At 50.0% G+C, this 141,277-nt stretch overlaps 3 protein-coding genes and 2 long non-coding RNA genes across 11 annotated transcripts; 4 read left to right on the top strand and 1 right to left on the bottom strand.

The window, feature by feature from the left end:
• Window positions 1-2,200: 2,200 nt before the first annotated feature.
• On the top strand, window positions 2,201-36,706 carry LOC130870912 (uncharacterized protein KIAA1671-like). The gene is made up of 5 exons (XM_057763860.1): window positions 2,201-2,261; window positions 27,112-27,261; window positions 28,728-30,278; window positions 32,303-32,369; window positions 34,676-36,706. Exons 3-5 carry the CDS (start codon window positions 28,780-28,782, stop codon window positions 36,557-36,559), a joined length of 3,450 nt encoding a protein of 1,149 aa, XP_057619843.1. The 5' UTR covers window positions 2,201-2,261; window positions 27,112-27,261; window positions 28,728-28,779; the 3' UTR covers window positions 36,560-36,706.
• Window positions 36,707-62,203: 25,497 nt separating this feature from the next.
• LOC130870913 (syntaxin-2-like) lies at window positions 62,204-91,223 on the top strand. Of its 5 annotated transcripts, none has more exons than XM_057763863.1 (9): window positions 62,204-62,246; window positions 72,782-72,916; window positions 77,106-77,179; window positions 77,974-78,082; window positions 78,610-78,683; window positions 78,792-78,929; window positions 80,955-81,065; window positions 82,778-82,957; window positions 89,197-91,223. In XM_057763863.1, exons 4-8 carry the CDS (start codon window positions 78,007-78,009, stop codon window positions 82,787-82,789), a joined length of 411 nt encoding a protein of 136 aa, XP_057619846.1. In that variant the 5' UTR covers window positions 62,204-62,246; window positions 72,782-72,916; window positions 77,106-77,179; window positions 77,974-78,006; the 3' UTR covers window positions 82,790-82,957; window positions 89,197-91,223. The 5 variants fall into 5 exon arrangements, with proteins under 5 accessions (XP_057619846.1, XP_057619848.1, XP_057619844.1 ...); XM_057763865.1 differs by lacking the exon at window positions 62,204-62,246 and adding an exon at window positions 72,095-72,319 and having other exon boundaries at window positions 80,955-81,061; XM_057763861.1 differs by lacking the exon at window positions 62,204-62,246 and adding an exon at window positions 72,095-72,319.
• Window positions 91,224-91,482: 259 nt separating this feature from the next.
• On the top strand, window positions 91,483-97,304 carry LOC130871428 (uncharacterized). The gene is made up of 3 exons (XM_057764762.1): window positions 91,483-91,567; window positions 96,253-97,103; window positions 97,285-97,304. The coding sequence occupies exons 2-3, from the start codon at window positions 96,296-96,298 to the stop codon at window positions 97,302-97,304; spliced, it is 828 nt and encodes a 275-aa protein (XP_057620745.1). The 5' UTR covers window positions 91,483-91,567; window positions 96,253-96,295.
• A 357-nt stretch (window positions 97,305-97,661) lies between these two features.
• LOC130870700 (uncharacterized) lies at window positions 97,662-102,981 on the top strand. The gene is made up of 3 exons (XR_009056791.1): window positions 97,662-98,124; window positions 98,511-98,718; window positions 102,448-102,981. It is a non-coding gene; the product is annotated as an uncharacterized LOC130870700 (long non-coding RNA).
• A 5,372-nt stretch (window positions 102,982-108,353) lies between these two features.
• LOC130870979 (uncharacterized) lies at window positions 108,354-137,684 on the bottom strand. 3 transcript variants are annotated; one of them, XR_009056804.1, is made up of 10 exons: window positions 137,318-137,684; window positions 137,029-137,084; window positions 136,789-136,898; window positions 133,627-133,754; window positions 131,030-131,985; window positions 130,718-130,809; window positions 130,159-130,408; window positions 122,602-122,650; window positions 115,926-116,033; window positions 108,354-112,414 (listed from the first exon to the last, which is right to left on the bottom strand). It is a non-coding gene; the product is annotated as an uncharacterized LOC130870979 (long non-coding RNA). The 3 variants fall into 3 exon arrangements; XR_009056805.1 differs by lacking the exons at window positions 108,354-112,414; window positions 115,926-116,033; window positions 122,602-122,650 and having other exon boundaries at window positions 122,671-130,408; window positions 130,718-130,832; window positions 137,318-137,683; XR_009056803.1 differs by lacking the exons at window positions 108,354-112,414; window positions 115,926-116,033; window positions 122,602-122,650 and having other exon boundaries at window positions 122,672-130,408; window positions 137,318-137,682.
• Between the last annotated feature and the right edge of the window lie 3,593 nt (window positions 137,685-141,277).

Here is a 141,277-nt window from a genome sequence, read left to right as displayed (position 1 = left end):
TTTAGGGCACCGGGTGAACTGGAACGGGACAGGGTAGGGAACTCCCAGGGACCTTTGGCTTGGGACACCGCCCAAGTTCATCTCCTCTCACTTCAGGCCAGGCACAGCTGATTGTTAGTGTGTCAGGGACTGTGCGTGGCACCTGGGAGGGCCTAGGCTGGTGCCAGTGAGGATTAAAGAATATTAGAAAGTTCACGGCACGGACATCCCCGCACTTGCCCTGGCGAGCCCTTCCCCTGTCTGGTGTAAGCAAATCAAGTGAGTCTCTCCCGCTACAGCTCCAGGAAGAATCTAAGCCAGCCCTTTAAAAGGCGGGGCCTGGAGGAGCCACAGTTTGCCCAGGATATGCTCTGTGCCAAGTGCCTTGTTTGGGAGGTGTCTGCATCTTCTTGTCACCCTCAGAGTGACTCAGACGGTTGACATTGTTAACCTTTTCATTGGCTTCAGGAGAGATGTCTGCCTTCTGCAGCTTCGGCATCCAAACTCATCTTTCCAGGGAGGTCCCATGCCCCAGCCGAGTGCTCTGCCCTCTCCAGGGAGAGTGGTCCTCTTAGTATTTGTTATTTATTAAGCACCTGCTGTGTACTCAGGCCCCGGGTTAGGCTGCTGCCACCGAGGAGGAGAGAGACATGGAGGCAGAGAGTCACTTCTCAGGGCTGTGATGGGGCAACCGGAGTCCAGCCTGGGCCCAAACTGCTTCCTTTGTGCAGTTAGGATTTGGCTAGAATGTGCAGACGACAGGCGACACCTTCCCTCCTGGAGGGGCGAGACGGCTTGGATATTCTCAGATCTTACTTCAGAGGGAGTGATGATGGCTGTGAGTCCTGCTGTCCTCCACAGCCCATCTGTCTTACCTTCCTTTAGTTCACTCAGAAGTGGGCAGGCAGTGGAAGGGAGGGAGGCGGCTAAAAGCAGGAAGAATTTCCGGAATGCCCAGAATGCTGGCTGACCCAGCCAGCAGGTGTGAGCCATCTTCCCCAGCTTTGGTAGGGTTCAGCTGGGCATCCGCAAGACAGCTGAGTGTACTGCCCAGTTCGCAGCCCGAGGCCTGAGTCACCCCTGGGAGGTGGCTCTTCTATAGGGATAACCCCACCTGGTTCGGAGCCACACAGCCTGGGGTCATGGGTGTGCACATTGTGGAGAATGGATATCGCTATGTCGTTCTGCTATTCTGGGTGGTGATAGGTAAAGCTCCTACTGTGTGTGGGGGGTTCCTTTATCATTTGATTATGTGACCCCCTGAGGGCCTTTCCACCTTGTTTTCTTACCGTCTCTATCCCCCCATTTGAGGGTGCTACACGGGTGCCGTCCAGTACGCCAACATGGTCGTCTCTAGCCCCTTCTGCCATAGAGTGCAATGGTCCCTTATCTGGGCGAGCAGTATCCAGAAACAGGTTGAGAGAAAGGTGTGAAGGCCATAACCACATGTGCCAAAGATGCCTTGCGATAACCTGTGTGTTCACTGAGACAAGTCCGTGCCATAGAACGGGCAAGTCACATGGCCCCTTTGAGCCTCAGCTTCTCTTCTGTAAGATAAGGTCCCAAGAACTCAGTTTGTTAGTACCCTCTCTTATTTTTTTAATGAGTTATTATTTTTATTTTGTGTGCATTGGTGTTTTGCCTCTATGTATGTCTCTGTGAGGGTATCAGATCCCCTGGAACTGAAATTGCAGAAGTTGTGAGCAGCCATGTGGGTGTTAGGAATCGAACCTAAGTCCTCTGGAAGAGCATCCAACACCCTCCATCCATACGGGTTGTCATTTTATATGGCTGCATACTCCTCCTTGTTTTGAGTGGGCCAGCTCCTTCTAGAATTCTGTAAACTCTAACTGGTAGATGGAGTTAGGGTAGGGTGGGGACCACAGCATCTCTCTCAGGCACACTCGTTTGGCGCTGTTTTAACTCATGGTGTGGGGGCTGTGTTGACTGGGACTGGTCCAAGTGGCTTCATCCCATCCTGGCCAGCACACTAGGCTCCTTCATAAGCCTGGCCTGATTGCCATCACTGGGAATGCTTCCTGTCCCTGCTGAGGCCTGGCCAACATCCAAATCCTAGCCAGTGGCCCTTTGGGAGGTGGCTGGTGTAAGATGAGCTCCCCAGAACCCTCTATCTCCTCCCCTGGCTGCAGAGCAGCTTCCGGAAGACTGGCTCGGCTGTTGGGAAGAGGGCTGTTCATGCCATGGAGCCCTGGAAGGGCAGAGAGAGGAGAGGGTGTGGGGAGCCACAGGGCAGGGCGGGTGATGGAGCCAGGTTCCCAGAGGTGAGTTGGGGGCCGGGTACCTGCAGGGGAATGGTACTGCTCTTTTGTGACCTTGGATGGGGACACTGCATAGCCCAGTCCATCCATAGTCTGCTGTGTGACATGGGGCCGAGGTAGGGTCTCAACCTCTAGGGTCACATAGAATGCAGGCTCTTACCCCACCAGACACGTGGGTCTACCCCTTTCTTCCCTTCCTCTCCCCCAGCCTGTCCATCTGTACCAGCTCTGATGCTGACTTAGCTAGTCCTGCTCAGTGCTTACTCCTCTCACTGACTCCCTCCAATAAATCTGGGTCACCATTGTCAGCACCAGTGGCTAGCTCTGACTGCAGGTGGCTTAGCATTATTTATTAGTTCCTTTGTTTACATATATATATGTATGTATGTATGTGTAATATATATATATATATATATATAGTGTATGTGTGTGTGTGTGCGCGTGTTGGGGTGGTATATGTATGTGTGTGCACAAGATTGTGCTGTCCTGAGTGTGGGCATGTGGGGGCCAGAGGTCGACACTGAGTGTCCTCTATTGCTATTTCCTACTGAACCTGGAGCTCATCATTTTTGACGAGTCTGGCCAGCCACCGAGCCCCAGGGATCTTGCCGTCCAAGCTCCCAGCGCTGCTCAAGTAAAAGCTGTATACCACCATGCTGGCTTTTGTGTGGGTGCTAGGATCCTAACTCAGATCCTCATGGCTGTTCCACTGTGAGTACCTCCCCAGCTCTGCCACTTGGTCTTTGTATGGTAAGCATATGGAAGATGCCCGATGGCAGCCATAGTGGTCACCACTGCCTTTGCTAGTAAGGTCTAGGGTTCATGCTGTGGCCCCTGGACCTCAGAGGCCTGCTGCCTGGCTGGCCCTCATCAAGCCCCTGGCTGATTTTTGGGACTTAAGGCTGGGTTGTGGCCTCTTTACAAGGAAGCAGGGTTTTTATGGTTTTGAGATCTGAAGTTCAGGCCTGTGTTGACCTGTGGTGGCCCAAGGGCTCCCCAAAAGCATAGCAGGGATCTTCCAGGTAGCAGAATCTCGGTGTGGTTCTGTGGAGGTGCCAGGCACAAAGCCGCTGTCTTTCTTCCTTCTCTGGTGATTGCCACCAAATCCCCTGACTAACACAACTTGAGGGAGAATGGCTGTATCTGGCTTGCAGTTCAGAGGTGATCAGTCCATCACGGTGGTGACAGCGAGGCAGTGGGAGCTTGTACATCGCATCTGTAGTCAGAAACACAAGAGGTGGGCATGGAATATGCTAGGGCTCAGCCCTCCCTTCTCCATTTCATTCAGCCCAGGATTCCTGCCCGGGGAATGGCCCTGCCCACAGTTAAGATGGATAGTCATCAGTTACCATAGTCAAGGGACTCCCTCACAGGCATAGAGGACCAGCTCCCAGGTGACAATAAACACTGTCTCTCACACCTGAGATCCCATGGGGACCCCCAAGGTAGGACCTGTTCTTGCTCTCATTTTTCAGATGAAGGGTCTGAGCAAGCTCATTGGGCTAAAAGCTTGGGATTGTTTTATTTATTTTAAATTCTTATTTTTTTTTCTGGGACAGGGTCACCTGTAGCCCAGGCTGATCTTGAACTTGCTATGTAACTGAGGATGACCTTGAACTCTCAAGTGCTAGCAGGAGAGGCCTGGGCTACCATGCTGAATATTGAACTCAGGATTTCTCACAACTGAGTTCTGTCTCCAGCTCTTTTTAGGACAGATTCTCACACTGTAAACCAGGCTGGCAGGAACTTGAAGTCCTCCTGCTCCAGCGCTGGGACATGAACCCATGCAAAGCCCGAATTTAGTGTCTCCCAGGCTCTTCTGTTTGTTCTGCTGGTACAGCTTCATCTTGGACTGTGGCTTCTGAAGCCATGGCTTGGCTGGGATGCCATCCCACCCAGCTGGCTCATGTCTTGTGAGGCAGTGGCTACTGTTATCTTCATGGACAGATACAACGTCATCGGGATCAGCTTTTGGACAGTTTTGTCATCGCGATGAAAGCGTTACCCTTGTAGCAGTCGCCCCCCCCCGCGCCCCCCAGCTTCCTCACCGCTGGCCTGCTTTGGTCTCCATGGACTTCTGTTTGGGCAATTCCTCTCAGTCTGGTCATACACTGTGTGGTCTTTTGTGAACTTCCTTCGGTGTCCTGTTTCAAGGCTTGTGTGTTTTGGTCCCTGCTGTTGTTCCTTTGGATAGATGCACCATTTTGTTTCATTCTTTGAGGCAGGGTCGCATAGACTAAGCTGGCCTTGAACTTGTCACAGAATTGAGGATGACCTTGAACTGCTGATGTTCTTGCCCCACTTCCCAGGAGCAGGGGTCACAGATGGTATTCCACCGCTCCTGACTTCATTTCTTTCTTTATCTAATTGTTATGTCTTGCCTTGCTGGGGATCAAACCCACAGTCTCAAGAATTCTAGTCAAGCACTGTGCCACTGAGCTACATCCACAGTTCCATGATTCACTTTTCAAAATTTAAATAAAAACATTCTCAGAGATGTTCAGGGCTGGCGGGTGGCTCAGTGGGTAAGAGCACTTGCTATGTAAACGTGAAGGTCTGAGTTCAGATCGGCACATAAGAAGCTGGGCACGGCTGTGTGCACACCTGTAATCCCAGTGCTGTTGGGGTGGCGACAGGAGGACTGGTGGAGCTTGCTGGCCACCAACCTAGTTTCTGCTCAGTGGGAGACCCTGTCTTGAGGGAATAGGCAGAAAGCAGGGTTCCTGATGTCCTCCTCTGCCATGCATACACACATGTTCAGTGAGCTAGTTCAGTTCTCTCTGGCACTGACACATGAAAACAGTCACTTACTGCAAGTGAGTGACACCCTCCCCATGTCCTGTTACTCAGTCTTGTCTTGCAAACTGTAGTGGGCTGCCCACAGATGCCCATAACCAATGGCATGAGCCAGAATTCAAGGTTCACTCTAACCCACAGCCACACTGTCCAGGCATCCTGTCTCTCAGACTCCCGACTCTAAAGGACTGTCCTAGTTCATTCTGGCTAGTTAGCTGCTGAGCAGTTAAGACGTTGGGACTCTGGAATTTATTTATTTATTTATTTATTTATTTATTTTTTATTTTTCAAGACAGGGTTTCTCCGTAGCTTTTTGGTTCCTGTCCTGGAACTAGCTCTTGTAGACCAGGCTGGCCTCGAACTCACAGAGATCCGCCTGCCTCTGCCTCCCGAGTGCTGGGATTAAAGGCGTGCGCCACCACTGCCCGGCTTGGAATTGTGCTATAATTGTGAGTGAGCATGGCTCAGGCCCGTATCTCTCTAGGCTTCTATCCCCCCCCCCCGTGGTTCCCTGGTGTCTTAGACAAAACACCGTGACCAAACACCGTGACCAAAGCAACTGAGGAGGAAAGGGTTATTTCAGCTCACACTTCCACATCACTGTTGATCTCTGAAGGAACTCAGGACAGGAACTCAAGCAGGGCAGGAACCTGGAGGCAGGAGCTGATGCAGAGGCCTTGGAGGGGAGCTGCTGACTGTCTTGTTTCCCATGGCTTGCTTAGCCTGCTTTCTTATAGAACCCAGGACCAATGGCTCAGGGATGGCACCACCCACAATGGACTGGGTGCTCTAGTATCAATCATTAATCAAAAAAATGCCCCACAGGCTTGACCACGTCCTGATCTTATGGAAGCATTTGTTTCAGTTGAGGTTTTCTTCTCTCAGATGACTCTAACTTGTGTCGTGTTGACATAAAACTAGCCAGCACACTGATCACTGAAAATCCAGGTGGTGTCTCTGAGCAGCTCTCTTAGAGGATACAGGCTTAGCTGATGCCATTTCCTGGTGTCAGTAATGTTACAGGGCGCTCCTGACCCTCCTGTCCCCTCCTGGCATGGTCATATCAGCATCTTGGGGCTAAGTGTGAAGGACTCTTCCTTCTACAGCAACAGCAGACACCACACAGAGTGGTGCTTGGAGCTGCCCTTCTTGTTGGGAACTTGGGGCCTTACCTTGGGGGAGTGGAGTTATTTCCTTAGAGGATGCATGTCTGCTGCAAGATGGTGTCTTCACTTGTGAAGCCGCTGTTGTGGTCAGTGGGCTCTGGACTTTTACTAATGGCAACGTCTTGGATTGAAGGAACATACTGGTGTGTTCCCTCGGTCTCTATCCATCGTTACCCACCTTCCTCTGCTGGCCCCCACACTGGCCAGGCTTGTTCATACCTGTGTCCCTGATTCCCGTCACATGGTGGAGAGCTACATATAAATAGTGCCAAGCTTCTTCCTGTCTATGATTCATAAGCCCTTTGACAGATGAGGAAACTGAGGCTGGGGAAGACTTTCATGGTGAGCTGCCAGCGCACCTCCCCTCCCCCCTCAATCTGTCCAGAAGGAAGCCTACGGTCCTGGAGCAGGTTTCAGGTAGGTGGGTAACTCCATTCTCTCCTGCTCTGAAAGGCACCATAGAGCCCCCAAAGGGAGAGGGAGGGAGACTTTCTGGCAGAGTCTCAAATGGTACTTTCAGCCTGTGGGATCTGCCCTTTCCCCCTACGAGCGAGCATTCCCTTACCCCTCCTTCCACCAGCCCCAGCTGCCTCTTCTCCTTCAGGGACCCTACTCTTAGTTGAATCTGACTCTAGACATCATGATTTTCCCTTGTCTGCTGTCTCCAACCTCCCAAGCCACACGGCTGTGATGTCACTCCTCCATGGAGCCTTCCTTGATCACGTTATCTGCAAGGGACCCTGCTCTCTTCCCCTTATCACAGGAGGACACTTTCATCTTGGTGTGCCCTAAGTCCATCACTTATCTGTGCCACACCCCACTTCCTGAGCTCCACCTGAACCTTGACTTTTGGGTTCATTACTAAAGGTGGAGTCAATAAATGTTGGTGAACTTGGTTAAAACGCAGCCCAGTACTGGATTGTGTGGCCCCCATCATTTGGCCAGTCGGCTGCTCTGTTCAGCAGGGAGTGCTTCTTGCTATCCTGTTGTGACAACTTGGGGACACCAGTATTTTAAACTAATTTCCTGGTGAGTCAGTGGTTCTAGGAAATGGGGTGTCATAAGTGGGGTTGCCCCAGAGTCCTGGCTGGATTCCAGCCAGGTTGAGTTGGTTTATCTGGGTGGTGTGGTGTCCCTAAGGTATACCATCAAGAAGCTTGCCTCTAGGGTTCCCTGCAGTTTATCTGTGTGGGGACATCGTGGGGACCTTTGGACATGGCGTTGCATTGTGCCCCAGCACCAGGGGATCTAGTGTCTGATGTTCAGTAGCCAAGAGGACACTGTCCTCAGTATCCGAACACGTGGGTGGAGCTGGCAGCTCTCTGCCAGACCTGAAATGCGCTTGCCTTGTTGGCTGACATTGGCTGGTGGAGTCTGGTGAGCTGGCTTGCCTCTCCTGGTGTCACTGAGGCTCAGGTGCGGCTTTTCCTGGGCTGTGGTCACTTGGATGGGAGCAGGTCTTCTGGCAGCTTTCTGAGCCAGTCCTTCCTTGGGTTTGCAATCTGAGGATACGTTTTGCAACTAGTACCTGCTGTACACACTCCAGGACACCTCTCTTCCTTGGAGACCCTCCTGAGTTTTCCTGCATGTGGTGAGGTGGGAGGGCCCACCTTCCCCAGCCTCTCTAAATGGTGATGCCGATGACCATGGCAGTTCCCTCCATACGGCCTCAACTCTGTCCTTCATTTATGAGCTCAGTAAGCATCAGGACCTTCCCCATGGTCTCCATGCTGGCCTGCTTGTTCACAGCTGTGTCCCTGCTCGTGGGCCACCAGTGAAAATAGGGTCTGCATGTGGCCTCAAGCTCAGATCCGCCTGCCTCTGCCTCCCTAGTGCTGGGATTAAATGGCCTGCTTGTACCTGAATGTTTACAGAGTTGATTTTGGACTCGGAGATAGTTCCATAGACAGGATCTTGCTGTGCAAATATGAGGCTCAGAGTTCGGATCCTAGCACCTGTCTAAGAGCTATGGATTTGGTATGGCAGCCCCAATCTGTAATCCTGGTACTTTGGGAGCTGGAGACAGGGGCCCTGGTCAAGCTGGCTATATAGCTGCATCAGTGGGCCCTGCCTTAATTTATGAGTAGAGAGAGACTGAAGGAGATACTTGACTAACCTGGGGCCTCCATACACGGGCACACATGTACACCCACACACATGAACATGCTAATCACACATATACATGTGCAAAAGAAAAAAGAAAAGAATCGATTGTCATGTGTATGGGTGGCACAGTCACAAGGTTCAAGATGGAACATGTCCACAGTACAGGCGAGATCAGGCTCCTCCCACCCCACCTGCCATATTCCTCACCCCAGCAGAAAAACTGGAAACTTATTTTAATTATATTTTATCACCTTTCTCTGAGGTGCTTTGTGGCTCCCTCTAGCTAAAGTGCAAAGGACTCTATTACACTCATTATGACTCATTATCTGTCAATTAGTGAGTCCCAGGTGAATCCCCTGGAGGTGGGTGAGGCAGCTGCTGCTAGTGTGTTTGTGGGGGTAATTCCAGCCCCTCCAGAAGCCAGTTGGTAAGAATGATGGGCTTGGGAACCGAGGGGACAGTATTGATCATATGTCGTCCCTGTGGTGGTTGCTTCAGGCCTTGGAGCCTTGCTTGAGCCCCAGCTGTAGAATTTTCTTTTGCCCTAGAGTCATGTCCTGGCTAGTTTTATGTCATCTTGACTGCAGGTTGGTGTCATCTGAGAGGAGGGAGCATCAATTAAGAAAATGCCTCCAAAAGATCATCCTGTAGGCAAACCTGTAGGGCATTTTCTTAACTAGTGATTGATGGGAGAGGGCCCAGCACATTGTGGGTGGTGCCATCCCTGAGCTATTGGGCTTCTATAAGAAAGCAGGTTAAGCAAGCCATGGGGAGCAAGTCTGTAAATAGCACCCCCCCATGGCCCCTGCATCAGCTCCTGCCTCCAGGTTCCTGCCCTGTCTGAGTTCCTGCTTCCTTCAGTGATGGACAGTGATGTGGAAGTGTAAGCTAATAAACCCTTTCCTCCCCAACTTGCTTTGGTCACGGTGTTCATCACAGCAATAGTAACTGTTACTAAGACAGATTGGTCCAGCATAGTTGGATGCTTCTGTGATGGACCTGGTGGTGTTTTGGGGAGGACTGTGGAAGCACTTTAGGATTTGAGGCAGAAAAGCCATTGAGTGCTGAGAGCTCAGTGAGCTGTTCGGTTGCAGCTTGGATGATGAAAATCTTGAGAACAGTGAGGATGATTGAGGCCTGACTTGTGAGGTTTCAGAGGGGAGTTTAAAGAGTCTATGAAGGCCCTGCTATTGTGAACTGAGAATCTGTGGTTCTGGTCAGCTGGGTCTGAAGAGTCAGCTGTGATTAAGAAGAGACCAGCATCACTAGGTGAAGTCTTCTGGGAAGTGTGTCCCCAGGGCCAGCACACAGAAGCTGGGGTCCAGAGGCAGCCAAGGTTGCCTCGTGATGGCAGCTGAACTTGATAGTGCAAGAGTCACCAGGTGGTGCTGGCTTTGAAGGCCTGCAGGGGTCATGGAGAGCAGCTGAGGCTTGGCACTGTGTGGCAGGCCTGGAGTCCCTGAAGAGAGCCCAGGAGAGGCTGTTGGTAAAACTGCAGCTCAGTTGCAGCAGAGACCCCAGCATTTTGGAGACGCCAGTACCATGGGATGGGCACCAAGAACAGCAGCAGTGGAGTGGAGCCAGCCTGAGCCTGGAAGACAAGCTGTGTGCTGCGGAGGGCGGAGACAGAGAAGCGACCCAACTCCTCCCCAACTCCTTTGGAGGAGTCCAGAAGATGGGGAGTGGATCCCAGACACTGGCTGTTGACTTATTTATTCAGTGTGGAGTTGGTTTTTGCTTTGTTCAGACTGTGGCTACCTTTCCCTCTTGAAGTGAAAAGGTGTTTATTTTTGATGTTACAGGAAACCACAGTTGAGGGACTTTTAAAAGACTTTGGATTTTAAAAGACACTGGCTCTTTTAAAGAGTTTGAATTTTCAAAGACTGTGGGACTGTTAAAATGTATATTAATGCATGGTTTGGGGGAAGACAAGAAAGGAAAGGCTGTGGCTTAACAGGGATGTGTTGTGTGTCAGGTTGAAAAGGGCAGTGCAGGGCAGAGTCACCGAGAACTTCGGCTCATCCTTGGGTTTCCCCTCTGCCAGCCAGAACCTAGGTTGTGTGCTTGGGGAAGACTGGGTTGTTGCCCCAGTCCCAGGCTGGCAGTGCCTGGCCAAGGTGGAGACCTTGTGTCACTGTAGGTGACTGTGTGAGGGCTGTGCTGGAGACCGGCCAGCTGGTCACATGATGGGCTGGGGCAGGAGCTGGGTCTCGGCACTGAGTTGTATCGCTGGGTTGGCAGTTTGCCGCTCACAATTTTGGTTTATCTGCTCCTTTTAGTCGAGGCCTATGCAGAGGGTGAGGTGGTGTTAGGATGAAGAGAAAGCCCATGTTTCCATTAGACATGTTAAATTTCCTCATCCCCCCCCCACCAAATCCCACCACTCAGAGACAGTCTGCAAAGGGCCCGCTCTTCTGTTGCATGCGCACTGACAGGACTTCCTGGGTACCTGCCGCCAGGTCTGCTCACAGGTGCTCACAGGCCATTTCATTGAATCATGGAGTCTTTTATAACTGTACTGAGTGGTTCTTCAAGGCCACCACAGCCCCCACATCCGCTCAGCAGAGACTTTGTCCAGGTAACTAGCTTGTGCCAAACTCCGAGTCTATTGGTAATGTTTACCTGTGTGTAACAAGCCCTTATGGACAGAGGCTTAAACAGATATATTTTTTTTCATACAAAAGTCAAAGGATTCATGTTACTGTGTATAAAGCATAGCCTTTGTGGCCTCTTGATTCCCAGGGGTTGCCATGAGTCTAGGTGTCCTGTCCTTGTTCTGGTAGAACAACACTGGGTGCATTTTCTGTTTATACACAAAGTGGAAGTCTCCCTCCAAGTCATTCCACATTGCGGAATATTACTTTAACTATGTAAAGGGGTGCTACATTTGTTTATGCTGCATTTGTTTAATGATGTAAAGATGAGCTGCTTTGCCTGCCTAAAGCACCTAATTGGTCTAATAAATGGCCAGTAGCCAGACAGAAGAGGCTGGAGGGTAGAGAGAATAAGGAGGAAAGAAATGTAGGCTAGAAAGAGAAAGAGAGGGGGATGCCCGGGGCTAGCCAGGCAGTCACCAGTCAGACATGGATGTGGTGGCGCAAATGAATGCAGACAGATTATATAGATATATACAGCTTTAATAAGGAAATAGACTTACAGGACCACAGGTTCCCGCGGAGCACTGGAAAAGCGGAGCAAAAGAAAAATGCTGCTGGGCTCACGCCCGGCAGATTTATCCGTAAACATTAGCCCGAGGCGAACACGCCCCCAATGGGTGGGGCTATGTCCCTACATCTCCCCCTTTTGTCTAAATAAGATAGAACCAAACCAAATACAACTATATACAATAATAACAAATAATAAATATAACAAACAATATTGAGAACAAAACTTTTGCTAAACATTCTATCTCAAGGAGTCTAAATAACATAGAGAGTAACTACAATTATATAATCTTCAACTCCGTCAAAGATCTGAGAAGGGAATAAATATTACTTAACAATCGAGAGATATCCAAAATGTGCAACAATTGATAGAGACAACTGACTACCTGGGCAATCACCCAAAGTCTCGTTTGCAATGTTGAGTCAACCAACTTTGGCTAAGGCCTAACATAACTGGCATACCATTATTAAAGGCAAGGAACTTTCTTAGGACTATCCTACCCTGTCTTGGCAAGATAAGACAATCCTGTTTCATCCACTTAGGGATATTCTGTATCTTTGTCAGAAGTTGAGGTATGGGCTTTTCTTAACCCAAAGGCCAGTTCTGCCAAGAAGACAAGCTCCCAGTGGAGTGTCTTTGGTGCTCAACGTTCTCTCGGGAGTAGAGTGGTGTTGCCAGGAGTAATTGTGTCTCTTTGGCATAGAAATTTTAGGTTAGATTAAAGGCCATTTTCTACAGCTCTTCGAAGAGGCTGAAGATCATACTATCTATACTAAATATAATCTCTATGTAACTAAAAGACCTGATAAACTTAAAAATAAATATGACAAACATATAATTCTCAATACCTATCTAACTTTGAAGACTAAAAGAATAAACAACTGTGCAATATATGAAGACAATGATCTTCAACTGTAAACAATGTCATAGTATCAGAGGTAGAAATGTACAATGTAATATGGTAGATGTATCAATACAATATGGACAAAGTTATAAGCATACTCATACAAAAATAGAGGTAGGAACACTCATATTCAATATTCAACATATCAATATACAAGAAACAGTACCAGTACAATTTTCTATAGACAGTAATTCACAAATACCAATCATCCCAAAAAACCAGTTACCCCCTTCTTCTTCCTCTTCTTCTTCTTCTTCTTTTTTTTTTTTCCAAAAAAAAAATATCACCCCATCCCCTCAACCCTAAACCAACCATTAAAAGATGTCCCCAACCCTGAGGGCAAACTCTGTTGGGAGAGGGGATGCCGTCCTCTAAGATTGCTTCTAGCTGACATGGGGGCGACGTTCTTCTTAGGGGGTCCTGTGAAAGCAAATGATGGTAAAATTTCCAAATTAACCTTTGACCTAAGAAAATTGTAACTAGTCTCAGAGCGTTTTGAGAAGGTCCGACCAGAGTGTTGTCAAAAATGTGCACCATTCGAAATTGTCTCTTGTAGTTGGTACCAAAAAACAGGTCTAATATTAGCGCTTTAAAAAAAAAAATGACGTCATAAAAACCAGATGGAGTTGATGTTGTGGGGCCCCATCTTCATCCTGGAAACTTCAAAGATTACTGTAGGAAAATTTGTTGCTTGTTATGGGAAATTTAAACATTAACAACAAGGACATATACTGACATATAAAGAAAGACACAGATATGAGGAAAAGCAAAGAAAGTTTAAGACATATATATATATATATATATTATATATATATATAAATTAATACTTACAGAACAAGTCCCTCCATCAGTAATTAAATATTAGGGGTACCTTAAATTCTTTGAAGATGGGTATTTTCCTGTGGAGATAAGAAGAGAACCCTGCCCCCAACCTATTTGTATTACTTACCATCAGTATGATTGCCATCCATGTGATTGAATTGTTATTTATCTTTCCCAACTGGCTTCTCTTCATCAAAACGAACCTTTATCAATTTTGATGGAATCCACAATTTTTCCTCACCTGTGGAGACAAGAGCAAATCCTCTTCCCCAACGCAGCACATCTCCTGGCTTCCATTGTGAGGTCAGCACATCCTTGAAATAAACTGGTTGATTTAGTTCAGTAGACTTTTCCATTATCCAATGTCTTTCTGCAGCCGATGTTCCCTTCTCATTAGCGTTGAGGAAATTCAAGGTTAACAAAGCATTATGTAACCTATTTCTGGGGGTGTTTTCCACCCCTTTCTGTTTGTTCAACATATCCTTTATAGTTCGATTTGATCTTTCTATGACTGCTTGACCTGTAGGATTGTATGGTATACCTGTAACATGCTTGATATTGTAATAATCAAAAAACCGTTTCATTTTCCTAGAGACATAAGCAGGACCATTATCTGTCTTTATTTGTGTAGGTATACCCATAATAGCCATGACTTCTAATAAATGAGTGATAACTGAATCAGCCTTTTCTGAACTTAAAGCCGTTGCCCACTGAAAGCCTGAATACGTGTCAATGGTGTGATGAACATATTTTAATTTGCCAAATTCTGCAAAGTGGAACACATCCATCTGCCAGATTTCATTCCTTTGGGTGCCCTTTGGATTAGCCCCTGCAGGCAGTGGCGTTTGGTTATAGAAAGAGCAAGTAGGGCATTTCTTTACAATCTCCCTAGCTTGTTGCCATGTAATAGAAAACTCTTTCTTCAAACCTTTGCTATTAACATGATGTTTTTTATGAAATTCAGAGGCTTGTAGCACACTACCAATCAATAATTGATCAATTTCTGCATTACCTTGTGCTAGAGGACCTGGCAGACCCGTATGGGATCGGATGTGTGTTATGTACATAGGGCAAAGCCTGTTCCTAATCAAATCTTGCACCTGGATAAACAAAGAGGTTAGTTCTGTATCATCAGGTATAAATTCAGCAGTTTCAATATGTAAAATAACTCTTTCTGCATATTGTGAATCAGTAACTATATTAATAGGTTCTTTAAAATCCCTTAGCACCATAAGAATGGCATATAATTCTGCCTTCTGGACAGAATCATAAGGACTTTGTTCCACCTTACCCAAGTCTTCTGATTTGTAACCTGCCTTCCCTGATTTATTGGCATCAGTATAGAACGTACGGGCTCCAGTTATTGGAGTATCACGGACGATTCGAGGAAGGATCCAAGAAGTTCTCTTTATGAAGTTAAGCCTCTTGCTTTTTGGATAGTTGTTATTAATGTCTCCCAAGAAATTAGCACAAGCTCTTTGCCATGGTTCATTATCTTCCCATAATTTCTTTAGTTCATCAGCAGTGAAAGGCACTATAATTTCTGCTGGGTCTATGCCTGCTAGTTGACGAAGTCTCAACTTGCCTTTTATAATTAACTCAGAGACTTTTTCTACATAAGTTTTCAGTTTCTTACTTGGTTTATGTGGTAAAAAGATCCATTCCAAGATAATATCATCTCTCTGCATTAAAATTCCTGTAGGGGAAATTTTTGATGGTAGTATGACGAGAATACAGTCGAGCTCTGGATTTACCCTATCCACATGTGCCTGTTGTAATTTTTCCTCAATCATCGTCAGTTCCTTTTCTGCTTCAGCTGTTAATTCTCTGGGACTGTTTAAATCTTTGTCACCATCCAAGGTTTTGTTCAAATGAATTATTAGATCAGGTGTTATCCCAATAGCTGGCCGTAGACTGGAAATGTCCCCTAATAGTCTTTGAAAGTCATTAAGAGTCCATAGGCGATCTCTCCGAATTTGTGCCTTTTGTGTCTTAATTTTTTGTAAACCTATTTTATAACCTAAATAATTAACAGAATCTCCCTTCTGAATCTTTTCAGGAGCAATTTGCAATCCCCATTTTGGTAAAAGTATTTTTATTTCTTCAAACAGTCTGTTCAAGGTATCCATGTTTGAATCGGATAACAAAATGTCGTCCATGTAATGATATACTATCGATTTGGGAAATTTCTTGCGTATTATTTGCAATGGTTGATTCACAAAATATTGGCACAGGGAGGGGCTATTTAACATACCCTGGGGGAGGACGGCCCAGTGGTACCTCCTCGAAGGTTGAGAATTATTATAAGTAGGCACTGTGAAGGCAAATTTTTCTCTATCTTCTTTTTGTAAAGGTATAGTGAAAAAACAATCCTTTAAATCAATAACTATGAGAGGCCATCCTTTTGGCAATAAAGAGGGCAAAGGAATTCCAGATTGCAGAGGGCCCATAGGTTGAATAACCTTGTTGATAGCCCTGAGATCTGTCACCATTCTCCATTTACCTGATTTTTTCTTAACCACAAATACAGGAGAATTCCAAGGGCTGGTAGATTCTTCTATATGTCCAGCATCTAATTGCTCTTGTACCAACTGTTCTAAAGCCTGTAACTTTTCCTCAGCTAAAGGCCATTGCTTTGTCCATATTGGTTTCTCAGTCAACCATTTTAAAGGCAAGGCTGTTGGTATCTCTGAAGGGACATCAATTGCTTGTTCTTGTACAGCCCGAATGGCCGGTTTTCTCTGTTTGTAATATCTTTTAATATTATCCCCAGAAATATAGGCTCTAGAAGTAGCAGGAATGTTAATTTGGGTATTCCATTGTTGTAATAGGTCACGACCCCATAAATTCATTGCAATATTGGCTACATATGGCCTTAATTTTCCTATTTGTCCCTCTGGTCCTATACATTCAACCCATCTCGTGCTCTGCCTTACTCGAGATAGGGTTCCAATTCCCAGCAGCTGAACATTTACATTCTGAAGAGGCCAATATGGATGCCACGATTCTGGGGTAATGATACTTACATCCGCACCTGTGTCCAGCAGGCCAGTAATAAAAATGCCATTTACACACACTCTCAGCTTTGGTCTTTGGTCATTTATAGAAGTTTGCCAAAACACACGGAACTCATCTTTCTGATTGTTATTGCTTGTAACAGTAGGCATGGGGCTTTCTAATTGTCCTGACGAGTCATGTTCTCTGTAGTAACTGGAAATGACTGAACCATGTTTGCCATGGGGGCCTGTGAGGCCCCCCCTCTCACGTTTCCCGTCTGTATCAGGTTGCCTTGTCTATCTCTTGTAGACCTGCACTCATTCGTCCAGTGTCTGCCCTTTCCACATCTTCTACATAAACCTGAAGGCTGAGTCCTCCTATTTCTGTTATTTCTAGAAGATGCATTATTATTATTTCTGAAAATCCGTTGTCTACAATTCCTTTTCATATGACCCATTTTGCCACAATTAAAACATTTGGTATTCTGATGTCTCCTTTTACCGTTGGAAATTGCTTCTTCTACCCATGCTTCAGTGCCATAGTCAAATGTATCAACATCTAGTGTATGCAAGACCCATTCTTCTAATGGCGCTGATCTGAGCTTTAAAGGTCCCAAAATCCTTTTGCATTCCACATTTGCATTTTCATAAGCCAAAGTCTCGATCATTATACGTCTTGCTTCTGGGTCAGATATCCCTATTTGTACAGCTTTAGTTATTCTTTGTAAAAAGTCACTAAAGGGTTCTCTTTGACCCTGTTTAACTCTGACAAATGATTCCATCCTCTGTCCTGGGTCTTGCACCCTGTCCCAAGCCCTTAAGGCTGCTGTAGTACACACAGAGAGTATGTTTTCATCCAAATTAGCTTGTTCCTGAGGCTCAGAAAATAGCCCCTCTCCCAAAATTTGATCTATGGAAATCTCAATTCCCTTTGCTCTTTCCTGCTGTTCTAAAAGTCTAGCCTCTTGCCTGAATAAGCATTTCCATTTCAATTGCGTTCCACTCTCAAGGACAGCAGAGCTCAGTTGAAACCAGTCATTGGGCGTGACCTTATTCGTCGTGGCCCAAGATCTTAGCATCTCTTTAACAAAAGAGGCATTCATTCCAAAAGTCATTACAGCCTGTTTAATTTCTTTGAGATCATTCATACGGACAGGTTCCCATGTATCTTCCTTGATGACCCTAGGGTTTCTGGAACCAACTACTTTCTCAGTTGTTACAACTGGAAAGGCAGGTAGAACTGTAGGTAGAGCTTTGTGGGAATTGTCCCGGAGGGATTTACCCACAGATTTAGTTAAAATATGCCTTTCTACCTCTTGCTCTTCTTCCTCAGAATTTAGAAATTCCTCAATCTTTTCAATTCTATTCACCATTGCCTTCTTTAATGTCTGAATCTCCTGTCCAGAATTATGTTCTAAAGCCTTCATTGAGGATTCTAAAGTATGAAGTTTGTCCATTAGAGATAACGTCTCATCTTTGGACATAATTTTTATAGCATATACCGTGCCTTCTTGTATAGATAATCTTTCTGTCAATCTGTCATAAGCTTTAGACAAAATCCGATTGTCACATTCAGCAGTTTTGATTCTCTCAGTTAATGTTTCAGTTCCTACTGAAAGGGACTGTAGCTTACGATCCAAATCAGCTGTTCCTTCTTCCATAGTAATGAATTTCTCCTTAATATCAGCCGTTAATGCTTCAGTTCCTACTGAAAGGGACTGAAGCTTACGACTCAAATCAGCTGTTCCTTCTTCCATAGTAATGAATTTCTCCTTAACATCAGCCTGTACCTCTTCTAAATTTTTTTCAGTTTGTAGAGTTGTGTTAAACAAAGATCTGTTTTCTGCCTGGAGAACTTCAAACTGATTTTTGAGAAGATTGTTGTCATTCTCAATTGTTTTTAAGCGTTCAACCTCGTCTCGTAAAGACTTTATCATATTTCTATTATCAAACCATACAGTACCAAGGAAAACTACGAATCCCAGAAAGATCCATATCTGTGGGCTGACAGACACTTCTTGTAAAATCTCCCACATGGTACAACTGAAAAGGCTGTTAAAGTCTTGAATGGTAATGTTTTCAGACATTTTTCTTATTTATAAAAGAAAATTATGTACCTGTAATGAAGTTTTCCTGCCAGTGGTGGCTAAAGAAATGCACCTGAGTCCACGTGGTCTAAGTCAGAGCCGGTCTGAAACAATTAACTCAAAACAAAAATTATTATACTGCCTGTTAAGGGAAGGGGTTGGCGGCTTTTATTTTCAAAACCGCAGCTGCTTCCCTTAAATCAGGCAGTGAGGGTTTGGAAGAAGCAGGGAGCTATTAACTGCTCTGTGGGGGGGTCGCTGCTCTGCGACTGTAGTGGCCTGGAGTGGGGGAAGGGAAAGCGAGCAGGGAGCACGCTGTAAATTGCCTTCCTGAGCTCAGGCAACTAGCCGGGAAAGGTGGAGCTTGCGCCCCCCCCTGTGCCGGGTCGGGGGCAGACGTTGGGACGCCAAATGTGGTGGCGCAAATGAATGCAGACAGATTATATAGATATATACAGCTTTAATAAGGAAATAGACTTACAGGACCACAGGTTCCCGCGGAGCACTGGAAAAGCGGAGCAAAAGAAAAATGCTGCTGGGCTCACGCCCATTTATCCTTAAACATTAGCCCGAGGCGAACACGCCCCCAATGGGTGGGGCTATGTCCCTACACATGGAGTAGGACATACAGAATGAAAGAAAGGTAAAAAGCCCCAGACAAAATGTAGATGAAGAGAAACAGGTTAAATAAAGTTATAAGAGCTGGTGGGATAAGCATAAGCTAAGGCCGAGCTTTCATAGTTGATAATAAGTCTTGATTTGGGAGCTGGTTTGCATTTCAAGAAAGTGTGCTACACACTTTCCTCTGTCCTCGGTCTTGAGTCAACACAGGGTCACATGCAGCTCCTGATTGAGAGAGCCCAGCCGCTGGCTTCGGGAGGGGAGCTTCCTGATAGCCTGCGTTCGCCCTGTTGTGTCCACTTTACCCTTTCTTGGTAGTTTCCCTTTTCACATTAAACAAATAAAGGCTTTGGCCATTCCCACTTACCTTGTGGTAACTTTTCATGTTTTCAAAAGTTCAGTACAATTATTTTACAAGAAATTTTGGAAAAAAAAAACTTTATTGTAAACACAAAAGCTGTTCAGCTTTTCTTGGTTCAAGAGGAAACTGCAATAGTAACTGGGTGCAGTGAAAACCTAGGGGTAGTTTGCAGTCTGCGACCGTGCCAGCAAGTGATGGAGGCATGAGTGGCAGTGGGGGCGGCAAGTGGTCAGAGTGAGGGTTGTTTCTGTGTGCTCGTTTGCTGATGAGCCAGTGATGGAGAGGGGGATGTCAGGGCCATCTGTGCACCAGGCAGCTGGTCTTGGACACTTCCAAAGGTCATTGGGCTTCCGGTGACCCTGGAAGGGTCTGTAACCAGGGTGGGCTGTCATGGGAATGCCAGCCTTGTAAGTGAGCAGCTTGTGCCTTGTTCCTGAGCCAGTGTTTTGTTTGTTTCCTTTTTCAAGGCAGGGTTTCTCTGTAGCTTTGGAACCTGTCCTGGAACTAGCTCTTGTAGACCAGGCTGGCCTCGAACTCACAGAGATCCACCTGCATCTGCCTCCCGAGTGCTGGGATTAAAGGGTACGCCACCTCTGCCTGGCTCCTGAGCCAGATTTGATTGGATACACTGAGAACTTGGATCACATGGGCTCCCTGGAAGAGGTGCTCTAGTTAAGTCTTTGTAAAAGGCATTCTGGGGCTCGGGCAGGCTTGTGGAAATAGTCCAGGGTAAAGAAAGGGCTGTCGCTGGAAAGAGACATTGCATTTAGGGGTGCTCCCATTTGTGAGTTTGCGTGTTTGGGAACCTTCCAAGGGATGGAGCCAGGGGTGTTCTGTGAGATGAGTACTTGGTTAAATCTAGTGAGCACTTGCTTGTACATTGGCAGTTCTTGGGCCAATATCAGCCAGTTCTTTCAGGGAAAGAGTTACCGTTTTCTCTGCCATGTAAAATGCTCCCTGGCTCCTGCCGAGAACACAGAATGCTGACATTCTTCTCTGAAGTCACTTGGGTTGTGTATTGTCGAGCTGGGCCCAGGGTGGAGTCCTGCTCCAATGTTGTCCTTCAAGCCATCCTCTCCCAGGCCACTCCAGCCTCGCACAGCCTCTGGGCTGGTCCTAGCCAACGCCCTTCTCTTCAAGAACCTTCTGGTCATGTTTCTGATAATAGTCTTTAAGTAGAGCCGGGAAGATTCCTGGAGATGAGGCCGGCCAGGCTCCAGTGTGTTTGTTGGGTCCACTTCAGGGGAGTGACGGCAAACCCTGACCTCCAGCTGGGAACAGAGTCAGCGTGGAAGTGCTTCCCTGGGAATCACTGTGCAGACATGCAGAGCTGGGAGAAAGGTGCATGCCTCTGACCCAGCCAGCCCACAGTCCCCTGGGCACAACTCCCCGTGGGTATCCACTGCACTGTTGGTCAGTGTTTTCACCCAGGCTTGTGTACTGGCCAGGAACTCCCTAGGTGGGCAGCGCGGACGGGTCATAGGCTACCAATTATGCACCAGTAGTCCAACTTTTCTTTGTTTTGTTTTGGTTCTAGGGTTCAAGCTCAGGTCCTCATGTGTGCAAGAACTTCATTGACTGGGGCATTCCCACCCGAGTGTCAGCTTTAATGTATTGTTTCTTGAAGGACCTCGCGCGGGTGGGGGCTTGGATTATCAAATGAGGAGCTATTCTTGGACAGGCATTTGGAGCGCTAGGAAATGCTGTGTAGGTGTTAAAGCTGAACACACTGGTGACATACTGTGACATTAAACAACAAAAGAACTAATTCTGCCATGTGTAGCATAAACCTGTCATCTCAGCACTCGAGAGGCTGAGGCGGGAGGATTACCTTGAGTTTAAGGCTGACTTGGGTTATAATAAAATCCTGTCTCAAATAAACAAAACCAGCCCAACAACTGACAAACTGGTCCCTAGGCAGCAGTGTGAACTGGCACCATCTTGTATGTGCCAGGCTCTTGTTCACACCAGGAATGTCCACTGGTTCTGGCTGTTTGGCAGAATGCCATGTGGCCTTCGGGTCTCCATGGTAGGGTTTAAGATGGTTAATTTTTCCCTGTGGGCCTGTGAGATGGCTCAGTAGGTAAAAGCATTTGCTGCATAGGTCTGATAATCCAAGTCTGATCCACAGATCCCATGAGCCCCAAAAGCTGTCATCTGACCTTCCTGTGAGTCCTGTGGCACACGAGTGTGCACACTCTCATCCACAAATAATTTGAAAAGCAAACCAAACTTGCTGGGCTGGGGTATAGCTCAGCCAGTGGAGTGCTTGCCTAACGCGCTCAAGGTCCTGGGTTGCGTCTGTAACTTGGAGTAAACTCGGTGTGATTGCACTGACGTCAGGGACATCAGGAGCCCACTGCCATCCTTGATTGCATAGTGAATCTGAGGTCAGCCATGTGAGACCCTGTCTCACAGAACAAACAAATATCCCAAACTTTCTGATGGTATGAATAGCATTTTCCATAGTTCTTAGGCAGAACTGGAAGAGACTCCAGGAAGAAGCCGGCTGTAGCTGGAAATATTACCAGACCATGAGAGCAGTCTTGGCTTTGGGGACCCTGTGTTTGAGGGACCCCAGTACACACACTAGAGTCATTTGTTCTGTAACACACACTAGAGTCATTTGTTCTGTAAAGGATGACAGTAAATGTCTTGTTTTTTTTTTTCTGTGGTGAGCAAAGACAGTGGCTCCTGAAAGAGGCTTCAGTGTCTGGGTTCAATAAAACTTTATCTGCAGAGCTAGGCAGAGGGCCGGCTTAGCGTCCATGCTGTAGTTTGCCAACCCCAGTCTGGAGAAAAGCAAGAGGGATTGAAGGCTGCTTGATGACTGGGTTCTCCAGTGACTGCAGTGTCCCAAAATAGCACAAATTGTAGGAAGGAACTGGCCACGAAGCTTGAAAAGGCGGATGTTTACTTACAGGGAGCGGGATGGATTGTAATTCCCTGCAGACACGCAGCTGGCCTGGGGGTCTGATAGTTTGTATCCATCTTTGAGGGGCTGTCAGGAATACTTCTGTACTGCACATCACTGGGGCTCACTTGTCAGCCTCTTCAAACCCTTTATATAATTGTCCCTGTCACTCCTTTGTGGATATGACTGTAGATTGAGGGCCCCAGGGAGCTGGAGCCCGAGGGGGAGCCAGGGATGGGGCAGTTGGGGCAGTGAAACCCTGTGGATTAGGATGATATCTACAGAGGGACACAGGACATGCTACCTGGAAACGCTGCTTCCCCCGAATGTAGACAGCTGCCCAGTAATTGCTGTCTGTCTCCCTTAAGTGGGCAGCTTTTCTGTTGGGGAATTTCAGAACGCTGTCTGGGATCCAGGAAGCTGGCCTGTGCTGGGGACATGCCTGTCGGAGTGATAAGAAGTTGAAGCAAAGCTGGTGAGCCTCTACCTGAGTCTGAGTCCATCAAGGGTCCTGGACCCTACCCCTCAGGTCAGAGGTTAGAGGTAGGAGAGGCTGCCTGGGCCACAGAGAAGAGCCCAGGGACTAGGTCCTGTCTGGAGAGGAGCTGAGAGAAAGACGGGGCAGAGGGACACAGACCTCACTGATGTCAAATATCCAGTAAGGGCCAACACACAAGGGAAAGGAAGTCTGATGTTGCTAGAGGCCAGGACAGGGGCACTGGGGAGCCATTTCTTGCAGGAGTGTGGCTCTGCAGACAGTCCCTACTTAGAACAGATGAACTCGTGATTCCTCAGGTGACCCACGGTGCAGGAACAGGGTGCTTTCAGAAGCCATGCATTATAGTTTGAATCCTGCTCTTTTCTGGGCTGGTGGCATGTGGACCATACTCTCTCCCAGCAGCTTCTCCCAACCACAGGACCCAGCCAGCTTGAGTCTCGAGAGGGGCCACGTACAGTCCATAAAATAAACCTGTGAGTGGTATTCCCAAGCTGGTCAGTACTTGACATGAAGCACACTCACAAGGGAGGACCAGGGAAGCTCAACTGGGATGATTGGTGGTATTTGAGTGCCCTTCCCCAAGTTAGTTTTGTCTCAAATTCACAATTTTACCGTCTCATTCTACCAAGAGCTAGAATGACAGGTGTGTGCCATCACTCCTGGTGTTTGTATGTGTGTAAATGTGCACGCACACGTGTGTGTGTGCATGCATGCGTGCATATGGTTGTGTGTGTGAATCTCAAACACAGGGTCTCTCACTTGCTAGGCAGGTACTCCACCACTGTCGGTATCCATAGCCCTACCTTCCCTCTTAAATGTTCACTGTCCCCTGCCTGTTCTCTTGAATGTCCACTGTCCCCTGCACATCCTCTTGAATGTCCACTGTTGTGTCCTCAGCCCCTGCCCTAGAGAAGGTACTTCTACCTGGACAGGGATGGGTGACATGAGGCTGCCATTCTGGGGACCAAGGAAAGAATGGGCACACTCCAGTGGCATTCGATCCAATGGCTGTGCCTGGGCCACCTGGGATCTGTAGTGGACAGATCTGTGTGCCCCGCAGCCCCACTCCATGGGGAGGACATTAGCCAGTCTCTTCTTGCCTCTTCCCACAGTAATGGGTTTGCCCAGGGTGGCTTTGCAGATTTGGAGGTCGAGGTCATGTTGTGGAAGATAACGAAAAGGCGTCAGTCCTAGCCCACATCCATTGCCAGATGGTGGCATTCCCAGGACTCGGGCACTGAGATGAGACAGCACCGCACATGGCTGGTGAGCGTCCAGATCCATTTAAAGGCGGCGTGCTGCGGAACAACCGCAGCTGCTGCGATGAATCAAGGCCTGAGTCTGTGCTAAGTTCTAGTTTTGAACCAAAAGCTTCCACAGTGCCAACCCGGCCACAGAGTGCTGGGCTCTGCAGGGAGGGTTCCACTGACTTTTGTCTCATTTCCTCCCACCAGTGGTTTCCTCCACACATAGCAGCATGGAGTGGAAATGTGAAGTTACCTAATAGATTCAGAGAGACCAAAGGCAGGGACCCCAGGTTCAGCGGTAGCTGAAGACCCGCTAGGTAGCAACTGTTACAGCTCCACTTGGGGCTGGCTTGATCCTTGCTCTCCTAGTACAGCCATTTCCTGACTCCAGAGGATCCCTGTCATCTGCCTGTGTCGCATGATATCAGTGATCTTGTATAAACTGTGAACTGGGAGAACCCTTGCTTAGCATGCATAAGACCCTGAGTTTAGTCCTCTGTCCTATGAAATCAATCAACCAGTCAGTTAATGTATGCATGCATGTGTGTGCGCGTGCGCGCACACACACACACCCCTGCTTAGACTCAGTTTGCTTCCTTTTTCTAAGGACCTCCTAGCTACCTGGCTTTACTCATGGTGTGTCAGCTCTGCACATATACACAGCGAGCGAGGCCACTCCAGGAATAAATAGCAGCTGGTTCAGCGTGAGTGGGCTTCTGCTGTGTTCTGGAAGAGACCGCCGTCTCAAATTGGGTGTAGCATATATGATTCATTTGAAGCTGGGTTTAAAAGCATCTAAATGGGCTCCTTGCCATTTACAACAGGTTCAGTGAAAACCAGAGAATCCTGGGCTTCTAAGCTTGGGTGTAATTATTTAGGTATCCTTCCCATGGTTTTAAAACTTCTTTGGCTCGTGGATCTCCTCACCACATCATTGACTCCTTGGTGCGTGCGTGCGTGCGTGCATGCATGCGTGTGTGTGTGCGTGCGTGCGTGCGTGCGTGCGAGAGAGAGAGAGAGAGAGAGAGAGAGAGAGAGAGAACTGGAGACTGAACCGACATGCTTGCTTTTGGCTTTCATGCACCCTCCCTTGCCTCTGCATCATGGCCTCTGGGGCTGGCTTAGGGCCATGTGTGCCTTTGGCTGCCCTGGTGACACTCTTCTCATTATAACCATGAAGAGACACATTCTGTCCTCATGTGCATTGTCATGCTGGTACAATGGTAGCATGGTTGTGGCCACAGTAGGTGTATGTGGTGTCTACCCTGGGGAGGGCACCCATGGGCCACCCCTCCTGACAACAGAGCTCTTGATTAGTTGGTGAGTGTTCAGATGAGCACCGTGACTCTGAGGTCCCAACTGCTGCAGGAACCCAGATTGGGAATGAGCTATCCTTAGAACAGTGAGGAGCAGGGTCAGAAGAATTTCGTTTTTCCTTTATTCACTTGGCAACTCTTTATATGGCTGTCTGCTTCATAGTTCTACACCCAGTGACTCTCCCCTGTGTAGTTATACACCAGTGACTCTCTCCTGTGTAGTTATACACCAGTGACTATCCACTGTGTAGTTATACACCAGTGACTCTCCCCTGTGTAGTTATACACCAGTGACTATCCCCTGTGTAGTTATACACCAGTGACTATCCGCTGTGTAGTTATACACCAGTGACTATCCGCTGTGTAGTTTTACACCCAGTGACTCTCCCCTGTGTAGTTATACACCAGTGACTATCCCCTGTGTAGTTATACACCAGTGACTATCCCCTGTGTAGTTATACACCAGTGACTATCCGCTGTGTAGTTTTACACCCAGTGACTCTCCCCTGTGTAGTTATACACCAGTGACTATCCCCTGTGTAGTTATACACCAGTGACTCTCCCCTGTGTAGTTATACACCAGTGACTATCCCCTGTGTAGTTATACACCAGTGACTCTCCCCTGTGTAGTTATACACCAGTGACTATCCGCTGTGTAGTTATACACCAGTGACTCTCCCCTGTGTAGTTATACACCCAATGACTATCCAAGGTGTAGTTATACACCAGTGACTCTCCACTGTGTAGTTATACACCAGTGACTATCCCATATGTATCTATACACCCAATGGCTATCTACTACATACTGTTTTGTGGCCTGCCATTGTGCAGGGGATAGGGTACCCTGTGAGCTTGCTACTTAGTGTAGAGTGAGGATCGTATCCTAGTCAATGTGACTGTCTAGCAGCAAGTTCCATGGACTGTCCTGTATCTGTGTTGCTCTGCAAGCATGCGTGCGGGGCTGGGCACGTCTGAACTGTGGCCCAAGGGGTGGACCCAAGGTTTGCACATTTGTGTGATCAAGAGGCATATCCCAAAGATAGATCCCAGCAAGTGCAAAGGCCCCGAGGAGGCTATGAGAGCCTCCAAGGGCTTCAGTATATAGATGCCATGACTAGGGGAGAGAGTGGCCAAGTCAGCTGAAACCTTTTTGTTTGGTTTGGTTTTAAGGAAGGGTCTCATGTAGCCTGGCTGGTCTTATATTCCTGATCCTAAATACTGGGATGGCAGGCATATGTCGCCTTTTATGACTGTAGACACCTTGAGTGCTCAGCAGCTACCTCCTGCAGGTTGAGGACATTGGCCAAAAGGCACCAATCTTGGAGCAGTGGAATCCCACCCCACCCCTCTCCATAGGCTCCCCATCCCATTATAGACCTGTGCTCTTCCGTGTGGTGTCACAGCTGCTTGTGTGTGCATGAATGTGTCACTGTGTGTGTTGGGGTGTATGAGTACATGTATGAGTATATGTGTTCTTTAATAAGCATGTGCATGAGTGTCTCAGTGTGTGTGTGTGTGTGTGCATGCGTTCATGCATGAGTATGTGTTCATGAATGTGTGTGCCTAAGTGCATCCCACACGAAACCATGAGTTCCACGGTGGTAGGGGGTCTCTGGTTTATATCAGTGCATAAGCAGGTGCTCTGTAATGTATCTGGGGAGCAGGGGAGGTATTTACTGAGCACCTGTGTGGATCCAGCACTCTGCATGCCATGCATGAATATATAAGGCTGACAGACGTGCGAGGCTAAGAGCTGGAGTTGACGCCAGCGGATGCAGTTGGAACCCGAAAGCTTTTGCACCGTCTGCGCGGAAGGAACTCCGGAACCAAGCTGTCTTTCTGTGTCTCCCCAGCCCTGCAGAGACAGCCTGTGGGCACAGCCTTCTTCTCCCTGCTGCTTCTGCCATGGGCACGAGTGGATGGCCCATTCACCATGAACTGTGACCCCTGCCCCGGCATTCCTAGGTGGTCCTGTGTCCCTCGCTGAGGATCTGACAGCCTGGGTAAGTTGGTATTGAGCTGGGGGCTGGGTGTTTGGAAGGTGAGGTTTCCGGGGAATTTTCTGTCTGTCCTTTGTGCGCTGTCCTGGCTGGGTGCTAGTTGTAGAATGGGACTTAGGCCACCTGAAGTGAGCATCCCTGGGCACTGTTCAGATGGAAGATGCTAGGCTCTTCTCCCAGATCTGCATTCTGCTCCCACCTGAGTGGAGACAATGTTCTCCTTGGCTTGGGGAGCTGGAATCTGTTAGCCCATGGGGTGTGTGATGGAGAGAAAAATGTCCAAATCTGTCTGTCTTCATTTCTTATAGTGCAGGAACCACACAAGGCCTGGGAGGTTCCTGGTTAATCAGGACACTGTCTCCCTTCTGAGCACATGGAGGCACAGGGCCATCTCTGGAGCTGTTAGGAAGGGATGGCTTTCATAGCAGAATCAGGGTGGGTCATGAGCAGGGAGGTTTGTATGATGCTTTTTAGGGTGAGAAAGACATAAAACGCTGTATTTTAAAGGGGCAGGGCTGAAACTCAGTGGAGAGGCCTGCCCTGTGGTCAGAGCACCTGGTGGGTGGAGGCAAGAGGTCAGCCTTGGCTGCCTGAGACCCTGGCTCAAAAAGCAACAGCAACAACAAAAGGCAAGGCATGATGGGCCATTATGGGGGAGGTGTGGTTCTAGCTGAGTGAAACCAGTTGGGGACTTCTCTGGGCCCATTTTCTTCCACTCTACGAAGCACATAGTCAGTCCATCATCCCCACCTCTCTCAGTTGCTGGAGGATTTGGGGGTTCCCGCCTGAGAGCAGATCTCAAAGCTGACCAGCCTGCAGGGTGGACGGGCACACGGGTGGAGTACCAGGTGCACCTGGCGCAGCTAGGCCTCTCACAATAAGCCCTCTTCCCAACCACTGCGGAACTCCTCTTGTTAAGACTGTAAGGGGCTGGACCTGGCTCGCATGGAGCATGTGCAGCTTGGGAAGCCCTGGGTTCCATTCTCACCCCTGCAAAACCAAAACAAGCAAGGAAGCCGAAATAAAAAGTTGTTCAATAGCAAGACCAACAGCAAATAGACAACATAGGGCGGGTGAAAATAGCAAAATAAAACAAAACCCAAGGACGTGAGAGTGGGGGAGGGGCAGCCGACTGGGCTCCATGAGCGCTCGCCAGCAGTGTTCTCAGGGCCTCCTGCTTTGGGTGGCTGTGTGAGCGGAGGGTGGTCACTTACCTTCTCTGTGCCGAGTCCACTGAAGCCGAACTCCAGACTGAGCCAGGCAAGGCCTCAGATCGTGGGGCTTTGCCTGACCCCTCTGAATAGGAGGTCGCTGTCTGTGCCTTTCCAGGCCCCAGGAAAATGGCAGTGCATCTGAAATTTGCCCAGTGAGATCAGGATTTGGGGCTCTGGGTCTAAGGTCTCTCTGTCTCTCACTCAGTCTCACAAATACTCTTTGCTAAATTTACTGGGTTTTTTTTTTTTTTTCAGTTGCTTCCTCATATCTGATGTGCTTAATCCTCATGGAGCTACATCTGTAACCATGGTGACGCGGGTCGAAGTTGGCTCTATTGCATCCCTGAGGGCGGGGCCTGGCCTCGGTGACATCAGCAGGGAGAAAGCCCTGAAGAGAACATACTTTGGCCAGACTGGGGATGCCCCTGGGGCCCCCTCCACTAGAGTCCTGAGTACAGAAAGCCCCCTGCGGACCCACCTGTTCCCTCTGCCCCTTGCTCCCAAGCCTTTCCTTAAGGAGCAGGTCCTCGAGAAAAAGACTCCTGTCACATCTTCGTGGGCTGGTGCCACCCAGTCCTGTCCTTCAGCTGAGATCGACATGAGAGAGGCTAAAGAAGACGTGGCTAAAAGGATGCCGGGCTTAGCCGGACAGGAGGCAGGCAGAGGAGTGGCCCTGCCAAATGGCCCATCTGTATCTAACAAGGCCACCTTCCTGAAGTCTGGCCCCAGCACCGTGGGCCTCTTTGAAACGAACAAACCCGGACCCAACCTGGGCAGAGGAACTAGTGAGGGGAGCCGGGAGGCCAGCTCCCGCACAGCCCAGGCATCTCCCTTAAGTGCCAGGCCTGAGGTGGCCGCCAAGCCTGCCCTCCCAGCTCGAAAGCCCCCAGTGACTCTGCCCCGACCCACTTCCCTGTCAAAGGACGCTGGGTCTGACGTGTCCCAGAAGTTGGCAGGCCAAGCCCAACCTTTGCCAAAGGCCCACAGTGCGGAGGACCCTACTGGCCGGGCTCCAGAGGCCAAGTCCCATCCGAAGAGACGTCCCATGTCAGCAGTGTTCAGCGAGTACCAGCCGCCCCCAAAGCCAGGCCCAGGTGGAGTGGCAGTCACGGGCAAGGTCCCCCCTGTCCCTCCGGAGAAGACGTGGGTGAGGAAACCCAGGCCTCTGTCTGTGGACCTGACTGCTGTGTTTGAGAGCAGAGAGACACTGCTGAGGAAGGTGCCCGGTGTGCAGAATCCAGTAGAGAGCCAGGGCCCAGAGAAGACCTGCGTGCAGCCCAAGGGCAACGCCGAGGGCCCTGTCTGCATGGAGGTCACCCCTCAGGACCCCGACTCCGACTTCCAGGAGGTGGCCGAGAGGCTCCATGTGCGGAGGGAGAGGACCATTCTCAAACAGATCGATACGGACAGCCCTAGGGTTCCCCAGGATGAGGAAAGGCCAGACCAGCAGTCAGAGAAGGAGCCAGGGTCCCCTTTGCCCAGGCCAGGAAGAGGCCTGGGACTGGCTGAGGTCAAGGGTGGAGGGTCTGAGCAGGAGGCTCCTGCAGGGACAGAGAAGAAGTCTGCAGGGACCATCAGGAAGCGTCTCAGCCTGTTTGAGGAAGAGACTGCTGTGGCCTTGGTGGTGGTGTCCGAGCCCTCTCCTGGTTCCCCTGCGTCCCCATCCACAGTGCCAGAGTCGGAGAGAACTGGTGTGAATGTTCAGGCTCGGATCAAAGGCTGGACTGTGGAGAGCACAGGGGCGAAGCCGGAGGTCAGGAGAAGGACATCCCAGGCGCGGCCATTGTCTGTGGATTTGACCAAACCGTAAGTAGATGCCTCAGGCTGCCTCAACACCCACTGGAGAGCCCAGGGCTAGCCCAACACCTGCACACACATCTCATCCATTATCCCGGGGGAGGTGATGGTAGTGATGCCTCTCAGGGTACACAAAGATGAGAAGAAGGTCAGGAAATCCCTGGTGCTGGGCTCAGTTGGTACTCACTGTGAGAGCATAGTGATGGAAATGAGGTTCTTGCTTCACAGGTATGGGTGAGAAGGTAAGGTGCTGTGGGGAAGCCAGAGTTGGGGAGTCTGGATCAGTTCCAGCTCAGCCTGGTTCTGTGGCTAAGCTATCCCCAGGGTCAGACTGCCCTTTAACTAGAGCAGGCATGGCGTGTGCCTCAGTGGCAGAGTACTCAAACGGCGCTATGCAAGGCCCTGGGTTCTGTCCCTAGCCCCCACTTCTGTCCCCAGCATGCCTTCCCACCCATACACCCGCACGCGCATGCGCGCGCGCGCACACACACAGAGAGAGAGAGAGAGAGAGAGAGAGAGAGAGAGAGAGAGAGATTAGGCCTCAGCCTCCATGAATATATTGAAAAACAAATAAACCAATAGAGCCTAGATGACCAGGGCCACCGTCTAACGTAGCCCAGGCTGCCTCAAATTCTCTAGGTAGCTTAGGATGACCTCGAATCCATATCCTGTTGATTCTACCTCCATAGAGCTGGAATTAGAACCAAAATCCTCTCCAGGATCTTTCATCAAAGATTGGGAGAAGACTCTAGAAAGAGTGTGGGCAGTGTTCTCCATGGAGGGACCCTCAGCACAGGAGTCCTGGGGGCACTGAGTGAGCCACTGAGGCTAATGCCGACACTCCATGTGTGCCACACCCCCCACACTCCAGCCTTGTTGTTTCCACTGTGACCACGCTTCCACCAGAGAAGACTCAAGGCCTTGGGAGCTTGGTGCAGCCAGGGGCCAAAGTTAATTTAAGGGTCCAGGATGTGAAACCCGGGTCGTCAGACTTGGCAGCAAATGGCTTTACCCCTGAGCCATTCTTCATCCTGCCCCAGGGATGCTGGTTCACTGGTTTATATGTTGGGAGATTTCGAAAGAGAGATTCCCAGGCTAAGACAGCAGGGATGCCCAGGGTCTCACTGTGCTGTCCGGGTGCCTGTGAGGAGTCACATGATTATGTGACAGATGGGGAAACTGAGTCTCAGATTAGGAACACTCATGCCCTCTCAGCAGTATGGATTGCCTGGTAGGGATCAAGTTCAAATGTTTTGGAACCCCCTCCCCTGTTTCCTTTCTTCTTTCTCTTTATTCCCAAGCCTCCAACCCTGAACCATAAACACTGTATAGACACTTTGTGATTCATGTTCAGGCTCGTACTGCAGAGAACACGATCAGAATGGAAAGATTCGGATCCCCTCCTCCTTCCCCTGTGTAAGTAGGGAAACTGAGGCCCAGAGGGGCGACTGACTAGACACACTGAGAAGCAGAAGCAAGTCTGTGTCCCCACTTTATATGATGACCCACCCCCGGGGTCTTGGGTCTCAGGTCTCGTGGCTGCTCCTTGGCAGTGGGTGAGTGTTGTGCCCACAGTTGCTAAGAAGAACCATTAATTATCCCGCCTGGGGCTTCTTCAGTCTTCCCTAAACGCCTTCACAGAGCTATTAGGGTCATGGCTTGCCTCTTATGTCTGCCCTATAAAAGAGGGCGGTAGGCGTTAATTATCCGTGCTTTACAGCTGAGGAAATAGAGGCTCAGGTGAGGCCACAGGCCACCCGGGCTCCCAGGAGGAGGGAGTGGAGCTGGGAGCAGCACCCGGCACCTGCTTCTTCTTCCCGGTGGCGGACTTTTTCCATGCAGATATGCTCCGCCTAAGGTACACCCTTTCCACCAATTCCTTGTGCCTCTGTGATTACAAATGACACCACCTTTCTCAAAGGAAGTTGGGCAGGTGGCCAGGTTTATGCCTTTCTGGGCCCCAAGCTGAAGACAGTATGGGCTTCAGGGAGTCAAGGCTTGTCACTCTGTGAGTAACTCTGTCTTTGTCCCAGGTTCTCACGATCACCTTCCTGCAGTGCTCTGCTGGGTGGCGAGCTCCCTGGGGAGAGGAGAGAAAAGGTAAGTGTGCCCTGCGCTTCCGTCTCTGCTAGGAGAAGCTTGGGATCCACCAGGTGCTGGCAAAGGCATCAGAATCTTGTCACCACTGCTGCTGGCATGTTAAAGTCCCTGGCGCGCTGGGGCCGAAGGCTATGCACAGAGGCGCCTGGCAGGCATTGGTTTTATTTTTTTTTTCTGTGCAGAAAATTCGAGGGAGCACCATCTTCAGTGGCTTAATTCAAGCGTCAGGGAGGCGGAGGCAGGTGGATGTCTGTGCGCTGGAGGCCACAAGAACTTGGGAGAAACCTTGCCCAGTTCACTCCTTGAGATTCTTTCCCTTCCCCTTGACTCGGTACCCAGTAAGAGAAACGGTTCAGGTGTCAAAAGCCATGTTTCTTTGCTCTGGCTCGTAGGACAAAGCTCCCAGTCACGTGGTCACGTAACTGTTTATGGTTGATGCTCTCTCTGGCCTTATTTTTTTCCTTTTGACACATCTTTACTGAGGTGCAAGGGACAGACATGAGAATGTGACCTTAAAGAGCCTGAGCAGCAAACTTCCACCATGTCCTCTCCTCAGCCGCTGCCACTCAAGGTGGCAGACATTTGCACCACACCCAGACACCACCCCTGCCTCTCTGATGTCTCCAGCCTGCCCTTCTCCAGGCAGACCCCCATTAGCTTTCTCTCCATAGAGACTGGTTTCCATTTCTAAGACCTTCAGACCAATTGAGCTGGTGACAGTCACATGTTTGTTTATCTGGCCTTGTCTCTTCCTTCAGACTCACCATGCTCAGGTTGGTCATCTTGTAGCCCTTTTTTATCTCTGTGCTGTATCCATCCAAGAGGTGGACCACAGTGGAATTTGCGATCATTCTTTGGCTGGCACTGGTGTGGTTTCCAGTCTGAGCTATTAGAAAGTCTCTAAGTCTCTCCCTCTCCTTTCCCGCCCCTCCCCTCTGAGATGTGGTCTCGTGTAGCTCAGGCTGGTCTCAAACTGGCTGTAACTGAGCCCTTGAATTAGCTCTCAAGGGCTAGGATTACAGGTGTGTATCGCCACACCCAGTTTTGTGCCATGCTGGATGTGGAGTCCAGAGCTTTGTGGATCTTGGCAAGGACTCTACTAACTGATCCACATCCCTAGCCCAGTTTGTTTTGTTTTGTTTTGTTTTGCTTTGCTTTGCTTGGGTAAATACCTAGGAGTGGCGTGGCTGGGCCATGCGGCTGCTGGGCTGCTGTGTCAAAAGGGACTTCTGCCATCTCAGAATAATAGACCGAGAGCTTCTTCAAGGCCGTGTCCCTCTCAGTGAGTCCCCAAGGGAACGAGCTGCCTTGGAAGGGCAGTGATGGCCACTCCATTGGTACCACAGAGGCTGGGGCAGTGCAGCATGGGTCTCGGAAGGCTGGGGCTTAGTAGGGACTGTCCTTAAATCTCAGGGCTTGGCTTGAGGGACATTCGATTTTTCTGTAAATTTTGATTATTCAAAAATTCTCAAGAAAGAAGAGGTTAATAAGCCCTTACTTTACATTTAACCAGGGATCATCTCTATAAGAAATACTATTTGCTGGTTTTTAAAAACTGTGGTAAAAGAACAAAATGGGAAGCGTGATGGTAGAGTCTGGGGTTCTCAGCAAAACCTTATCTCCCACATCAGTCAACCACAGTAAGCCGTCAGCATTGTCCCTGCAAAGTCTGAGAAGCCTGTTTGTCTATATTGTCTACGCTCTTCAGCATTGAGTATTTTAGGGTAGGGTTTGGCTTGGTGGATATAGTGTTTGCTGTGCGAGCCTGGGGACCTGAGTTCGAATCCCACCCCCATGAAAAAGCCAAGTACAGCAGCATACCCACAATTCCAGAGATGAGGCTGTGGAGACAGAGATTCCCCTGGGTCTGCTTAGTCAGACAGCCTAGCTGAATCGGTGAGCTCCAGGTTCAGTGAGAGACCTTGTTAAGTAAGGTGGACAGCAGAGGGAGATACTTGTTGACCTTTGGTCTCCGTGTATATGCACACACATGGATATGTCCTCACAACACACATTTTATAGTGTCTTGCTGTTTTTTCTTCATTAATTAAGCAGTTTAACTTGTTTTTATTACTGTGTGGAGGGGGATCCGTGCGTCACAGCATGTGGTCAGATGCCGCTTTGCAGCGCCCACCCTCCAGCTTCGGTTCTAGCGGTAGAACTCAGGTCACCAGGCCTGGTGGCAGGTGCTTTCCAGGTCGAGCCATCTGACAGACAGTTTGCTGCTTTAACAGGGCAGCCCCTTCATTTGCCTCCCCAGTTCCTGTCCATTTCAAATTCTACTGTTGTCTTCTGTCATTTTTCAGCATACGGAAGGACATGGTTTGGATGGAACCCCCACCACAAAAAGTTCCTGGAAGTCTGGGGTTCCCCAGAAGACTAGGCAGACGGAACCCAAAGATGCCTCTGGCCAGGACCCTGACAAGTGTCAGCGTAAATACTCACCAGGAGACCCAGGCCCTTCTGAAGTCAGTCCAGAAGATGATGGAAGCTTCCAGAAGGTGTGGGCCACGATGTTTGAGCATCATGTGGAGAGACACACAGTGGTTGACCAGGCAGGCCATTGTCTCTCACCTACATCCCCTCATGATGTGACTGACATCCCAGATCCCAAACCCAGGCCTGAGAAAGGCTATTGGCTAGGGAGGGACCCTCCCGGAGTAATAAGCAAGAGAGACAGCTCTAGGTGGTCCAGCCATGCTGACCCAGGGATGCTGGGACAAGCTGTCCTTGTGGATATAGAGCCAATACAGTATCCCACATCTGTCCCTGAGACACAGGCCATGGGAGAAGGGCACAGCAGTCACACTGTCCTGACACATCAAGAAAGTTCCCCTGTGTCCCAGAGGATCCAGCCCAAGTATGACATTGTGCATGCCACAGGGGAGCGAGCACACAGTGAAGCAGTCTCCAGGGTGCCCGAGGAGAAGGCGGTGACGCTACGCAGTGGCAGACCCCGGCTCTCACTGCAGGGTCGGCAGCTGTCCCAGGAGGTCAGCCCTGCTCACCTGGAATGTGCTCTGCAGGCTCATGGAGGTGCTGTCCAGAGGGCGAGTTCATTATGGGCAGCTCGGGGTCAGGAGGTTAGTGGATCAAAGCTTGACTGTCAACAGTCACAGGATGGATTTGGGGGCAGTTTCCCGCCCTCCAAATGGACAGGAGGGGTCGTGACAAGCTGGCGCAGCGCCTCTGTGGTCGGCAGAGATCTCGATGGACCCAAAATAGGTCCATCCTGGGATCGCTCTTCAAATCCTCCATCCAGGGCCACTGCTGAACCCTGTGACTCCCTAGTACAGGAAAGGCTGAACTCATTGTCTCTGCAGAAAGGTCCCCTTGAAGTAGCCAGTGACGATAACCCAAGGCTGGCCCAGGCAGTCCAGCCTGAAGTCAGAATGCGGAGATCCAACCCTTCAGAGCCAAGGATGGACAGGTGGAGGCGGCGGACTCTGCCACACGATGTGAAGTTTGATGCGTTCAGCCTCCTCACACCAGAGAACACTTCCAAAGGGCAACAGACACCTGCAGATGATGTGACCTCCTCAACCTGTGCCTTAAAGAGACCTCCATTGTCCCACCACCAGGCACAAACTCGGGAACTGACGCCAGGAGCCTCACAAAGTCGGACTTGCCCCATGGAGAAGCCGGGGCCATCTGCTGAACCCAGTGCAACTTTCTTTGCCGTGACTTACCAGATTCCCGATATTCAAAAGGCCAAGAGTGTTGTTAAACCAGGGCCTGAAAATGTGTCAGAACCTCCTAGAAGAATGACTCCCCCTCTGTCACCTTGCTCTTTTACGTCTACTTTGGCTTCTCCTAGCCACGAAGAGCCACGGGCTCCTGCCAGCAGTAAGGGCTGGGCCAAGGGCAGAGAACATGAAGAAGGAAAGGGCCTTCCAAAACACCTGAAGGCCACAGAGCAGCCACCATCTGCTGGGGACAGGATTCTGGATCCTTCTAGGGACAGAATTATTGATGTGGATGCTCTGGGGATTCATCGAGGGTCAGAGGATGAAACTGCGAAGGACAACAGGACCAGGGCATCTTCAGGCGTGGGTGCCCCACAGACCTCCCCGGTCCTAAGGCGCCCCAAAAGTCTCCTGGTCAGAAGGAGGACAGAGGTGATCAGCGAGACATTCCCAGGGAAGGTGAGAGATGGCTACAGTCTGGCGTCCTCGACATTGATGCTCTGATGGCCGAGTATAAAGAGCAATCAAGCAGAAACCTCAGCAAGGCTCAGGAGCAGAGGGGAAGTCCTCCAGCCGAGCCCAGTGGCTCCCCTCAGGAGAGATCAGGTTGGCCCAAGGAGGGGGAATGGAGACGGAGGAGCCTGAATGAAGCTCCCTGGTCAGACAGTGTTGGAAAAAAAGCAGGGACCTCTGTGAAAGCTCCCCAGTCTCCTGGCCCGATCAAGCAACCAGCAGAGCCCCTAGGGGCAGCCATGACCACCAAGTCTGGCCTGCCACTGTGGGCACCACCACACTCAGCTTCTGGGGAAAACTGTCCCTCACTCTCCCCTGTTCCCGCTGGTTCCAGGAAAAAATCCCCAGGCATTGCTGAGTTGGAAAGCAAGCCCTCCCCCAGCGAGCACCTGGAGGCAAAGAACAGGCAAGGCCCAGCCAAGTCCCAGGAACCAGACAGTGAGGACAGAATCTCCCCCAGGACACCTCCCTCTGACCAGAAGAAAGGGACACCAAAGAAGTCCACTAGTCAGGGAGTGGAGGGTGATGGAGTGCAGTGGGGAACCCCCCCACGTGACTATATGTCACCAGTGTCACCACTGGACATCAAGAGGGCCTGCTCAGAGAAGGGCCCACCAGCCAGGGTCCGGGAGGGCCTGTCGGTCATGCAGGACGCCAGGCAGCGGAGAGGGAAGCTGAGTCTCCCTGCTGAGACACCCAAGGCCACAACGGGACCCTGCCAGAAGGAGGCAAGGAAGCCAGATGGTCCTAAGGTTAGTACACGGTGCTTTTTTCTTGTCATTTTAATTCTGGCTGATGTTTAAGCATCTGTAGCGAGGGTGTAAGGCTCAGCCTTTGTGTGGCTGAGTGGAGGAGGCCTAGGCACTCTGGGGAGTGGCGGAGGATGTAGGAGCAGAGTATTCAGGCAAACCTCCCCGACAGGTAGGTGTGCAGACCTTTCCAGACTCCATGAAGTTTCTGCTTCCTCCTCTCCTTGTCCTCTCCCCACTTCCCTTTTGCTGGGCAGGGCATGTGAAGATAGTACTTAGCCCCAGCCCTGACCAATTTGTCCTGGGACAGCCTTGAGAAAGTGACATCATTGGCTCAGAGAAATCCACATTTCCAGGTGGATTTTCCTGTCACAAGATGATTTGTTAGAAAACCTTCCCAGCCAAGTTAGTCCCTTGCTCTGTCTGCTTGACCGTGGATTGTGAGTTCAGCACTTGGCCTGGGATGGGGATGAGAGCGAACGCTTTGTGTGAGCAGCGTGGAGTGCCTGTGCTATACCAGCTTCCTTATCTTCCCCAGAGCCAGCGGCAAGTACATGAGCTTCCAGAAAGATCTTTGGTGTGTGAATGATTGTAAGAGGCCTACTGGGTTTTACAAGCTGGCTTACCCCAACTCTGGGTTCCCCCAGAGGCAGAAGCCTGTCTTAGGTACCTTAGGTGGTGACCAGAGGGACTGGCTAGGGACTGGGAAGGTGGCAAGGAATTTGATACCAGTGTATGTGCAAATAAAACTTGGTGCCCTGAGAACCTCTGGGAAGCTCATAACATGAGTGAGTTGATGGGGTCAAGGGTCAGAGGGCCCGAAGTATGGATTTTCTACTTCCTCCCATTGTCTTCTAAGCCTGTGTCTGGGGATGTGAGACTCTGCCATTCTGATTGGACAGCAAGGTTGTCTGCACACAGGAGGACGGCTTTACACCAGTTCATGTATCTGTCCTGAGTACTGGGGAGTGGACAAGGTCTGCTACAGGTGTAAAGTAAAACACAAAAAACAGGGCTCAGAGAGACTAAGAAACCTATTACAGGTCACACAGCAAAAGGCAAAGATGCTTGAGCCCAGATCTGGTCAGATGCCTATGAGATGCTGACCACTGTGGTCAAAGCGGGGAGGAAGTCTGAAGCCCTGCGCAGCCCTTGGAGAGAATTTTTTTTGCTTTGGCTGGGTGATGGGGACTTGGAAGTTACATGATGCTCAATGAAGTGCTGGGGGAGTGGTCCAGGAAGGCATCCTGGAGGAGGCATTGAACTCAGTCAGTCCCTGAGGAGACACTGGGATGGCCACAGCAGGGACAGAGACCTGGAAGCTGGAGTAGTCCTTCATAGTCCTTCATAGCCATTGTCTTGTGATTCAGTGGGAGGCAACAGCCTAGCCTGAGCAGTGTTTTCTGCTGTGACAAAATGTCACAGGCTGGACATTCCTGGAGAAGAGAGACTCATTTCCCACAGTTCCAGTACCCAGGGCTGGCTTCTTCCCTTCCGCATTATCCTGTAGTTTCAGGTCACAGTATCTTTAAAGTAGAGCACAACCCAGGATTGCGGCAAACAGTTTCTCATCCCCAAGCCTGTGGGAGAGGAACCAGGGGGCTAGCCTGGGCAAAGGGGACTGTGAGGAGTGTCGAGGGGGATGTGGCTTCAAACCTGCAGCTCTTCTGGGAGCTCAGGCTTCTAAGTGCCACCTGCAGAACCTTCCATGCTTGCCATGGAACTTCTCCATGTCTCTGGTGCCTCCTGTGCCCACACCGCTCAGGAATGATGGCAGTTCCCAGCCTTGAAGCCCTGCTGTGGGGAGCTGCAGGCTGCTGCAGGCTGCGTGCTCCTGTGAGGGGCTCACCTGAGCTGTGCTAGCAGCATGAGGGGGAAGAGCTGTGGAAGGTGACACTTGCTCAGCCCGCCAGCACCTCAGGTCCTGCTGGCAGCTGGCAATGGAGAGCCAGGGCTGCAGAGGGGCCCTGAGTGCCCAGGCCCCAGGAGGGCTGGTTGTCAGGGATCAGCTTTCTCAAGGCTGAGGGATGGAGAGACCAGCTTCCTGTTTCTCCCTTCCTGCTTCTCTCCTGCAGGAAGGCCTTTGTTTGGTTGACTTTGGGGTCAGGGTTTCCTGTAGCACAGGCTGTCCTTCAAGGCCTGACCCTCCTGACCCCTACCTGTGCTTCCTTGAGTCTCTCTGGTTCTTGATCTTAAAGAGCAAAAACAAGCAAAAGAATGAAAATGAAAAGCCAGAGGCCTCAGCTCAGGGCTCTAAACTCTGCAGACCTCCCAGGGCAGAGGGAGCAGGGAGCCTTCCTCTCTGCAGCTGGTGAGGATTTCTGCAGCCTGGGATGGCACTGTATGCCTTAGGAGCTAGAAATATTCCATGGTTGTGTACATACACATCACACACACACATACACATACACAAAAGTGGTGTATTTCTGTTGGGTGCTTAGGCGAATTTCAGCCATCTAGGGAATGTGGGGGTGCAGGAAGCGAGGCTCCTCGCAGAATGCTTGCCTTTCAGGTCTTATGGTGCAGACCCCAAACCCCAGCTACTCAGGAGGCAGGAGAATCAGAAGTGCAGGTCCAGCTGGATGGAACAGGGTGGCTTCTCCCAGCTTGTGAGCCATGCCCCTTAGACACCTTTGGCCATGGCTGCTAGGCAGGTGAGCCTCCATCCCCAGTCCTCTGGGGACATTTTGTTGTCACTCTGGGATGGGTTATCGCTCCATTTAGGCAGAACTCATAGCTTCCATTTGAATCCTCCAGGGAGTGGGGCAGTCCCATGCAGAGTGAACCAGGGGACATGGGGGATATAGTTAGTGTGAAACATGCCAGTGTTCTGGGGTACTCCTACACTTTGGGGGTGGTTAGTTAAGATGTTTTACTATAGGCACAAGGGTTGAGAACCCGTGCTCAGAGCAAAGGGTGACGTCACATACACGGCCACTCTTCGCAGTGACTGAAGTGGTTCCTCATGGACTGTATCTGGGCTTCCTCCCTGGCGTCTGCACTCTGTGGCTGCTCTGCACTGCTGTCAGACTGCACAGGCGCAGGCGGCGTGTCTGTGCGCTTACTGTGGAGGGTCTTCACATGCAGTCCAGCTACTGATAGACACCAAAGGGTGTTTATAAGGACAGTGTCCCCTCTCTCCCTCTCCTTGCCTCCCTCTCTGCCTTTCCCTTCTCTCTCTTCCTCCGTCCCTCCCTCCCCCATTTCTTCCTCTCCCTCCCTGCTGGTGCTAGGGATTGAAACCCAGGGTCTCTGGGGCGTCCTGTGTGCTTGGTGAGCAGCTACCAGGGTGAGCAGCTACCAGGGTGAGTTATTTTCTTTTGACACAGGATGATTCTGTTCTTAGACTGGCCTTTACTCATTCTTTCGCTGGCAAGTCTTGAATTTGCAATGCTCCTGCCTCAGGACCCTCCTCTTTCCTCCCCTCCCCTCCCTTCCTTCTCCTTCCCTCCTCTTCCTTCTCTTCCTTCCCCTCCCCTCCCCTCCCGTACCCCCCCGCCCCTCCCCTCCCCTTCCCTCCCCTCCCCTTCTTTCCAGTAAGCTGAGGCTACTGGTCTTCTCTCTCCTCTCTTCCCCTCCCCTTTCCTTTCCTTCCCTCCCCTCCCTTCCCTTCTTTCTCCTTCCCTCCCCTCCCTTTTCCTCCAGTAAGCTGAGGTTACTGGCCTTCTCTCTCCTTTCCTCCCCTTTCCTTCCCTCTTCTCCCTTCCCTTTCCCTCCCCTCTCTTCCCCTCCCCTCCACTCCAGTAGCTAAGGTTACTGGCCTTCCCTCTCTTCCCTTCCCCTCCCCTCCTTTACTCTCCCTCCCCCTCCCTTCTAGTAGCTGAGGTTACTGGCCTCTGTTCCCCTCCCCTCCTGTCCCCTCCCCCCAATCCCCTCCCCTCTCTTTCCCTCTGGTAGCTGAGATTACCTCCAGGCCCAGCTCTCTTTTTTACTTAGCAAACATTTATGAAAATTCTGTCCCAGGCCAGGTGATAGTATTTCATTTACTTTAATGGTTTAATTTGGCTCACAAGTGTGCTTTCCAGAGGTGAAGGCTGACCCCTCCCCAGCCACATCTTTTCCCTCCACTCCCAGGAATGGCTTGGGTTCTTTTATGACCCCCATTGTTTTGTGACTGCTTTCAGAGACCACAGGGATGAGGAAGTTTAGTCTGGTGTTTTCATCCCTTCCTGTGGGAGAGAGTGGCATTTGGTGAGAATCCAGTGTGGCATCCAGGCCTGGCCCCATCCCAGAACAGTTAGGCTGAAGTCTCTGGGGTGGAGTTGACTTGGTTTGAAGCTCCCTGAGGTGTGGGGTTGAGAGCTCTGCTGACCTCACAGCTTTTAAAATCCAATCCGGCGTGGGCAAGCTTGAGGGCCCAAGTTCAATTCCCTTTAATGGAAGGCGAGAACTGACTGTACAGAGCTCTGCTCTGGACATGGAAACAGGAAGGGGCTGGTGGGGTGACTCATAAGGTGAGCCTGGGGACCTGGAGTTGATCCTTGCAACCCTTGGAAAGGTGGAGGGAGAGGATGGACTCCTGACCCCACACACGCCCATGGCACACATGCCCCCACCCTCTCATATCATATCCACGCAGTAATAATAAATGCACGTTAAAAAATCATATAATGCCTTTTAGAGCTTGGGCTTCTGCTCAGTGTTCATGGAGCAAATGTGCTGGTCAGGCAGGGTGACATGTGTCTGGGTCATCTTCCAGAGTTCCGCCTGGGCTGCGTATGACCCCTTCTCAGAAAAGGTCCTTGGGAAGATAAAATGTGGTATAGCCCTATAGTGGAATAGTATTCATTTATAAAAAAGGAATGTTTCAGCCAGGCATGGTGAGGCATGCCTGTTGTACCATCATTCTGGTAGCTGAGGCAGGAGGATGGCAGGAGAGGAATAGAAGAAGCCATATTTGAAGCTGCTCGCTGCTCAGGTGGCGTGGCAGGTACTGTTTGTGTGTTATTTAGTTTAAATTAGATTCAGATCTGATGTCTCTGTTGCCCTGGCCGTGTCCAAGCTTGCGTGATTGCTTTGGTCCTGTAGAACATTCTAGTGACTGCCCAGGTACCAGCAACCTGAAGCCAGTGAGCAAGTGAAGCCAGGTCCTGGCAGGCAGAAGGTAGTGCTGGGATGGTGGGGAACTGTCTGGAAAGGAGCCATCTGAATGACCAGACAGACCTAGGCCATCCAGGATCTGGGCAGGAGGTGGGAGCTATGGTGCAGACGCCCAGCTCAGGTGGGCTTGTCCTGGGGACCCAGGGCAGCCTTGCGGGAGGGTGTGTTTCATCCGTGTTCTTTCAGACACAGTCCTTGTCACCCCAGGAAGTCCTGCATTTTATAAGCCCCCCTCATCTGCCTGTCGTCTGGGCAAGCCGAGGACTTGGTAGCCATGGCTCTCCTCTGCTCCTGATGACTCTCCTTAGCCTGGTGTCATTCTGTTGCTCACTTGGCTGTTGGTATAATTCTTTGGAGTAATTACTGTTTGGATCCTGCTTTATTTTCCATTGACTTGTTTCCTTGTTGTTGAGTTGCCGTTGCTCTTTATATGTTGTGGGAATAAGATGGCTGACACCTCTCTTCCTGTCTATGGGTGGATTCTTCACTGTCGTCATGGTGTTCTTTAAGCACACGTGTTTTTGGGTTGACCAAGTCCTTTTCTCCTTGTTACTTGTGTTTTTGTGCAGTGTCTTGAAAGCCACTGGCTAATACGAGGCTTGTTCCCTTTTACGTTTTCTGCTTTCAGCTTCTCCATTAAGATCTTGTTCTCTTTTGCCCTAGTTTTGGTCCAGAGTTTGGTTTGTTTGTTTTTGTTTTCTTTTTGTTTGTTTGTTGTATAGGAATTTACTTAATTTTTACCATGGCAAGAGTTTGGTGTGTAATCCACCCATAGAGCATCCTTCAGTAGCTGCACTCATGTCCAGGGCTGCCACAGGAGCCTTTAACTTCAGGACACAGGGTCTGTTTGAAGATAAAAAAGTATCAGCCTGGAACTCTTTGCCATTCCTCATCTCAGTTCGGTACATTTTATACTTTTCATCAGGTATTGAGGTTCTTACACCGTAGTCTAGATTGGCCTTCAAGACCGGCACCAACAGGCTGGACTGTCATGTAGGTGGGATTTATTTAATGCCACTGGGGCATGGAAATGAGCCCAGCAGAAAGAACACAGAAGCAGAAGAGAAGGCCCAGTGCAGGATTAGGGTGCTCAAGGGATGTGAGCAAGTAGCCAGGAAGAGACAGCAGGCCAAGGGAGGTCTAGGGAGTCAAGAATAGGGATGAGGGGCAGGGGCTAGCCTCGCCCTTCCTGATGCTGTGTGTCATTAACCTGCCCCTCTGGGCCTGCTGGCTTATCTGTGTAGAGAGTGGCAGGTAGCACTTTCTGGACTCCTGGGTGTGCTAGGCTGTGATAGGTTCCCCAGTGTGTAGCTGAGAGGAATTCAGACTACATGTCCTCGGTGAAGATGTTCAAAATAGGACCACACGATCAACATGGGCAGTGACTGGCTTGCAAACTGGAGGCCCAGTGGGCCAGGCCCATGAACCAGGCATGCCGCCCCCTGGTGGCTGGACCATGTCGTGCAGGTTCTGAGCAAACGTCTAATTTCTGTTTCCCCTTGAAGCTGTTAATATTGTTTGTTCCCACATGGTTGAGGTCATGCAGCTGTGAAATGGGCCACTTGGGCCCAAGACCTGCTACCCTCATGTTACCCATGACCACGACAGTGGGGGTTTCTGATGCTGTGCTACACCTGTCCTGTGAACAGGGGTTCCCACTAAAATTCTTTCCTTGTGTTCTCTATCTCAGGTGCCTCCGCAGAACCTGGAGCAGGACGGCCAGCAGCCTGTCCGGCAGGTGTGCCCCATTGCCTCTGTCCCCAGGCGAAGTCACAGCTTTTGCAAGGACAAGAAGAGTGGACCCTTTGTGGTGAGTGACAGTCGTACCGCTGGAAAGGGGCTCACAGGCTTGGTCTGTGTTGGAAGGTTCTGTGAATGTGTGTGGAGGGTTCAGGTTGACAGCTGCCTGGCAAAGGGTGACCAGCTGGGGACTGGGTTACCAGACCCTCTGTGCTTGGGAAACCCTCGCTGCTTTCGGGGTTTTGGCACTAGGGGCTCTGCAGCTGGCCACAGAGGCTGGTGAAAGTCTTGGGTTTGAGTTGCAGAGCTGAGTCTTTTCAACAGCCTTGAGGTTTTGAGAGTTTAGTGTCTGCACCCTTTGATTTTCTCAGCAGGGAAAGCTGGGTTAGCGATTCCTGTGTCAGTGCTGATTTAAGAATGGAGTTGAATCCGGAGGGAGCCAGGCCAGAGAAAATGCACCCATGGGGGACATTAGGAGGCTGTAGAAAGCCAGCTCCAGACTTGCGGGGCCCACGATCACCATACACATGTATCCTCTGTCCCCGTCCATGCAGCAGGCTGAGAAGAACCCCTACTTCACGTGGCTGGTGTGGGCTCTAAGGAGGTGACAGAGGAGGGACTTGGCACGGTTCCAAGCACCCAGCAGACACGCCGCCACACTGCCTGGCTGTAGGTTGTTGGCTATGTCTCTTTGGCCGACTTTTCTTCTCTCGACTTCCATGTTGTCTTAAGAAGGACCTGGGAAAAGGACCAGTTTCTTGGGAAACTTCTGACCTTCGGAGCCGGGACCCAGGCTCCCCTGGTGATTTATTTGATTTCTGTGTGTGGTCTGTAAATGGACGAGTTCTCTCCTTGCTGGGAAGGTGCCCTGAAGGCGCAGCCCAGGGTAGCTGTGGCCCAGGTGGGCTCGAGTCCCGCCTCCCATACCTTCCCACGTCCGTGGTCTAGAGAGACTTCAGCTGTAAAATGGGCATATTTGCTGTTATTGTAGGGGTGGAGTAACAGGGTGTGTGGCCGGTGGGACGGTCATCTACTGAGTGGCCCTGGGAGTAGCCCTTGTGCCTAGATGCCGGTGGCAGCCTTACAGGCATATGACACTTGACCATCTCTTAAAGTTCCCTTCCTCAGATACCCTTGTCTCTAGTCCCTCTCTGGTGGCACCGCCTCCCTTATCTGATCCAGTGTAAACTTGTGTGTGTACCTGTGAAGGCGAAGGTTATGGGGAGAAAAGGTCTGGAATCTGTCTGCAGTCTCTGGCCTGCAGGAGGCCTCCTTGCTGCAGGCTCCTCTTTCCGCTGTGCCATCAAGAAGACTTTGTCCCTAGAGTCCTGGATGGCTTTCCTTGACTCCTCTGTTCTGGCTCTGAGGCCCCTGTGCCCTGCCTGAGGCATGTGGGACTTCCCCCCTGCAGACTGCAGACTGAAGGAAGGACCAGGACTCAACCCTGCAGAACTGGTCTCTGATCTCATGCCTGCAGTGTTAGGAAGCAGCCACAAGGAGGCAGTGGGTGTCCAACCCCCTCCTGACTCCTCCCATAGCCTGTGATGGACTGGTCGACCTGGAGCATCTGAAAGGAAAGACCAGCTTCAGCTGCTGTGGCCTCTGGGGACTCAGTTTCTCCTATGGGATGGAGCTGTGGCCTCTGGGGACTCAGTTTCTCCTGTGGGATGGAACTGTGACCTCTGGGACACAGTTTCTGCTGTGGGACGAACTGTGGCCTCTGGGGACTCAGTTTCTCCTGTGGGATGGAGCTGGTTTGGTCTCAGAGCAAATGAGGACTCCTCATTAATGCTTTGGTTGAGGAGGCCCCTTTCCTCCTTTTACCTTCCCCATCCTCTCCCTCTCCTTCTCCCCTTCTTTGTGTCTGTTCAACTCTGTAGAAATGGGGAAACTGAGGCCCACAGTGAGGACCCAATTTGATTAGGATGTCCTTTCAGATGAGGCTTGGGGATTGGTGACATCTGTGAGTTCTCCTGAGATGGTTAGGGAAGCCTGGTGGACACTGGCTGTTAGTCTGTCTGGAGAACGTTGGCTGCTAGTCTGATGAATGCTGACTGTCAGTCTATCTGTTGAATGTTGGCTGTCAGTCTGTCCTTGTTTGTCCGTAACTTCCTGCTGTTGCTTGCTCATCTAGGGTCACGTATCTTCATTCTTTTAGGAGTTTTGTTTTTATTTCATGTAGCCCAGACTGGCCTCAAACTCTTTATGTAGCCAAAGATGACCTTGAACATTCTTCACCTGTTCCTGCCTTCTGAATTCTGGGTTACAGGTGTGTGCCTCCCTGCACTGTCTATGGGTGGTAGAGCCTGGTAGATGCCAAGGTGACACTCTGCCAACTGAACTACACCCTAGCCTTTGTTATCTCAGGCTTTGTCCATCCTTACTTGAGTGCTGCCCACCTCCCCTGCCATTTCAGGTAAACGAACCCCTTCCTGCTCTAAAGAAAAGCAAGATTCAGAGGGGCTCAACCACCTGTCTTAGGCCACACAGCATAAGAAGAGCTATAACGAGGGCCCACATGTGTTGCCTGGGACTGGGCACTTCCTCCCCCAGGCTGGGCTGGGCAGGCTATTAGTCCTCACCCTGCTCCCCCTTCCCACAGCTCCTGCCAGCTCCCCACTGTAGCCCCTCCAGGAAAGGGAACACGTGAGTCCTGGGACTCAGCCAACGTTGACTGTGGGTTGTTCTGTCTGTCATATCTGAGCCAGCCGGGGACCCCCCAGGGTTGATTGAGTCAGCGAATCTGCGTGAGCACACCCACTGCTGCCAGTCATGGAACTGCCCACCGGCTGCCCTGTAGGGCGGAGGGAGGCAGGACACTCTGCTCCGCCCACACTGGGTGCTGGCACAGCCAGCTGCAGAACAGCTGCTTGCTGCTGTCATTGCTGTTGTCTGCTCCTGGGAGCTGTCTTACTGTGAAAGGAAAGTGTCCCCGACCTTAGGAGTTCAACTGAGTCCTGGAAGGGGAAATGTCCTCCCACAGGTATGGCCACCCTTCTGCCCGTGGCTTATGGTCTCCTAGAGATTATAGAACATGGTGACTCAGTGTGGACCCTGACCTCCGAAAGAGGTTACCCAGCAGCCCCTCCTGTGACCATGAGGTCATAAGTCAGCAGTTATGGGCTTCTCACATTGTCATGAACCTATGGGAAGTCCAAGAATGGCCTCCCCATGACTAAACACAAACCGGCTCTTCCTGGTTTATTTAGCTATATGTTCATTCTTTATGTGTCCACTGTGTGCCAAGCCTGTGTGACTTCAAAGTCCAGAAACCCTACCTAGGATCTGTGGTACAGGGGTGCTGGGTGATGTCAGAGATTTAGTCAGCCTTTAAGGTCCAGCCTGCTAGGGAAACAGGGTTCAAAGAGGGGAGGCCAGGCTGGAGTGTAGGTCCAGGCAGTCAGGAGCCTACAATAATCTGCTGTTCCTGGGGAAGCCGGGGCAGTGCACTGGGCATAGGGGTGTGAGAGCGGACTCCAATGGTAGCAGGGTTGAGCATGCCCTGGCTTGTGAGGTCAGTACCCATGAGCACCAGCTGCCTCCTTTTTCACTCTGGGTGCGGAGGACTAGGGCCAGTCACAAACAGCCTCTTCGCCTGCAGCTGGTCATAGTTCTTTTCTGGATTGAACTAGCCACACCAAGGTTTGTCTGCTAGAGTGAACGCGTGCTGCCAGCCGTGTCAGAGGTTGTGTGCTGGGGTGTTCTGTGTTCGTTCGTGCCCCTAATGATCACCCATGCAGCTATGCCTGTATCCACCCACCTGTCAGTTTATCTAACTATCCATCTGTTGACTCGCCCATCCACCTACCCGTCCATTGCTGCCCTTCCTCATACCTTGCTTGATTTATTAACTTATGTGGACCTCCAAGGATATGAAAGGGGATGAGTTAGTTTCTGTCTTTCAGTTGTTTTCATTTCTAGGCCAGGAACAAGTAGTCGCACACTTGGTATGATGGCCATGCCATTTATCCTCCCTCCCCCCCCATCCACTGGGAACATGTTTGGAAGCCTTCCAGACTGTTCAGGGAAACAGTCGGCCAGCATATGTGGTGCTTCTATGGTGTGTGCACAGTGTGGGAACCAAATATGTAACCACTGGCCAGGCTCAGAAAGGAGACATCTGGATGTTACCAAACACCGTGAAGAAAATAACCCAGTGTAAGGAGCCAGGGTAGGGGTTGGGGAGAGGGGTGCAGGGGCTCTTTCTTGTCAGGTGGTCAGCAAGGGCCTCTTTGAGGAAGTGACTATGGGTGGGGCCTGTAGAAGGATCAGAGGAGGGTGTCAGGCAGAAGCAAAGGTCTTGGGTATAGACAGAAGTTTCTGTCCTGCTGGGTCCTCCAGTCGTTCAGTCACAAATAAACACAACGAGGCTTATATTAATTTTAAACTGTTTGGCTTATTGCTCAGGCTTATTACTAACTAGCTCTTACGACTTAAGTTCACCCATAATTCTTGTCTATGTTTAACTATGTGGCTTGGTACCTTTTTTCAGTAGGGCATTCTCATCTTGCTTCCTCTGCATCTGTCTTGCGACTGTGTCTCTACCTTTCCTCTTCCCAGAATTCTCCTAGTCTGGTTGCCTCACCTATACTTCCTGCTTGGATACTGGCCAATCAGTGTTTTATTAAACCAATACAAGTGACAAATCTTTACATGGTACAAGACCATTGTCCCACAGCACTTGGGACTTCTTTAGTTTGATGATTATGATGGTGATAACAATGGTGAATGAGCCAGTGGAGAGGGTGACCCTTGATGGCAGGATAAGAGCTGTATTAATCAGGGTTCTCTAGAGGAGCAGAACGTAAAGAATCACTCTCTCAGACATACATATGTAATGGGATTTATTAGAATGGCTCATGGGCTGTGGTTCACCTTGTCCAACAATGGCTGTCTGCCAATGGAAAGCCCAAGAACCCAGTAGTTGTTCAGTCCATGAGGCTGGATGTCTCTGCTGGTCTTTTACACACTGGAATCACAAAGACTCTAATGCCAGTGAAGGAATGGACTTGCCAGCAAAAAGGAGGGCACTCAGGCAGAGAGCAAGCTTCCTTCTTCTTTGTCCTTTATAAAGACAGGCTTTAGCAGGTGTGGCCCAGATTAAAGGTGGATTTTTTAAAAAAAGATTTATTTATTATTATGTATACAACATTCCTTCCGTGTGTGCCTGCAGGCCAGAAGAGGGCACCAGATCTCAGTACAGATGGCTGTGAGCCACCATGTGGTTGCTGGGAATTGAACTCAGGACCTCTGGAAGAGCAGCCAGTGCTCTTAACCACTGAGCCATCTCTCCAGCCCTAAAGGTGAATCTTCCCATCCCAAAAGATCAGATTTAAAGTTGGGTCTTCCCACTTTGAATGATTTAATTAAGAAAAATCCTTTACAGGTGTGCCCAGTTGCTTGGATTTTAGTAAATTCCAGATGTAGTCAAGTTGGGTAAACAAAGTAGTTGTGTGTGTGTGTGTGTGTGTGTGCATGTGTGTGCACATGTGGAAACTAGAGGTTAGCCCCAAGCATTGCCCCATGATGCCTGCTCAGCATGTGACCTGGCTCTTTTCTAAGGGACTTCCTTTATCCTAAGGTGGCAGAGAGACCCCTGCTTAGAGATTCTAAACCTGAGGCTCGAGGCAGGGAGGTGACTGCACCAGGACACACGGTGTAGGAGCCTGGCTTGTAGATCCTTCCTTTGTATCCTCAGCTTTCAGCAGCACCAGCAATGCCCACAGGGCTTTGTGGGCTCCCAGGGGCCCAGAACCCATCCAGTGATCACCTGCCCTCAGGAATCCAGGTGCACATGCTCTGTTTGACAAGCTGCCCTGGTGGGGACCTTGTCACTTGGCTTGGGCACACCTCCCTGGTGGGTAGGCACAATGGCCTCTGCTGGGAGGAGGTCCAGACTTGTGGGTGCTGTTCCCAGGTGATGTCACATGACCAGCCTGGGCTCTCCACTAATCAGACAGTGTGGGGCTGGTGATGAGTGGGAGGAAGGGTTGTTGTAGAGAGACATGCCCATGGAAAGCCTCCTCAGTTAACCTGCCTGGAAACTTCCATGACAGATTGCATGTGAGAGCCAGCGGGAGGATGGCAGAGTGTGTGCTCTGAACCAGATGGTCCAGGATGCAAGTGCGTCTATGTCCCATTCTTTAAAAAAAAGATTTATATTTTTTAAATTATGTGTGGGGAGGGATGTATTTGCACATGAGTACAGTGCCTTAAGGGGCCAAAAGAGGGCGCCAAAGCCCCTTGAACTGGAGTTACATGCAGTTCTGAACTGCCTCACTTGGGTGCTGGGACCCAAACTCTAGTCCTTCATAAGAACAATAAACAACCTTAACCACTGAGCCATTTCTCCAGCGCCTATATCTCCTTCTTGACCCATAGGGTCCAAGATTCCTCACTGATGGTGGGTTAGCCCAGAATGTCCAACTTGGCCCTGGCTTGCTTTCTTCCCATTGACAGGTGACTTCTAGATAGTGTCTAGTCCTGGCCTTGGTGCTCTGCAGGTGTATGGTATGGCTGTGGGTCCACTCATTGCTAACAGACACAAGTGCATTTCTGTGCCGTGAACCCCATCTCTGTCCTGCCCCAGGTAGTGCCAGGTCTGCATGCATCCTGTGGCCGCCACAGTCAGGACTTGTCCTGCCCTCTGTTCTGTCAGGTGCTCTGCTCTGTTGGGAGCATGCATTTGCATCTGTTACAGTCTGGGGCAGTTCCTAATCTTCAGGCACTCCATTGTAGCCTCCTGATGGCTGGTGCTCACTGTACACCCGAGCTATAGCATTGCTGGGAGTCGGGCTGCATGTGCGCAGGACGTGGCTGCAGTGGCTGTGTAGTGGGGGCTGTGGGCCTCTTCCCACAGCCCGGCTCATGGCTGCCTGGCTAGCTTATGCCCCAAAATAATGACACACAAACTGTATTCTTTTAAACACTGCTTGGCCCATTTCTGTTCATGTATGTAGCACCCCAAGGTGCGCTTACCGGGAAGATTCTAGCCTACGTCCATCCTGGGTCTGTCAGGGAGAGGGGAGCATGGCGTCTGCTCCAGAGAGCAGAGCTGTCGAGTCTGAGCTCACTTCCTCTTCCTCCCAGCATTCTATTCTGTTCACTCCACCCACCTAAGGGGTAGCCTATCAAATGGGCCAAGGCAGTTTGTTTATTGACAAATGACCTTCCTCCATCATTTCCCTTTTTTCTGTTTAAACAAAAAAAAAAAAAGGAAGGCTTTAACTTTAACATAGCAAAATTACATATAACAAAACAGTTATCAAGTAAAAATTACAATATTTACATCTATTTTATCTTTATCATAACTAAGGAAAACTATAACTATAACTATCTATCTATTATTCAACTCCATCAAAGACTCGAGAAGAATACAATATTACCTAAGCAAACAAAAAGTAAGCAACGTCTAAACTCTAGAAATGACAGAGACATCTCACTGCCTGGACAGTCACCCAAAGTTCCTCTGTACCGTTGGGGCATCCATCTTTGGCCTAAAGGTCCATAGTATCCAGAGACGTTTCCATGAAGCAGGAAATTTAAAGGCAGTTCAGTCACTGTCTGCTGTGTCCTGCAGAATGTCTCACAGACTCTTTCATGAATCAGGAACCCCGAAAGATCATCTCACCTTTAGGCAAGTTCAGCAGTCCCCTCTCTGCGGGTTCTTTGTGTCCAGTTTATAAAATAGTCCAGGCAAGACCAGTTTCTTGCCCAAATGGCTATCAAACTCCATAAGGATCCTCTTCGATGCCCATCTTCTTCTTGAAGTAGATTGGTGCTGCCAGGAGCAGAGTGTCTCATTGTCATGAAAAACCCTAAGTTATTAAAACATTTAAAATACCATATTCTCTAGCCTTTGAAAGATATGATGAATGCCTATCTGAAATATATGCATGCACATCTAGAAAATCTAACTAACATGACTACAAACTTGACTATTATTGATAATTATCCATTAACAACCTATAGACATTACATTTTTAAGTGAACTACACAATCACAATACCTTAATCAATATCAGAAATACATATACATATAATAAAATTGACCTTAAATTAATATCAGTAAAGCAAGATTCATATCAATGCAAATTATTCACATCTATATCATCTCCCCCTTTAAATGTAAAAGAACATTTATAAACAATATATGGGAACATGGGCGCAGTTTTTTCTCTCCAAACTGCTTCCTGCTGAATGGGGGCGCTGTTATTCGGGTCTTTTATGGGATAACCTGTCTGCTAGGTTCATCTCAGTTGGCAGTTGAGCGAAGCAATTTTTTAAGGGTGTTCACAGCAACCCTTCAGGAGGGCGTGGTCTATCATACCATATCGTGATCAAAGAAGCAATCCACAGTGTCTCATCTTCTGTGAAAACAAAAGAAGAAACTCTTTTCCAAAGTATCATATCCTTAGATCCAAATTCTGAAGTCAAGGTATTTTGAAAATATCTATCTTGGATTAGTTCAGCAGCATTTATAAACAAATATCTTTTAGCAGATGTTGCTCTTTCCTCAGCATTCAAACAATTCAAAGAGAGCATAATAGCATACAGTATCAAGATTCTCATTGTATTTTCCATCTTTGTGCAGCTTTATTTTAACCTCTATTTCTTTTACTTTTACTTTTATTTTATATTTTCTGTATATCTTCGTCCTGGAATAACTCTTTAGACCAGGCTGTCCTTGAACTCTCAGAGATCTGTCTGTCTCTGCCTCCCAGGCATTGGGATTAAAGGCGTGTGCTACCACACCTTGAAGTCACAGAGGTCAATCTCCCTCTGTCTCCTAAGTGTTGGGATTAAAGGTGTGTACTACCACACCCAACTGCTTTCTTCCTTATTTTTTTTAAGAACTTTTAGCCTGCATATACTTTTAACACACAATTTAGAAATTTTCTTTGTCTTTGAATCTCTCTTTACTGTATATCTCTTTTTTTCTGACCACATGAGTCTTTAATTTACCAAGCAATATCAGTAGGACGAAAGCCGTGGCTTTGACGGCTGGATCCAGCACATTCCTTAGCTTTCCAGCCTCATGGCTGAGGTACCGGCTGTAGCCATGTTTATCACCACAACTCTGTGGCGTTTCAAGGTCCTTGCCAGCAAACAAGCTGCAATACTATATCCACAGACAACATTCAAGTCCTCTCTCTGTAGTCAGCCCTCCTGCCCCAAACAGTCAGAGTTTGCCCTGGCAGGATGGCCCAGAAAGCCGGCATTTTAAAACAGCACAACTTTTTTCCTGCTACGGCTGAAAACCGAAAAGCATGCCTTCAGCTTTTCACCAACACCGTTTTAAGTATTTCGTGGCAGGACCTCTTAAATGAGCTGCAAGGTTTCACAGCTGAAGCTGAGTCAGGAAGCCTCTCTTAGATGAGAGCACTTGCTTGCCTCTAGCAAGCAGAGCAGACCCAAGAAATTGCTGCTACCAAGAAAACACGCTTTACTCTATTCTTTCCCAAGCTTTCTCAGGCTTTCTGTGGATGCAGTTATCCACGTGGGCGCCATCTGTAGTAGGGGGCTGTGGGCCTCTTCCCACAGCCCGGCTCATGGCTGCCTGGCTAGCTTATGCCCCAAAATAATGACACACAAACTGTATTCTTTTAAACACTGCTTGGCCCATTTCTGTTCATGTATGTAGCACCCCAAGGTGCGCTTACCGGGAAGATTCTAGCCTACGTCCATCCTGGGTCTTTCAGGGAGAGGGGAGCATGGCGTCTGCTCCAGAGAGCAGAGCTGTCGAGTCTGAGCTCACTTCCTCTTCCTCCCAGCATTCTATTCTGTTCACTCCACCCACCTAAGGGGTAGCCTATCAAATGGGCCAAGGCAGTTTGTTTATTGACAAATGACCTTCCTCCATCATGGCTGTACCTGGTGCCTCCCCGCCTACAGTGTATGGATTTCCAGCTGTCCCCATCCCTTGACAGGCTTGCAGTGGTCTCTCCCAGCTCTCTTAACGTTCAGACACCGCAGAACACTGCCTGACAGTGTTTCGTGGAACGCTTGAGTTGAAGAACTGAAAATGCTGTGGAAGATTCCAGTTTTGGCTTCTGCTTCCTGCTTAGACAAGGTGGAAAACAGCTTTATGCCAAGAGTCAATTCCAGTTGTTGGACCATGCCTAAGGACTTTGAGGCCATACATACTGGACCAGGGGAGATGATGCTATAATCCATTAGTGATGTCTTCATGGATCCGGGAAGGCAGAGATCAGAGTGTCAAATGTTTGCTAACCCTGTTTCAGTAGCATATGTGATGAGATACATACAGATACACACACACACACACACACACACATACAACTCAATGCACCTATGAGCGAACGTGCCCCAAATGGCGTCTTGGAGACTCTCCTGATGATTCTCCAAATCTCAGAAGCACTTCAAGAGTCCTTGCCTGGGTTTATCATATGTATGTCTCAGTCCACTGTATTCTTTTGTCTCTTCTGCCCCCCTGGACATGGGGCTGGGCTCTTGTCCAGGGCAGGGACATCTGAGCCTTGTATGCATTGAGATCTCATGAGCTTTTCAGCCTTCTGATGCCCATGCCCATAGTCACAGATGGGACATCAGAATGTCTGTGGCAGGATGAGCCCTCCTGTGTCTGACCCCCGACTTTGCTCGGGTTTCAGGACCCCACATATGGCTTTTCACAAGGTCCTGGGGATACATACCTGGATTTTCACACCTACACAGCAAGCTCTCTACCTGCTGAGCATCTACAAGCCCCAGCTTTTCAGTTTGAGACACAAGGTTTTACTTGTCTTGAACTCACCTGGTAACCCAGACATGTCTTCATCTGTTCATCCTCCTGTCTCAGTCTCTTGAGCAGATGGGATTACAGACCTGAGTCAGACCTGCCTGTCACTTTAAAAAATAACTGTATAGTTTGTCTGTTTAAACGTCAACAGTTTTTTGTTTGTTTGTTTTGAGACAGGGTTTCTCTGTGTGGCCTGGTTGTCCAGGAACTCATTCTGTAGATCGGGCTAGCCTTGAATTCAGAGATCCCCTTACCTCTACCTCCTGAGTGCTGGGATTAAAGGCGCCTTCTAAACTTTAGTAGCTTTGACTGCTCAGAGTTCTAAAGCATCACAACAATGCAGTGTAGAAACTGTCACCTTCCCCGCAGGAAACCCACACACACCAGCAGCCGCTCCCTTCTCCCTCCCCTCATGAGTCTGCTCTCTGGGCATACCTGCCTGCACTCCAAGGCCCACACAGATGGGATGGCCTAGCAGGGACTCTTGGGACTGGCTACCCCACATGGAATGGCTTCGAGTTTCATGCATGCAATATCATGAACAAGTACCTTGTTCATTTCTATGGCCGAATAGTATTCTGTTCCATAAATGTCCCATTTATTCAGCCATTTGTAGACTGATGGACACATGGGTGGTTTCCACACTAGGGTTCTTCTCATCAGCATCCCTACCATTTTTATCAGCCCATTTGTATTATTAATGACTTGTTGTTGTTGAGTAAAATGCCTAGCAGCAGCAACTGTAGGCTGGAAGGTCTATTCTGGCTTGAGCCTTATGGGAGGAAAGGTTTAGTGGTGAGACTTGCTCCACCCATGACAGTGGAGCCACTGGCCAGGGCTCTTTACTTCATAGCCTTAGACAGGAAGTAGAACTATATTGGAGCTAGAGGCAGGTGTGACCGTCAAGGCCTGCTGGCCAGCTCAGCCCACATCCCAAAGGTTCACAACCTTGTAAAACAGTGCCATCATCTGAGGACCAAGTATCCAAGTTCACGAGCACCTGGGGGGACTGGGTGTTTCAGCTCATGAGTACCTGGGAGGACCATGTGTTCCAGCTCATGAGCACCTGGGGGGACCAGGTGTTCCAGCTCACGAGCACCTGGGGAGACCAGGTGTTCCAGCTCATGAACACATGGGGGGACCAGGTGTTCCAGCTCATGAGCACATGGGGTGGACCAGGTGTTGAAGCTCACTAGCACCAGGGTGGACTAGGTGTTCAAGCTTACTAGCACCTGGGAGACCAGGTGTTGAACCTCACTAGCACCTGGGAGACCAGGTGTTCAAGCTCACTAGCACCGGGTGGAACAGGTGTTCAAGCTCACAAGTTCTTGGGAGATATTTTTAAAAGCAAATGCCAGTTTGTGGTTTTAGTAGCTCCACAACCCCCATCCACACTAATCTTTACGTGGCTGCAGGTTTCCCATCTGTTTGTTACCTCTTCCTCCCCTCAAATTGGAATGGCCTGCCTCTGGGACCCGGGCCCCATATGTATTTGTTTGAGGGAGAGCCTGGATCAAGAGGAAACACACACAGGTTGCCCACCCCATGGAAGGAGACCACTTGAGTCCTTCCATGACTTGGATGTCAGGACACTCTGACTTCTGCCCAGTCTTAACAGACAAGTTGAAGGAACCAGGAGCGGTGGGAAAGGAGGCCATTCCATAGGGCCAGGGGAATGGCCAGCATGGATTGTCACAGCTAGGCCCTTGGTGGGACAAAGTGTGTGGGGTGTTGGATGTGGTGGGTGGGTGGATTTCTGAAAACAGATTTCAGCTCATTTTCGCTCGACCCCTGAGTCACCCTGGCTACCCAGGGTTCCCAAATCTAGCTTTGCAGCCCCGTCCCTCAAGACTGTGCATCGAGAGCTGGTGGGAGGGGCCAGGCCCAGCCAGGGCAGGAAGGCTTAAACTCATACACTGTGGTGCTGAGACTCATAAGTTTCTAGTAGGATTGATGCTTGGGGAAACTGAGGCAAGGTGAAGTGAGGTGATTTAGATGGCGTGTATGTGCCCCAGCTGGAGCTCAGACCTGTTGGAAGGGCTCTGTGCCCTGCAGGATCAGGTTTTACTTGGTGTTGGCCGCCCTTTCTGACTAAGTTTTCTGTTTCCCCTCAGCCTTCTAATGAGATTAACCTTAACCAGGAATGTCCACCAGAGGGCAGAGTGGAGATGCTCTAACCAATACACTGTGGGGTTTTTTTTGTTGTTGTTGTTGTTTTTAACATTCATTTATTGTGTTGTGTGTGTTGTGATGCTCACTTGTGGTCAGTTCTCTTTTTCCCTGGGATGGAGCCCAGGTCCCCATGCTCTGCCTCAAGTGTCTTTACCTACTGAGCCATCTCCCCGGCCCAAGTTACTTTTTTTCCCTGTCTGCTTTGTTCTCTGCCTCTCAGACCAGGCTTTTCCTTGACCCTGTTGACTCTGCCCACGGAGCTCACTAGCTGGCACGTGTGCCATTCTGCCACTTCCCCTCGACCTTGGGGCAGTTTCTGGTGCTTGAGCCTGGCATCAGGGCTGCTCTGCGGCCCTCCATGCTGGTGGTACTGGCCACATTTATTTTCACAATGACGCCTTTCTATTGAAAGGGGGGATATGTTTTTATTTCTGAAAGGAATGTGTATTGGGAGCGAGGGCGCTCTGGCCAGCCCACAGTGAGAGCCTTGTGGGTTTGGAAATAGTATTGCTGATTTGAGACACATTTTGCAGACGCCACACCCTTGACGTGAGGTGGGTCACATCTCAGGCCTGTTTCTAGTGCAGGATCGTGCACACAGTAGGGGGCAGCGTCTAGTAGGATGGGGAGTGAGGAGTGGGTGATGCCTGGGTCCACATCCAGGTGTCTGGGCTGCAGGGAGTGGAGGGCATTGCCGCCTGAGTCAGTTCCTAGGCAGCTCCTCCCCCTGTCCCTGCATGGGAGTGTGACCTGTGGGTCCGGCCAGCCTCATTTTAAGGAAGCTGTAAGCCTAACATGTGGTTTCCATGTCTGCTGATACTTAAACGTAGGTCACAGATGCACAAGCCTTGGCCTGACCTAAAGCAGCACCCAAAGAAAAGGGGGTACAGAAGTGACCCATGCTCATCTTTGGGAACCCAGGTGTTGATTCCTTAGAGCAGTAGTTCTCAACCTGTGGGTCTCGATCCCTTTGGGAGTTGTCTTAGTTAGGGTTCTGTTGGTGTAGCAGAACACCATGACCAGTAAGCATGTTGGGGAGGAAAGGGTTAATTCAGCTTATACTTCCACATTACTGTTTATTACCAAAGGAAGTCAGGACAGGAACCCAAACAGGGCAGGAAGGAGGCTGCTTACTGACTTGCTCTCCATGGCTTGCTCAGCCTGCTTCCTTATAGCACCCAGGACCCCCAGCCTAAGGGATGAGACCACCCACCATGGGCTGGGCCCTCCCCAGTTGATCACTAGATGAGAAAATGCCTGTTTACAGCTGGATCTCACTGAGGCTTTTCCTCAGCTGAGGCTCCCTCCTCTCATGACTCTAGCTTGTGTCAAGATGACACACAAACCAGTCAGTGCGGGGGTCGAATGACCCTTCCACGGAGGTCATATATATCAGATGTCCTGCATACCAGATGCTTACATTACCATTCATAGCAGTAGCAAAATTATGAAGTAGCAATGAAATAATCTAATGGCTGGGGTCAACCAGTGTGCGGAACTGTGTTAAGGGTCACAGAGTCAGGAAGGTTGAGAACCGCTGCTGCGGAGGCATCCGGTGAGTTTTGGAGTTAGGAATCATGCCCTGTGGACTGCTTCAGACCTACAGTGGCCAGGAAGGGGCCTAAGGAGGAGCCAGAGGGAGCTAGTCTGTTGGGAGGGATGCCTGATTGTCTCCATGAGGAGCCCAGGGCTCTGTGACTGGGTCTGCCATGAGTCTGGGCTGCAGGCTGCAGGGCAGAGTGGCTAGACCATAGCTAGACCTCAGCATGAGTGGAACCAGCCAGGCAAGAAGCACCGGGTGAAGGGAAGAGGTTAGCTGGGGCCTCGAGGGTCACCACACATGTGTGGCTCAGTAAGTCTCCTCCTGTAGCTTGAGAGGCCAGAGTCACCAGGATACCCTCCCCCAGACAGTGTCGGGGAGCGTCCATGCTGCTCCTGTCATCTAGAGGCTGCGGGCTTGACTTGACTGTAGCCACGCTCCCACCATAGTCTGACTTTTCCTAGCTTTTCCCTTTAGGTTCACACCTTGGCAGTGAATTTACAGCCTCTCTGATGACTGTACCTTGGGGCTGTCACAGCAAGGCACTAGACTAAGGAACTGATAGATGATATCATTTATTCCCTGCGGCTAGAAACACAAGGTCAACGAGTTAGAGGCTCCCAGGTCTGGAGAGGACCTGTTGTCCCTCATGATGATGCCTCTGGGCGTCCTCATATGGCAGAAGGGACTGGAGGGACAGACTGGTTGAGTGTTCCCAGCAACCCTTTCAGAGTCTGGGGAGTGGGTCCCTCATGGCTGTTACCTTCTGAGGGTGCCGTTAGGGATAAGTTCTAGTGTTCCCCCCCTCACTCCTGATCCAGAATGATCTTGTATTTGTTCCTTATACTGTCTGCATGGCTAACCGGCTTCACACATCACAGTTTCAGATTCCAGGGGAAAGTCTAGTTTGGAGGCCACCATTCAACTCATGCAGTAGTGGTCCAGTAGTGAGAAGCGGATAGGGATCTGGGTTGGGGAAGATAGGAAACCATGGGGAGTATGTGAGGGCATACATGGAGTGGCCTAGCCCGTCTACGCAGACAGGTTCCCTGGCTGGCGGAGGAATCCCATGGGTCTCATCACTTCAGACTCCCACCTCCATGTAGCCTGGCCAGCTGGGATGGTAGGGTAAGGCAGGGGTGGGCAGTTGCTTCTGAGAACTCTGGGATGGGCCCCTGGTGTCTGCCATCGTCAGTGGGTTCTGCCTGTACCGTAGACTTGCCAGGTCTGACCTTGGTTGTCTCTTTTCCATCTCCCCTTTTTCCTGTCCCCCTCACTGTCATCAAGGTTCCACCCCCAGGCCGCCTGCTCTCTCTCTCTCGAGCTCTCCAGCTGGGCCCTGTTCACATTGTCCCTGGCTGTCTGGGGGAGCCATCTGTCTTTGGGGTTCATCTCTTTCCTGTCCATGTGGCTCTCCATCATGGCTCCCTGCCATTTCATATCCAGTGTCTCTTGCTGCCTTCCCCACCCGGTCCCATCACATCCTCGCCCCTTCACCTCCTGCCTTTCTCAACCTTCCTTTCCTCCCAACAGCCTCCAGTCCACTCTGCCCCTCAGCCAGGAGCCCAGGGGCAGCAAGATCTGTGTGCTGACCCAGCCTTTAGGCAGTCCTTCAGTCTGCAGGCAGCCCCGAGCCCCTCCATGAGCAGAGTGCCTTGCTTTCTGTCAGTCAGTCAGTTGTCAGGGCACGGCCAGCCTTGGATTCCTGTTAGTCAGTGAATGAGCAGGGCCCCGCCTCCCACTGTTCGCTTGCTCATTCATTCATTCATTCATTCAGCCTGAGAGAAGGGCATGTGCTTGAACGTCCACCAGTTGGTCAGTTGGTTGGCTCGTTGGTGAGCAAGGCCCAGCTTTCCAACTGTCGTCAGTCAGTGACCGAGCAAGGATGCCACTTCTGCTGTCTTGTTCTTCATTCATTCCCTCAGGCCTAGCCTTCCGTTATTTTGTTAATCAGTTGATGAACCAGAGAACCTGGGCCTGGCTTTCCTTCTGTCAGTCAGGACCCAAGTCCAGTGTTCACAGTTCTCTGTCATCAGGGAGAGGGTCTGGCCTTCTGCTATCCTGCCTATCCCTGAGGCTGCCCAGCTGGGCCTGGGCCTGCTGGGTGATGGGCCCTGGGAGCAGATGAACCTCAGGCCGCCTTCGCTCTGTGGGTCCTAGCAGCTAAACCTACCCATCACGTTCAGGGTTTCCCTTTAGCTGCTGTGCCCTCTCGGTGGGCAGTGTGTGGGGCACCAGTCAGCCAGCGGCCCGGCTTCTGCCCTGTCTCTCCCCTCACATTTCCCTCTCAGATCCAGGACCCGGGCCTGCCTAAAAGCTGGACTGTCCTTTGTTGAGCTTGTGCTGAGTGCCAGTCTCTGGAAGGTGGCACCGAATACGGTGCTTGCTTTGAATCCAAGCTCCCACTGAGTGAGCAGTCACCTTGGACCACTGTCTCTCTGAGCTCCCACTTCTCGCTTGGGCAGTGGTCGCAGCCTTGTGTTACCTCAGTGAGAACAGACTCACTCAAACCCTGAAATGTGGTCACGACTCTTCCCATTTCTCAGAAGGTAAAACTGAGACTCAGAGACGTGGCAGACCAGTTCTTTTGTAGCCAGCGTCTACGAGAGGTCATCTGGGGTTCTTAGCATTCTTAGTCTGCAGACTGGAAATGGTGTCCCTCACCGCCCCGCCCCCACAGCCACCAATGGCTGCTCTGGAGGCCGAAAGACCTTCCCCAGCATCTTCTCTACTCTGCCAGGCTACCCACGGGACAGGCAAAGCCCAGGACGTGTGCCTGGGAGGCCTGGGTGCCTCCCTCAATTACAAACTATGATGCTGGCCAAGTCCTAGCTTGCTCTGGGCCTAGACTTCCCTTTCTATTACATGGGGTAACCGAGGATGCGCAGGTGTGAGCCTGTGCCCAATTCATTCCTTCCCTCCCTGGGGAAGAGGAACTACACAGGCTTGTGTGCCACAAGTGCATGCAGGAACACACACACACGCACATGCCCGCACATGCACACACAAGACCTTATCCCTCTTCTGCATACGTACACACACTTGTAGGTACAGGCACATTCTTTTCCATACTCACATGGGCGCACACAGGCACACACGGGCACACTCCACAGTTGTCTGCACCGTGCATTCGTATGTGCATACACTGTCACTCCCACACTCACCTAGCATGCTCACTCACTCTCACACGGAGAGCCCTCACTCAGCTACACACACTGTCCCCTGCACACCCCTAGCCCCTGCTCTCAGGTCTCCCTGGACCACGTGAGCAGCTGTGGGGGAGGAGCAGTCTGGCCCCGCCTCCTGCTCCCTCCCCCCCCCCCCCCCCCCCCGGCCCCGGGGGATGAGGGAGAGGATGCTGGCATCCAGCGCTGGGGACCAGGCTGCAGCTTTACCCCAGAGGTGGTGGTGGCCGTCCGGCCATCTGGCTGTGAGCCCTGGCTTTTGAAAGATTTATGCCACCCTGAACTTGACTCTGGGGGTGGTGAGAGTAGTGGGGAGGGAGGAGCCACCCCCTGGGAGGGGAAGCTGGAAGTGCCCAGCCAGAGGCCCCACAGCCTGCTGGGAGATGGACTATTACTACTGCCCCAGTCTGCTGAAGCTGCTGCGGTACCTGTGGGTGAGTGTGGGCGCAGGAGTCTGCCGCTCTGCCGCTCAGTCGCTCAGTCGTCTGCCTTTCTCCTGGCTAACAGCAACTGTGGGAGGAGGAGCATTGGTGGTGGACAGCTTGGGTGGGAGAGCAGGCTAGGAGGGACAGCCCTAGTCCTGAGCTGGGACTGTAGCCTACACGGTTGTTCTCCTGGGCAAGCAGCAAAAGCAGGACAGACCTCGTGGGTCCTTCAGAAAGCATGCTTCGCTGGCGTTCCTCGGCTCTGCTGCCTTCTGTAGCTTTATTTTCCTTTCCCCAAAACTTGACAAAACTGAAGCCCAAACCCACTCCCTCTCTGTGTATACTGGAGGAAAAGTTCCCTGAGAGGGATGTGGGAGCTCGGCTAGGGTGCCCTCCTGCGAGGGCTCTGTGGAGTATTTCCAAACCTTGTTTTGACTGAGACAGATCTGTGTGTCCTGGACAGCTTGCTTGTCTTCTCTCTCTAGTGTGCTCTCTCTTCCTTGGTGGGATTGAGGAGACACAGTGACGGTGGCTCTGTGAACAGAAAAACTTACCAGGGAATTGTCACAGCGTTGGGGCTTTCTAGAACTTTTGCTACTGAGTTCAGAATACCCATAAAGGAAAGTTTAGGAAATGTTATTTCCCCCTCTGAATGTTTGCAAATACTTGAGACACTTGCCACACAGAATTTTCCCGAGCTTCTAAAACACAGCTCCAGGAAGCCTTGTCCGCCTGGACCTCAGAGCCAGCATCGTCGTCTTCTAAAGCCCAAGGAGCATCCAGAGAACAGGAGACCTTCCCAGTCCCGGGTGCCCGGGATCACTGGGAAACAAGCTCTCTCTTAATAAACAAAAGCACCACTTATTGGTTTATTTTCATTATTTTTTTTATTGCAAAAGTAGGATGTAGATGTATTAGAAAGTTCAGAATAACCCCAAAGAGCCTAAAGAGAGAGGGGGACCGTTGGCATCTGTGTTTTTTGTTTGGTTGTTTTTTAGACAGAGTTTCATTCTGTAGCCCAGGTTGGCCTGGAACTCTCAGCTGTCTTCCTGCCTCAGCCCCCAAATACTGGGGTTACAGGCATGCACCACGATGTCCTACTTAGTATATTTTGAAGTCTGCAGTTCATGGGGTCCTGACAGCTTCCTGGTTTTTGGCTGTGTCTTGGTGCCAGGACATTAATGTGACTAAGAGACAGTACCCACTTCCCAGGAATGTGGGAACAGGTGCCAGGCTCATCGGCAGATAGCGTGGTCATTTGTTCATTCAAGACACCTGGCAGCACACATGCACAGGGCCCTGACTTTGGGGACGTCTGGACTGTGTTGGCGAGGGGTGGAGCGTGGTACTGTGACAGACAACGGTCTTTTGAGATGTGGGGTCCAACAGAGTCCGCAAGAAAGCTGCGCCCCGGAGGATCTGAGAATGAGTCGGGAGGGTGTGTTCTGGGCGGAAGGAACAGTGCGTATTAACACCAGGGTCAGTAGACATGGATGTTCGAGAGTGCATGGCAAGTTCCCCAGCAGGGGCAGGCATTCACTCAGTCTGGCCTGTGCGAGACAGACAGACAGACAGAGTCTCAGCCCCTCACTAGGCTGTGCACATTGTGACCTCTGCTTCTCTCCTGAACCAGAAGGGGGTGGGACAAGGCAGTTTAGGTCTTTTCTAGGTGTGGCATGGTGAGGCTGTACTCACTTGCTTCCTGTGGGTGACAGGGCCTTACTGCTAGCTCCTGGCCATGGAAATCACCCTACGGTGTCTTTGTTCTGCCAAGTTACTAGACTCGGGCATGGCCCAGGTGTCTGAGACCATGGCTTAGGATCAGCCCTCTGCCTGCAGAGGGCTGGACACTCTTACTGTGGCCTCTGTGGGAAGTATGGGAATGTTGAGACCCACAGGCTGCTACAGTTGTGGCTGTGGCTTCCTCATCTGCAGAGCGGGGACACACACCACCTTCAACTTCCTCATCACGATTCCCCCAGGTCACTCAGTGACTACTGGGGCTTCTGTTTTTTAGGAAGCTACTGTTGGGTTCAAAGTGGCTGTCAATCTAGACTGCATGGGGGAGCTAAGTGGTGTGGGGTGCTCCTCCTGCCTTCCATCAGGGCTCCACATGGCTGTTGTCAGCCTGGGCCCTTTGACATCTCCCCATTTCTATATCCTAATTCAGTCTCCTGGTCACCACCCTCCCCTCTCCTGCCTCTGTATTTGACTGTTTTTTTTCTTTTTTAGATTGCACCTGTTAGTGAGGTCATGCAATATGTAGTCTAGTCCAGTGTCAGCCGCATTCAACCACAGTGTCCTAAGTGCCGAAGGGTGTGTAGTATTCTGTTGTGCAAGTGTGCATGTGTGTACAGTGCAGCCTGCTATCCTTGCTGTGTCTGCTTGGATTGCATCCCTGTCTCATCTGGCCTGTCATGGATCCGTCTGGAGCGTGGATGTCATGTGCATGCCCAGAGCGGGGATTGCTGCTCTGCTCTGATCTCCGTGTTGTTCTGGAGCACGTCTGTGTGTTCTGGAGCATGTCTGTGTTCACAGAGGAGACATCAGAGGAAGCTCCAGGGTGCCCTTCTTCTGAGTCCCTGGAAGCCCACAGAGAACCGGAAGTTAGGGACTGCAGGGCTGGCTCAGTGTTTCAGAACACTGGCTGCTCTCACAGAAGGTCCGCATGGCCACTCACTACTATATGTAAGTCCAGTTCTAGAGGATCCAGCACCCTCTTCTGGCCTCCTTGGGCACAGTTTAGGTCTTTTCTAGGTGTGGCATGGTGAGGCTGTACTCCCTTGCTTCCTGTGGGTGACGGTGCACAGACACACATGCAGGCAAACCACTAATACACATAAAATAAATCAAGTAGGAATGAGGTCTTGGAAGACAGCTCAGCTGGCTTGTCTAGCATGAAGGTAGCCCTGGGTTCCATCCCCAGCACTACTCAAACCAAGCGTGGTGACATACCCCAGTGATCTCAGCACTCAGAAGGTAAGACAGGAGGATTAGGACTTCAAGGTTATTCTTGGGTACATAACAACTTAGAGACCTGCCTGAGCTACGTGGCACAACTCTCTCTAGCAACGAGAGACAGAAAGCAGGGAATCTGCGTGAAGTCATTGCCGGTAAACCCCAGACTGAATTCTGAACTCTGAGAGGCCAATCTTGCCCTCTTGGGGATGCTTGATAGTCTGTTTGGAGATATTTTTGGTTGTCTTAACTGGGGGTGGGAACTGGTGCTGCTGGTATGTCGTGGATAGAGGCAAAGGGTGCTTTCTGATGCCAAAGGAGGTGGGGTGGCCTCCACAGCTCCCTTAGCACCGCCAAGAGCAGTTGTGGCCAACAAATCCAGGGAGATGGGGAGGACCATGGGGAAGACATATGGGCAGCTGAAGGGAGGATCATGGGGAGGACAGATAGGCAGCTGAGGGGAGGACCACGGAGAAGACTGATGGACAGCTGAGGGGAGGACCACAGGGGAGGATGAATGGGCACTATGGGAGAGGACAGATGGGCAGCTGAAGGGAGGACCATGGGGAGGACTGATGGGCAGCTGAGGGGGAGGACTGATAGGCAGCTGAGGGGAGGACCATTGGGGAGGGCAGCTGGGCAGCTGGGGGGGAGCACCACAGGGGAGGATGAATGGGTAGCTGAGGGGGAGGACTGATGGGCAGCTGAGGGGAGGATCGTGAGGAGGATAAATGGGCAGCTGAGGGGAGGACAGTGGGGAGGGCTGCTCCATTCAAAGGGTCTGTTTCCCCATGACCTCTGTCTTTCTCTAGTAGGATCCATCTCAGAACCCAGTCTGTACTATCTTATGTGGGATCCCACAGGGCCTCACGATTGCCCACCAACCAGGTCAGTCTTGGTTCCTCACACTTGTGTGTGCTCACTGACATGGGGTAGGGGTCAGGGCAGCTGCTCATGTCTTTAAAATGCTTCTCAGGTTGATCTGGAGCATGGGCCTGTCATCCCTGCCTCTCAGGAGGCTGAGGCAGGAGAATCAAAAGTTCAAGGCCCGCTGGGGCCACACAGTGAGTTCAAGGCCAGAATTGGAATCTTGGTTTCTATCTCAGAAATAAGAAAGGATAGGAAGAGAGTTGGGGTTTAGCTCAGGGAAGCACTCCTGCCCAGCATCCATGAGGCCCATGTCCGTCCTTGGTTCTGCAGACGTCCCAGCCCGTAAGCATAGTATCCAGTGGCTGTGCTCCTTCCTGCCACTGGCCTTGATTAATTGGCCATCCCCTCCTGCTTGGGCAGTACTTTGTTCTCAGATGTGCCCGGTGCCCGCTAGCCTCAGCCTGGGTCTCACTCCTGAGTTATTCTCAGTGTTACTCAGTCCTTCTTAGGCCTGGGTCACGCAAGGGTGGCTGCAGCAGGCCTCTGCAAAGGGGCCACTTGTGGGCTGTCGGGCTGTCAGTAGCTTCCTGTCTACAGCCTGGTCTTGCACACAGCTCTGGGGGTGGGTGAGCCCCCACCCCCACTTCTGGGCCTGCCTTGCATCATCTGGGAAGTGGGAGGAGATTGAGTTTCTGTTATGTGTCATTAGTAACCCGAGCTGGTGGCTTCCTCTGCTGGGGCTGTTTGGAGTCACTTAATCTTGTTGATGAGATAAGCAAAGCAGACAGACCCTCCTAGGGCCCATGGGCCTGCCACTGGGCATCCAGCTGGAAGCTGCACCATTGCCATTTTATTGAGCCCTTACAAAGCTGCCTGGCATAAACCATGTGGGTCTTGTGGGCAGCTCATCCCTTAGTCACGCTAACCCTCTGAGTAGATCTCAGCACTCCCTTCATTTCTCAGTGGGGAAACAGAGGCCAGTGAGGTTTGGTGTCTTATTCAAGCTCCTCCTGCCCCCCACCAGCTGGGGCATGTCAGAGATAGTGAAGCCAGGTACCCCTTGTCCAGTTTTTTTTTTTTTTTTTTGGTTTTTCGAGACAGGGTTTCTCTGTGGTTTTGGAGCCTGTCCTGGAACTAGCTCTTGTAGACCAGGCTGGTCTCGAACTCACAGAGATCCGCCTGCCTCTGCCTCCCGAGTGCTGGGATTAAAGGCGTGCGCCACCACCGCCCGGCTCCCTTGTCCAGTTTTAACTGCTGGATCTGAATGGGAACACGGAGGCCACCAGGGTTGAGGTGACTTGCCTGCCATCCACACAGGGCTTTGGGAAGAAGAAGTCTTGCCTGCAGTGTACTCTAGTGCTTGCTGCGCACAGGGTGACTTAGACGGGTCACACAACTTGAGTCAGCAAATGTAGGGCTGGTCGGGATAAGGGGTTGGCTTTATTTAGGGATCAGGTGTGTCCAGGTGTGCTTTGGAAGAACGAGATCATCCTCATCTCCTACCCCTGTGCTGAGGCCGGGGGATGGCCCTTAGTGACTCTCAGCTTTCTTAAAGTCAGGAAGCTGCAGGTTGCTGCAGGGTGGGAGCCCCGACAGTAGGAACACAGCATAAGGCAGGGAGACCGCAACAGCCAGTGGCACGGGGCTGTGTGTAGCCCCAGGGGCTCTCTGTCTGTGGGGGATTGGAACCCAGCTGCGTGGGGGCTCGCTGTCTGTGGGGGACTGGAGCCCAGCTCCCTGGGGGCTCACTGTCTGTGAGGGACTGGAACCCAGCTGTCTAGGGGCTCTCTGTCTGTGAAGGACTGGAGCTGAGCTGCTGGGGGCTCGCTGTCTGTGAGGGACTGGAACCCAGCTGCCTAGGGGCTCTCTGTCTGTGAGGGACTGGAGCTGAGCTGCCTGGGGGCTCGCTGTCTGTGGGGGACTGGAGTCAAGCTGCCCAGGGGCTCGCTGTCTGTGGGGGACTGGAGCCCAGCTGCCTAGTTCCCACTGTGGTGGCTATGCTTCCTCCATCACATTCCACTCCACCAGCAGAGCTTGTTTTTGATGGAAAAAATGTCTAAATACGGCTGGCTTGGCTGTCCGCCTCCCATGCACTCTTGCAGAGTGTTTGCTTAGCTATTCCCTCTGCGGCCTATGGGTTCTCCCTGGTGACATCGGTAATAACAGCCATGAAAGGGTGTGCAAAACCGTCCTGCCCCAGGGCCTCCACATGTGCCTCAGTGCTCACAGCAACCCTAAAGGTGTCCATATTGTTAGTATTATTGCAAGTGGGGAAACTGAGGCCGTGGGAGGTCCAGTAGCTGGGATTTGAGTCGGGGAGGTGTAAAGATGACTGTTTGGTGGCTATGCGCTTCCACCAAGCGGGAAGGTCTGCGGCAGGTCACCTCCAGCGTGACTCACGGCACACAGTGGGCGCTGTCTGAGGCTGCTGGCTGCTGGCCATGAGCTTGAGCTGTAGGTGGACAAGGGCTGCTTGGCTCTTGCTGCCCACTGCGGAAGCTGTTGCTGCTTCTGCCGTGGCTCTGGTTGTGGTCTGGGCCCTAGTTTGGTTTTGCTCACTGATGTCTGTGGCTGAAATGGAAGAGTTGTCTGTTTCCAGCCGTAGACTTGAGGTGACGTTTAGGCCACGGGACATGAGTCCCTGGAGTTACAGGCGGACTAGAGCTGTGGGAGCCTGCTAGGGGTTTGCGGCTGGGTCTTGGGTTTCTGCTCCTGGCGGGTTCTCTTCCTTCTGGAGCACAGGGCCTTCGCGACCTCTGTAGTTTGGAAACCCAGTTTCGCCATCTGTAGATGGGAATAACGTAGCAACTTCCTCTCCGAGCACCCTAAGGAGCTGGCGAGGTGGCACAAACAAGGCCTTCTACCTAGTCAGTGCTGGGGAAACGTTAGCAGTCCATGCTGGCACAAGGCAGTGATGGTGCTGTTGTCATTCCTGGAGGCCACCCTGTACTGTGTGTGTGGGCTCCGTCAGTGAGTGAGACGGCCCACCTCAGCCAGTGGGTAGTTGAGCCAGCACACAGTGACTGAGACACAGAACTCGAGGTAGTGTGTCAGGAGCTGGGGTGTGCTGTGGAAAGGAAGGCAGAAGGCGGGAAACACAGCAAGGACTGACGGGGCTCCGCTGGGGAGACCTCCTGAGAGGGTATGAGGGGAAGAAGAAGACAGGGCCAGGCTGGGAGGAAAGGAAGCCGCACAAAGGGCCTGAGATCAGACCTGTTTAAAAAGAAAGACTAAGGCAGAGTGAGTGAGGGGAGAGAGTCAGCAGAAGAGATCCGGGGGAATGAGGTCGAGGTCACCGGAGCCTCAGGGGAGAACACTTTGAACTGGACGGTCAGTCCAGTTTGGGCTTCCAGGAATCTCTGGATGCCATGCAAGGGGGAGGCACGAGGAGCGGCTTGTGTTTGACCAGGCTTTAAGTAAAAGCCATGGGCCCTGTTCTGAGGCTCTCCACCCCTCACGTCCTTCCCACTGTGTGCAGTTCTAGGAAGAGGTCCCCAGAATTCTTTAATGAGGTCAGATCTGCCAGCTGCTGTAGTCTGTGTTGAATCCCTCCTGGATCTCCATGGCAGTCCCTCATCCATTTTGCTCGAATGATTGACATGCTGGGATTCAGCTCTCCCAGGGCTCCGGCCCCCAGTGTATCCCCAGCTGTACCCCTAGCCCACGTCCCAGACTTTGCCTCAACCATGATGTGACCCCTCTCCTGCCTGTTGTCCTCAGCATGTCACAGAGTCCTTGCTTTATAGAAAGATGGAAACGGACCCTGGGATGCTGGTGGCCCCCAAGCCTGAAGAGCCACCTCCTGGCCCTCAGAGGGACACTGTGGTTCACCACGACGTTGGAGGCTTTGTGCTAATGTGCCACGGGAGCTCTGCTCTCACGTGAAGTCTCCCAGTCACGGCCCCAACATGTCAGTCTTATGGTCCTCCAAGTTGCTTATGTGGACAGAATACTTCTGGGAAGCTGGAGAGGGATACAGTTGCTGTGTGACCCTTAGCAATTGCTTGCCCTCTCTGAGTCTGAAGGACTGGACTGAATTCTCCTCAAAGCCTCTTCCTGTGCACACAGGAAATTCCAGGGCTCCAGTAAACAGGGAGGGGAGTTGTGGGCACAGTGTCCCGGGTTCAAGTTCATGTCTCCCTCCTGCTCGCAGTCCTGCCAAGTGGCTCTGTGTCTTTCAGCCTGCAGATGAGAAATTTCCTCTCACCATAGAGATCATCAGAGGGAAGAGCTGGCACACAGTAGGTGCTCAAGAAACCAGAGCCGCTGCTGTCTCTCCATCCCCTAGGCTTCATGTTTAAATCCACTTGGCTGGAGTCTCTACCCGCTGCTCCTTTGGCTGAGCGATTCCCAGGTTGGTCAGTAGAGGGAGCCCTGGGCCTGACAAGCTGCTGCCTGTAAGCAAGCCTTGGCTGAGCTTTTCACAGGCTATGGTCGGCTCTCAGTGGATCACACTTGAGCGCCCCGCCCCATAGGCCTGCTCTACAGATGAGGAGCAATGCAGGAGTGTCCTCAGGCAACATCAGCGGTTGGCGTTCAAACTGAGTCTTCTAGTGTCAGGACAGGTGAGAAGTTGCCTTTGAGGCTGGGAATGCGGCTCAGGTGGAGTGTTTGCTTAGCATGTAGGAGGCCTAGGGTTCCAATCCCACTGCATAAACCAGGTGTGATGGGGGTGATGGAGGCGGAAGGATCAGAAGTTCCAGGTCATCTGTGGCTATGTGGTAAGCTCCAGGCCAGCACGGACCATCTTAGACTGGCCTCAAACAAAAAGCTGCACCTATTCTGAGCATGCATGGACCCCTCTGCTTGCTGTTAGATTCCAGCAATACTGAGTGACAGTTGATCATAGTCGCTAGAGGCTGGCCATCGAAGGGCCGCAATGGATGTGTTGTACAAGCAGAACTTTTGTATCAGGGACATGGGGACTCTTGGGGAGCACTGGTGTCTGTGACATGTCCCTGTGAGTCCCAGGAGCTGACTTTGAGGTGTGGGGTATAAGAGCTGGAGGGACTTTGCAAATGCTGGGGTGTTAAGGGGCCACACCGGTGCTGGGACAGCAAAGCTGGCTTCCGACAGCAGCAGGGGAGGCTTGTTGCAGCCGGTGGTGGCCATTCTGCCCCGTGTTTGCCCCTGAGGAGCAAAGGGGACACCTGGAGCTAGCTGCCATAGGGGTCCCGAGCTGAGAGGACCAATGATTGTCATATCCAGAAGCAGGAAGGATCTTAGCCAGGAGGAGCATGCCCCTGCCCCAGCAAGGATGCTAGGGTCCTGCCCTGTCTCTGTACCAGTCCAGTCTCTGCCTTCCCTGGCCCAGCATCTCCTTTTCTGAGAGGCCATCTGTCCACCGTTCACTGGCCCAGCAGCTGGCTAACTGTGCAAGTACCGAGTGTCTTCTCTAGGCTGGGCCTATGCTGAGTTTCCAGGCCTGGAAAGGAAGGGAGAGTAATGGGGGGGCGGGACCATAGGGCATGGGGACAAAACAGTTCCTAAGGGGATATGGAGGGAGTCTCTGTGTCCGTCCTTGTGATTGGTGCCTGGAGACTACAATTTAAATACGTCAGAGTAAACATTTGTCTTTCTTGGGGCAGATGTGAAGGTGTCAGAAGTTTGATTTGAGTTGTTTCTGCTCAGTGAGTTCTCTTGCAGAGGCAGATGGAGGCTTCTAGAGCTGGGGGAGATGGAGAACGCGCAGGGTCCAGGGGTGCAACTGGGGGCGGAATTGCTTCCAACAGGCAGTATAGCAGGATCATGGTGACAGCGGCGGTCTGTGCATTTCCAGATAGCTGGGGACACCCATTGCCTGAGTGGACACTAGTGTGTTGTGTTGTGTACTCATGCGACACGTCACACCGGACTCCATAACTACACACAATATGCGGCAGTCCAGACAGAATAAGGACATGCTCGATGACTCCGTCGGGTAAAGGTGCTTGCTGCCAGACCCGAGTTCTGTCCCTGGAATGCACGTGGTGGGAGAAGAGACTGAGTTTGACCTCTGACCTCCACATGTGCGCAGATAGATAAATGCAGAAAAGAACTTTAAGCAGAAACAGAAGAAATGCCCTGCAGGAAGACCTGATGCTTTCTGCCAATGTTGTCTCCTTGTGGGAGGCAGCTGCTGTGTATTGAAGTGGCTTTGTTAACACAAGGCGCTGCCGTCCTTGTGTGCTCTGGTGAGACGTCACCTCCGGGAAGCAATCCTCCTTCTCTAATGACTGGAAGAGTTGCTGGACTGTAGCCTGTCAGAGTCCCAGGTGAGCAAGCATGGAGAAGCCTGGCTTAGGCTAGGCCCTGCCTGCCCCGCGAGGTTCTGAGTACCGGAAGACTCCGCCCCATGGCGGTTCTGGGACCAAATTGAAGATCAAGGTGCTGGGAAGCTTTTGTCCCTGGCTCACAGAGGCCTCGTCTCACTGTGGCCTCGCAGAACCTTCCCTGTGAGCTTCTGTGACACCTGAGTCCCCGCTTTGTGCAGCTCAGGCAGACCCTCTCACCAGGTGCAGTGGCCTGAGCACGTGACCCAGTGCTTGGGAAGTGGAGGCGGGAAGATCGGTGCGACTGAAGGCCCTGAACTACATGAGCACCCACCCCCAGTCTCTGAGATACCACTTGGATCAACTGGTCACATCTGTCCTCTTAAGTAGGGTGTCCTTGTGGGAGAAATAGGTTCTGGAAAATGAAGTGGCTTCCTTGACCCTTTCTCCACCCTTTGTTTACAGGGAGAGCTGAATGGGCAGAAAGGCCTTGTGCCCTCCAACTTCTTGGAAGAAGTGCCTGACGATGTGGAGGTCCACCTTTCTGATGCTCCATCCCACTACTCCCAGGACCCACCCATGCGCTCCAAGGACAAAAGGGTAAGCCAGCCCCCTTAGCCTGCCTGCCTGCCTCTTCCCCTCTCTGCGGTCTGGCGCAATCTTTGCATTGCTGCTTTCATGACTTGGTTCCCACCAGCATCTGCCCTGATTTTGTTCCCCTCTCTCCTTCTTTGGCCATTGTGCCCACAAATGCTTAGCTCCAACTTGTATGTTGGTGTCCCACAGAAGGACCCTGTGGTTTCAGTCAGTCAGAGGCCTTCCTTGGCCTCTACAATAGGTGCACAGTTCAGCTGACAGAGAGTGAGGTTTGGGGACCCAAATGCCACTGGCCACCCCCTTAGGGCTTAGATGGCAGGGCTTCTGCAGCGTAGCACGCCTGCCTGAGACTGCATTCTCTTGAGTGTCTCATCTTCACATTTCGCCATCACTGCGAGTTCTTATCTGTTGTATTTTATGTATATGTTTTTATCTCTTCGCTCATCTGCTTGGACATAGAAGAAGAGTGTTCATTTCACACCCTAATCAGGCATGTAGCCTTCACGTAATTGAGCAACCGAAGACACCTTAGAGAGATACCGACTTAAGCTACCCTAAGCGGACAGCGTGGTAGTCTTAAGACTTCAATGTGGGCTTAAAGAAAGAGAAAGAGAGAGAAAAGAAATATGTCTCAAAAAAACCCATTGGACCTAAAGTATTATAGGCTATCTCACCTGGTCTCAGTTGCCCAGCAACTGAATTCATAGTGAAACGAATCATCTTGAACAATCATTTTTAAATATGTCCATTGAGAATACGGGAAAGGCCAACCTTGGGAACATGTTTCTTAAAGCCGTTTGTTTACACAGAGTGCGCCAGCGTGTACTCAAAAGGAAAGCTGCCCGTTGCATTGTTAGCCACCCTCGGGAAAAGCACAATCCGATCCACGTGTTTACTGTGAGCAAGCTTGACTCACACTAACAGCCAAAACTTTAATCCCAGGTCAAGCCCTGAAGGGCAGCCTTGGCTCTGGGCGTGCCAAAGCTGGCCGGAACACCCAGCTGCAGCACCTTGGCCTTAGGAGCAGGTGTTCCCTCTCCTCAAAGCACAATTGTTCAGAGCTCATGGAGGTGAGAGAGAGGTGCTGGCCTACCAATGCAATACTGTCTCCCGACGTGGCAGTTCCTGAGACTTCACTAGCTGGTCCCGTGGTATCTTCAGGTGTGCTTTGGGGTGCGCCCTAGGTGTTATCCATTAGAGTTAGACCTTGATTTTCAATCCAAGCAAGCTTGGGGCCCTCTTGCCTTGCTTGGTGTATGCGCCCACTGAGTGGCCAGCTCTCACTTGCCTAGTTCTGCCCTGGGGAGTTTAGAGAACCAGAGGCCTGGCAATTACTGGCCATGCTCAGGTGTGTGCCTAGCTGCAGAATGAGGTTAAATTGGCACTCTATGTCCCTTAATCAAATTCCATCCCTTCAAAACACTGTTGGTTAGCTTTTTTCCCCACCTAATAGTCTTTCAAAGCCCACCACGTGCTGGGGAAAACATACCTCTCTTTGGAAACCGTGAGAAGAAGGGCCTCTGAGCTTCCTTAGATTGCAATTAAGGTTCATTTCAGTTTTTTTTCTTTCAAACAGTGTGCCATTCCCAAACTTTCTGTAGGATTCTAACTGACCCAAGGGCTCACTCCACCATGGCAGGGTCTTATCTACCCACCTAGTTCACGATCCATCCAAATTCCCATTGAGAGCTTTTGCTTTACAATGATTGATGGGTACTCGGCCACCTTGCCTATCCATCTGATTGACAATAACTTCCCCTGCTTTTAGTCTGAATTTTCAGAGTAAATTATGACCTGGCTTTCTTTGCCAAAGCGATGGCCACCCTGTCTCCCAAGACACAGACAGCGAAAGCCCATCGAGGCCAGCCTCTCTCTCAGAGGGGGCTTGGGAGCGGGCGTGTACTTCTCATGGCATACTTTTTTTTTTAATTGCTTGCTTAATTTATTTTTTTCAGATCTTTTTATTGTTTATTTATTTATTAAAGATTTCTGCCTTCTCCCCGCCACCACCTCCCATTTCCCTCCCCCTTCCCCATCAAGTCCTCCTCCCTCATCATCCCTAAGAGTAATCCGGGTTCCCTGCCCTGTGGGAAGTCCAAGGACCACCCACCTCCATCCAGGTCTAGTAAGGTGAGCATCCAAACTGCCTAAGCTCCCACAAAGCCAGTACGTGCAGTAGGATCAAAAACCCATTGCCATTGTTCTTGAGTTCTCAGTAGTCCTCATTGTCCATTATGTTCAGCAAGTCCGGTTTTATCCCATGTTTCTTCTTTCAATTTTTAAAGTATGCCAAATCATGAGCAGGAGACAGAGCACGAGCAAGGAACTTAGGACCGCGAGGGGTGCACCCACACACTGAGACAATGGGGATGTTCTATCAGGAACTCACCAAGGCCAGCTGGCCTGGGTCTGAAAAAGCATGGGATAAAACCGGACTTGCTGAACATGGCATACTTTAAAAATTGAAAGAAGAAACGAGCCACCCACCCTTTCCCCTGGCTGGCGGGAGATGGGGCAGTACGCGTTACCGAGTGAATTGTTGTTGGCACTGACACACCCAATAAAACTGTCGCAATGTACCTACTAGGTTCCTCCCGAGGGTTCAGGGACAGCAAGGAGAGCTCCATCCCCCACAGCCCATCTCCATTCGGGGTCACCTACGTCATCTATGGGTTCTGGTAGTCCTAGGAGAGGCAGGGAAATGTCCTCGAAAAAGAAAAAAGGGCTGCTCTCCAGAGGCAAGAAACTGCTGAAAAGGCTGGGTGCGGTGAAGTGACCCGTGAGCCTCCGGACAATTCCAAATCCATGTCACTTGCTTTAATTCCAAACTAGGGCTTTCATGACTCCGAAAACCCAACCTTGACCCCCCCACCCCCACAGCAGTAGAGAGATGCACACTTACACTACCATCCACGTAATACCATTGGAGAGATCAGGGAGGGGCTGCATTGTGGTCCCCTCCTTCTCCACTCCCAAGGTTCTATCCCAGGTCTGGGGTGGGAGGTGGGAGGGACACTGGCTGAGCAGCAGGGGAGGGAGGGCTCTCTGCAGCACCCCCTACCTGCAGTTCCAGCCGGCACACACTTGACATCGGCCCAGCTGAGATCATGGGGCTCTGCGTTCAGCATGACACCTGGCCTGGGTGAGGGCTGTGGCTTTCTGCACAGTACTTAAATAGAAGTTGCCTTCCTTGATCTGTGAGGAAGACGTGTTTAACTCACAGAGACACATCAAAAGGAGCAAATCTCATCTCTGCATGTCACACCCTCTTCTCAGGGACAGCAACTTCATGGTGGCAGACGTGTTGCCCAGGTCCTAGTGTGCTCCCCACTGATCTCAAGGCCGACCCTGAGAGTGTGCACCTTAAAAACAATGTTGTTCCCAAGAATACAACCACTCAATATCTAATTCAGACTCATTACAGTGACTGGGTGTTTAAAGACACCTGGCACACCCCAAATACACACCAACTACTTACAAACACCGATGCACACACATGCAAACAGCCAGAGCAACAGAGACAAATGTGGATATACAAACGCATACATACGAACACAAACATACAAATGCATAAACACAAACACACAAGGCCCCTGCACAATCACACACCTGTATGCATATTTGTGTATGTGTTTGGTTTTTTACGCATTTTTCTATATACATGTCTTTATGATTTGGGTGTGTATGCATACATTATATGTATGCAAGTATGTGCATACTGGTATGTTGGTATTTGTATATATGTGTTTACATGGGTGTTAATGTGTGTACACACAAGTTTGTGCATGTCTGTCTACATGTCTGTCATTGAATACCTATGTGTACAGTGTTATAAACATTTCTTTTGGTAACTAGAACAGTGATTCTCAACCTGTGGGTCTTGACCTCTTTGGGGGTCAAATAACCCTTTCATAGGGTCACATATTAGATAGCCTGCATATCAGGTATTTACATTACAATTCACAACAGTAGCAAAATTGCAGTTATAAAGTAATAACAAAAATGATGTTATGGTTAGGAGTCAGTACAACATGAGGAACTGTATTAAAGGGTCTCAGCATTAGGAAGGTTGAGAGCCACTGCTTTAGAGCATTATTTTAAGATATCACCTGTTCTTTAGTTTTATGGGGAAAATTGAGGCCATCCTGAGACTGCTGTCATACTTGGGTGACTCTGCCCTGCTTCCTTCTAGCTATCGAGCAGAGTTGTGATCAGGACGAGAGTGGGAACCGAACGTCAGTGGACCTGCGGATACGAAGGACCCAGGTCAGCCTTCCAGCCTCAGTTAGATTGAGGCGATGTGGAAGAACAGCATCTCCCTTTGTCCAAATCCAAAGCAATTCCATTTGTTTATTGTGCTGGGAATTGAATCTGGTGCCCTGCATGTGCTCAGCAAGAGCTCTGTCATTGAGCCACATCTGAGCCTAGCTGTTGCATCTTTTTGTCATGTCTGCCCTCCCTCACTGTCTGTCTGCACATGGGTTGCGTCTCTTCACTGTGAAGTGACACCTCAGAAACCCACACAGTCTGTGCTGCAGAGCAGGGGACCAGCTGAATCATCTGGATGTTAGTGGTTTGGTCTTAATTGTTTGGGGGTTTATGGTTGAGACCTGGGAAGTTCAGTGCTGTGTGAACAAGCCTGCCAGCTCAAGGCAGTCCATGTGACTGCCAGCTGGATTCAGCTTCCCATAATGCTCACCTCCAGAAGTCAGCTGATTGCTGTAGGCCCCAGATTATTTGTTGGTGTTGTTGGTGGCATTTTGTTTTGTTTTTTTGAGACATAGTCTCACTATGTAGTCCTAGTTGGCCTGGAGCTCACTGTGTAGACCAGGCTGACCTTAAACGCAGAGATCTGCCTGCCTCTCCCTCCTGAGTGCTGGGATTATAGGTGTGTGTTACTACGGCCTGGTGACCTCAGGTCATACAGCTTCCATTGCTGCTTTTGCTCTTATTTTCTACTGAAAAAGAGTAACGGTCTGAGCTTTCCAGTCATAGGTTTTACCTCTTACAAAGGAAGGAATGACTCTCATACACTAAACACCGTGTTTTCCATGTTCTAGCACTCGGTGCTGTCACGGAAATTTGTGGACGTCATGACAGAATACAACGAAGCGCAGATCCTGTTTCGGGAGCAAAGCAAAGGCCGCATCCAGCGCCAGCTAGAGATCAGTGAGTAGGGAGAGTGTGGCAGACACTCTTCAAGGATCCTTCACACCTTCAGCTGCACCATAAACCGGAAACCCTTTTCTAATGCCTGGGCCTAGTGTCAGCCAGATGTGTTCAGAGTTGGGGGTGGGGAGCCGGTGCTGAGTTGCTCATAGCTGCTGGCGCTTGTACATCAGTCACATATGCAAAGCTTGAGGCCCTTCTGTATACTGCAGCCCCTCCTGCCTGGCTGGGAGATGACCTCCCATGTGTTTGTCACATGCCACCTTCAGGCTAGCTGCTTCTGTCCTGAAGCCTGTGATGAACCTGTAGGAGAGGCACGGCTGCTCCTCTGTAATACCAGGGTGGGTTTGTGACACATTGCGGTCACATTTCCGCCACATTAGCCTGCCCAGGAAGGGATCTTAGAAAGGGCAGGGAAACTCTGTGGATGAGGCTAATGGCTCAGTCAGAGCTTAGTGATCCCTTAGTTGACGATCCCTGGCTGCGTCCCACGCTGCATCCTCAGTGCAGTTCCCATTGCCCCTCAGCTGGGAGGACCACCACAGACGATGAGCTGGAGGAGATGCTGGAGAGCGGGAAGCCGTCCATCTTCATCTCGGATGTGAGTGCCACAGCCGTACATCAACACACTTAATGTAGACGGGCACTTTTGCCTTTAACTTACCAGCCAGCCTGGAGTTAGTAATACTTTTTCTTCTGCCTTCCGAAGATTATATCGGATTCACAAATTACTAGGCAAGCTCTCAACGAGATCGAGTCACGTCACAAAGACATCATGAAGCTGGAGAGCAGCATCCGAGAGCTACACGAGATGTTCATGGATATGGCCATGTTTGTGGAGACCCAGGTAATGAGGCATCTTCCCCATGCTCTGGCCAGGGAAGCCAGGGCTAGGTATCCAGTCCCGAGTGAGGTGCTGTTTGTGTGAATGCTTAACTGAAACCTAAGTGGACACTTTCTCCGTAGGCCACTAGTCAGTTACAGGAGCCATGCTCGCTGGCCAGCTGCTTAGGTAGAGAGCCACAGGCAGCACCAGGTGCTGGAGAATAATGAAACCTTCAAATGTCTGTGGTGGGTTTAAGGATATACAGAAACCTTACTACAGCCACGGATATGAATACATGTAAATAAATGTGAACACACATCATGTGACCTCAGTTACATATAACAGTGCTCACAGAGAAAGGAGGTGGCCAAGCCAACCACCCTGAAATTGGCAGGACTGTGGGGACATTGGTCTTCCCCTCTTGGGGCTGTTGACTCCAAGAATGACTGAGCACCAGGCTGTGATGACACACACCTTTAATCCCAGCACTTGGGAGGCAGAGGCAGGCACATGTCTGTGAGTTCGAGGCCAGCCTAGTCTACATAGCAAGTTCCAGGACAGGCTCCAAAGCTACAGAGAAATTCTGTCTCGAAAAACCGAAACAAGGATCAGGATAGTGCTTAAAGACTAACCTTGAGGGTAAAATCACTGAGACTGACCAGAGCCCACCTTACTCTATGGTGTTCTTGCCTGCTGTGCAGCTCAGGCAGGGATGACCAGAGTGTGTGCAAGTATAACATCAAGTTGTGTGTGCATGGGCGATGTGTCCATACTGACTCAGTTGCAGTGGGAACCTACAGAGACGGAACCAGTCTCCCAGGGTTTTCAGATCCCTCAGGAGCATCTGGGGCAGGCTAGGGTGCAGCTGGCCTCCAGCGAGACAAGCTTTTGTTCGTCACCACCTTTCTGAGGCAGCTGTCAGAGTCCCTTGGCTGATAGCTAGTGACGTTCTCTGATGCCTAGATATGTCAAGGGTTTAGGATTCATCCCCACATGCCTGGAATGGTGTTTATTTTGATAAACTTTATCGTGAAAACCTGTGAAAAAGCTCACGTACCAGATACTTGTGGAGGATGCCAACAGTTATGGAGAGGCAAGGGTAGGCACTGGTGGGTTGGAGTGGGTATCTGTGGGCAGGGATTAGCACTGATGGACACGTGTGGTTTTCTTTGACCTGGGATGGACCAGTTGCCACTTGGTCTAAGAACTGTGGAGTGGGGCATCTGGTGACTTTCGGACTCAGAGGGAAGTAGTTGTGTGATGGTAGATCGATTTTGAAATCCCAAAGCTTTGTACGGCTCAGGCTTTAGTTATAATCACTTCATACCTAATGTGTGGTGGGAAGCTTCATTAGGACAAGCCACCAGAGGTGGCCTCACTTCCCGTTACCTTTTAGACGTCTGCCGTTGTGTTAGGTTGGTAACACAGAAACCCAGAATCAGGACTTGCTAGTGCATTTGCTTGTGAATGATAGTCACCTATCCATCCTTCTCCAATGCTTTGCTATTGGCTGCTGCAGACTCGGTCTCCTCCCGGACAGGACCCAGGTAATGCACCTCCCCACACGTGCTGTGGATCTCCTCCCATTGTCATCTTTGACCATCAATTCATTGTCACCTGGAGGCTGTACTTAGTTCGCTGATATTGTAAAGATAAGCAGTAGTGGGTTTCTGCCTGTTAGAAAAGACATCATCCTTTGCGTGTGGGATGTTTTACTGAGGGTAAAACATGAGACTAACCTGAGCTTGCAGCCCTCCCTTCACTGTGCGTCTGTGAAGACATGTCAGGTCATCGCTCATCTGTGGATAGTCTTCACCTGTCATCTGTGAAGACATGTCAGGTCATCATTCACCTGTCCTTGCTGCCACCGCCCCTTTCAGCTGCTCCTGAAACAGGAATTGGGTTGCGTTTGCTGGCGTGTCTGCACCACTTTGTAACCGTGAGGGATCCTGTCTCCATCCCTCTCGTGCTGGGCTTACCTGAGAGCTGTCTCGGGAGACATGAGAGAGCGACTTGACGTTTGCTGAGCTTGAAACTTGTTTTCAGGGTGAAATGGTCAACAACATCGAGAGAAATGTGATGAATGCTGCCGACTACGTCGAACACGCCAAGGAAGAAACCAAGAAAGCCATCAAATATCAGAGCAAAGCCAGGCGGGTGAGTTGTGCTCTGAGGACCGAGCCCTCCTTTGGTTTCTCTTCTCTTGGTCTCTAGCCATGGAAGAAGTGAAATGCCTTAAATACATGTCTTTTTTAAAAATCAAAATAATTCTTTTCACTAAAAATTCCTACGTTGAGATATATATATATATATATATATATATATATATATATATATATATTTAGTGTTGTAATTTAAACCCTTTAGCACCTCAAGTCAGGACTGACTTGCCTCCTTTGAATTCTGTTCCCTTTTGCCATCATCTGGGCGGGGGATGACAAGGTGGTGGGATTTGGGTTTCACTTAAATTGATGACACATTGTATGTGACAGCTGTTCACTCTGTAAGGTGACTGGCTGTCTGAACCTATGGGTGGACCTAGTGTCTTGCGTAGGAGCCCTGGAAGGCAGTCTCAAAGGCAGATGTCCCTTTGCTTAGGCTTCTGTCTTGTATCCACGCTGTCCCAAGGGAATGTAACTGGTGCAGAGTCTGGATGTACTCTGCTAGCTTGAGGGGGTTCCATGAGGTTTCGTGTTGCTGCTAATAATCCTCATTCCTGTAATGGTCACATGGCCTTGGCTGATATGAGTAGCTTACTCTCCTACCCATTCTGTATTTCCTCCACCATAAATAAGAATGTAGGTAGGTCTTGCTTCTTCTCCTGCAGGAGTGACCCTTACCTTCATTTCTGAAGGATCTGTGCCCTTTCTCATCCTGCCTGGATTAGGTTGTGGTCGTTTCCCATTGACTTTAATCACAGGACATGGTAGCACCGAGAGATGCCCTAGGGATCTCCTGCACTGCAGGCGTAATCTTCCTTTTCTCCATTGTGAAGAAGCAATCCAGTTTCTTCTTGGTAATCTGTCATCCCTCCCAATGCTGTCTTCCCTTTCTTAGCATGTTGGCTAAGAATGTCTAAGGCACCAGAAACCCAGAATAATGAGGGGGAAGCCTGAGCTCCCAAAACTTGTAAGCTAGCAGAACTTAAGATCTCAGGAACAGGAAGCAAATAATTTCCTGGTGGGTAGTTAGGAGTGATAATGAGTGAAACAATTCCCATTTCCACCCCTGGGTTCCTGGACTCATGAATCCTGGCTATGGGAGAAACCATAGGGTAGGAGTACTTTCTCATCGGGGCTACAAGCTCCCAAATAATGACACAGAGACTTATTATGAATATAATAATGCTATATTATATCAGCCCTAGCTTAGCCTTGTTCCTAAATAGTTCTTATAATTTAAATTAACCTGACAAGGGAGCAACTACTGAGGGAGTAGGCCTGAGCCAGAGACATCTGCAGGACGGGGTTCAAACCAGGGACCTCTGCAGGAGGGGGCCCAGGCCAGGGACATCTATGGAAACAGGCCTGACCCAGCTACCTCAGCCTGAGCAGGCCCCAAGCAGCAACCTCCACAGGAGCAGGCTTGAGTCAGTGACCCCTGCCAGAGCAGGCCTGAGGCAACAACCTCCACAGAAGCAGGTACAAGGGAGCCACTGTGGAGGGAGCAGCACCAAACCAGAGTCCTATGTCAGACTGGGCATGAATAAACAACCTCTGAGGTAGCAGGCCTGAGCTAGCAATATCTACTGGAGCAGGCCGGAACCAGCCACCTCTTCCAGAGTAGGCCCAAGGCAGCAACCTCAGCATAAACAGCCCCAAGAAAACAATCTCCATGGGAGCAGGCCAAAATAACCCCTGGTATTGCAGAGCCACCACTGAGTGACCTCCAGGAACAGAGTGACCAACGGTTTGACTGGAACCATGGCCCTGACTGTACCATGAGGAGCAACCATCGGAGCCTTGGATTCACTGGCACCTGGAAGATTGATCACCAGAGACACAGACAGCCCCAACTACACCAATCAGAGGAAAAGATGGCTAGACAAGGTAAGAGCACACACCAGACCACACACCCAGAACTCAGTCATGCTAAACTCCATGTCTTTTTCACTAGCATTATACTGAAACACTTCTATATTATTAAATATTCTTCCACGCTATAATTTTAAATACCCTCCTAGCACTTGGTTATGTGAATATATAATAAATTACTTCACAAATCCACTATGCTCAAGTTCAAACTTTAAATCTTTGGCTTTAAAAAATCATACTAGGATTCAGGTGTGATGACACACACCTGGAATCTCACACTTATGAGTCCTGAGCTGAATGATTTCAGGTTGTAGGGCAGCCTTGATTTGAGAGCGACATCTGTCTTCAAAACCATGAACAGCCTCAGAGTGTTGAAGTCGTGCTGGAATTATGATCATTTTCACAAAAATTTTTATTAGAAAATTTCCTAGAAGAGGAATAAATCAAAGAGTACAATGTTGCACATCTTCAGATAAATACCACCCAACTATTTTGAGAAAAAAGTGTCTTTGCCCCTTTATGACTGTGTTCTCAAACTCTGATTGCTACTAGATTTCATCAGAAAGCTTAAAAAAAATCATTGTGATAAAGTAGGTGAAATACAACATTTATCAGTTTAAATACATTTCAGCTCATAGCTCTTAGAGGCATGAAATAGAATCTTAAAGCTGTGCAACCATCACCAGTTCCATTTCTAGAACTGATTCATTGTTCCATGCAGGAAATCTGTGTCTGCAAAACAGAGAAGGATTAAAATTTTCTTCTAGTTTTTCCAAGCTCAACTCACCAGCTCTGTCTCTTTGTATTATTATCTTTTTATTGCCATGTTTTGTTTTAGAATGCTTTTAAAGATTTGTTTTGATTCATGTTATGTATGGGTGTATTCATGTGTGTATGTGTGTGTGTGTGTGTGTGTGTGTCAACAGGGGTCAGAGGAAGTCTTACAGGTAGTTATGAAACCATCTGTGTAAGAGAAGCAAGGGTTCTTAATTGCTGATCCATCTCTCTAGACCCTTGTTTTGGAATTTTTGAAACAGGGTTTCCTGTAGCTCAGGCTGGCCTGATCTTGCTATGTAGCTGAGGCTGGCCTTGAAATCCTTATCCTCCATCCACTCCTGGAGTGCTGTGATTGTAGACACGTGACACTTTGTGTGGCCTTTATGTTGTTCTTGGAAGTATGTGGTGTTCCCATTGGTTCTCGGAAGGGTGGCCATGCAGAGATGAGTCATTCTTGGTTATGTTTCTGCTCCTCTGTGCCAAAGAACTACGTTCACTGTACTTGTGTCTCATATACTACCAGACAAGTTGGAAATTCAGACTAGGGGTCCAGCAAACTCACCCAAGCTTATTCTTATTTTATTTCTGTTTATGCGTATGGGTGTTTTGCTTACATATATGTCTGCTTACACCACACGTGCATGCAGTGCTTTTGGAGGTCAGAAGAGGGTGTTCAGTGCCCTGGGTCTGCAGTTCCAGTTGGTTGTGAGCCATCAAGTGGGTTCTGAGAATCAAACTTTGTTTCCTCTGGAAGAGCAGCCAGGGTTGTTGACTGTTGAGCCATCTCTCCAGTCTAGAAGTCTTTTCAAAACAACCGTTATGGTGACATTGATTTAAAATGAGAGCCCCATGGGAAAATGACAAAGAATGCTATTCTAAAGCAGGTCAGTCAGCTCCTGGTAAAGGAGGAATTAGGATCTGGTCGCTGAGAGTAAAGAGATCATGTTGAGTGTTAGCTGGAGCTCTGTTTCTACACTATACGCTACAGGTAACGAGGTTCACCTTTTGCGATGTAGACAGAACGCTGCTGTATTTTACTCTATTTATGGCAAATGGCCAATTGTATATATCCTAAGTTTTTCCCTGTAGGTTACTGGCTGTCTGCTAATATACTTTGGTTGCAAGGAAACACACAGATTCTGGTCACTAAAGCAAAAAGACATTTTATTTAGTGAGGTGTTAAAGAAGCTGGCAGAGTGTGCCTGGAAGAAGGCAGGTAGCCTACAAAGAAGCAGGTCTTTCTATTTCCACATGCTTGGCCGGACTATGTTAACTTTGCCTCCTCCATCAGTGTTTTATTAGGTTCAGAAGCCTAAGTCTCGGGGATGCAGGGTTGGTTCTTAAAGTTATGTCGTGTGCTTGGACCTTGCCTGTGGCAGGACCCTCGGGAAGGCTTACAGCAAAAGTCTCCAGAGAGCTTTTAGATCTTCTAGCTGTAGGAGGCTTGGGAGTTTACCGAGAAGGCAGGGGTATGGTATCTAAAGAAGTGCATACCAAGTGGAAATCAGGCTGCTGTTGGGAATGGAAACAAATTGGAGCCCAGCAAATGCCGGCATCCAGCACCTAAGAGCAAAGAACAGGAATTCAGTGGTATTCAGGCTCCTGAACCTTGTGTGTGTTGGTTAGTTGTTATATGTTGGTTTAATATTTTTCAAATGTTAAAATGATAGCAGCCACTTCATCCTGTCTTCCCCCTCCCTCTTCTGCCTTCTCTATTTCTCCCACCAAATATACACACCAAAATAATATAGCTTTGCAGAGATTGCATGTCTGAAGCGAATGACCAGAGTACACATGCTCCTAACTTTTCACCTTCTATTGACTGGGGTGCCAGCAGACTCTGTGAGCATGCCTTCAGTTGCTGCTGGTTGACTTTCCAGTGGCTGGATCTTGGCCCAGCTGAAGGTCACACTGTAGAAACTTCTCTAGGTCATACTGTTGGTGATCTGGCTGTGGGAAAAAGCATTCTTTGCAGGTGCTTTCTTTGTGCTGACATGCATATGTATATATTGCTATATATATATATATATATATATATATATATATATATATATATATATTAATGTCTGGATGAAACAAATTCCAAGGTCAGCAATGTGGTCCACTCGCTCGCTCATGAAGTCACTTGGGCATTTCCTTCATTGTTGTCATTTGCTTTGTGAGAAGCAAGCCTCAGCTAGTTTGAAAGATGCCCAGCGATCTCTCCTTTTCTACCCATTCTGTCACTTACTTTTGGCAGAGTTGTAATGAATACTTGTCACTCCTTTGTTCTTCCTGCAGATGTCACTGTCTTATCTGTGTGCAGGGACAGATGCAGGTCAGGAGCTAGGCTTAGCGCAGAGATCAGGTGACATGATCAGTTAGACCAAATGTAAGACAACAACAGAAGAATCTATACAAACCCTGGATTTAGGAGGAGGGAATAGTTTCCTCTCTGTGAAACTGTGCCGCCCCCTCCCTGTCTTCTTCCTTCTGGAGCTTGTCTTGTAGTGGAACTTTCAGTCTCTGCAGCTGTAACTTGTGATTCTCCCCTTCCTTAAAATTCCTGCCTTTCTAGGGTTTTACACGCACCCATATATATATGTGCATGTATACACATATATGTTTGTATATATGTGTATGATAAATGGGGATTTATTATGTGGGTTTCTGTGTGTGTGTGTTTGCGTGTGTGTGTATATAGAGAGAGATATTCCTTCTATAAGTCCTGTAACTGTGGAGAACCCTGACTACTGCAGATTTTGGCACCAGAAGTGAATCCAGAGCAGCAGAAGGATAAGGGTGACTCAAGTATCTGGCGTAGGCTTTTCCATTTGCCAACAGCTACAGCTAATGAAGCCTCTTCTGGGAGCTCAGAGAGAACTGAGAGCCCATGGTGAGAACACTTTACAAATTAAGGAGAAGAATGCCATCCATTATCCCGATTCACCAATTATGAGCAGGAATGCGTCTGGTGGTTCTGTATAGGACAGTTGCAAAATAAGGAAAGTGATGGTGATGGTCAGTTGCTCTCAGCATCTCTGGTAAATTAACAAAGGATAGGAATGAGCTTTGTGTTAACCAAGGTCTAGCTTCTCAGCACGTGCTGAGGACAACAATGAATTTAGTGATAAGATTGACAGGCTCCAGTATTAAAGGAAACAGGATAAAAGTTTCTAAGTGTGTCCCGGAAGAGAATCTTTCCAGCAGCCATAGACCTCAAGCTACAGAAAATCAAAGAGCGGCCCACATGATAAGGTTGGCTGAACTACAGCAAATACTCAAGTCCCAGCCTCAGACAGTGTCTGCAGTTAGGCTAGGGCATTAATTGGTAAAGTATGGAATCCTGGGACTTGAGATGGGGATGTGTGAGAGGACTCTATTAGGGCTGAGAACTGTGAACTCTCAGGTACTCAAGGGTTAATCTCACCTGGGGGGTAATCACTCTACCCTCATTACCCCCTCCCCTTGAAATGTTATCATTGTCACCAGTGACTGAGGAAGTTCATTCTTCATTGTCTTCTAAACCAGCTGTGAAGGAAATGTCAGGCAACACAATACTGATGCCCCTCGGGGTCACCAATAGCTGCCTCTAGACCCATAACCAGACTTAAGGCACAGTAGGCTGGTAAGGGGAGGTAGAAAGTGTAGTTCATGGGGCCCATGATCACAGAATCCCCTGGTCTCGCCCTGTTCTCTGCTATCCCGAGGGAGCTGACCTGATGAAAGATGGGATGGTCTTTTGAAGACATAGTTCCAGTGTCAGCTAGATGGCAGCAGCATGGAGGGCAGGGGCAGGGTTCTCTAGAAGGTGCTGTATGCTTTGAATCAGCATCCAGTATATGGTACAGTTTCTCCCATAGCCAGGATCCATGGGTCCAGGAAACAAGGCAGGATGGAAAAGGCAATGTGTATACTCGTTACACCCTAGTGACTCCCTAGAAAAAAAAATTCCTTCCTGTTCCCACAACCTTAAGTTTTACTGGCCTGGAAGTGTTGGCATGATATTGGGGAGCACTCCTGCCAGGAGCCACAGCAAACCTTCAATTGAGCTGGAAGATCAGGATTCCCCCGGCCACTATGGACTTCTACTGACCTTAAAACAACAGGCTATAACTGGTTTTCTGCCCAGAAAGGTGAGAACAGATGTGTTTAACAGCCTGGTGACCTTTGGGCTACCTATGTGGCCGAGACTACACCCAGACCCTCATCTTGAACTTGTTTTCTCAGTTAGTCTATAGAACCCATTTTTATAGAAGATGGCATTTGTACTTAACACAGAGTTTTGATGTGGTCACGTCTTTAGATTTGCTGTGCACATGAGATTGAGTGAATTATCAGGAAACTTCACCAAATTGTGGTGTGCCTAAAAATGCCTTAAATAAACTACTTGGCATCAAACTTGAAGTTTGAACCACCATTGGACTGTTACCCTGCTGCCTGTGGTGTTTGCAGAGACCCACACAACATGGCTGCATTTAAATCATACAAAGTAGATCAGGCCCAAGGACATACCAGACACTCCAGGTTGTGGAAAGGGCACAACTCCCTCACATGGGCTTCATAAAATGCTGTCCCCTCACACTGCAGTGGCAGGAGGGGGCACAGCTTAGTGGTGGAATCCTCGCCTGGCATGTGTGAAAACTTGGGTTTGATTCCTCGTGACTCAAAACAGTAAAACCCTTTGACAGCAAACAAAAACGCTGCCATGGCATGACTGCACACCACCCTACCATCTGATGCTGTGTGTGCAAGGACTGGGGACCGCTGTTCTGCTCTTTCCCTCACTACTGATAGAGCTTACTTGATGGACCTGGACCTGACCCACTACCGTTCCATGCTCCTGACCCATTTCTTGCTGTGGACTTGGTTCAGACTTTTCATCTCACAGATGAATTCTGCATCTTCATTCTGAAACCTGATTCCAGGAGCAGTAACACCGTATTCCTTCCTGATATGGGCCTCGTTCCTTATCTCTGTGGATCACGTTCCCAGCACACTGTTGAAACCCTTGCGCTCTGCAGTGGCTTTCTTTCCTTAACCTGCATGTTTGTGGAGAGATATGCAGCCACATTTACAGTGTGATGTCTGATGTGAATTAATATTAGCATTCCAAATGGAAATAAAGCCGGGTAGTGGGGTGCACACCTTTAATCCCAACAGTTGGGTGCCAGTGGCAAGCAGAACTCTGTGAGTTTGAGTCCAGCCTGGTCCACATAGCTAGTTCCACAATAGCCAGGGCTGCATTGAGAGACTCTGTCTCAAAGTAAATAAATAAAAAGAAACAAAAAGGTTTGGAATCAAGAACCAAAATTTGCCTCGGCCAAACTGCTAAGATAGGCAGACTTATACTAACTGCCATCATTAAAACTGCTCAGCCTTACAGCTTTAGTGTTATTCAATACATTCTGACATGGAGGAAAGATGTGAGCATATTCTTCTGTGAGAGGTTACAGGCCAGTGACTGATGGATCTCAGTGGATTCTCCTCTTGACCAGTGCAAAGCCAAAATGAAGACGCCAAGACAGAAGCGAGGGAAGAAGGACTTATCAGCTGCAGCAGGAAGGAGAAGCAGGGCATCATCTCTACAGCCGGGCTCTCTCAAACCAAAGAACAGGTATGAATTTATAGGAAGGCCACACTTGTTCCTATGGGGAGGGCGCATTCCTGCACATGCCCAGTGTGTGCTGCAAAGCTTTATCTGGAAATAAAAGATCACCTGTCATTGACACAGCGACCACCCTTGAAGGTGCAGCTCTGCGTGGCTACTAACAGTGTGAAGCCAGTGAAGCTTCATGAGACCTTGTTTCCAAACCAAAATATAGGAGCGGGGGCTAAAGCTCCATCTGGAGAGGCTCTCTGCTTCCTGACTGTGAATGCCATGTGAGAGGCCGCCTTCAGCTCCCACAGCCACAGCAGACTCTACCCTCCAACCTCCTCAAGTCACTGTTGTCTCAGCAACAGGGAAAAACCAACGCACCACATTACTGTGTTGAACATGGGGTTCCCGATGTTTCTATGAAGATTTGGTGTCTGAGGACGCCTTTTGTTATCGATCTCCCAGGTATAAAGAAATGCCAACATTAGCACCTCAGCTCTCATCCTAAAGGGAATAAGAGATGGTTTATTCTGGAGTCATTTAGAGTAAGCACACCCCAGGAACACAAATTTAGGTTACCCCAAAATTCCATGTTCCAATGTGGAAGCCTTTCACAGGATTTGCGCAGTTTTACACAACAAAGACAGTCGTAAGTCGAGGCAACTTTACCATACATTTGTGGGCACACCAGAGCGGCAGGTACATTGAGAAGTGGGGAGCGCTATTCTACAGGCGAACAGGCGATCTGATGACATTCTTAGAGCTCTCCGTTTTGAGAAGCTAATGTTCTGCTAAGTTAATAGCTTCAAGGAGGTGTTTATTATCATGAGTTACTAGTTTTGATAGAGTGACAGTTGGGTGGTGGCGGCAGACACCTTTAATCCGAGCATCCAGGAAGCAGAGGAAGGTGGATCTACAGAGTTCCAGTCCAGCCTGGTCTACAGAGTGAATTCCATGACAGCCCAAACTAGACAACCAAACCCTGTGTGTGTTGAAATGTCAAAAAAAAAAAAAAAGAGGGAAGGAAGACAGGAAGAAACTCAGGAACTGAGTGCGGCAAGGAGCTAGAACTAGCACAAGGTAAAGTAATTAGTCGCTGGACCTATCAAATTCAAACCTCTGCACAGTATTGAAATTCTGCCTAGACTGTCTGTCTCTTCAGACACAGCACAGACTCTTTCCAGGAGCTTTGTTGTTGTTGTTCACAGCCAGACAGCATCTTTTCAGACATTTTTGTTCACACAAACTAAGTAAACTATTTTTTTCATAATGCAGAGTAAATTAAACCAGGTATAGGGAAGTACACCTGGAATACCAGCAGCACAGAGGAGGTAGAGGCAGGAGGATTCCTATGAGTTTAGTGCCTGCTTTGGATATGATATATAGCAAGTACTTCTGATAGCCACATGCTGCGAATACATGCACACATAGGAACTCACACACACATATACATAGGAACACACACATACACGTAGGAACAAACACCCATGCACATAGGAACACACATACACATAGGAACATACACACATACACTAGGAACACACGCAAAAAGTACTAAAAATAATAATGAAGAGAATTTTGAAGGCAGTGCCAGGCATGGAATCGTGCCTGCAGTTCAAGGAGTTGGGAGACAAAGGCAGGAGGATCAAAGGTTCCAGGCTATTTTTGTCTACATAGTAAATCTGACACCAGCCTGGGCTACATAAAACCCTGAACCCTCCCATTTGGTGGGGAGCAGAGTCGATGTTGACCTTTTTCCATGACTCAGAGTTACAACAAGGGGTCTATCTTCCACCTTCTGAGTTTTTGAACATAAGCTGCTGCTCTTCTTCCCCTGTGAGCGCCCAGGTCTGTCTGTTCCGGGTTCTCCCTTAACAGCCTTCTCTCACCTGGTGTTTGCCTATGCTGCTGGGATAAGAAAGCATTGCTGAATCCAAAGCTATGAAAATGTATTAAAATGTTTTCATTTCCTTTTTTATTTATTTTTTTAAAATATTTATTTATTTATTATGTATACAATATTCTGTCTGTGTATGCCTATAGGCCAGAAGAGGGCACCAGACCCCATTACAGATGGTTGTGAGCCACCATGTGGTTGCTGGGAATTGAACTCAGGACCTTTGGAAGAGCAGGCAATGCTCTTAACCTCTGAGCCATCTCTCCAGCCCCTTCATTTCCTTTTTTTAGAAAGGGTCTCATGGAGCTCGTGTTGTTCTTAATAGTCTAGAGATGACCTTGAACTTCTGATCCTCCTGCCTTCACCCCCATTGGTAAGATTACCACATGTGCCAACATGCCTGGCGCCCAACCCTGCTTAGCTGATGGGATGAGGCTGTATGGTCAGAGTCCGGGATACCTGGAGTGTGATACAAGTTAGAGAGTAAAGCTCCCAGCTTGTAGAAAAGATAAGTATCAAGCAGTCACATGATCTGCTTATTATATATTTCTCATTCTATATAGGAATGATGCAGAAGGTAAACCTAGGCCACCAGGCAACACAGCCAGCTCTCTGCCCTGCTGATTTGGCATAAGGCCCCAGAAATGTCAGTCATTGACGTGACAGAAGACTAACTTCGAACTATCAACCTCATCAGTTTAAGATTTTAGGGATCTTGACTCAGGAGAAACCGGGATTTGTGGTTTTGACACTGAAAAGAATTTCAGGAGTGGCCTAGATGGCAAGGATATTTCAATAGGCTCAAGGGTGAGGAGATGTCTATGCAGTGAAAGCCCTCGCCCGAGGCCCTGCTGCCAGTGCCACCAGCTGAGCCCACCACCATGCTGGTCTGATCCTCTGCAAGGCTGAGCCAAATAACCTCTACCTCCCTTACACTGAATCTTGGTATTGATGTGGGAGGAGCCGTGAGCAAAGAACTCTAAAGCTATGCTGGCTTCTGGTCAACTGTGATTGGTGCATGGCTCCATGACCTCACAAGGAACCATTGTGATGTATGAGAGAGGCCTGCCTATATTAGGCACCAGCTGGGCCTAGACTTTGTTCTTAGGCTGCGGTGAAACCATTGGTTACCTAGCTCCAGAGGACTTGACTGTAGACTGTGATTTTTATAGATTTTGATTTTTAGTGTGCGTCTGAACATCTGTGATCACCACTGACCTGAATATCGTGAGTGTGCTTCCAGTGGGGTCGGGTTTGTGCCTGAATTTTGACTGACTTGGTTTAGGTTTAGTTTATGCCTTGCTTCAGTTTATTTCATCATCAACCATTTTCTGTTATTCTCTACACATTCATCTTTGACATTTCATACATCGGTTTATTTCTTTACCTTAACTTTTGTTAAGTTAGCTGTAAAAGATAAGGGATTTGATTTGGTCGTGCACTTGGAGCATACCCACCTGCCTTGTTACTTCCCCCGGCATTTCCCTGTGGTTATAAATCCCCTTACCATGTTAAGACTCTTCTCCTGCCCACCATGCCACTCACTAAACAGAACACGCTCTGGAATGTCTTGAGGGACGACAGTTTCCTCGTGTCACAGACAGGCCATCATCCTTTCGGTGCCCATAACTACGAGTTTAAGGGAAAGAAGCTGAGTGTCCTGAGGGTGGAGAGGAAGAGGCTGCAGTAGTTGGAGTCATCAGGGAATTTGAGGGTCTGAGTGAAAAGGACTTTAAAGAAACCTGCGTGTTCCCTGTCTAGTCCATAGCCTGTCTCTAACCCAGGCTAGCCCAAAGCCGGCTGAGTCCACTCTTGTTGTTACTGCTGCTGTTATTAAAGTCCAAATGTCCTCAAGGTTGTGAGGGAGAGGTTTCACAGCATCTCAATTCTCTGGATTTCCAGTCTCTAACTGGGGGTGCTGTTCAGGACATTGTAATGCCCCATGGTGGTGGAACCCAGAAGGGGGAATTGAGTCATTAGAGGCAACAGGACATGACAAAGGCGTGTAAGCAGCTGCTTCAGACCCATCTTCCCAAGTCCCCAGACATGGATTCCCTGTCCTTTGAGAGTCTGAGACACAGCACAACCCATGGAACAAATGTTGCTGTTTCTCAGGGAATTGGTCATGACAATGAGAAAACCAATGCAGTTTTAGGAGACAGAAGGTGAAGGTTTTTTTTTTTTCTTGGTTGTGAATAGCTGTGATTGGTTCATTTCCTCCTATGACCTCACTGGAGCCATTGTGAGGAGTTGCAGACTCTGCCCACATGAGGCCCTGGCTGGGGCTTCTCACTCTGCAGAGAAGCTGTAGCTAGGTTGTTTGCGGAGTTGTTGAGCTCAGACTTTGATTAACATAAACCTTGATATTACTGATCTACGAAAACAGACGCTGTTCATTTGCTTTGACATCCAAACAGTGAGTTTGCTTCCCAGGTTGTTGGTTTTGATTTTTGTCTCTGAGGTGGTTCTTGTCTTAATTTGTGCTTTTCATTCAGTTTCTTCTGACTAGTCCCATATTTCTATTCTTAAACATGGTTCCTTGATATTTTTAAATATATTTTTTCTGGTTTTCAAAGTTTATTAGTATGGACAAGCTGTAAAAGCCATCTATTTCATCACCATGTAGATGTTTATCACATCTACCTGTGCCCTCTATTATCTCATAAATCCTTTGAAGCACTTAAATGCTCATCCACCCTGGTAACTATCTTCCACACTTGCTATGTTGCACCCCAACGCCCTGCAAAAAAGACCAAAAACTGTCATGTGTACCATGAGGTACAGTCCATTTCATTACAGCATCCCAGTGTCGGGGAGGGCTGGCATCCTTTAGATGAGCATCTATATGAGTTTTAGACAAAGGAATGGAATATGTGAAGTGTGGAGACAATGTCTGTAGTCGTCAGAATACTTAGAGAACTTTAGTATCCTAGTGCAAAGGGCGTTGGGACAGATCATGGGTTCATTCTCTAACTAGTCCATACCCGTGTCCCTAGCAAAGGTCAGCACAGAGTTGCTGAGTCTGTTCACCTTGTTACTATGGCACTTGTTACCTTGTTACCATGTTACCTGCTTACTATGTTCTTAAAGTCAAAGTGTCCTGCTCAGGTTTGATAGGAATGGTCTCACACCTTCTCACATGTCTGAATGCCTGGGTTCTAGCAGGAGGTGCAGTTTGGAGAAATCATAAAAGCCCAGGGCCTCAGGAGAAATTGGGTGACTGGATGCACCATGGACCTGCCAAAGGCATGTACCCAACTGCTTCAGATGTATCTTCCCAAGTCCCCAGCTCCTCATCTGCCATCCCTCCCTGTCCCCTGAGAGCCTAAGAGGAGGGTTACCCTTTGTCATGTAAGATGTATCTTGTTGGGGGATTTGCTCATAGCCTTGACAAAAGTTATGCAGTCCCTGGAGCAGGGTAGAGAATCACCTTTTGGTCTCTTTGCTGTTACTGGTCCATTCCTTACTGTGATATCACAAAAAGCCTTTGTGAGAAGTTATTGAAATCTCTTCCTATAAGGCCCTGCAGCCGACTGCGGTTTGTCTTGATGCTGCAGAGAAACTCTTGTTGGATAGAGAGCACCGGACTTCTACACTTGACCTGATAAACTGGAATCTCCTAATGTCTTGGACCTTGACATTGGGAGATTTCCTCTTTGTTGGCTGGATTTTGTGTTCAGTTGTTCTTTTTGATACATACACTCAATGCTTTTTGTTGAGGCACAGATTTCTGCTTATGTGTTCATTTCATTTAATTGTTCCATTTAAATTTTTTGCCATGTTTTACTTTGGTTTCATTTTTCTTATTTTAAACGATATCTGTATGAAATAAAAAATCCTTTGTAACACTTCTATAGATATAAACAGTGACCTGGGATCATTTTCATCTGCCTGTGACATTACAGCTGCCCCTTGTGTGTGCCCCAAAGTTCCCCATTTCAATTAAAGTTCGAGCTACTGATCCATAGCTCTAGTCACCATTTCTCTGGAACTGGAAGGGGGAGGGCATTGCAGTGCGAAGCTCATGTCTATTTCTTCTTCAGAGAATGACAAAAGTTGATGTTTTGTGGCCAAGTGTGGACCTCTTCACTTGATCTCCTTACATGCTTGCTAGTTTCCCCATAGAACTGTCCTAGGATTCCCGTTGAACTCTCTGTGAACAGGAAACATCCTAGCTGTCATGTATTGTTTGAACTTGTGTGAAGAAGCAAGGAATCTGATAACAGATGTACAAGTGGATATTCCTCAAGAACATCGGAGTATACTCAAGCCTGTGTGTGTGTGTGTCTTGTGGTTGTTGTTGTTATGGGCTAAGCCTCAGGGTTATACTGTTTTTCAAGACTGTGTTTGCAATGATCTTTCCTAGTATCTTTTTGAAGCTACCTGACGAACACTGGTCTCCGCTATACGGAAAGACCCATCATGCACTCTGTTGGTCCTGGGATGTCCTTGCTAGCAGAAGTTGTGTTTCTCTTTCCATATCATCCCTAAATTGATTATATTGTATGTTTTGTAACATCCAGACTTGATCTTCACGCCCAGGGTGGAGTATCTGGAAGGCAGCAAGTGCTATGTAGGTTTGATAACATCTTATCAATGTGAGTGTCTCTTTTATGACTCAAGAAATCTCTTGCTTACAGGGATATCAACTCTGCAGTCAGTTCACATCACACACGCAGGGCTCCCTAGGTCCTGCTTGTCCTTTCATTCCTCATGTCTTGTCTCACATTTCAAGAATTTGAATCTTCTCTCTGGGTGACGCAGGTCAAGGGTTTCTCAGACTTCATCCTTTCAAATCACCAGATCTTTGCTTTGATCTTTGTTTCTTTGGCCTTTGATTCTGACTCTAAGAGACCACTTATTTCATCTCTGAGGTTTCTCATGCTTTCTCATAACTGCTTTGGGGTTTGGGTTGGCGTTTATTTTCTTTTTAACCTCTGACCCCAATATGTATCATAAGGAGGTTTGAGATAGCTAATTTTTTGATGATTTTCATGATGTAGACATTGAGAGCCATAAACTTCTCTTCTAGACCTGGTTTTGTCTTTTACCTTCTAGAATCTTGTGGTGGTCCCAGCCCCCACCTGGCAGGGTGGGGGCCATGGAGGAGGAGAAAACGGAAAACCTGTGGCATAAGAGCTGGCCGGGTTTTTCGGCCCCACAGATTTATTCTGAGGAGACGGACAGTACGTCATCATATGAAACTGTCCTTGACAGTGAGTTAGAGGAGGACTACTTCTCCTGCGTAGAGGATTTAGACATGGAGGATGACAGCGGAGAGGCTGAGATCCAGGAGAAGGGCAGCATCACCATCCAGTCAGGCCTCCATCTGCTCTGTGCCCTGCACCAGAGGGAAGACCCTGAAGAAAATATGGGCCCTAGCCCAAGCCAAAGCGAAGTAATTGAAGACACCATTGGTGCTCCCCTCAGCCAGGGATTAGTCCCTGAGGTCAGCATGGGCACTGGCCCCAGCAGGGATACTGACTCCAAGACAGGCCATGGCCCAAGCCAGGGCATAGACATTTATGAAACCGGTTATTGTGCTCCCGAGAGCCAGAATACAGTGCCCAATGTCAGCACGGGCACTGGCCCCAGCAGGGAGAGTGAGGGCACCATAGGCCATGGCCCAAGCCAGGCCATAGACATTGACAAAACCGGTTATTGTGCTCCCGAGAGCCAGAATACAGTGCCCAATGTCAGCACGGGCACTGGCCCCAGCAGGGAGAGTGAGGGCACCATAGGCCATGGCCCAAGCCAGGCCATAGACATTGACAAAACCGGTTATTGTGCTCCCGAGAGCCAGAATACAGTGCCCAATGTCAGCACGGGCACTGGCCCCAGCAGGGAGAGTGAGGGCACCATAGGCCATGGCCCAAGCCAGGCCATAGACATTGACAAAACCGGTTATTGTGCTCCTGAGAGCCAGAATACAGTGCCCAATGTCAGCACGGGCACTGGCCCCAGCAGGGAGAGTGAGGGCACCATAGGCCATGACCCAAGCCAGGGCATAGACATTTATGAAACCGGTTATTGTGCTCCCGAGAGCCAGAATACAGTGCCCAATGTCAGCACGGGCACTGGCCCCAGCAGGGAGAGTGAGGGCACCGTAGGTGATGATCCAAGCCAGGCCATAGACATTTATGAAACCGGTTATTGTGCTCCCGAGAGCCAGAATACAGTGACCAATGTCAGCACGGGCACTGGCCCCAGCAGGGAGAGTGAGGGCACCATAGGTGATGATCCAAGCCAGGCCATAGACATTTATGAAACCGGTTATTGTGCTCCCGAGAGCCAGAATACAGTGCCCAATATCAGCACGGGCACTGGCCCCAGCAGGGAGAGTGAGGGCACCGTAGGTGAAAATCCAAGCCAGGCCATAGACATTTATGAAACCGGTTATTGTGCTCCCGAGAGCCAGAATACAGTGACCAATGTCAGCACGGGCACTGGCCCCAGCAGGGAGAGTGAGGGCACCATAGGTGAAAATCCAAGCCAGGCCATAGACATTTATGAAACCGGTTATTGTGCTCCCGAGAGCCAGAATACAGTGACCAATGTCAGCACGGGCACTGGCCCCAGCAGGGAGAGTGAGGGCACCATAGGCCATGGCCCAAGCCAGGCCATAGAATTTGATATAAGCTCTGGTGGTCCTGTGCCTCCCTGTCTGTACCCTGAAGTCATCATTATCCCTGGCCCCCCCTGGGAGAGTGAGGAGTCCCTGAACACTCCCCTGAGCCACAGGGAAGCGTGTGAAGATACTGAGGGCATTCTGCCCAGCCCAAATGAAGACAACTTGCATGGTGAGGAAAACCAGAACCCAGACAGGAGGAGGAGATGGCGCCTCAAAGGGGTGAGGAGGCAAATCCGCCGTCTCTGCTGCTGTTTCTTCTGTTGTCTCCTCACCCCAACGGAAGAAGCCCCAACCCCCAGGTGAGGGACTGGGAGAGGTGGGAAATGGAGTCCCAGTGAGACCGGGTAGACAAGCCCAGTGACTTCTTGTGTATTTCATCTTTGCTTTTGCCGTGGATACGCGGCACCATTTAGAGGACAAGAATCCTAATGTCTGTGACCCTAGAAGGAGCTTTCCCATTCTGCCCCTTTATATGGATTCTGGGAAAGTTGAGCCTGAAGCAGACAAGCAGAGGATGCAACCAGGGGCAGTGGAGGGAAGGAGAGGGGTTTGGGCTTGGGGAAGGGAGATCAGGTTAGGCAAGAGGAATCATGTAGAGTGCTGTGGGACAAGAGGCTAGCCCAGTGGTGAGTCCTGCCTGTGTCTGAGTCACTAACAGAGTCCTTTGCTTGTGTCTTCTTTCAAGGTCTGAAGAACAGGCCTGGGGCCATGGTTCTTAAACCATGGGTCTCGTTCGGCCTGGTGTGGCCTACCAGCCACAAGAGGGGGCCAGGCCAGAACATTATAGAGCATTGTACCCGAAATCATCACGCCCAGTGACACATGCTGTGACTCATAAGGACAAGCTCTGTACCCCTCCTCTCCCTACAGTGGGAGCTGTTAGCTCCCTTAAGGTAAGCTGATACTTGTCGTCCCAGCACTATGGCTGGACAGAAAAGTCGGACACAGGGCCACCCCATTTTAAAGAGCCAGCCTTCCAACTTCTGCAATCCACATTATGCAGCTTCATGTTCCACACAACATGGGGTCATCACCAAGTCGTCCCCTAATTTTTGAAGATCCTTATCGATGACCAGCTGTAAAGAAGTCCATGGACAGGGCAGAGAGGAGGAGAGAGGTGTGTGGGACAAGGCAAGAGAGAAGAAAATCAGTAAGACAGTGAGGGGGACAGGGCATGACACTAGGGAAGGAGAGGAGTCTGCCCATAGGAAATTCCAGTTCCAGCCAGGCAGCTGAGAAGAAAGAGATGAGAATGTAGGGCAGGGACAGGGACCTTGGGCGGGCTGATCGGGAGAAACTCCCTGAAGAAGAGACATATGAGATGCAGGGCATGGGTTCCCAGGAGCGGAAGACCATGCCTCCCCAGGGGTTCAAACCAACCCCTTCCCACGATCCTCCTCCTCTTTCTGCTCTAACAACCTCAGGCTGATCCGGAAGAATCTGCGTTCTTTTCCTCACTGCCTCCTGCCACCAGGGTGCACGCTGCCCTTCCCATGTTCCGGAAGTTCAGAAACTGTGGGAGTATTTTTATCCCAGTGAATGATTCTTTCACTTTGACTAAAATTACAGGACTTTTCTGGCTACTGTGAAAAGGTAACTAGGACTTGAGAGGGCTGTGGAACATCACTGCTGGACAAGGCCAGCATCCTGGGATGGCTTTGTGTCCAGTGATGACATCCGGGGTCTAGATTGGGGCAACAGTCACTGTCATGGAGCTACAAGGTGTCAGCCAGTGTTATTGTGTACATTCTTGCTGAGTGAGGTGTCTGCAGAATCCTCATGGTCACCATGCAGGTTGTGAACAGCTCTCTGGGTCAGCGAGATCTTCCCAGCTGACAGGGAATCCAGGGTTCTCCTGAGGGGATTATTTGGATCAGTGGTTCTCAATATTCCTAATGCTGCAACCTTTTAATACAATTCCTCATGTTGTGGAGACCCCCAAAAAACAGTTACCTTTGCTCCTGTTTCTGATCTTAGATGAGCCTGTGAAAGGTTCATTCGATCCCCAAAGAGGTTGAGACCCACAAGTTGAGAAGCGCTGAAGTGATGAATTAGTTTGAGTTCTCTGAGTGTCTTTTTATGGAGGATGAGTTTCTGAAGCCTGGTCTTGATGGAATCCACCAATGAATCGGGCTTTCTTATGACTGCTGAGAATGCTGGCATTGGTCTTTCTGAATATGGGTGTTGTGTCAGCTTAGCAAATAGCAGTCTACTCCCTCGGCCACTGCTGAGCACAGCTTGCACACACAAGTCTCTGTGGCAGCCTACAGTGCCGAACTCTACTGGTGTTGATGGTGCAGTGGGTCAGCAGGTCATCCTGAGGAGGGCTTGACACTTGTCTCCCTGTGTCATGAATCATTTGCCAGATACCCTGGGGCCTTTGAGATAGGAACTTGGTGCAGACAGATACCTATTCTAGCATTCACTTACTGAATTTGCCCTTTCCTGCTGTTTCTACTCTGTCGCCACTTAAGCGAAAAAGCATGTTACTTAGGGGTCCACAGTTGCAGAGGGGGACAGCACATGAACATCCTGATGGGAATCTAGCAATAGGCAGTCAGTCATGGCATTGGAGCTGGAGGTGATAGCTGACACTGATTCTCAAGCAACACAGAGAGAGAGAGAGAGAGAGAGAGAGAGAGAGAGAGAGAGAGAGAGAGAGAGAGAGGAGAGAGAGAGTTATTTGGAATGGGTTTGGTTCTAGAATCCTTAAAGCTCTGTGACCCCTACTGGCACTTCCTTCTTCCAGGCCATACCTCCTGTTCCATATCCAAACATGTTCATCCGTGGGGGCCATTCTCATTCAAACTAAGCCACATACTAACCAGGATGGGGAGAGGAAACTCTTGGGTAGCCTTGCCCTGAGTTCTGACTGTTGATGTCCCCACTCTTCCGTTCTCCTTACACTCTCAGAGAGCAGATGACACCACTGTCTCTCTTGAAAGTTGCAAACCTGCACTTCCATAAAGATGTTTGGAAGACAGAAGAGACCTTTACACTCAGTTTTATCCACAACGAAGTTTCTTTTGTGGAGCCCCTCACCTAGAGGAGCCCTTTTTGCCTCTCTGCACCCAATTGGATGTTTGTGACCACCTCACACTGTCAGAATGGGCTAGATAGTCTCAGAAAAAAGAACAAATAACAGGCACACCCCTCAATCCTTATTGGAAGACACAACATACAAAACCATCAGTGGTCTGCCTTATGTGACAATGGAAGCCTGACCACAGTGGCCCCCGTCAACCAACCCATGCCACAGCCTCTCTGCCAACTTGCTGAAAGAGGTGGGGCATTCAGTGTTGGTGTCTTCCTGCCGCTGACTACCAGACACAGTAGTCAATGTGAACATAAGTCCTGGACCAGTGCAGGGCACCATGGAGTTTAGGGAGTGCCCTGCTAATCAGCTCCTTGTGTTGGGAAAGCCATCTAAGCAAGCAAAGGGTGATTTTCTTAGTTTTCTCATGAGACTTTGGAAAGCAGGGGGATTAGTAAACTCTGTGTGACTCTGACATCATGATTTGCCTCCTGTCATGGGGAAGCTGAATGGGAGGCAGGTGGGCAGGTGGCCAGAGAATTCAGGCTGAGCACCATGGAAGGTTAGAATGGGACACACATGTCTGGTCAGCTCTCCCCAAGCAAAGGCTGTCTAGCCAGGGACAATGTGAAAGAAATCTGTCCCTGACAGACAAGGTTGCAGAATCCATTAGGGACACCATCCAGTAAAGCCAGGCCACTTCCTTTCAAAGACTTGAAGGCACCAGCCTCATCTGCCCTTCGGTCTTACCTCAGGAACGCGTGTGGTCGCTTCTCTGCCCCTTTCAGACAGCAAATCCACACTGCTCATCTTCACACAAGTCAAGAAACCATGTGGTTTGTTTTGTTTTCTTTTTTGGCCAAACTTCCTGATCCCCAGGCTGCTCACCATAGCAGGAAATGGATAATAACCTTTGGTCTTCCTTACCTTGCAGGCACTCGTGAACATATTCAACCATAAGCTTTTCTTGCTTCCCATACAGAGCTCCAACAGGGGATTGACTACACACAGGGTCAATTATTCATTTGTTCTGTTGACAACATTAGGCTCCTGAGAGCTATCATAAGATGAGAATGTAGCCATGGTATTGCCCTCCTAGTGACAGGAATAACTCACTCCACCAAGTGCTCGGTCTTTAAATGTGAGGCCGTGGGCTCAGAACCAGCTGCCACACAAAAGCCTTGAAGGCCAGTGTGAGCGTTTCATCCTACCTCTATGGAGGTAGAAGGGAGAAGTCCCCTTTTCATCATTGGACAGGTGGTCTAGAGTTACCGACAAGTCACAGGTTCAGGGAAAGTGTCTCAGGAAGCAGGGTAAGTATGACACTTGAGACCCCTCCTACTCACACAGGAGTGGACACAGGCCGTGCTCCAGAAGACACATATGAACCTAGACACACATAAAAGTTGGGAGGCATGAAGAAAAGGGAATAGAAAGAAACATGGGTGAAGGCTTCATCTTTCATAAATGATTGTTCTTATGTGCGGGATCTATTTCTCAACCTGCAATAACTGTGATTTTTGTCCACAGCATTCTAGCGAAAGGCTCCTGCATAACTGTGCTTTCAACTTCATTTTTGTCTCCTCAGATGACTCTACTGAAAATCATGGGTCGCTTGAACCTATGAAGAACAGCGGGGTAACCTGTTGTAAGCGCCCTCTCTGTGATAACATGTCAACTCATAGCTTTGTGTGGCAGCATTTCCAATGATGCCACGGTGGTATGGAACCCACTGTCACTTTTCACTTGATGTTGGCACATCAGGACTATGTTCTACTCTTAAGAACATATCCCAGGCCTAAAAGAGAAATTTCTCTGTTTATTATTTCATTATTCAATAAATAAATTCCTCACTTTATTAAATGTTGACTTGATTTTTATCCTGACCCGTGGGGCAGTATTATACAGGCCCTACATTGTATGGCAGCCAAACTTACAAGCCAGCTCATACCTGGCCACAGGGAAGGTGGTCACATGACTTCCAGACAGGATGTCGCCATCCTCAAAAGATTAGGATATGCTAATATTGTTCTGATTCTTTCTTTGCCATTATGGAGATTACCTGGGAAGTGTTAATCCAGGCTGCCTGACAGAGCAACCGTACTTGTGGAAGTGACTTTAGTCCCCCTACCCCAAAACAGAGTGCTAATGAACTTCCCCCTCAGTTTACCTTTTGATATAAAAGCTGTTTGGAAAATAAACACGGGTGATCTTTAGGATTTGAATAAATCCTGGGACTCCCTCCTGATATTGCCCTGTGAACTGTGTCTCAACTATTCCTACCCTTCCTCACTGGCCCAGGGAGATAATTTATGTTGGGGCTGGACCCCGACACTGACCCACCTCTTCACGTTGATATACACCTATGATATCCAATCCCAAGTGAACTGAAATATTGCAGCACAATTTCTCAGTCGGGATTTCCCAATCCTGTTTGATTTCACCGTGGCTGGTATTTTTCAAAACTATTTCCCACAAAGCTTTGGCATTGACTCTGGTAGCAGCCCATGCTTCAGGGCACCTATGTCTCATTGGGAGCTGTGTCTGAAGCACACAGACAAGTCACGTCTGCAGCATGGCCACACCCGATGCTTCTTGACTGCCTTGACGTGAGCAGTCCAGGAAGTAGCTAGGAAGGTGTTCTGTGCTCAAGGTCACATGGTCCCAGAGCTCTCACTGGAGGGAAGAAACCAGTTTCTGGGATGGCCAAATGAAAAGGAGGCCTTAAGGAATGTAAAGCCCAACTATATTGAAAAACCTTTATAGCTCAAGAAAACAAAAAACAACAGCAGCAACAAAAAAAGAGGCCTGGGAAGGTGCCTTCAGCTTAGATGTCCCCGCTTTAGCTATCCAGCCATGAGCACAGACCTGCCTCAGGAAATTCAGAGACACAAAAAAAAATCAGAGCAACTGGGGAAAACATAAAAACCAAGGCAAAGGAAGCACACTCAGGAGACAGAGGCAGAAGGATCTTTGTGAGTTCAAGATCGGCCGTGTTCACAAAGGGAGTTCCAGAATAGCAAGGGCTGTTTACAGAGAAACCCTCCCTGAAAAAGCAAAGGAAGCTTGAGAAAGAGGTGTCCCTTCACTGCTTGCTAGGCAAGCATGATTTCTGACTTCCTGTCTTCCTCCTCTTTGTTGGCAAACAGGAATGGTGACATATGCTTGGAATCCCACCACTGGCAAGGCAGCCATCTGCTGATTACCGGCTCTCACTGTCAATGCCACCAGCCTAGCAGAATCACCAAGACCCGATATAGATGAGTGACCTGTGTCAATAAACAAGGTGAATGTGTCTTAGGAACAAACACTGAGGTTTTGTTGTGGCTTCCGCATACATATACACTAAAGGAATGTATGTGTACACAGAGACACAAGTGTATCCATGTACATGTAAGAAGAACCACAGATACACACAGGCACAGTACGGGGTGGGGGTGGGGAGAGAGAGGAAGACAGGACAGAGCATGGAGAATCATAAAGAATGAATTCAACTTTTGTGGACTGGTATGTCTCAAAGTATTTTGATTTTTGATTCTTCGAGACAGGGCTAGTGACCCATGCCGAAGCTCAATGAGGGCCCTACATGCCTAATGGTGACCTCAAACATCCCGTTCTGCTCTACTGCCAAGGGCTGACATTACAGGCATTGGCCTCCCTCTTCATCTGTTCAGTGCTACAAATCTGTACCAGATACTGAAGCATGCTGGAGCAACCTCTGTGACTAAGGTGATCCTGAAACCATTTTACAAATTTCATGGAGGGGTTGGAAACGGAGGTTTCTCTGAACTGCACCGTGCAGTAGCAGCTTTGAAATCATCCCTAGGCTGGGAGGTGGTGGTGCAAGACTTTAATCCCAGCACTCAGGAGGCAGAGGGAGGCAGATCTCTGTGAGTTAGAGGCCAGCCTGGTCTACAAGAGTTACTTCCAGGACAGTTAAGACGAACTGTTACACAGAAAATCCCTGTCTCAAAATACAATCGATAATAATAATAATCACTCAGGTTATATTGATTACAAATTTTGGCCTATTGCTGAGGCTTATTACTAAATATCTCTTACAGTTAAATTAACCCATTTCGTTTAATCTATGTGTTGCCCTGTGGCCGTGGGTCTACCTGTCTGCTTGTGTCTCGTGTCTTGGTTTCTGACTCCTGTCTCACATGATTCTGCCCTTCTTTCTCCCTGTTTGGCTTCCCACCTAGATTTATTCTGCCTTGTTAAAGGCCAAATCAGCTTTTTCATCAGCCAATAGCATACAAAAGGGTTACCCCACAGCAAGACCTGGTGTCAGGAAGTGAAAGAAGGATCCCCCCTGGACTGAAAATTACTGTGGATGCTCACCACTTATGTTGTGTAGCTTGGGTCCCTCTTAGCAGATATTCACACCGAGAGAGGCGTCGGAAACTGGAGAAACAGTATCACAGGAGAAGTGTCAATGCACACCGTGGTCACTTTCAATTCCCAAAGCTCAGAGAGACTAGCGACAGAGGCCCTGAGGGCCTCAGAAGAGACAGTCCCTGGCAGAAAGGAGGCTAGGAGACGGGCTGACTCCATGCAAGCAAACCTCTAGCATTTTGGTGACAGTTCTGAGCAACAGGCAGAAAACTACTTTGTTCTTCATGTTGGGTCATCATCGTTTTCAGAGCACAGACCAAAGTCACATCAACATGGATAGACAGACACCATGGGGAATGGGATATGGACTTCCACATTCTGAGGAACACCCAGGTCATGAGAGCCACAGAGAGTGACAATCATGGCGAACATAGGGACTAAGAAACCAGAACTAGGGATTGTGTTGGGGGGATTCCTCGGTTGGCAGAGTACTTGTCAGACAGCAGTGGGACCTACGTTTGTGTCCCAGCACCCGCATATAATGTTGGCAGCACTAGCACACAGTGGGAATCCCTACTCCTGAGAGTCTAGGATGGAGTCTAGGAGAACCGATGAGCTCCAGAACTGGTGGGAAACTGTTTCTCTAAATTCGCACCGGAAGGCCAACAAGAAGAGAATCATGAAGTTGAATTCTGGATCCAAGAAGTACACCCAGAAAGGAAGACACGGGCAACTAGGGAAAGGTATCCTGACTTGTTGGGAAGTCAGGCTCTACCTGAAGCTGGGGTATAGGGAGGGGTGGTCTCTCCGCCAGATGCACCAATCCTGGGGCTTTCTCAGCACTGGTGCAGCTGAGCTCTGCTACACCCTCCCAAGGGAGCTTCCCAGTAGAGGTATATAGCACAAATTCCAATTCTAAAAAAAAAAAAAAAAAGAGTCAGATACTACTAGCGGGTGAAGGCTGAAGGATCAGAGCAGTGTGCCAGACACTAAAGAGGCCTTTACCCTGACCAATGTTTAAACCAAAGGGGCGATCCTGTCCTCAGACCTTCTCTTCCCATCTTACATTCCTCTCTCCTCCCAGCCACATCCCTCCTGCCTCCACCTCCCTGTGCAGGGGTTAAAGGCGTGGGATCACAAGTACTAGGATCACATTTGTGTGAGCTGTTTCTCTTTTAGACAGATTCAATCTCCACTAGCCCAGAGTGGCCTTGAACTAACAGAAATCCCTCTACCTTCGCCTCAACCAGTTCTGGGATTAAAGGTGTGTGCCACCACTGGCTGACCTCTAGTAGCTTAGCTCTGCACTCTTGATTTTCAGGCAAGCTTTATTGGTTCAAACAGAAACTAAGTATCACTACAGAGGTATCCATTTCTTCTGTTCTGCCCCCCTAAGGGAGTATCTCAGCAAAGGTATCCATTTCTTCTCAGCTCTGTCCCAAGATGTTACTTCTGCCTCTCCGTGAAAGGGGAAAGGCCTGCAGGAAGGCGGCAGTATCCTCTCCTCCGACTCAAGTGAAAAATTGATCCTCACCTGCCCTGAGAACTTTCTGCTCAGCTTACTCTTCTGCTTACTGCAGAACAGGGTCACCATGAGATGGTAGACAGGCAGTGCTTGCTGAGCCTGGGGAGGGCAGCGAGCCTTCCACACAGAGCAGCATCATACGATCCCCTACAGACATCAGCATCAAGCCTTCCAGAGCCTAGGTTTCTTTCTCCAGGACACACAGCACTAGGTGTGTCAGTGCAGGGCCCACACACTCACCTGAGGGTCATTCTGATCGCCTCCTTCCTTCCTCCAGGACCGTCCTTGTGTTTTCTTTTGGGTAGAAGGGTCTCAGGGGACAGATAAAGCATAGGTATCCATGGGGGGGGGGGTGATATTGGGGTTGTTTTCCGTGAGTGTCCAACCCTTTTCAGAGGGTCCAAGTGACTTGCTGGTATAGCCCCTATAGATGGGGAAGCTGGGAACACAGAACCTTTTCAGCTCCTGTGGGCCACTCAGAAGGACCCTTCTTCCTGCTGCCTGTTTGGGAGGTTGCAACTTGAGCCTGATCCAGGAGCCAGACATGTGGCAGAGCAGTACAGGTCTGGTTCCTCTGCTGGGAGCAGTGACAGAGGAGGGGTCTGACCCAGGTCTGGGTACCAGACTGTGCAGTTGAGCGGGGCTAGCTGGGGATCTGGAGAGAGATGGCAAGCAAAACCCTAGAAGCTACAGTCTGCAGCATAGAGCCCTGTGATTTGCAGCAAAAGCCACCAAACAGGAGGAGTCAGGAGGGGCAAGTCCAGCCCCTGGGATGCATCTCTGCCCTGGCTGAAGGACACTGGCTCAGCTGCTTCCCCAGAAGTCTCCCCTGGTCCTGACAGCACACGTGTCTGGACAATGGAAAGCTGAGTTGCTTTTGGTTCTCAAAACCAGTGGAGCAAAGCATGGTGGGTTTCACCTGTAACTCCAACACTTGGAAGGCTGAGGCAGGAGGACTGCGGTGAATTCAAGGACAGCCTGGACTGCAGGACAAGGTGGCATGCTGACACCCAGACTAGGTGCTCATCCTGGTGGGCTATTAGCACAAGTCTTTGGAACCTTCCTGAACATCAAGCTGGATGCCTGCTCTCCAATCTTCCAGGCTCTGCTAAGGACAGGGAGGCGCTTCACTCTGTGTAGACACCTGATCTCACAGGATGAACTAACATGAAACTGCTTCAGCATCAGGGCGCACTTCGCAAATCCTGGGCCTCCTGACACCTGAGGAAGGTCTCCTTGACAAAGTGAGCTCAGAACTCAGGGCCGGTCCTTGCTCATGTTTCTTCCCCATGGCAGAAAATGGCGCTAATGGTTGTGGGTGCATCCCACATGGCTCGCAGCACAATGGGCAAAATCTCTGAGGAAGACTGGCAGGTGAGGTCTATCTAAGCCAACTGTCTGCTTTGGACGGTTCCGTCTGGTCAGGATTCCAGGTCTGGGCAAGTTGACCAGGATGGCATGTGCTGAAGGCCCTAGGGAAGGGGGACAGAGTGAAGCAGGCAAGCTAAGCCTCCCCTACATCTGACAGAGGTGGGTCCCATCTCTAGAACACGATCAAAAAAGTTCCCCCAGTCAAGAAGGCACCATCCTCCAGTTCACTTGAACAGACATTTATTGAGCACCTACCAAGTGCAAGGCACTGTTAGGTGCCACAAGAGATACAGAGTGACCATAGGGTCCCTGCCCGCGAGGAGCTCACAGTCTAGAGGGAGGCAACACAGTACACAGCTGGCTGCAGCTACACCTGCCGGAGAGGCAAGAGCCAGAAGCGAGACACCAAGTGCTGTGGGGGTCACAGAATACCACAGAGCTGCTTCTGTTCAGGGCACAAAGAAGACTCAGGGCTGGGCCTTTGAGGAGGGCTGTATGGCAGAGGGCCATTTCTAGAAGAGAAATAAGCATGGATAGGGCCCCTGGGAACCCAGATCTGGATAGCGGGTGAGCATCGTGGCAGGGATAGACAATGGATAGTCAAGTCTGGCCATGGGGCAACAGCCATGGGCGCTCGGCTCAGAGGACAGGAACTCGATGCTCTGGTGGCAGCTGAAGAGGAGGAGGAGGAGGAGGAGGACACAAAAACGCTCTTCTAGATGAACCTGAATGAGCTCCCTGGAGTCTGGGAGAGGGGAGTTGTAAAGTGGCCTAGTGTTGAGGGACCCATGAGAGAATAGTGTCACGGGGGATTGTGGGAAGTGGGGAGCAGTAGCAAGCCAAGGGCCAAGAAGGATACAAGGGAATAGATGATAGAAGATGATAGAATGGAGGCCGAGCTCCTGAGGTTCTGGGAGTCATGATCCCATAGGCTTAGTGACAGGATTAGTGTCACCACCATGAATGGTGACATTAGGAAAGAGTGGTGACCTCCTACAATAAGTGCAGCTTCTCAAAGTGCAGTTCCAGGCCACCAACTGGGAGCCACTCAGGGTGTGTGGAAGGGACAAGCCTCCAGGCTTTCCTCTACCGCAGAGCCCACACCTCAGGGTGTGTGTGATAACCTGCATTTTAGCAAGGGCTGCCCTTTTCACTGGCGTCCTAAGTGTGGCCCAGTTTTAGAACCACCCGTGGAGAAACTGCATTAAGAATTGGCCTTCAAGGAGAAGAAAGGAATGCAGAGCATCTAGAAGGAAAATGGAAGAAATAAGGCCAATGGCCTCCCTGTCTGTAGCTATTACATTAACAATGAAACGGCAACCAGTGATTGCCCAGGCTCCTCCCATGTGGTGAGCAGAAGCCAAGTGTGCAAACTGGGGAGTGAAAACGTGGGAAGGTAGAGTAAAGCATCAGCAACAAAATGCAGGGCGTTTTAACCTCGGGGACCAAAGGGAACAGGAAGGTGGTAATGCCAGCGAACAGTGCAACTAATGGACCCAGCTGAGATGGCTCAGAGTGCTGAGGATGGGGAAGCATTGGAAGAGATGCGAGAGGCATGCTAGGACCAGGGTGAGCATGGTGCAGAGGCCACAGGGTCTGCAGCCGTTGCCCCTACCAGGGGGAGGGACTCGGTACTTGGCAGTGGCAAGAAGGGTGGAGCCTTCTTTCTTGCTTTACACATTCGCAAGCCCGTGTAAACACAACTCCATCCTGTCTCAAAGCCGAGTCTGCCAACCATGGTGCCACCACACTGGACCAGGACAGCTCCTGCGACACACGCACGCATGCGCACAGCGGCTGGAAGTCCATCACCTACACTAGTTACTTATCCTTTCAACCTCTGTAAGCATCAGATACTTGACCAATGACCAAAATGATCAGTCTCAGCCACGTTGACCACTTCGCCCAAATGTCAGGATATGCAGGAGGCAGAGGTACTCCACATACGGAGGAATGCCAAGACACTCCACAGTTCACTGTGGAGGCACTGAGGGGTGGAGGCTGGGCATCTACAAGTACCTAACAGCAACAGAGCTTGGGATGAGGCAGAGAAGCAGGTTGTGAGCTTCCTTCGGTGGCTGGATAAGTGGGATTTGGATGCTACCCCTAAAGGTGATGAATTTCACAGAGAGTCTAGAATTATATTTCACATTATAATCTACACAGTAATTAATGCCTCTCGATTTCCTCCAACTTTTCTTCCCTCCTATATGGGGAAGGGGACACAGGCAGGTATCTCAGAAACAATACTAAGAACACAGAGGTTACACAACAAAGTAAATCTGCCTGGAAAGTCTGGGAAAGCTCGTGCTCCTTGCTCCCTGCCAGCATCAGGATGTGGCCCCTGTGCTCTACAGAGCATCCTGACTCTCCTTATTCCCAGGAATGCTGGACTGGGGCTGAGTAGACCAGGAGGTCCTGGGGATGGCTCCACCTTGGCACCTTTACTGTGCTCAGAAGCTGGGGCAGAAGGCTGTAGTGAGTCTACTCCTGGACCTTGCAAAGTCTGTTTTCTACTTTAACTGCCTGCAGGTCTCAAAAGCCCAAGTGACAGATGACAAACGACTCCCCAGCAGGTTACATCGTCAATGAATTCAGGAGAACATGACTGAAGTACAACCGTGGCCACCTAGAAAGCTCTGTATTCATCTCCTGAGGGATGCAGGGATCAAATGAAACCAAGTATATGCATGGTGACAGCATCCTGGGATCTACATAGTCCCTGCACCACAGAGAACCAACCAGCACCACATCCTCAGTCACTAACTGTGAGACCAGAAGAAAGACACAATCCACAGAGCAGTGGAATTGACTGTGATGGCTGGGACACAGTATAGATGGAAAACACAGAGCCCTTAAAAGGTCTAGGTGAGAGTCAAGATGCTAAGAATGACCAGGAAATGTTTCACAGACACAGAATTCAAGCTACACTGAGAAGAGATGATACTGAGATAACTGGTTCTGAAAGACTCGGGAAGAGCAGCTAGAGACCACTAAAAGACAGAAGAGGGAAACAGCAGGGCTTTGAGACCCCTTCTGAAACTACTTATGCTATTTATTGGCTTGGGTCATCCTTGAGAATAGAAAACTTTTGGCAAAGCTGTACAAACTCCACATGGGATTCTTCCCCATACTTGTGGGCTGTGGACTCATGCTGGCCACAGAAGGGAGTTCCTCAGCAGACTCTCCAATCCTACCTCACCTTCTGTGGAATCAGATCAGGAACATGGTGGCCTCAGCTGGGGAGGGCATTAGGGAGCTGGGCCAATCAGGGAGTACGCTGGGACTCGTTTCCCTTCTCTGTCCAGCGGAGAGGAAGAAGGATGGAACTGAATGGACTGAATTGTCGCCCTGCTCTTCTGAGTCTGACTTTGTCTTGTCGCTGACTACAGCCAGGCACCAAGTGCCATCTAGTGGCTCCAGTTCTGCACTCTCACAGATGGCTGCTGAGAAGACCCAGAAGAGTGGAGCGGGCCAGCTGCAAGGAGGAAGGCAGGGGAGCACACACCATGTGAGTGGACAGAACAGATCACCTCAAGAAAATATACTTTAAGAGGGCTTGCTTTCCTTAAGGAAGCAATCCCCTTTTTTTTATTTTTTAATTTTATTTAGAAAGGCTAACCATATTCATTTGTCAATTTTTCTTCAGCTTTAAGGAAAATAGTTTAAAAAACATAAAGTTGTAAATACACTCAAGAGTAACTGCTATTAAACAGTTCTGAACAGGCAGAAAATGTACTTTTCTTTTACAGAAAATGTTCAATCTGTAATAGCAGCATAATTTATGTATAGGAAAAAGCTGGCTTTGAAAATCCAGACTTTTGTATATATAAAACACATCCCTTCCTTCTCCTACCGAGAGCAGCACTGTGCACTCTGGAAAGCTTCTCCCCAGTAAGGGACTCCACAGTAGGCGGCTTCCTCTGGTCCCCATCAGCAGTGGGCTCTCAGCCCAGCCTTCAGTTCAGTACCAGGGCAGAAAGGGCATTCAGGTCTTTCCTGTATGGATGAGCTATCAGGATCTGGTCGATCTTCAGTTTCTGCTCAGAGTCAGGGAAGATCTTCAGCAGAGCCGCCCTCAGCTCACTGGTCTCTGCGGAAGATCTCTGTGCTGGTACGAGAAGGTTCTGCTGCATACTGGGAACGGTGGCCAGGGGTGTGAAGTGGGGCTGCTGAGGAAGCCAAGGGCCTGAAGAGGCTCCCTGGTTCCAGGATGGAGGCTGGTGGCTGGTGTTGGCTACTTGGGTGTTGGGGCTCCCTCCGGAAGCCAGGATCGAACATGCCCACATCTGGCAGGGCACTGAGTAGTGGCTGCATGTCTCTGTGGATAAAGTGACCATGGAGAGAGCGGCAGTGAGAAACCCTGTAAAGCACGTACGCTTGACACAGAGGAGCTAGATGCTAGCTAGTTCCATGTTTTCTGAAGGCCACAGAGCCAAGGGGATGTGAGATCAGCCCCCACAGAGTGGCTGACAGGGCACCGGCACCATTTCCAGACCAATGAGGGAACAAGCACCTCTGGGATGGACAGCCCCTCCCAGTCTGCTCTCTGAGGGTGGGCCAAGGCTGTTGCTTCTACAAGGTTCCTGCTCATCTGGGGGTTTTATTCTAGGCAGTGTCAGCTGACTGGGGAGAGGAATCCCTCTGGGCAGAGGCAACTCCAAGAGGCTCCTGGAATCCCTGTCTCCAGCAAGGTCTGGGTGGGGCAAGTGTGCTCTGAATGCCTGTGCACATGGTGCTGTCTAAGCATCCAGGGACACCTGTCCTGCTTAAAAACTCCCACCAATTTTATCTGTAGCTGAGAACCCGGGCTAACAGTGCCATCAACGTCAGAAGCTTGACAGCCTGCAAAAGCTCCATTAACATTAGCGGCATCCCCTCAGGAAGGACCTTGAAGCACTTTGAAGATGACACTAGGTGAGAGGGTAAAGGACCAGCAGGGCTGATCCTGCCCCCAGGCTACTGAAGGAGTGGAACAGGTAGCAAAGAATTCACCTCTAGTTTGACCTGGACCTCAGCTTAGCATGGGGCCCATACACAGCCTCAAACACAGGCCTTGAGGCCTAAAATCCTATGAGGATTTCCCATAGAAGATGTGGGGTTGAGTGGTTGGACTGGAAAAGCCTACAGCAGGCTGCCATGTCCTTGGCCCGAGTCAACGCCTCAAACAGTGTGATAAAACCCAATGGCTCCTAGAGAAATGATAACAAGGCCATGACTTTCCAAGTGTGTCAGTTTCCACTGAAGAAGATCCCTGGGTGAAAATCAACCCACCGCGGTGCACCACCAAGTTCAAACTGATGATCCCAAAGGCTCAGGCTACAAATGACCAACTAGCAGCCTTGAAAGACGGGACAGAGTCTATGTTCTCCTTTTAGGTACCTAGACCAACCCCACACAAAAACCTGCCAGGAGATGCACAGAAACACAGCTCACTTTTGTTTTAAAACAAAGAAGGTCTGCCACTAGGCTAGCATGAAGGAGGAGGTGGTTAACAAGGTCACCTGAGAATTCTTAGCGTAGAAATAACCTCTACTTCTCAGTGGCAAACAATAAAGCAAGCAGGCTTTCCCATGCAGAGATGGTAAACAGTAGCTGTGGGCCCTCACCCCACCCCCACAGCAGTTCCTGAGCAGGACACAAGTTCACGGCAGCACTGGACACTCCAAAGAAATGGCTGCACAAAGTGCATGGGAAAGCATCCACAGAGAACCCGGGGAGCAGTGACCTACAAATTAGCACCAGCTTGAAAACCTGCTTCCTCTGAGACCCTCATGAATGTCTGTGTGCTCTTAGAGTAAAATGAAAAGGATCCCCACACAGGGCAGGCCTAGACCCTGGCACATGAGGCAGAGGCAGAAGATCAGAGTTTGAGCTTAGCCTGCTGACTCAGAGGAAACAGTCTAAGGCAGGCAGGCAGGCAGGCAGGCAAAACAACACCGAAAAAGACCACAGTGAAGATTAGCCTTGGGCTGCTTCCATGACTGTCTTCTATACAGGTCACACATCGCTAAGTCTAATTACGGCCTAGAAGACATTCAAGTGCCATTTCTATTTTTCAAGGACAGCATTTGTTGCAAAGCACAACATTTGGTTAAAATAAAAACCCTTTGACATACAAGGGGATATACAGAAATATCTAAGAAAGCCCTCCTTTCGAAGAAATTCATCTAGCCGAGGTCCGTTTCTTCCCAGAGGGTCATCAGGAACCATAAATATGTCCCCCACAAACATGTACTGAAGCAGCCTACAACACAGAAAGTCACAGTGCTGACCATCAGTCCCCTTCACTGCTGAGGAAATGGAACATTCCTCACAGGAGACACCCCGTTTTGGGACAATGGTCAGCCTGAACATTCCCAGTGCTATCTGCCTGGAGAGGAAGCAACCCCACACACAAGTGAAAGCGTTCTAACTTCTGTTGTGGACACAGTCCTGTGAGAAGCTCCTCTCAGCTGCCTGCAAGTCTCATCCACACGCCAGCCAGGCATTCTGTTTTCTACCAGATGAGAAAACACGATTAGAGACATTCAGCTTGGGACTCAGCAGGTGTGCCAAAGTGAAAGTGAGAAAAAAGAACATGTTCATAGGCACGCCTCTGATTCAGAAAACATCGTCCTCAGCAGAGAAAGCCAAGGCTGACCTAGTATCACTCATCCAGGACAGGGACCTGGGCCTGCTGAGCAGAAACTTGCCGGAAACACGGAACACCGTGGGGTCTAGAAATAACCGACTGGGCATGGTGGTACATGCTTTTAATCCTGCACTCCAGAGGCAGGAGAGATGGAGCCTGTGACAGCTATGTAGTAAGCTCCTCTCTAGAATAAATGAATACATAAAATTAAATTAAACTTAAAAAATCCTAGCATCTATGTCTGTGATGTACATTTTGGTATCCAAGTTGCTTCTGTGAGGTGAGGTCTAAAAGTAGTGGGTTGGTGGGAGCCTCCTTGTGTGCATACTGGTGTCTAGCACACACCAGCACCTGAGAAGTTCAACAACTCATCAACTGTGCCCACCAGGTCAAACTTTCCTCCACCCATTACCAAGACCTTCTTAGGGACACAGAGCTCAAATGTCTCAAGTAATTTACTTTCATCCAAGAGTCTGCAGCCGAGGTTTGTCTTTCTTCTAAAATTTTAAAGTTACATTGTTTCCTTATTTGTGTGCCCACAACTTTGGTTCTCTTTCCTGTGTGGTTCTGGAGACTTCCAGGTCCTCAGGCTTGGCACATTTCATCAGCCCAAGCTTTCAGAAACCCTGTTCGGACGTAGCAAGCTGTAAGTCTGAGACAAGGGCCGACTGTGAAATCCGAGAGACACACGTGTCTAGATGTGTTGCTTACCTGCACTGCCCTGCACATTTCCTATTTGCTTCAAATCTACGGCACATCTGCCTTCTCCCTGAGCACAGCACAGCACTCTCGCTTCTTATGGGTAGCAGCCACTCGAGTGTCAAGTCTTCGGTGGGCTCATGGAAGCCAGCATTCACCGCTCGTCAGCAGTTCACGACTTACATGTTCACAGCGGCAGCAACAAGGAAAGCTGCATACTAAACTCATGGAAAACACCAGCCATCGAAACTAGACTTGCCCGAGCCTGCAGTTAGGTGGTGCCCCCTCCCTCAGCATATTGTTTTTGTGCTACGCTCCTGCTGAAGTCACAGCACCCAGAGCTGACACTTGAGATGGCTGAGGTCCCATCTTACAGGTGCTCCTAGGAGCCCCCTTCACCCTCTCCTGGGCCTACCACCTGGCAAGCAGCACATCAGACTAAATGCAAACAAGAAGTAAACACCAAAATGCAGATCACAGCAAAGTAAAACAAGATTACCTTTTTGTAATAATTTCTCTCCAGGACACCGACTCAGTCACGAACTCTCTGAAGTTATCATTTGTTACAATTATGCCCCCAGTTTGGTCCACTAAGTGTAGCAGGAACCTATGGTTACAAGAGAGTTCAAGGTGAGCAAACAGCACCCCTCGTTGAGAGAAGCTGGGCTATAATGAAATAAGAAAATAGCCGCTTTAAACAAGGTTGGATACACAGAAGTCAGGTCCCGTCAACTGAAGATGGATAAAACAATAAGCATCTCTGGAATTATCAGTGGGATCATAAAAAAACTTTTTTCATGCGGTCTATTTCTACAAAAAATAATTTCAACTGATTCCTACATTTTCTAGAACATATCCCCAATAAACCATGGTGACAATGCATGAAGACCTAAGTCCAGGACAAGCTAAAGGTAAGGGGCCTGTGAGATACTTCCGCTTCCAGTTGAGTCGAGGACAAGCTAAAGGTAAGGGGCCTGTGAGATACTTCAGCTTTCTGTTGTCAGGGTTATTTGACAATCAGCTCTGCAAATTTTTAAAGAACAATCAATTTTCTGCTTTGCTTCAAGAAGACATCATCATTTTGGCCTAAAGATAGATTCCCTCAATTACAAAAGAACACGTGGTGATGAGGTGCCTTTTGTGATTTTAAACAAGCTGTAGAGCTGCTGGGATCAAACTAAGGGCCTGACACGTGAGGCAAGCACAAGTGGGGGCACAGTAAAGAAACCAAGATGGCTGCTCCGTGGTTGGATGGCTGGGGGAAGTTTTTACATTGTTGGATAGGAGAGAGCAGCCAGATGCATCTGGAAGGGTCCAGAGCAGAGAGAGAAACGCAGACTGGCTGTGGATACTTCTCAGGTGTGTTGGAGGGCAGGGGTCGTGGAGACATGATGAGAAAGAAGCTGAAAAGAATGAATATCGAGAGGGCCATGATAATGGACGGAACCTCTGAACTGTACGCCAGTCCCAGTGAAATGTTTTCCTTAGAAGAGTCACTGTGATCAGAGCAACAGAAACCCTAAGACACTAGCATTCCAGGTGGACCTACATCCAGTTAAGTGCACTGCGTCTTAGGGTGACGTCCCTTTTCAAAGTGTTGTTCTTAAACCCAAACACCAGTAAATTCAAACGAATGTTCAACCCTCTAGAAAGAATCAGTTTTCAAACCTAGTGAGGGGCTGGAGAGCTGGCTCAGCGGCTGCCAGCACGAGCTGCTCTTCCAGAAGCTGCAGTTCAGCTTCCAGCACCATGGCCAAGCAATTCACGGCCACCTGCAACCCCAGTGCCAGGGATCCAACACCCTCTTCTGACCTCCACGGGCACCAGAATGCATGTGCACAACCTCCCTGTACCCCTACCCCATATACGTTAATAAAACTAATGCCTAAAGTAATAAGGATCATAATTAGTCTCAGCAGTTAAGAGTACTTGCTGTTCTTAACTGAGTTCAGGTCCCAGCGCCCGTGTCAGGTGGTTCACAGCTGTCATTCCAGGTAGCATACATACACAGACACAAACACACCCCCACAATCAATAAATAAAAAACAATTAAAATATATATACTAATAAAAGCTTGCATGCTCGTTTTAAGCGATAATCACTGCTTTTCAAAAGCAACAGCACTATATCCAAGAATGTTGGGAAATATGTGGCAGTGTTTTGGGTTGTCGTGTGTCTGGGAAGTACACTATGGGCAGATTGGAAGGGATCAGATATGTAACAGAAGCTGGCATGATCAAACAGTACTCTACATTCTAATAGTGAGCAATACTAGTTACTACTCTTAAAAGTTGATAGATCAGCTAGCAAAGTGTGTGCTGAACAAGCATGAGAACTTGAGTTCAGATCCCCAGCACCCATGTAAAAAGTGAAGGTGGTGGCACACACTTGTAAGCCCAGTACTGCTCAAGAGAGATAGACAGGAGGAATCTTGGAGGTCCCTAGCCAGCCAATCTAGGCAAACTGGTAAGCTCCAGCTTCAGGGAAAAAACCTAACTCAAAGACAACAACAAAAACGAAACAAAAAACCAAGGTGGAAAACAATCGAGGACGACGGCCAATATTAACCTCTGCTCTCCATATGCGCACACACACTCATGAACATGCAGCACGCACAATATTAACCTCTGCTCTCCATACGCGCACACACACTCATGAACATGCAGCCCGCACAATATTAACCTCTGCTCTCCATACGCGCACACACACTCATGAACATGCAGCCCGCACAATATTAACCTCTGCTCTCCATACGCGCACACACACTCACGAACATGCAGCATGCACAATATTAACCTCTGCTCTCCATACGCGCACACACACTCACGAACATGCAGCACGCACAATATTAACCTCTGCTCTCCATACGCGCACACACACTCATGAACATGCAGCATGCACAATATTAACCTCTGCTCTCCATACGCGCACACACACTCATGAACATGCAGCATGCACACACAAACATCGTTAACATACATGCACACATACTCATGAACATGCAGCATGCACACACAAACATCGTTAACATGCTCAGCCTTAGCTCATCTGTGCTCTTACTGCTTGGACATCACTCTGAGAAATCTTTGCACATTAGCATTCCTCAAAATCACGACTTAAACTCTGTGTCCTCACTCAGCTTAAGAACTAACAAGGAGGACTTGGAGCCAGTCTTGTACTACAGGTACCCAAATGGGTCTTACAGTTTTACTTAGATCAATCTATGTAGCTGTGGGATATTTGCTGGGTTTGCCCCAACAGAGCTGCCAAAACCCAAAGTAGATGACAAGAGGCAGTACTGCTTGGAAATGAGGATACAGGTCAATAATAGTTTTACTCCCTGCTTTGACATTTTTCAACTTCTGATCCCCCAGCCTTGACCTTCCCAGGGCTGAGATTCAGGAAGGGGCCACCAAGTCCAGTTTATATGGTGCATGGGATAAAACCCAGGGCTTCACGAATGAGAGGCTAGCATTTTACCAACAGAGCTACAGGCAGCCCCAGTGCAAACTGCCAAACTTCTAATATCTAAAATGGTGACACTTTTTAAAAATTTTGACAGCAAAATATAAACATACAATTTATTTAAAAAAAGAAAACCAAAACAATGCTCACGCTCGCAAAATCCACACTGCCAGGCACAGTAGCACACACCTTTAAAGCCTAGCACTGGGAAGGCAAGGGAGGAGGATCTTCCTGAGTTGGGGGCCCACCTGGGGTTGACATAGCAGGCCAGCAAGGGCTACATAGTAAGACTTTGCCTCAAAACAAACATGGCAGGTGCAGAGGCCCATGCCTATAATCCCAGTACTGAGGTGGCAGATTGGATCTTTGTTGAGTTTAAGGGCAGCCTGGTCTTCACAGCAAGTACCAGACTAGGGCTACATGGCGAGACCCTGTTCCAAAACAAATGATAACACACCAAAAGCTGTCAGGGCAGACTTCAAAGGTGGGTTGGAGGATGGCAAGCAAGCTGAAGATTCCAGAGAAGACCAAACAGCCTGGCTTCCGGTCCTGCAGCTTACTGCTGTCAGCAGGCATGGTTCCGTGCTACCCTATGACTGTGGACTTTAACAAGGGCAAGCCAGGCACAGTGGCTGCTGGAGGCACCTCACCAAACACACCAAGTTCATGTGGGAGGTGTGTGGCTTTGCTCCCCATCAGCAGCTCATGGAGCTGCTCAGTGTAGCCAAGGACAAGCAGGTCCCAGAATTCATCAAGAAAAGGACAGATGAACATACAGCCACACCAAAAGCAAGGGGGGGGGGAGGAACTGAGCAAGAGTTCTCGCCACCATGAAGAAGGCAACTGCCAAGATATAAAGTCCCTTCTTCCTCTGAGTAGGAAATACTTTCAGAAAACATGGCCTGTATCTTTGATACATCCTGAAGTATTTCTGGATGACACCTGAGATCTCCTTTGAAGTACACAAAGGCTAGTGAGGGAACTGAGCAGCAGGGCATTTGCCTAAAGTCAGAAGAACCTGGCCTCTACCCCCAGCACCACAGGGACAATAAACAGAATAAAATAAAGAAAAATAAAATCCCATAAAAGTGGGTTTAAAGTTGCAGATGGAACAAGATTGGTCGTGAACTAGTAATTGTTGGGGCTGAGTGAGAAAACCCACGGAGAGTTGCCATACCTTCTTGTTATATTTCTTTGTAACTTTTAATTAAAAAGAAAAACTAGCAAAATAAATAAATCATTAAGTAAAGCTGACTCCAGTTCCCACATCAACAGAGAAGGCTCACAACTGCCTGCAACTCTGGCTCCAGAGGATTCAATGCATTTGTCTGACCTCTTCCAAGGGGCAACTGCAAACATGTGGAATGTGCTCACACAAATGCACAGCATATACATTTTAAAAAAAGAAGAAAGACAAGAAATACAGGCGGCTGGAAAGATGGCTCAGCAGTTAAGAGAGTTTGCTACATTGTAGAGGACTTGGGTTCAGTTTCCAGAACCCTCACCTTGGCTCACAGCTGTAACTCTAGTTCGGGGATCCACTTTCCTCTTCTGGCCTCCTTGGACAGCAGACATGCGTGTGGTGGGCATATAAACATGCAGAAAAAAAACTCTCATGCACATAAAATAAATATATGTGCCCATAATTTATTTTTCATACCCGTGACATAAGCACTAGGAGGCTAGGGCAGCAGGATCGTGAGTCAGAATGTCGCCTCCCCAGCATCTCGAGATGAGAAGCCTACAGGGAGACAACACAGTGCTGGAGCATGCGCCCTCCTCACAGAAGGACCCTGTCCAAACGTTAGGACCAGAAAAAAAAAGCCCAACACATTCCTAAAACTTCAGGACATGAGTTGACCTTTTCAAATTCCTAGAAAGTGGTCATACAGGCATTCAACAGAGAATATTATTCTCAGAATTTAGCAACTGTAGGAGCTGGGAGTGATAGCTCAGCAGTTAAAAAAGGCTTGAATTCAGTTTCTAGCACCCATATCAGGTGGCTCAAATTCATCTACTCACAGGGATCTGACATGTTTTCTGGCCCCCATGGGTACTACATTCATGTTTACAAATTGACTTTCAGACACACACATACACTTATTGAAAAATAAAAATAAGCCAGGTGGTCAAGAGGCAGAGACAGGCAAATCTCTGTGAGTTCAAGGCTAGCCTGGTCTACACAGTTAGTTCTAGAACACCCAAGGATACACAGAGAAATCCTGTCTTGGAAAATCCAACACACACACACTTTAAATTAATTACTTTTTTAAAAAACATTTTTTCGGGGAAGCTGAGGCAAGAAGTACTACAAATTAGTAGCAAGCCTGGGCTCTAAGAGACTGTCTCACAAACAAAAGACAGCAGCAGGCAGCAGCTCCATTCTTGTACTGGGAATCTAACACAGATTTCAAAGTCTAGTTTATTTACAGTTGCACCCTAAGTGCCAAAGTGAAATGTACCGTGAAAAATATAGTCTTTAGCATCTCCTACCCACAGCAACAGGGTCAAGCAAAAGCTTAGAACTCCAGAAAATCAAATGCAAAACCCTTCCAACCAGCCAGGCGGTGGTGACGCACACCTTTAATCCCAGCACTCAGGAGGCAGAGGCAGGCAGATCTCTGTGCATTCAAGACCAGCCTGGTCTACAGAGTAAGTTCACAGAGAAACACTGTCTTGAAAAAACAAAAAGAAAAAAAATCTTGCGTACACACACCCATACTCACACACAGTTCTCAGATGTGGTACCAGCTCTCCTTGCTCAAAAGGACACCTATCAACTAAATTCTGCTTTTAAAGGACATATCTGCTCTCTTGTCTCACTTATACACCCGTGCCTCTCCTGTACAACCGGGGCACTTCTCTGTCCCATTCTTTCTGGCAGTTCCTGACTCTTCCCATGGCTAGCCCCATTCATAGGGCTGGTAATAAGTAGATTTTTTCTCCTAGCCAGCTGTCTTCTCATCTCCCTCAAGGAACAGCTGCCTGAGGTCTCCAGGACGGCAGTATACCGGATGCCTCTCCAGCCACACCTCTCACTGAGCGTGAGCCCACCAACTCCCAACTCTCCCTTCTCCCATGTCGGTGCCCCCTTTATTCAAGGAGTCTGGGATGTTTGGTTGGAAGCGTCACCCCAACCCCTCCCCCTGACATCCATATTTACAAGAAGTCTGAAATGTTTAGTTGAAAGTTCCATTCCAAGCCCCCTCCCCGGGAGTTGCTGCAGTCCAGACTCCATCTCTGAGAAAACCATCCAGCAACTCCTCACCATGGAGGGTCAAGACCACTCCCACAGGCTATTTAAACTACCCTCCCCAGAGAATGAACACATGGTCTCCCCGATTCTCCTTCCCCCCTCAGTGTTTTTCCGGAGGGCCACCCAGGAATGCTGGCATTCATTAAACCTGGGCTTTTCTAAGTTGGTTTGATTTGGTCTGATTTGGATTATTGCATAGGTGGAGAGGTTTGTTGGGCCAAAAAAACTTTACAGTCCCCATTGTACAAAGAAAATGGTAGCTCAGAGAAAGTCAGCTCTTCTCCGGACACAGTAAGGAATTGGTCATGCCCAGATTCAAATGTTCCTCAGGAGAATCCATTCAAACCCTAATTCCAAAGTTAAAAAACAAAACAAAACAAAAAACACGAAAGCAGACTCACTACTCACTATAGTTACCAAAAACATTGTTCTGAAAAAGACCCTAAAGACATACCTCAGTTCCCAAAGAGAGATAGGTGATCAAGTAATGTCTGTCACTGGTGCTGCCAAGGGAAATAGTAGAGTGTGTCAGATATTCATTATCCCTTCACAGACGTGCACTGAGCACATTTTTCTCTTCCACCAAGGAGGTTACATGTCACAACATTGCAGGAAAAAAAAAGGCACACTTGGGGGGGAAGACACCCTAGGATGCACACGTGGGGGACGACAGCCCAGGATGCACACACGGGTATGACACCCAGGATGTACACATGGGGGGATGACAATTCAGGATGCACACGTGGGGGGATGACAATCCAGGATGTACACGTGGGGGGATGACACCCCAGGATGCACACGTGGGGGGATGACAATCTAGGATGCACACGTGGGGGATGACAGCCCAGGATACACATGTGGGGGACGATATCCCAGGACACACACGTGGGGGGGATGACAGCCCAGGATGTACACATGGGGGAAGACAATCCAGGATGCACACGTGGGGGGATGACACCCCAGGATGCACACGTGGAGGGATGACAATCTAGGATGCACACGTGGGGGATGACAGCCCAGGATACACACGTGGGGGGTTACAATCCAGGATGCACACGTGGGGGATGACAGTCCAGGATGCACACGTGGGGGATGATATCCCAGGATGCACACGTGGGGGGTGAAATCCAGGATGCACACGTGGAGGGATGACAATCCAGGATGCACACATGGGGGGGGGATGACAGCCCAATATGCACACACGGGGGGATGACAATCCAGGATGCACACGTGGGGAGATGACAGCCCAGGATGCACACGTAGGGGATGACAATCCAGGATGCACACGTGGGGATGACACCCAGGATGCACACGTGGGGGGATGATATCCCAGGATGCACACGTGGGGATGACACCCAGGATGCACATGTGGAGAGGTCGAAGGACCACCTTTCGGGAACCTGATTCCTCCTCCTCCCGTGGGTTTCACCACCAAGTTTGCATAGCAAGCATTCCACCTGGTGAGCCAAGTGGCTTGTTTGTTTCTCATTTTTGTTTCTTTTTGTTTGGTTGGTTTGGTTTGGTATGGTTTTAGGTTGGTTGGTTTTGGTTTGGTTTTGGTTTTTTGAGACAGGGTTTCCTGGCTTCAAATTCAAAGAGATCCGAGGCTGGGATTAAAGCCCTGTGCTGCCACTTTGGCTCCAAATGCTTTAATAAAATAAGGAGTGCTTCTTTTGTTGGGCTGACTTGGCAACTCCGCTAACCCTGTCTCAGAAGCCCCGCTGAATGTCCTTTCCCAAGACAACACATCCCTCCACCTCATAAACCAGTCACTCTCCAGTGTGTGCCAGTTTTAATATCAAAATGGCATCTTACACAGACTCAGCAACAAGCATGAACATCAAAAGACCCAGTAACTGTGGGTGAATCCACAGAACAATCCCAGCTTTACAGCAGGCTTCCAGGACCCACACTCAGCATTCCCCAGCAGGAACAATGCACACATCTTTGATGAGCTGTCATAAAACAATGGGCCCTAGGACAGATTCCAGAGAGGCCCTTGGGGGACCCTGAGGGCTGCACCAGGGCTCCCAACCGGCCACCAGCCCACCCTGGGGCAGAATCCACAGTGGCCCCTCCCTCCAGTCAGGCTGTAAAGAGGTATTGACACCTTCAGACAGGAGGCCGCTCTGCTGCCTATAGGATCCTGCTCAAAACAAGCCTAAAGTTCAGTGGAAAGGAGAGGAGGAGGAGCAGCCCAGGAACAAATGAGAATGCGCCTTCAGTGTCTCGACTTCCTCTAGTCATACTCTCTTCTCCCACCCCTCATGCATGCACACACACGCACACACATACACACACACACACACACCATCACTGTCAACATCACCTACCTCCAGATCTTCTGGAGGAGGCATACACCATTGGGGCCTGTATTAAGTCTTAAGTTCCTGTCACCTCTGTCCCTTGCTTTCCAGGTATCTATCTCTCATGAACTCCAATGAGGGTTGAGGGTGAGCACTATGAACCCTGCTTCTTTACAGTTAAACCAAAGGGTCTTCCTAGTGACCAGAAATTCTAGTGCAGTCTAGAATGTGGGCTGCACACACTGCAAGCTCCTCCCTGCTGGGCTGAAGAGACCGAAGTAGCCTGAAACCCCAGCCCCGCCGCCTGCTCAGACCATATGATGAGGTAGGCTGACAGGTCGGTGAACCCCACAGATCTGTCTCTAATGCCTTAGTGCTCGAATTACAAGTGCAGACCACATCTGGCACCCCAAGGATGAAGTCCCCGTTTGCAGACAAGGCCTTGGATTTGCCCCATGAGCCCCTCACCTAATATGCTCCCCCAGAATCTGTTTGGATCCTCTCTGATCTTGAGTTGCCAGGGGCTTGTACTCAGCCGTGCCCTGCCTACCGAGGTTTGGCTGGTGTGACGCCTGTTCTGAGAGCTCTCCCCCTGCCTGCCTCACTCGAGCTCTCTGTCCTGGGCCCACCACACAGAACTTCAGCTACTGAGGACCAACTACTGCCACATATCGGGACCGTCATGCCTTCGATGAGAAGGCTGCGGTCCAGTCTCAGCAGCTGGAGCAGAGCCTGGCGCAGCGCAGGGCCCCAGGAGGGCAGCCTCAGCTACGTAAGCTCCTGGGCATTGTGGGTAAAATGAAGCGGAGCGGCCACGAGAGGGCAGCAGCGGTGCGTCCCAGCCCTATCTCGTATGCTAACCCACCTCCCTAAGAGGCATCTCCTCCATTTCTGCTGTAGCTCTGGCCTCCTGCAGGCTCAGACTCTTTGACAGCCACACACCCTCGCCTCAGTGCACCTACCCTGTGTAAAAGAGTTGCCTCAGAAGAGTTAGAGAAGCTGGGCTTTTCTAGGGTGGGAGTGGCTGGAGAATTTACAGCCCTTGTGGATTTTTCTGTCTGGATTTGGTGTTTATAGGGATAAAGCTCTGTAAGTCTCTCAAACAAGGACTCAAAGCAGACCCTGGTCTTCTCTAGCGATCCTGTAAATAACAAATCCTTTGAGGAAATCGGACAGGTGTCTTAGGTGGAACCTATAAGCTGCCTCTGCTTACAAGGACAGCCCCTGCAAGTCATAAGATTATGGGATTGGGTCAGTGGCCACACCTCTAGAAGGCTGACTGTAGGTCTGACCCCACCAAGTAGATGACAGTATCCTTTCTTCTGGCCTGAGCCACACCCCAGCCTGGGTACCACCTTGATTGACATTTGGAAGCTCTGACTCGGAGCAGTCATGTGATCTACTCTCACTAGCTACGTTCTCCACACATCCACCAAGCTCCGAACCTGTACAAGCCCCTTCCCGGCCATGCCGCCATCCAAGCCATTAGTGTTGATAGCGGGAGGAAAGGAGACCTGTTAGAGAGAAAGCCACAGCCATTCATTTCTGCCGAAAGGAACAATGAATTAGTCCAGAGGAAGGGTAGTTCAAGGGAGCCGGCCAGGAACCTGAGCCCATACCGCCCCTCCCCCCCAATAGGCAGGGCTGGCTGTTAGTGGTCAGCCCCTGGGGCAGCCATGGAGAGGCAGGTATCAGCTGGGTAAGAGCTAGTTAGTGCGAGGGAGTCAGAGGTTAGCCCAGAGAGGCCATGAGCCTACTGGAGGTGAGGCATGAAATCACCTCCAGGTGTGGCCCTGGCTTAGCAGCTGGCGGGCTCTGGGGGAGGCTGGCTGGGGCAGAGGCATGAGCATAAACAGGACAAAACATAAACAGCTGGTGTGACCTCCCCAGTGGCCTTTGGGCCCTTGGGATTCATATCCGGGCACCTATGTCCCTTTCCCATAGGCATTTCCACACCTGTGCACCTGGCAGCTGGCAGTCTGTCCTTTCTAAGTGTGGGGCGAGTCTTTCTCCTCATGCCTTCTTCCTGTGTGATCGCTATTCCCACCCCTGAGTGGGAAAGGTCCCTCAGGCTCACTGCCTACTGGTCACTGGCCATCTCTTCTCAGACTGCAGTGTCCGGATGCCATCCCCTCAGGCTTCACTTGAGGAGTGCCTGACTTTGTTCTGTGGCTTCACGGGGAAAGGCCCCTTCACAGACTTCCTACGTAGGAAACTCTCACTTACAGCTTCCACGGAGGGCGTGCCATTCTGTCGGCTCGAGGTTCAAACACACACCCTCGAGGTCCTGTATAAGATGGCCAGTCCCTGGGGTTCCTAATGCTTTCTACCCAGCCCAAATCACAGAGGGCCTAGGCTAAGTAGGGCCCAGTATCGCCCACTCTAGATCCACAGGCCCCACACTGGCTCCCACAAGATCCCCTGGTCCCATCCACTCCTGGTGGCAACCAGTCCTATGCACAGAGGAGAGAGGTCATGCTCGGAGCCCAGCGTCCCACACCCACAGGACAGCCTCCTCCTCCTCCTCTGGGCATCACCAATATGGTTGTCCCCTGCCTCAGACCTGGCCTGGTCTGTCCAGGGACATCTGTTTGCCAGAAGGAGGGACCAGCCCCCAGGAGGCCCAGAGCTCGGCAGGGCTGGATTAGTTAAAGAAATCTGTTAGTAGGGCCGGGTTAGTAGGTCAGAGCACAGCACCAGCGGACAGGGCACCTCAGCAGACACACACAGGAGCCACTAGGAGAGAAGAAGGCAGCGGGGCCGTTAGTTAGTTAAGGGGCAGCGGGGTGCAGGTGGGGTGCCCCAGGGTTAGACAATTAGTAATCAAAAGAGTTTGCCTATGGGAGAGAAAGCTGGCAAGAGAAGAACAGGAAGAGACGGTTAAGGGTTCAAAGCATGTGTCTGCCTCAGGCAGAAGGGTCTGTGTGCAGAACACCCGAGTTCAGGGGATGAACATAGCACCGAGTTCCCTGCAGCCTGCCCTCACCCTGTCTTTTTCCATTTTGAAGTCCCTGCTGGGCAGCAGCACCTCCGTTGCCCACCACAGGCATCGAGGGGAGTAGAAGGGTCCCATTCCACCACGGAGGGTAGGTGGCTGGTACACAGTCCCCAGCAGCAGAGTTGGTGCATCTCTTAGCGTGCCCTGCCCTGCAGGATGGGTCTGCACAGAGATCCCAGGCCCCAGGCAGGGCCTTCTGCAGCCTCGTCTGCCCCAGCCTCTGGGAAGGCCCGTGGGCTGCAGAGTTAGTAGGGTTTGGCTGCCGCAGGGTTAGTAGGGCATGCTCAGGCCAGGTTAGTGGATTAGTCGATTGACAGAAGACCAGGCATCTTGTCACGTGCCACAGCATCCTGGCCGAGCCCTGAGTTGGTTAGTAGGTTAAATCACACCATGCACCCCACCCCTGTCAACCCCCCCCCCACCATCACAGACCTCCTGTCCCCACCAACCTGGACATGGGGCCTGATCAGGGCAGGGGGTCTGCCTCTACACCCCTCAACACACACCCCCTCCAAGAATCAAGCTTGACCTCAGTGATCCCTGCTGGAAGCCCAGAGCTTCTGTTTCTGTGCTGTGGGTTTCAGAGCCCCCCAAAACACTCCAGCTCTGCTGAAAATGTCCTCTGCTTGACCTGAGGGCAAACCCCCTTCCCTGGTTGTAGCCAGGATCTTCTCACACGCACAAATGTACACAAATACACAGGCGCACACACATGCACACACTCATCAGTGACTTTTCCACCAAACATCTATCCTCCCCACCCCACCCCAGAGCTGCCATGCTTGGAAATGGACATCTCTCCTATCGTCAACTCCCAGGCCTCTGGCTGCTCCCATACAAACACTGCAGGGAACTGGGCCGTGTACTAAAGCTTAGACCCCTCTCGCCTCTGGTCCCTTCAATTTCCTTCCTTCCCAGGCAACCCCAAGGCACCTGCGCATTCCCTGGTTATACCACCTAGCACTCTTGGCACTACTGATGACCAACCTGTGTCTCCCTGCATTCTAGACAGGGTTTGGTAAGAAAATAATTCTGTAGCCAGAAAAAAACAGGAAATGCTTCATCCTATCCCTCCCTGAGTATCTGAAGCTTGCTCACTAGCGTTTTCTGGGCTGTGAAAAATCCCACTTTTTTGCTTTAATTTCTTCCCAAGGGTACTCAGTTAAATCGTAACTTTCTCAGCCTCCAAAGCCCTGGTTGAGTCAGCCTGAGTAGGAAACCCCTCCAGAGTGCCAGAGCTGCGGTCTCCTTCCCTTTCAGGCCTCTGTTGACTGCCCATCATCTACCCCTTCCTGAGCACTGTTTCTCTCCCTGCTGACTAGGAAATCCCCAGTGTCTGAAGCATGGCTGGACAGCACCAGGTTCCCACACTGGCTCACAGCAAAGAACCTGAGTGGACTCCATATTGGCAGCAGGAAACAGGGTTCCTTCCCTTCTGGCTTGTCAGGAAGACAGACATGGGTGACCCAAGCAGCAATGCCTCTGGATCAGAAAGTCCCCTACCTACCCAGATGTGCCCTCAACCTAACCTCCCCAAATTTCCACATGGACATGACTGTATGGAACACCAGGCACAGGACCCCTTGGAAAGCTGCCGGGGCCACCAGGAGAGCATATGGCCCACATGACAAAGTGGAAATGGAGGCTGGTAGAGCAAGGTGACTTGTATAGCAGAGGGTGCCCCAAGACCTGAGCTGACTCTGCACTGGCTACAGCCACCATGTTCCCAAGACACCAGGCATAGCAGCCACAACTGTGGACCCATTTGGCATTCATCGGTTCCTCCAATATGGGAATTCTTAAGGAGAGACGGCTCTAGCTACTCATGTTTGTGAAACGACCCTGTCAGAGTCCAAACTGTGTCCCCGAAGAGGCATAGGCTGGATTCCCCAGCCCCAATGTGAAGGTTTGGAGAGTCAAAGTGTGCCTAAGCTCAGATGAGGTCTTAAGCCTAGGTCCTCAAATGACTGTGCCCTTGTGGGACAAATCCCAGGAGCCTACTCACTCTGAACACAGAGAAAGGCCACACAAGGACATAAAGCTACTTCTGGCACCTTGATCTTGCTCTGAGAGCCTCAAGCCTGGGGGTGTGAGTCTCTGTTGCCAAACCCCACAGCCCCTCATGCCCCAGGGAGAAGGCTCTCTAGGCTGTCCTGAAGAGGGCCACACATTGCAGAGCCATCTCCTTCCGGAGGGACTGTGACCAACAGTGGAGAACAGACACAGGGGTTACACTAGGTCACCTCACCCTGAGAAGGGGTGCAGGTGTCTGCCAGCCTCAGTCCCTCAACACAGGGCAATGGCTGGGCAGCCCTGTCTCCTGGCAAAGGCTCCGTAGCCCCTGCAGGGTATAGTCCACTCTCTAGTGACTGAGGAAGCTGGAGATATGCGGCTGCCAGTAAGCCTCCCTACTGGGTCTCCTTATCTCAGGACTCACCCTTTCTCTTTCCAGGGTCCCCTGCTGACTGCACAGAGACTAGCCAGGCTCCTCCCAGGCCAGGACTGGTGGTCCTCTCACCACAACCAGCAGGTAGCTAAGCCTCACCCAGGAAGCACCCAAACAGAACCACCATTCAAACAGCAAACAGACGAAAAGAAAAACAGACAAAAGACAGACATTGGGCTCCTCCCCAGCAGCTCCTCCTCCATGCCCATGAGTCCCTGCCCTACCCACAGGTCCTTAGGAGGGGGCTTAGCTCCACCCCACCTCCAGACACTGGAGGAAGATTCCAGTCCACATGGGATCAGAAAGGGCCTCCAGTGCCCCCCTCTCCCACCCTGGATCTGTTCATCAAAGGCAGGGTGGATGCTAAGTAATGTATCTTCCAGAAATGGCTCTTCTCCAGGGGGCTCCATTTCTGGCATTGAAAAGGACAGCATCTTCAGGGAGACAGGTTCTTCCCCATTCCATGAGGTCAAAATCCAGGGCTCCAAAGCAGACCAGGGTCTGGAGACATCTAGGGGAGGCACAATGAAAGAAGGTGAGGTACCCCAGATAGTCCAATGTGCATCCTGTGCTCCCAACACACACAGGATGAAAGGGAGAGCTTGGGACACAAATCTTTTACAATAAACTTAGAGAGGAAGGCAGAGTTCACCCAAAGAATCAGCAGAAAGCCAATGGCAGGTGGCCCAGAGTGACTCCCAAAGGCCAGGAACCAAGAAGCGGCCGAGCACAGGAGAAGACAGACCTCCAGAATCCCCATGGTCTGAGATGAGACCCCACCCCAAAGGGACACACACACTCTGCAGGACAGAGAGCTCACCCCCTTGCTGAGCTGTGGTGATGTTTTCTTACTGAAGATCTCAGAGAGTAGGACCACGTCTCTGTCATTCACCTCTGGACACCCAGCATGGCCTTAAAGAAGGTCATGTTCATATCTGTGTGAGATGATGACCCCCCAGAGCCTCCACTATGGGGTTCAGATCAAGTCCAACCTTCCCCACTGAGGCCAAGTACAGCAAGCCTTCTGCTTCTGGCTCCCAGGCCTCCCTCAGAGGCAGAAGGGCTCTGGTCATGGGATGTGAGAGAGAGGACCCCCCACCCTCCTAAAAGGAAACATGCTTCTCACTCGTACCTGACATCATCGACATCATCACAGGCCTAGCTCCTAGCTCTTCCCCCACAGGGACATCACAGCATGACTCTGGAAGACAGAAGAGCCAATCCTGGCCCAGGTGAGGACCACGCCCAAGACCTGCTTTGGTCCAAGAGCCACCTGCCTCCTCCTTCCCTGCCACCCTGAGCATCCTTCACAAACATGGACACTGTGGTTTCCTCTGTGATCCAGGAAAACTCAGAGCAAGCTGGGCAACTTAGGGCCAGCAGAGGGAGAGTCCTGACAGAGTAGGGGCCTGGAGCTCTGACCTCAGTACTGCTGCCATTGCTGGAAGCCTATCCCTCTCTCTGGACCCTGGGACACATCCTGCCCTGCCATACAAGGCACTATAATAGCCATTCAAGGCAATGGCTGGGAATGAAAGCAGCCCTTCTGTCCACCTCAGTCCCCATCCTTCCTGGACCACAGCAAAGAACATGTCTGGAGTCAGAGGAGGGTACAGGGCTCGTCCAGGCCACTGTAAGTCACCAGGACGGAAGGGACACCCTGACTCTCAACCCAGGGCTCAGATTTGCTCTTTCCTGACAACTGTACTACATCTGTTTTCCAGAGCCTGATCCAAGAAAGGGGAGGCATCTCATAGCACACTCTCAGCCTGCTGTCACAGGAACCTGGAGCAGAGAGAAGCAACGTGTCCTGTGGGAAACACTGTGGAGGCCTCTGTGTATGTGGAAGACCAGGGAGCCTACCCAAGATTACAAACGCCATCCTCAAGAGCCAGAGCCATCCACCAGACATCCGCCCTCCCTCTTGGGGTTCCAGGGCCAACCCTCCTTTGCACATGCACCAGCGGAGAGCAGGCTGGCGCCCCGGGACTAGTAAAGGGATACTTATCTGTAAGGCTGCTTCACGGGGTGCCCACGACCCTTCCCAATCCCCTGCTCTCCTCTGCGACCTGGGAACCAGCAGAAAGTCTGCAAATAAACCACAGTGATCCTGTCACAGCATGCAGACCCAGGATCCTGGCCATTGCAGGGACGGTGGAAGTCTCCGGGGAACCCTAGCTCCTAGGTCAGGCTGACTGGGTCTCATAGCATAGAAAGGAAGTCATGGGTTGGTTTGGGAGTGAGAAAAGCCAGAATGAGGCTGTGGCTCTCCAATCCCACATGTGCAGTGTGTGACTCTGAGTTGTTATTGCGGAAACTTGGCGGGATCTTTACCAATCAGTGACCATGCCCCTCAGCCTAGAGAATAAATGCAGAAACATAGGCTGCTTGTATTCTCAGGCATCATAGAACCTTAGAGGGGACATACCCCAGTTAGGAAGCATGGGGGCAAATTAAAATCCCTAACGAACGATACTGACACACAGTGGCATCAACTGGGCAGTTAAAGGAGCTGGGTTATTGACACACCTTGGACAAACTACACAGTCTCTCCTTTAAAAAGGCAGGTCCAAGCTGCATGTGGTAGCAGTACCCTCCTGGAATCCCAGCATTTGGGAGGCTGAGACAGGAGGGTCATGAGTTCAAGGCCAGCCCAGGTTGAATAATGAGTCTCTCTCTGTCTCTGTCTCTGTCTAATTAAAAATAAAACCTAAGAATAAAAATAAATTTGGATGTGGCCAAATTTATACAAAACGCCCATAGAAGAGAAATGGGAGTGACAGGAAGTAGTTTATCGCTCACATGGCGGGTGTGAAGAGGAATGGATTCTCAGCCTTGGGGATCTCACTAGGGCAATGGACACACGTCAATGTCATTAAGTACAGCTGCAGGACTTGGTAACTGTAGTCAAAATCCCTGGGTTGCACCCTTAAATCAGAAGGTGCTGCATCATGATAAAGCTGTATAAGCAAGGGCCTAGCGGTACAGAACTGATATACAGGAGGTCACAGCCACTGGCCCTCTGAAGGCTGCGCCAGGGAGGGGACATGTAGAAAGGGACACACAGACGTTTCTTTTTTGTTTTGTTTTTCTTTTTAGCTTCCTAAAACTTTTGCATATGAGTGTCTTGCCTGCATGCATGTCTGCGCACCATGTACAGTATCTGAGAAGTTTGGAAGTGGCATCAGATCCCCTGAAACTAGAGCTACCCACATCTGTGAGCCACCGCATGGTGCTGCAAATCAAACCTGGGTCCTCTGCAAGAGTGGCCGGTGCTCTTAACCACTGATTCATCTTTCCAGCTCCTGTTACTCATTTCTTAGACTCTCAAAGCCCAGGTTGGCTTCAAACGCACTATGCAGCCGGAGCTGACTCTGAACTTCTGACCCTCTGACGTCCACCTCCCAAGTGCTGGGATTCTAGGCTTATGTTACTGCATCCGGTTTGTGCTTGGGGTCAAACCCAGGGCTTTGTGAATGGTAGGCACTCTGCCTACCCCAAACCCATTATTTTGTACACTAATTAAAAAACAAGCTAACTACACCTCTACGGCATTATTTTCTACAAAAGATATCCGTGCATGACAAAAGGACAGAGCTGAGATGTTCATGGTCAGAGTGGTGTAGACTGTGGCTCCTGGTTCTGCTCCCACACACCAAGTCAAGACCAGGAGCACCTACAGAAGACTCGACAAAGGACTAGCACCCAGAAGACATAGGTCTCTCCTACCTTGAGGTGTGGGAGACTCAGAAGCTGTTGGCCTCTGCCACCTGCATCCATGCAGGAGATGAAGACTTGCTTCTTTCCCAGGTACCACTGAGACACGGCAGCCATGTGCATGTGGACAGGCCTCACACCTATCACGGGGCGGGGGGGAATGAAGAGTGGGTACACACCACTGCACACACTGGCATCACCACAACCCTCAGAGAGAGGTGGGAAGGACATGCAGTTCACACCAAAGCTCCTAGCACACCCAGGTCACCCAAGAAAGGCACAAGGCTCCTGTATCAGTGAAGAGCTGTCAGGGAGATGGCGAAGGGCTTCAGCGGAGGTCCCGGCAGCTTCTCTTTCTCCTGCCCTTTCAGTTGCCCACACTGAGGAAGCAGACAAGAGCCCGCTGGCCCAAACTGCTTTGGAGTCTCCAGTGCCCTGAGCTCCAGAAGCCCCTGGGGATCTAAAGCTGGGGAGGCTTCCAGAGATCTGCAGGAAGTGACCTGAGCAAAGGTGGGGCACCAAAAGAAGTGCCTGAAGCCAGAGGAGGGGTGGGGGAGGCCGGAGAAGGGAGCTGAGCTGAGAGCAAACCAGCACAGACCTGGACTGTGCTCCCCATTCTACAGCTGAGGAGAGTGAAGGGCTTGGCTCTCACCTCAGGTGGTAGAGCCTCTTGGACTCTGGATACAGAGGATGAATGAGAGAGACCCACAGACATTGTAGAAATTTACAAGTTTCATGTCTATGGGGGTCAGTTTACAGCAGCTGCTTTCATGCTCCCAGGGTAAGTCATTAAGTCCCCTTTTTAAGGGACAGGTGGCACCACACCTGTCACAAACACATACCAGATCCAGGTTTGAAACTTGACTCCAAATAAATTGTTGTGTGGCCTTTAACAGGTCACTTTACCTCTCTAATTTACACCCAATATCTAAGTGCAAGATGATGATGATGATGATGATGATGATGTGGTTGGGGAGGATCCCATGTAGCCCAGGCTTGCCTGGAACTTGCTCTGTATCCAAAAATAACTGTGAACTCCTCATCCTCCTGCCTCTACCCCCCAAGTGAGATCACAGACACATGCCACCTCCCAGAGCTAAGTAGCTTATCTTCAGGCGTCCACAGAGCAGTTAGGATTCCTTTTTATTTGTTTCCTACTCTGTGCCCTCAGGGAAACAATGGTCAAGGCTGCCATTGCCCTTCCTTCCTCCAGAGGGACCACCTGGCACCAGGGGGAGGAACACCTGCCTCATCTGAGCTCATCAATGCAGAAAAGAATGAGAGACAGATGTTACCCTCAGCCTTTTGGTGCCTCTGAACATCTTGACTATTGTTTCACAGAGTGATAAATGGGCCAGGCCTCAAAAGTGGCAGGCGGGGGCACAACACACACACTTGGGCGGGGAGGGGGGGCTGTGACAGAGAGCAGAGCCTCAAGCTGTTCACTGGCCCATTGAACCTACACAAAAGGCCCAATGCCCCAAACATACTATTCCAACAGCAGAAGGCAGAAGGTCATCTAGAAGGGCAGATGCCACACGAGTGAGCTGGCCCAGCAGGCAGGTGTGGAACAGGGTCTGCCCCCAGCATTGGCCCCTGACACTGGTTCACAGCCAACTGCCCCCCACACCCAAGAATATGAGCCCACACTACAGGGTCCCACTCTGTAGACCAGGCTGGCCTGGAACTCACAGAGGACCACCTGCCTCTGCCTCCCAGGCTGGGATTAAAGGCGTGCTCCCGCACCATCATACCTGGATAAGGATCATAAATTTAAGGCCAACCTGGGTTACATCATAACACTCTGCCTTAATTTATTATTTTTTTAATTTTTAATTTTGGGTGATCCTCCTGCCTCAGCCTCCCAAGTGTTGAGATGGCAGGGGTGAACTGCTAACCTGACTTTCCCCTCCCTCCCTTTTTCCCTCCCTCCCTCTCTCTCTCTCACTAACCTTCACTTGCTCAAACTCTTTTGTAGCCTAGGGTATTCTCCAACTTGGCATCCTCCTGCCTCAGGCCTCCAAGCACTGAGACTGCAAGGACCATGCCTGGACAACACTGATTTTTTTTTTTTTTTTTTTAAATACAAGGTAAGGGAGATTGTCTTCACCCTGCTGGGAAAGATTCGGGTACTTCTTTCGGGCCCTGAAGATATCAGGTGTGCCCCCCCCACACCCAGTGCTCTTATGGGGCAGAGAGATGGGCTAAATTTTCAGCATGGTCAGCATAGGAAGGACTTCGGAGCCCTTCTCAACCTCAACCTCAACCGCAAGGAATATTAAAGGACACACAATGTGGGGCAGGCAGATAAAGTTGCTCACATAGCATTCTTTCTATAGGAAAGCAACCAGACTATGGGTGGGGTGAGTTCAGTCTCCTCCCAAAACAGGGATCCGATGGAGTGGACCCAGGAACCTGCTTGCCGCAACTGCTGCTCGGTTGGTGACGGGGAGGGGGCAGTGTTGGGGGACATTGGACCCCTTCTGGGAGCAGGAGACATTCTGAGCACCTCCAGATGCGCAGCCCAGCTCCAGATGTGCTGAAGCGCGGGGCCACGTGGCAGGACACTAGCTCACTTGCGGAGAGCCCCGGGAGTGAGGTTACTCATCCCTGCCCGAGGCTCTCCTGGGAAGAGCGCTCTGGGAAGGCAGCAAGGCTGCACCCGGCTCGGTGTCGAGAAAAACAAACCTGCTTCCAGCAAGTTCTCGCTCTGCGCTCGCTCTCGCTCCCCACGCCCCTCCCTCCAGCAGGTGGGGGCGTTTTCCTGGCGCGACTTCGCTCCGCAGTGGGGAGTGCGCGCCAGCAATCCCGGGCGCCTGGAGGCCAGTGCTGGGAGTCTGGGACTAGAGTGAGGAGGCCGGGGTCCCCGGAATCCCTCTGTCCAAGAAATAATCTCGTTCGGTCCCTCTGTCCAAGAAATAATCTCGTTCGTGCCCAGGATGAGAGAGGTCTGAACCTTTCCCTCTCAAATCCCCAGCCTCTGCCGAGAATGTCTCAGAGCCTAGGAGGGTTGGGGAACCAAGTTACTAGGGTGGACCCAGATCGTTTTGGAGATTCCACGTGGGCTTCAGAGTTCATCCTGTTTGGATTAAAAAATCATTGGCTTTGTGACCTTGGACAGGCTGATACCCCTCTCTGAACTTCCTTTTCCTCATCTCTAAAATGGGTTCTTACCACTCTGCGGGGCTGTTTTTCCAAAGCGGTGGCTCCCCGAGGGAGGATGTCTGATCATCATCCAGAGCGATGTCGCAATGAGGGTGCGGAGATGCACTGGACGCCCCAGTCTGGAATGAGTCCCAGAAGTGGAGGAAGGGTAAGGGCCTGGCGTGAGGGAAGGGGAGTCAGGGACATCACCAGCTAACCCACCCTCCTTGCTGAGATCTCCCGGGTGCAGTCCCCGGGCTAGGCAGTTACCTGCTAACCTTGTGGGTTGGTGTGTATTGGGGTCTCCACACACCATGTAGATCTAGCTGTGGGGGAAGGGAAGAGTCTTTGTTTCCCCTCAGAACATGACCCCCCAGCACCCTCCGTGTCCCAATTCCCATGACCCATCCATTGGAGCATCACATCTGGCCATTGTGGGTTGGGGCTCCCGTCACCCACCCAGTGCGGGCCACCACTGCCCTGGGACTGTGAGACCCCCATCGCCCTCCCAGGAATCAGGTGTGCCGGGCTGGGAGTGGGAATGGCGACTCCGGCTTACCTCGGCTCCTCGCTCCTGCGGCTGGAGTGCAGAGGGCTCTTTGTGCCCTGCTTTCAACAGAACTGGGGGAGCCCCTGCAAGCACCTCCCCTCGTAAACTCCTCCCCGCACTGGTCCGCAGCCTCCCTCCCTACGGCCCCCCCAGTGCAGCCGGCTTCGTCTTCTCATTTACTGCAGCGCCCATGAAATTTTAATGCAGGAGCGGCTGGCGGGCGGAGGTGCCGCACCCGGCCTCCGGGATGGGGGTGGGGGCGCCCCCGACAAGCACCCAGCTTGCAGTCCGAGGGTCAGGGCAGCTTGACGTGGGGTGAACATCTCCCCCGCGCTTCACAAAGGGGCTAGTGCGAGCCTCGGCCTCAGCATCCTGCCTGCAGCGCTGCCATAGCAACGTTGGCCAGTGGAGAGGCGCGCGACGGTCGGAGGCGCGGCCACGGACTTGGTGCTAAAGCAAGAGAAGCCCAGGCTTGGATCCCAAAAGAGGACCGGGTACCTACCTTAGCCCACAGGACCCGGGCGTGGCTCCCGGGGAACTCTGCTAGGTAGACCCATGGTCAGGGGGTTGAAAAGATTCGAACCCAAGTCTGTGGCAACCATCTACAGTTTGGGCATCTGCTTTGCCTGCACTCTTTGGCACATATCCACAGGGATGCTAAAGAGTCGCCAAGAGCTGCGGTTCTGTGATGCTCCTAGCTAACACCATCCACACATCCTTCGAGACCATGATGTAATTGTCACCTCCTCGGTCCCACTACAGTGCCACCGAACCAAAACTTATAAAATGGAACCACCAGGCGACATTAATGCCCCTTCCAGCTGAGAAACCGTTGTGCTAGATCATCCCTGCTTCTAGAACGGGCACTGATCCTCAGCTTAAATCTAAGCTCTGACCTTGCCCTTGACCAGATGTGACCAGATGTGCATGGGTGTCTTCCCAGATTGGGTCTCTATCCCTTTCCAGTCTGGGGGGAGGGGAGAGACGCTAAATAGGGAAAGGGCACCCAGTGCACGGCTGCACTGGGGGCACCAAGCCATTCTCCTAATTAAGCTAGCTCACCTTTTTTTTTTCTTTTCTAAATTTTTTTTATGAATTTATTTAGTAGCTCTGGATGGGCCCTCACACAGTGTGCCTGTGGGGCTCAGAGGACAACAAAATGTGTTCTCTCCTCCTACCATGCAGGTTCAGGGAATGGAACTCGGCGGGAGTCAGGCCAGGCTTAGCAGCAAGTGACCTGCTCAACTGTGTGCCTGGCCCAGCCCTCACCTTTCATTTGCACACTTTAGTATCTGTTCATCTTCACTGCTCACATCTAGAGGCTGTGAGAGGTGATGGTGGCTGCACACAGCCTCTCTGAGGGACCCACGAGAGATTTGAACTCGTGCTTCCTGTGCACATCTCTCGCTGAGAACCCCAGCCTGCCCTTCAGCAGACCCACAAGTGCACATCCAACTTGCAGAGCTGTTGGGATAACTGATGGCACCAGCATAGCCTAGAATACTCCCCTGCCAGGGACGAAGCCCTCATATGGGCCAATTAGCAAATCAAACGTGCTTGGTCATGATTCCTAGAGCAGAGCTCCGGACCTTGGCTTCCCCTTCTGACCTCCCCGTGATCCAAGCCCAAAGGCTGGCAGCCAACAGGGAGGGTGCACACAGATGGCCTCTTTCTTCTCTGAGACGCCCAAGCAATCCCTGTCGGCCTTGTTTCCATAGTCAAAGAGCTGACAAAACCAGCCTAAGGAGGGGAGGGTTCATCGTGGCTCCTGATTTGAGGAAGCCAAACCAGTCCAGCAGTCCAGCATGGTGGAGAAGGCATGGCTGCCAGCATGTAAGGCATCTGCTCACACTTCATCTGCAGGCAGGAAGCAAAGAGGGGTGAAGATCACTGCTCAACTCAGCCCCAGCATCCACATCCAGGTGGGTCTTCCCTCCTCAGCCAAACCGCTCTGACTGCATTCTTACAGGCACACCCAGATGTGTCTCCCAGGCGACCCCAAATCCAGACAAGCTGACCTTGAAGATGAACTGTCAACTGTCTTTCTTATACCGTGTTCTTGAATCCTCTACCGGTCCAGTTTCATTATCCACACAGGAAATGACGCACTTGCCTGCCACTGCCCTACTTCTCTTGTCCTCATCTTAATCTTTTCAGAAATCAGTGGTATGTCTGTGTTTCTGCTTGCCAGTGTCTGGAGACATCTCGCCAAGGCAAGTACTGGGCAGCGTGGATACATTAGGGGATGCTGTGGGCTCTGTGTGAAAGCGGTTGTGCTTGGCACTAATAGACTCCAGGTGAGATGTAAATTGAGAGCAGCAAGGAGTGATAGACCTCATGTCTAGCAGACCCGCAAACCAGCCTGGGCTTGCCAGATATCCTCTGTCCCTGGTTCTCCATCATTTCATCTAGTCCTGTGGATACACTTAGACCTTTGACCTCCTTTTGCCCATCTGCTGAAAACAAAATGGAGTGTGCCGTTCTCTACTCTCTTCCCTCTACACGGTGTGTTCTTTGGGATTCCCAGACAGCCTAGCAGTGAGAGATGGAATCCATCCCACCTTCTCGGTTGTGTAACTCTGACCCTCATCTCATTGCGATGGTGAGTGAACACAACCAACATCACCATTGCTGGCCAAAGATCCTGTCTGTGGGAGATGCTTACAGACGCAGCTGTCTTGAGCTCTAGAGCCCCCAAGACACTGAGCCATATCCCCTGTCTAACTTTCTTTAAAGTGATCCCAGCAACTCTTGTTGGGTGCTGGTTGTCAGGGCAATCAGACTTCAAAAGATGCACTTGAGAATAAAACAGGCACCTAATCTGACCTGGTGCCCCACCCCTTCACATGGGGTGTTATGGCTTCAAGGAACAGCCCATAATTCCAGGGGTACTCTGTGACAATGTTCTAGGAAAGAAGAAACAGAAGAGCACATTCTTCTTTTCATCCCTAAAGAGACGTCTAGAGAACTGGGCCCATCAAGTCCCTGCAGCTAGTTCCAAGTCCCACCATCCTCTTCAGAAGCAGTGAGTCAAATTTATGTCCACATCCTTGTAGGGCACTATTCTGAGTGCTTTACCCTCGCTCCTTCCTCCTACCCTTCCTCCAACCCTCTGAGAAACTGCTGGTACCATTCTACTCAAACACATAAAGTCTCTCAGGCAAACTCTGAGAAAGCCAGAGGCTTACCTTGGGGGAGCCAGGCCCCTCGGAACCTGGCACTCTGACAGCATCTGCACCCATGTTCAGTCCATTGTCCCCTGGGAAGCAATGAGCCACACTTAGCTAAGCATGAATGCATTGTTGTGCTGCAGTCCTTCCCGGGTGCAGCCACCGCCCTGGAGTTAACTTCTGTCTCCCTTCAGAAGGAACACCAGCTCAGGTCACCACAGCAGCCGCTATCCACGATCTGTCCGCTATTCCATGTTCACAGCTCCACATGAAGTCACATGCCGTCACGTTGGGACACATAGGTCTCACAGGAGGGAAGAGAGTCTCACACTTGTGCAGCGAGCACTCTTACCCACGGAGGCATTTCCCAGCCCTGATTTTAGCTGCTTAAACTGAGGGTCACAGCCTCGTATTGGGTCATGTAACTGAATATGAGGTCACAAGAGAAACTGGTATCAGTAAGAGACTTTTGAAATGCAAAGGTTTAAAAAAAAAAAAAAAAAAAAAAGATCCAAAATCGAGCATGTAAGACTCCAAGATGCTTCTGGCAGTGCCCCCATGTTGTATCTCATGGCTTCCCTACAGCCTTGGCTCTGAACACGCAACACACACACGGTACTCAGAGCCTGAAGTGTCCAGGCCGAGGCCTAGGACTGGCCTACATTAGGAATTATGGCTCAGACTGTATGCAAAGTTGTTTGCTCCTTTCAAACGAGCATTTATTGGTTTCCTGCCATTGCTCTCAGTATGAATTGGTTCACCTTTGGATTAGATTGCTAGAATGTTTGAATTTAAAATT

The sequence above is a fragment of the Chionomys nivalis genome, chromosome 3, assembly GCF_950005125.1.
Source record: "Chionomys nivalis chromosome 3, mChiNiv1.1, whole genome shotgun sequence".
In the NCBI taxonomy this organism is placed as follows: domain Eukaryota; kingdom Metazoa; phylum Chordata; class Mammalia; order Rodentia; family Cricetidae; genus Chionomys; species Chionomys nivalis.
Note: the sequence above shows the minus strand (reverse complement) of the source record. Positions and strands in the feature narration are given on the sequence as shown.

Excerpts from the sequence above, each read along its gene's own strand:
- LOC130870912 (XM_057763860.1), top strand. The coding sequence starts at position 28,780 with ATGGTGACGCGGGTCGAAGTTGGCTCTATTGCATCCCTGAGGGCGGGG. Across the intron at positions 30,279-32,302 it reads TCTGTGGATTTGACCAAACC|GTTCTCACGATCACCTTCCT; the intron begins GTAAGTAGATGC and ends TCTTTGTCCCAG. Across the intron at positions 32,370-34,675 it reads CTGGGGAGAGGAGAGAAAAG|CATACGGAAGGACATGGTTT; the intron begins GTAAGTGTGCCC and ends GTCATTTTTCAG.
- LOC130870913 (XM_057763863.1), top strand. The coding sequence starts at position 78,007 with ATGACAGAATACAACGAAGCGCAGATCCTGTTTCGGGAGCAAAGCAAA. Across the intron at positions 78,083-78,609 it reads CCAGCGCCAGCTAGAGATCA|CTGGGAGGACCACCACAGAC; the intron begins GTGAGTAGGGAG and ends ATTGCCCCTCAG. Across the intron at positions 78,930-80,954 it reads CCATGTTTGTGGAGACCCAG|GGTGAAATGGTCAACAACAT; the intron begins GTAATGAGGCAT and ends ACTTGTTTTCAG.
- LOC130871428 (XM_057764762.1), top strand. The coding sequence starts at position 96,296 with ATGGAGGAGGAGAAAACGGAAAACCTGTGGCATAAGAGCTGGCCGGGT. Across the intron at positions 97,104-97,284 it reads CATTGACAAAACCGGTTATT|GGAGAGTGAGGGCACCGTAG; the intron begins GTGCTCCTGAGA and ends TGGCCCCAGCAG.